The sequence below is a fragment of the Podarcis muralis genome, chromosome 6 (genome assembly GCF_964188315.1).
Source record: "Podarcis muralis chromosome 6, rPodMur119.hap1.1, whole genome shotgun sequence".
Classification (NCBI taxonomy): Eukaryota; Metazoa; Chordata; class Lepidosauria; order Squamata; family Lacertidae; genus Podarcis; species Podarcis muralis.
This window is the reverse complement of record NC_135660.1, coordinates 43,358,641-43,481,831: the sequence shown is the minus strand read 5'-3', so window position 1 is coordinate 43,481,831 and position 123,191 is coordinate 43,358,641. Positions and strand designations below refer to the sequence as shown.

The 123,191-nt window shown below is 44.9% G+C and overlaps 1 protein-coding gene and 2 long non-coding RNA genes across 3 annotated transcripts; 2 read left to right on the top strand and 1 right to left on the bottom strand.

The window, feature by feature from the left end:
• Positions 1–12,465: 12,465 nt before the first annotated feature.
• LBX1 (ladybird homeobox 1) lies at positions 12,466–16,167 on the bottom strand. The gene is made up of 2 exons (XM_028730476.2): positions 15,110–16,167; positions 12,466–14,276 (listed from the first exon to the last, which is right to left on the bottom strand). Exons 1-2 carry the CDS (start codon positions 15,432–15,434, stop codon positions 13,789–13,791), a joined length of 813 nt encoding a protein of 270 aa, XP_028586309.1. The 5' UTR covers positions 15,435–16,167; the 3' UTR covers positions 12,466–13,788.
• On the top strand, positions 16,134–80,510 carry LOC114597554 (uncharacterized). Its single transcript, XR_003706852.2, has 3 exons — positions 16,134–16,491; positions 61,429–61,640; positions 80,253–80,510. It is a non-coding gene; the product is annotated as an uncharacterized LOC114597554 (long non-coding RNA).
• A 10,847-nt stretch (positions 80,511–91,357) lies between these two features.
• On the top strand, positions 91,358–107,116 carry LOC114597555 (uncharacterized). The gene is made up of 3 exons (XR_003706854.2): positions 91,358–92,072; positions 92,715–92,778; positions 105,842–107,116. It is a non-coding gene; the product is annotated as an uncharacterized LOC114597555 (long non-coding RNA).
• The last annotated feature ends 16,075 nt before the right edge of the window (positions 107,117–123,191 follow it).

The window sequence follows — 123,191 nt, the reverse complement described above, 5'->3', positions numbered from 1 at the left end:
CAACTCTTCGCCTCCAGAATAATACTCCCATTAATTTTTCTGGCACAACTTCAGGGAAAGTCTCCCTGATAAGTCCTTACTGTGGAAAGGTTTGCAGCGGCATAAATAGGAACTTATTTCCCAATGCTAGTTTAAAAATCTTCATCATATATTCATTCACTTATATTTTAAATGTGTATCCCGCTTTTCCTCCCAGAGGAACCCAGGGTGGCAAACGTCAAAACAGCAGAGCTCTAAGGCAGAATTTGTATTTAATACAAGGCCTTCAGAGGTCTTTAATAGAATGTCGTAAACTTCATTGGCTCTTTGGTCACTTGTGGGGTGGGGGAAAGATCATTTAGCTTCCTTACAAGAAAAAGTAACACTTAACAAGACCAAAATTATGGAAAACATCCAGGGCTTAGTCTTCTGTCTATTGCCATCAGAGTCATAAGGAGAACCCAGGAAGAGCCTTGAGTCTAGACCAGGCATCCCCAACCTTCGGCCCTCTAGATGTTCTGGACTACAATTCCCATCATCCCTGACCTGTTAGCTAGGGATCATGGGAGTTGTGGGCCAAAACATCTGGAGGGCCGCAGGTTGGGGATGCCTGGTCTAGACAAACATTCAAGTATTCTACTATACAGTACTTCATCACCAGAGACATGGAACTTAAATACTGTCTTGAATGTCTTGTTTCATCCTAGCCCATTCACTCCTCCCCCAAATCCTGTATGGCAGAATTTAAGAGAAGACTAAACTGGGAAATAACCTTTCTGTGCTCTAGACTAGGGATGGGGAACATTTTGCCCTGCCCACCTTCCATGCTGGCTTGTCTGATGAGAGACAGATTCCAACAATATCTGGGAGGGCACAGGTTCCCCATTCCTGTTCTGGATTATAGATTATTACTATTCTATGATGAAGACTTCCTAAGTTTATTCAGCACAGGCTCATTTATAATGGTGTCTGCTGAACAGACACCGCCACTCTAGATTTTTCATTTCCTCTTCTTAATTTTACCTTTTGTGATTTGGCAAACTTTGGAGATCAAATATGGCAATGGTTGGTTGCTAGATTTCAACCCACAAATCTTATTGTTGCCAGAAGCAAGAATATGAGGATTTATTGTTGTGATTTTATTATGTTAACTCTGTACACTGCCTTAAGATTTTGTGAAAGATTTTTTAAACTATAAATAAATATGTATAGAAAACAAATAAAAGAGAATAGTTTGAAGCTGTGGGTTGGTTTGGGGGGTGGGGGCGGTTCCAGATACAAACACAGATGGAGCCAGTAAAAAATGTTGCCTAAAGAAAACAACTGTGGAAGCAGGAACAGCTATGAAACACATACAAAGATATCCTAAAGCATAGCTGTCAACTTTTCCCTTTTCTTGCGAGGAACCCTATTCGGAATAAGGGAATTTCGCTTAAAAAAAGGAAAACGTTGACAGCTATGCCTAAAGTGGTCAGTCCACAAAGTTAATGCACAGCTGCCTTCACCCTTTGTGGTGGAGCCAGCAAAAAAATAAACCAGGACATGCAAAGAGTAAGCTAAACATTCAGTTCAGGAAGGGACCAAAGTTCCAGAGTAGAGCGCGTGCTTTCTATACAGGACGTCCCAGGGTCAGTCCCAACTTGAACGGCCGAAGCAGGGCAAGAGGAAACCCGCCCCATAGATCTTGGAGGTCCACAGTGGAGAGTTCTTCGCGGGCTCGCGGAAGCTCCATGCCTGCATTTGCTCCAAATGTCTCGGGGCTTTGTTCCCCATCTCGTTGTCAGTTTACCCTGAATGCGTTCCCTGCCTAGTTTTATTAGCTGGAATAGCTTCGCCGGACCCCGGTAAGGAGAGGGCTGTAGACGTAACCAGTGCAGCACTACTTCAAACAGGACCCGGCTATATTTGCACGCCTTATTATTTTAATAAGAGGAAGGGTCTGCGACGTTGGAACCAAGGCAGGCCAGCAATCAAAGCGACGGTTCCGCAGCGCGTTAATAAGACGGCCCATCAATGAAATGTTCTCTGATTTTCAGGATCGGGCAGTAATTTTCGCTCCCTCCCCACCTCCCCCAGCTAGCTAGCTGCCTGGCAAACTACGCACAATAACTCCTCTAATGACGTCAGGTGGGGAGCTCTAAATCATATCCATGATGGGGGGGGGTGTCAAAATATTAGGATTCTCCATCAAAGGTAGTCCGTGAACTTCTGACCAGGTTCTTCTTTCATCAGATCCTCACTTTTCAAACAAGACAAAACTTAAAATTAGGGTGCAAATTAGTCAAAGTGGTGATATTTTATCATTTTAAAGCTGTGAACGCACTATACCTGTACCTTTAAGCCCATTGCCCCCCCCCCCCAAGAATTCTGGGCACTGTAGTTTGCAAAGTGTTGCTGTTTAGCCCCCAACTCTCAACTACAGAGCCCAGAATTCCTTTGTGCCTTCAAAGCCCTGGTCTTGATTCTGAAGATGCGGTAATCCAACGGACGTTTGCTTACGATAAGTCTCGCGCATTTTAAGCACACCCCTCGCTTTCTGACCTTCAGAACAAAGCAGCCGTCTCTCTGCGGTGAACTTGCGGGAGGAAAAGAACTAGAAAAGTCCTACAAATTGCATATGGACCTGGAGAAGCCTTGCTTCTAAGAGTGCGCACTTGTCCACACAAGGACGGTGGGGAAGAAAAGCACGAGGCTATAAAGCAACACACGTTCAATAATTTTACGTAGATTAGCACAGTGTCTGTGCCAGTCTCCACTCGCCTTCAAGTGCAAATCCTGGATTTTTTTTTGGGGGGGGGGGTTGCGGTTGGAATAATTGGAAGAACCCCTGCATGCATTCCCTCCATTTTCAACAGAGGGTGGGAAGCTACATACACCTGGGGGGGAAATGTGTGAAGAGTGATATTTAAAATCATAATTTACACGAAAAATGCTAAACAACATACGGAAGGTGTTTGTTTTACTTCTACATACCGTAATGAAAGGCGGGGAGTTATCTTCAATCCATACAGAAATGTACACCTTACCGTCTTTAATTAAAAGAGATTGCAATACATAGTCCTATGGACAGCTGAGAGCTTTGGACAATGGATTAGTTCATTCGCAGCTGATTAAGCGTACAATCCTATAGACATTTTCTTGGGACCAAGTCTCCTTTAACTGAACGGGACTTACTTCTGAAGAGACATGCCTAAACTTGCACTTGCAAAATGTAAGCTTTTTAATCGCAAATGTCTGATTTTCTAGGGAAATGGATGTCGTGATTCAGGCAAGACAGTCTTTCGAAGGGTTACAAAAACCATTATTGTCCCCAGAATCACTTGTATTATTAAAGTAAAGCCCTAGATAACTCTGTTAACTGTTTAAATAAGCTTGATCAAAAATTAATCGTCATAAATCGAGACAAGTTAATTCCCCATCACTTCCAAATCACCCGAAATAAATTTATTTAGAAAGAGCACATGGCGAACTTCTAACAGTCAATGTAACATACTTCTGTCCCAGTGAACTTATTTAGTATGGGTGTGTTAGCTGACACACATTCAAGCATTCTACTAAACTTCACACACCAGAAACCCACCCAACTGCTTTGAAACCAATTAGTTGGATGACGATGGTTGGGAATGCATAGGCTGCCTGAAATCCTCTGAATTTCGGACAGTCACCAGGCTAATTGTAAGCAGAGAGGCTCTGGCAGAATGAATGCTGCCAGCTCCACTTGCTGAGGAGCAACCTGCTTTGATCATTCTTGTCTAGGTGGAAGAGACTGGACCAACCGACGGACGGACAGGGCGTCACTTCCGGTCCTTACCTTCCCCCAATTGCCAGTAGCTGAATTCCAGGCAGGGCTTCATTCCCGAGTCCCGCAGAGGTTGCATTGCCAAGGCAGAACCAGGTACTGCTTCTGAGCCATTTTGCTCGATTCCTTATAGTACTGTTCGGCCCGCTCTGAATTGGGATTAAATACTGTTCCGTTTAAATTCAGGGTTTGTTTTCATACTGACGTCGATAAACTCGGGATTTCTTTCAGCCAACTCAATCTTCCTTCCTGCACACCTGGCATGAAATCATTCCCTCTGCATCACTTTTCCTGGGCGCTTGGTCTGCCGTCACCTGCCTTTTTAAGGACTCTCCTGTCAACTGGAGCCTGGAGCCTTAAATAACCACGGAGCAGGCAGGTGTGGCTTGGGCTGCGTCCACACTATACATTGAAAGCGCTTCTCCCGCCTCCAGAGAATCCTGGGAGCTTTCGCTTGTCAAGGAAACTGTAGCTCTGTGGTGGGTAAGCTACATCCGCCAGGGTTCTTTGGGGTGGGTGCTTTAAATGCATGGGGCGTGCTCAGCCTTCTTCTCTCACCGCTGAAACTGAGAGAAGCACCATATGCCAGACTTCTACTGCCAAGCCCTCGCATTTATTGATGTATCTATATCCCGTCCTTCCTCCAAGGAGCCCAAGGTGGCATTCATGATGCTCCCCTATTTTATCTTCACAACAGCCCTGCAGGGCAGGTTAGGCCTAGAGACAGTGGCTGGCCCAAGGGCACCCAGTGAGCTTCATGATTGGAGGCAGGAAGCTTCTGAAAACCAGTTGCTGGAAACCGAAGGCGGGGAGAACGTCCTTCTTGCGGGCTTCTCATAGGCATCTTGGTTGACCACTGAGAGAACAAGATGCTGAACTAGATGGGACCGATATTGGCATGATCCAGCAGGTTCTCCTTGTGTCCTTGTGGTTGAATGGGGATTTGAACTCCGGTCTCCCAGATCCAACAGTCGGTCCACTACACATCCCTGGCTCTCACTTTTTTGGGCTACTTCTTGGCGCTTGGAAGCAGCATTGCCATCGCTTTCCTGGTCCTACTGCTATGTCTTGAATAGCAGTGCTGACCCACAGATATGGAGCCGATGGAACTCGTGGGATGGAGATAAAATGACCGGGAAAGCCTCGACGATTTTATGTCTTAGTCTCCGACTCCTGTTGAAGTCATAGGATTGGGACCAGAAAGATATACTAAGCAGTCCTGGACGAGAAGTTCACTTCCCAGGAGTATCAAATGGCCGCTGTTGCCTGGTAAGAGGTACAGATTTGGGGTGGTCAAAATAAATGGTATCCATGACAGAATCTCAATGATGGAGAAGATTTGCTTAAATACTGCTACTAGAAATTCGCTAATGATTGAGAAGAAGTTGAGAGGCGGTGAGGGGTGATCTTTAGAAGCTTCAGATAAAATCTGAGTAGGGTTGACAAGTGATCTAATATTTTTTAGAAGATGAGCCATTTCATTGACCGATTAAAATACCCGAGGATCTCAGCGGCGAAGATAAGGACCGCTGGTCTAAACTGTACGGGCATATCACGTGTTCATCGGGAAAATCTTCCTTAAACTCCTTATAAAAGTACCGAGAGAGAGATTATTTACAACTAAACAACTTCGTTTTTAAAAATCTGTCTGTCTGTCGGTGATATATTAGCTAATCATAGGAATGATCTATCGGTGTTGTCACAGGTGTAAACAGAATCCTTCATTGGTTCAGTTGGGTCATTTTAGAATCTGGACGAATCTGGGCTTAATGGTTTTAGGCATTTCTTCACTCCCTTCAAAACGCGGTCAGCCAACCCCGCTCAGTTTATCAGCGTTTGTGAAAGGCTACGGTAAGGCATAGTCGCGTTCTACTCCCATGTAATCCTTGTTTATCTTTATTGCCCTTTCAGTTCATGCTCACCGCAATCCACGAGCTCCTTGAATCTAGACTAGGCTCTCACTGAGTTGGCAAATCTGTGTTGAGGCTGTACCACTTCAGACTGCAAGTGGGCGCTCACGCACTTGAATGCTCCTTCATCAAAAAAATAATAAGGTTCTCCGGTCTCTCTTGTTATGTGTTTTCTAATACCTTCCTTCCTCTGAGGAGTCGAGAAGGTGGTGGATGAAAAGCCATCATCACTTCCCTCCCAAGGAGTAGAAGAAACCATGCCTTTGAGAGCATGCAAATATGCCAGCGTCCAGATGAAGTGGTACAGCCCTGACCAGGAAAAGCTATTTCACATGATACTGCTGCTTGTGGAACTGAGCCTTTGGGGGCGGGAAATGTGTTGCCCAACGCTTGTTTTGGAAACTTAGACGTGTACCGTTGTCCGCAAAAAGCTTTCGCTACAAGACTCTGTACTGTTTTCTGTTTGTTTGTTTTTGCTACAACAGACTAAGACGACCCACCCTTCTGGAAATTGTTCCAAGCTGCCCAATAAATCCATGGCAGAGGCAGGATCCGAACTGCTGTCTCCCGCTGATTGAACCGGATTGACTAGACCAAAAACGCCGCCGTTCCAAGGCACGTGGCCCTTGCGTGCTTAGTTGACTTTTACCTGCCTGGTACATTTCCGTGCGGCCGGGGCGCCTCCCTCTCCAGACACAAAAGGCATTCCTGCGGAGACGCACACTTGCCCCGCGCGTCCAAAGCACAAACAACCGAGCCCATCTATCAAAGAAGGAGAGAGAAGGCAAGGATTAAGGAGCCCTAAGTAACTTGATTCCCCCTCTTGCTTCGGCAGCCCAAATAGCAACAGCAGGCACGCCAAATATCTCCATCTCAAAAAATGATACCTTTGATGTACTGAAACAGATGTAAAAGGTTACGCCGTGGAACCTGTGCATCTGCTTACAGGCATCAGCCATTAAGGGGAGAGGGGTCGGGGGTCAGATTATGTAACGATCCAAAGGAAGCGTCCAATATTGGCCATGAGGACCGCTTTGGAAGCGCGACCGTGGGGGTGTAAAAGTATGTGTGGCTCTACCCCACAAGCGTGGCGTGGTTTTCTAAGGACCGCTGCAAGGTGCTTCCTAGGAGGGTCTTGAGATTGTGGGTGCTGGCAGTGTGGGGTGTGGGGTAACCTTGTCTTCCATGAAGCTGTGTGCAAACGTTGGTGCGCAGGCCACGTGCGTAATGGTGCGTAGGTACCGTAATAGGGGATTTATTGTGGGTGGGTATGTATGGCGACACTGTTTTCTAACGGTGCGGCTACAGCTATGTATTTCTGAAAGGGGGGGCGCGGGTTCTGAGAGAGATGCGCACTAAGTCCTACCACTTGGATGTAATGCATGTATATAATGTTTGTAACAGTGGATGTATATATACACAAACGTGTACATATATGTGTGTGAGAGTGTGTGCACACATGCCTGCGGGCACAGCTATCAGCACAATCCCATTCAAATTCATCTGGAGATATTTCCATAGGATTGCAGCCCTGCAGCGAATCTCTAAATGATCTTAACTCCGAAGTACATTTGGAGTGGTGGGAACTTAAATATGCGTAGGAGTGCAACGTTTATGCCTTTGCCACTGATCCAGCTACCTAGGTGTGAATTAAGCAGTGTGTGATTTAGATAGGGTCCCCCCCCCCTCTCTCTCTGTCTCTCTCTCTCTCTGTGTGTGTGTGTGTGTGTGTGTGTGTGTGTGCAGAACTACAACAGGAAAGAGGAGAGATGCGACTTCAGCTTCAACCCCAGAATCCGAATGAGGGAAGGAGAAGAAGAAGAAAAAAAGCTCCTTCCCTTTCAACAGGGACTCATGCATCAAACTTCAATTTTCCGGACGATTGAATTAGTGATTTTTTTTCCTCCTGAACTAAAATACACTTAAGTCTTTGGGATTAATTACCACGTTCTGGTCTCTCAGACGGTAGTATTAGTTATCGTTGCCACGTCTGACATCAACCCTGACACCTCATAAAATAAGGAACTGAATTTCACTGACTCAACCGTCTCCCTCAGCCCCGCCAGAAGGGAGGGACGCGGGGAGAAGTGAGGGGGGGTCCTCACTGTTACCTTTGGGAGCCCAATGCGAAGCCAACCAACAAAGGCGAGCCTTTAAGACAGCAGGAGGCAAATTCGGGTCTTCCCTCAGCTCCCAAAGTGCAGGAAGGAGGGGGGGCTAAGGATGGTCCTAAATTAATGCTGAGGTGTGTGTGTGTGTGTGTGTGTGTGTGTGTGTGTGTGTAACGGAGGTGAGGGGCGGGGCGCTCCAGCACATCTCCCCCTGCAAAAAAAAGGGGGAAGGAGCCGAGCTGCAGTGGGATCAGATCTGCACATTTCCGGGGCCAGGAGGGGATTGGACAGTGTCAGCAAAACACGGGGGCGTTTCCGGCAAACATTTGTCGCCCCACGTGCGAGCGCACACACGAGCGAGTTTAAAGAACCGGGCAAAATGTTGGTGATGGCGGAAGAATAATTATGGGAAGGCACGCGATTCTCATAGGTTATGGAAAGGGGTCAGAATAAAACTGGGGTTGGGGTCCAACTGGAGGGGGTTTCTTTGTTTGATTATCTCTCCGGATGCGCCCGAAGCATGTCCGGATTCGCACCCAGCACCGCCGCCCCGTCCCCCACACTCCCACCAAGGCAGGAGGGCGAACCCGGCGCCAGCTCGGAAAAGCGCACCTGCTGGTGACAAACAACACCCAACGCGGATTCCGTTGGCTAAACACGCGCTCCCAACACGGAATCGGCAGCTAATCTAGCGCGTCCTACAAGCGCAAATGACCCCCCAGCCTGCCGCTTCGCCGAGCGGCGCGACGCAAGGGGGAAAGCGCGGATCCAGATGACACTCGCGCAGCAGGCCTCTTGTCCCCCCTCGCTCCCCCAGGGCTCAGGACAGAACAGGACAGCGCCCCTAAAATAAAAAATTCGGGGTGGGGGAATTTACATGACAAACAGACAGCTAGAGGGAGACTAGCTCAGACCCAGCGGTCTGGAAACTTCAGAGAAATTACAGTAGGATCAATGGCATAGGGATAACAGGGGGGCGGTAAAGGGGGAGGGAATTAAGGAGGGAGGGAGGTCCCAGCAACACAGTTGCGCCCCTCCGGAATTAATTTTTTGACAGGCTTATTTTTCCTGCAAATAATAGTTCCTCCTGGCTATGCAACATTGCATAGGAAGTAGAGTTGCGTATGACTTTAAGGATTCAGTCGTTTGCACCGTGGCGTAGCAAGTCCTCCTTTGGACAAAGTCGGGCTAAGTTAGTTCTGAGTGGAGACACAAAGGAGCCAGCTTGCAAGATTGCAGCGCCAGGCAGACACCTGGAAGGTTTAGGGTCCTGGTGTCAGACTTGCTTGGTTTCAAATACTTTATTCCACGGAGAGGTGCCATCAAAAAGCACCCCCGCCCTGATCATTCAGAAGTCTGCCCAACTTACCCGAATGGGGCTTACTCCCTAGTAATCGCCCAAAGGGATTCAGCCTAAAACTCACCACTCCCTTCGCCCGCACGACGGAGTCTCTCATTTCTGAGAATCTCCTATTAGAAGAAGAGGAAGACATTGGGTGTCTCTGCAATTCCAAGACTGCCAAGTTTTATTCGTGCTAATAGTGAAAACCGGCTTCCGCTCTTCTTAATCAGAGAGATACCTATTCCGTTAGACGTGTACAAATTCTTTCTAAAAACAGACATCCAACAAAATATGACCGGGTTTTGTTTTGGGGTTTTTTTAAATGCCGATCGCCCCGCCGCTCGTCTCTCCCCCCCCCCCCCTCCCCACCGCCCTCTTTCCCCGCCGTCCCTCTTTTGGCGAGAGATAACAGTCTCCCTTGCTCGGGGCTTTTGTGTCGAGTGGTGATTTCATCAAATGTCCACTCAGCTTTGGCACGTCTGGGTGTCAAGATGTCTCTTGTTTCGCCTGGAACACCCCTTTCCACAAAACTCCGTCTGTCTCGGAAAATATACAACCTATCAAGCTCCAAGTTGGGGCTACCGGAGAGAAAGAGAGATACAATATACCCTGAGAAGGAAACATGTATCGCTTTTGTCTGGTTATAATTTTTCCTCCCGGTTTGCGGGATGAAGTCTCAAGAGTAACAACTGCGAGGAGACAAGAGGGAGCAGGCAGGGCTCCCTTCCACCCAAGGGCCACGACGACCGGTTTGATCCGAAGTGGCATCGATTCAAATCCGGCATGTATTTAACCATCGTGTCCCCCCATCAACATTATTTTTTAATCAGCCCTTTCCATTAAAAGCAGAACGCGGGGTGAAAAATACCATATAGCGAGAAGATCAATCCCTTGCTCTAACCGTCTGAGCTCTGAAAAGTCTTATTCCATCTAAGCTGGAAGAACAGTCTGAAAACCAGGAAGCTTGAAAGACCCATTCGCAAGAAAAGAATGGAAAGCCTTGCCCGGGCTCTTCCCTCTCTCGACCCCTAACCTGGTCAGGCGGGAATCTGTCCCCCACTGGACGCGGTGGGGCTTCCGGGGGCTCGTGTGTCGCGCTTTGAAAGGTTGTTGACAAACCCAGCAAAGCGATCTGCAGTCAACAATCGGCCCCGTCTTTTCTGGCCAAATTAACATGCTGCAAGAAAGGGGAGGGGGAAAAACCCCAAGCTAAAGAAAGCAGCTCTCTGGCTTGTAATGCCACGTGTGGCAAACTTGTGTGGTGCTTCTCTGGTTCCATCCATCTCTTGCGTTTGAACACTGGAGTCAATAGCTCACAAGTCCAAATGAACTCCGGTGTTATCCTACCCTCTCCTCAACCCCACACCTCCTCTCTCTCTCCCTCTCTCTCTCTCCTCCCCTCTTCAGCCCTCAATCTCTCTATTCGAAAACAAAACAAAAACACATTTCCTTGCTTACATTGACTTGCATCGGTTTTTGCAGCCTCATTAAATCTATTCGAAGACAAAAGGATAAAAAGCTTGGGAGGTGGGGCGGGGGGGGGGGCGAGGGAGAAGAGAAAGAGAATCCGGAGGGGGAGGGGAGGGTAAGAGCAAATAAAGAAAACAAATAAAGCCCTTTAACTAGATCTTCACATAAATGTCACAGTTTCTCAGCCTTTTACGATTTGCCTGCTTAGCATAAAAACACTTAAGGACAAGATTGAAGGCTTCGCGTGATATCTGGACAGAAGTCAAACAAATCCATTGCAAACAGACCCCCTCATCCCCCTTTAAATGGGAAAAGGGGGTGGGGGCGGGAGACAAGTGCTCTCCCAAATAATACTAAAGAAAGTGCCTTTCATTGTAATTCATAGACTTGTTCCAAATGCCAAGAGAGAAAGGAGAAGAATGGGCGGCCCGTCTAAAGGCGCAGATGCCCCAGCGCAGGGGAGGAGGGGGCGATGGAAGTGGAGGGCGGAGGGAGGAAAGGGAGCTCCACTCCCATTATTGTGGAGTTAAACAGTGGAAGGGAGGGTTAACCTAATCCATCAAATTGTCTGGAAATTGTGAGGAAAATTCAAAAACCATATGGTCTCCAAGCGGTTCGGTCCTTTTCGCGACGGAGGCGCACGCTTGTTTCAGCATGGCGAGCCGCAGGAGGCAGAGCATGCTCCATTGTCGCTTGTCACTTCACAGAAGAGGCCTCATTTGTCCCCAGTTTTCATGCTTTACGCTAAAAATTACAACGCCATCCATTTTCAAAGAGGAGAAAGATTGATTTCGCCTCGGAGAAACTGGCCCCCCAAAAACGCTCTTCTCTCTCCCCTCCCCTCCAAGCCACGCTGTCCCCCCTCTCGTCGCCGGAACCCAGTTCCTTCTCCCAACCCCACCTCCCCCCCCCACTCTTTTAACTAGGCCACTATGTACACCAGATTTGTGCTTCTCACATAAATTTTACCAAGAATAGGGAAAAACACCACGTTGGTGGGTCAAAAAGGCAGGACGCGGTATTTGGGGGGGAAAGGGAGACACACGTTTAGAAAGACATAAAGGGGGAGCTGTAAATTAAATTAGCATTTGCTACATACGCGATAGTAAAGAAAGCAAAAATTACCTGAAGGTTTTTTGTTTGTTTGTTTTTGTTTTGGCAGCTCTGCAGAAAAAAAAATTAATCTCCGTTTTCTCTTTAACCCCCGGTTTCCCTTTGCAGTCCCCTCCCGCGCCCCCTTAAAACAAGCGATTCTAACATGTTACTTTAATTGTCTTTATGAACACTGGACGATTCCGCCATGATTTAGGGATAGTTCTCAATTATTGTGTTTGGTTTTTTTTTAAATGTTGTTAGATGCAAACTGAGGGAAGGGCTCTTATCTATGTGTGCTACGTATGAAATGCGTATATATGCAAAACACGGATGTATTGCTGCTTAACCGTGTTTTCTATATAGACTATATTTTGGAATGGAAGTGTATGGTGTATGTGTGGGGACACACACACACACACACACGGCTTTATAAGCCATTATTTTTATATCCACGGATGCTTCTGGATTTGGTGACTTACATGCCTCACCAGCCTTATTACTTTAAGATAACGCCCCCGCCCAAAAAAAGAAATACAGTTTCAGTTCTAAGTAGATTTCTACGTGTAGCCTGTATGAAATGCAGATTTCCTGCTGTCAGTTCAGCCACCTCAAAATGCTGGCAACTTGGTGACACCCAAAGCTGAAACACATTTGTATCACTCCCCAAAGTGACGAAAGGAACATTTTTTTATATATAACAACGGATAAATGGAATATCTAAAGACTTTCATTCCCAAAGAAAACCTTAAAAAGTGTATATTAAAATTGTAAAGGTTTTATTGTGTCGGAAAAAGACTTGTCTGTACAACTCTAAGAGACAAGATATAAAGCAACACCGTCCCGGTTGTAACTTAAATAAGCAGGCCTTAAAAAAATTATTTTTACAGATCAAAGAAAAACATTTCAAACCTGTACATTTGTATTTATAGCGTTAATATTCCCATCTGTTGATGGCTGGATCTGTTCTTCATTATTGTTGATATTATCATTTTGAGCAGCGGTATTAGTCTTATTATTTCGGTAGCATGCAAAAGAATTCTAAAAAAGAGTAAAAAATAAGTCTAGATTCTTTTCTTAAAACTACCTTCATATAAAAATACGAAAGGTAGCTTTCTTTTTCCTTTTTAATAAAAGCACAACAATAGCAGTAAATGGTAAAAATAGCTTTTAATTGGTAAAACGAGGCAGAAATCTCATTGGAGACCGAGTCCTAGGCGCTGGGGGTGGGAAAGAAAGTATATATTTTAAACTTGCGATAGAACCCAAACCCCCCGATATCCCAGAAAAATAATAATAATAATTGAGAATTAAACAACCAAACAAAAAAGCCAAAGGAAAGGGGGGTGGGGAAGAATCGTGCATATAGGGAGCATGCGAGCAAAGGGAACTACGGTTTAACTTAATTCTCACATAAAGTGGATTTTAAAAACCTTTCAAAACAACCGTCTAACCAAGCATCAAAGAGGTGGCATTTACTCCAAGGTTAAGAGTCCTTTTATAAACAACAAAAAAGTATATCGTTATTATTATTCTTTTTTTAAAAAAAGGCAAACCCTCAAAAAAAGAAAATACCCAATAGATATGCTTAAATATTTATACAGAAGCTATCCATAATTGCACCGTTCCAAAAAAAAAAAAAAAAGTGATAGCTACCTGGTTTGGCAGCCGTTGGGATATTGTTTCCTACTTTAATAATAATAATTAACAATAATTGTGATTCTTTTATATTGCTTATTGCTTTTGTTGAAAAGAAACCGCCTTTACTGAGTCGCCGAGGAAGCTGGTTTGCAGTTCCCCCTAAAGTCCGGCGTGGGTTTTGTTTTTGTTTTGTTTTTTGTTCTGTTCTGTTTATTATTATTTTTTTTATCCCCGGGTGATGAGGAGGGCGCAGGAGCGGACACTTTCTCTCCTTGTGTCTTGGTGGAAGGGAGCGCGAGGAGGAGGAAGGCGGGGAGGAAGAGATTTGTCAATTTCTTCGTTTGTTTTTGTTTGCGGGGCAAGAGAAGGGCGGGAGAGAAGAGGGGGAGGAAGAGGAGGAGGAGGAGGAGGAGAGGAAGAAGAAGAAGCAACCACCACCACCCCTCAGTCATCCACGTCAATTTCCACGTCTTCGTCTTCCGAGCAGTCCTTGCTGCTGCCCGGCTGGTCCGTGAGCGGAGAGCCGGGGGAGAGCTGGAGGTGGCTGTTGCTGCCTTCCAGTCCATGCTTGGGGAGGGCAGGCGAAAGGGAGCGCGACTTCGCTCTCCCTTCGGGGGTCGACTCCAGCTCGGCAATGGCTACCAGATCCACCTGGGTGCTGGGTCCCAGTTTCTTGGCAGACTCCACGTCTGCTTTCATCTCTTCCAGGTCCCGCTTGAGCTTGGCCCTGCGATTCTGAAACCACGTTATCACCTGCGCATTGGTCAAGCCCAGCTGCTGCGCTATCTGGTCTCGGTCCGCGGGGGACAAGTATTTCTGGTACAAAAAACGCTTTTCCAGTTCGTAGATCTGGTGGTTTGTAAAGGCCGTCCTAGACTTCCTCCTTTTCTTGGGGGTTTGCCTCTGGCCAAATATAGTCATCCCATCCCTTCCTGAAAATAGGCAGAATAAGGCTTTTCAGTCTCACGCTCACCCCCCACACAGGCAGCCCAACGAGACTTATCCAGTCTCTCTCTCTCTCTCTCTCTCTCTCTCTCTCTCTCTCTCTCTCTCTCTCTCTTGCTCTTTCCCAGGCCACAAAGCGATAGGAAGCCATCCGGCACCCCCAAAAACACCAGCAGGCCCCTCTTGCCATCTTCCTCCTCCTCCCCTCCCCTTACTCTGGGGGTTCCCTTAACTGCATTGGAAGAAGGGAATTTAAAAGCAAAACAAACCACCGATTCAGCCAGGAGGACTCTCGAATCCCAGCCCAGAAGAAGGAAAGTAGGCCTCTACTATTCGCCCCCAACATCTTAATGGCCAAGGGGACTTGATGGAGGCCAGAGGGAAGAAGGATAATTTGGGCGGGCGGGCGGGTGGAAGGGGGAGCCGAAACCGACTGGGTGCACAAACCAGGCTGCAGTAGTCACACCGATTTCACGCGTGGGCTGCCTCCTCTCTAAAGACATAGTTTGCGCCTGGGGGGGGGGAGGGCAAGAAACCGCAGAGCGTTTGCGGGATTCCTCTCAAAATGGCCCGGCGTGGCTGTAGGGGCCAGAGATGGGGCTGCCCCTTCTTGTCCAGACCAGAACCCGCATCTGTGGTCCTCCCTAAACCCTCGCCGCGCCTCCATCCTCCAAGCGCCAAGTTCTCCGCCGATGCTCTCCACAAACGCGCCACCATCTCTCTCCCCTCACAACACCCCCACCCCACCTAGAAGGCAGGCAGGGAAAGGGGGCAGGCAGCGAGCCCCTGATCAGCCCGAGCTGCGTGCGGCGGGTCTTACCTTCGGCGGCTTGCAGGACGCTGACTTCGAGCCCCTTGAAGGTCTTGCTGGCCAGCTCCTCGAGGGCGCACAGAGGCGACGTTTGCGAGAGCAGCGCCCGACTGGAAAGCGGCAGGGCGGCCGGAGGGTGCTTCTCGGCGGCCGAGAGCAGGTGGGCAGTCCCGCAGATGGTGTAACTTCTCCGCACCGAGGGCTTGTTGAGGATGTCCTCGATGCTGAAGGGCGTCAGGGGCTTGTTGGAGTTGGCCGGCGGAGGCAAGTGGTCCAGCGGGCTTCTCCGGCGCTCCTCCACCGAGGCGGCTTTGCCGTCGTCTTTGGAAGTCATGCTTGGCGGGCGTCGGGGATTCCGGCTCCTTCCCCACCGCAGCACCCCCCGTGCCCCCTTCCTACTCTCTCTCTCTCTCTCTCGCTCTTTGCCTGAAATGACCTCCCTCGCTTTTCTGCAGTCGCCAACGCAGAGCAACCGAAAAGGAGGCGGGGAGCAAAAAAAGAAACCGAGGAAAAAAATTAAAACAGAACAGCCCCCCTCCAAAAAGACTCCCCAAAACTTCAGGTCCTCAACTCCACCAGGAGGCAGGTCTGCTGGCCCTGGAGAGAGAAGAGGGAGGACGGGGCCAAGGAGGGCGGTAGGAAGCCGTCCTTGGACGGCCAGGCAGGGTCCGCAGTCCTGGCTGGGAAAGAGGTGGCCGAGGCGCTCCTGTCCCACTTTATTTCTCTCGCCTCTCGCTTCTCTTCCCAGCTGCTATTTTAGGAGACACCCCCCAAATCGTCCCAGATCTGTCTTTCGCCCCCCCAGCTCGCCCTCTTCCCCCAGCGAAATCCGGAGGGGGGGCTCCTCCAGAGCGAGGGGAGAGCGAGAGGCGCCGGAGAGCCTCTTTTCCTCGGGCTGGGGGGAGAAAAAAAGACGGCGAGAGGCAGAGGCGAGGTAATTGACTCTTGCTAACAAGTTATTGTTGATTGGGAGGCGATCCCTTCGCCTCAATGACACTTTTCGCCCCCTCTCGCTCTGCCTGTCTCTTTCTAGCTCCCTCTCTCAAGTCTGGCCAATGCAGGCTCTTGCAACTTGGTTAGGCCATTAATTGGGAGGCGGATGGTAGGTGGAGCCCACTTGAATTATAATGTCGAAATACACTTGTCATATTCTGTCCCCACTATTTGCTTGGACGTATGTATTTTAAAATTACATTACAGCCAGGCTTTATTGCATCAGGATAATACAGTGTGCTTGGAGGAAAAATTAAATAACCCTCCAAAATCCCATCAATAGTTCCTTTCCAGATTCCCCCCTCCCGACTTCGATTATGATTAATCTTTTTTTTTTCTTTTTTTCTTTTTTAAATATTATTTCTAACCAGAGGCAGAAGGAACGAACAGATCACCAGGTAAGGGAAATCTTTCGTTCAAAAGCTTATTCTAATCTTTTCTGTGTGGTTTTTTCCCCGCTTTCCCCCCTCCCCTCCCCCCCAAATAATATGCACTTTATTTTTCGAAGTTGTAATTCCGTACCTTTAATTCGGTATTTAAATGGTTGTGGCTGATGTCTTAAAAAATAAATAAATACCCGTCTGGTTAGCAGGCGGCAAAGACCTACGACATAAACTTTTTGTACTGCTTTTCCTTTCCTTTCAGCATGCTTTGGAAGAAATAATTATTATGTGTTATCTATTTATCTACAGGGGGACGCAAAGCGTCTCTGCCTTTGCGCGCGCTGTTGTACTAATTCTGTAACCATTTATGTCAGGTTATTGTTTTTCTAAAAAAATAAAATAAAGAAAATATTGACATATTGTTTGATGTATTGGTGTAGGACTTTCACCTTGATCCAAGTAACATGGCGACCTCCTGCCTTTGAGATCAAGATAACCAAATACGCAGTAGCTGTTGTTAGTTCCTGCTGAGACTAGTTTCTTTCCAGTATTTGTAATATGGGTGATCTCATTGGGCTCAAGCATATTATTATTATTATTATTATTATTATTATTATTATTATTATTATTATTATTATTATTATTATTATATCATCATCATCATCACCATCATCTCTACATGTCAAAGAAGGTGGTGCGATCACAGAGCTGTGCATAGACTTTCGGTAAATATATCATCGCTGGTAATACCTAGAGGACAGCAGAGGGAGAGCGAACGAGAGCGCTCAGTCCCCCTATAGTTCTAGCTAAATCCTTCTCTGCTATAATTCAAGTGCAAAGGGCCACCAAAGACGGAAGGGATATATTTCATTTCCCTTAAAAACTCCAGATGATTCTGACAAGGAGGGTTCCCCTCCACCCTCTCTTTTCTCCTCCCCACTTTCCCTACACCAGCCTCGTATGGCTTCACTCAAAAGCTGAGCAGAAATACGGCTCTTTGGTGGTGACGGTGCTGAAAGGCTCGGGGACCCGCGAGGTGGAGGCTTTTCCTGCCCTCTCCTCCCCCCGCCCCAGAAAGACTCCCCGAGTGACTGGGAGCAGGGCAGAGGGTCGCCGAGAATCTTTGAGGATCCTTGTCCTTGAGGAGGGTTTTTTTGTTTTAACCAGGGGGTGGTAGTAGTGGCGGTTAAAGAAGAAACCATTTTGGTTCTCCCTTTGGAACGAGATGAAAATATGATTACAGCATCACGTTTCCGGTTATGATGAGGATATTATTCGGCAGGCGATCTTGCAACATCCCCGTGCCCTTTATGAGATCTGTAGAGAGAAGCGAGCCCTTTTCAAGAGGGGGGAACGAGGGAAAGGAAGGCGGGGTGGGGGGTGGAGAGAGAGATGTAGCCTTCCGAAGGCCCTTTGTTTATAAACAGAGGAACCCTCCAGTTATTTCGGTGGAAACCAGTTACATAAACTAGGATCCTGATCCCTCCCTCCTTCTCACGCGCCCCTCCTCTGAAATCAGTGTAGCCAGGCTGGCTCTAGGCTCGGTTAAAGTCAAGTGTTGTTGTTGGTGATGATGCTGTGGAAATAGAGACGGGATGAGCCGGTGGAACAGAGACCCCGCGAACTGGGGACGTGACTCTTCCGCCTTCATTTCCAGCGCTAGGAGCTCTTGTGAGCCTTTCCACAAATGATTACCTGGGATCACCGTGCCTCCTCTCCCACTGCCTCGCCCCCCCCCCCCAATATTCCTCTCATAGGCTCCAGTGAGAGGAAATAAACCGTTCCCCAACCCCCTCCCCTCTTATTTATTATCTGTCCCCGAAACTTCATGTCTGTAAAGCTAAAATTCCATAAATCTCTCCAACGCCTCCCGTTACCAACACGAGCAAAAACCAGAGGCACCATATTTTAACGCCGCCGCTCCTATGGAGAAGGGAGTTCGGATCCCCGCTCTGTAGTCAACCACCGAAAGAGCAAATATTTAACTACTCCTATAAACCACGGTATCGTTCCAGGGGGGAACAAAGAAACTGAACAAACAAACACAAAATAAAAGAGGGTGAGAGAGAGGAAACAACCCGCGTTTGCGGTGAAATCCAAAGGCTCGCGGGTAGAAAGAAGCGGATTAGTTTGCTTCGTTTAACCTCGCAAACAGAGCGATTACAAAAGCGACGAAAACGAGAACGTTATTCGTCGCCGGGGTTGGGCTAGATGATCCTTTGGGTTCCCTTCCAGCTCTACTGATGTATGCTCCTGTAGCTCGTTCCTGGCTGTGGACGAAGGTGCGGGAGTGTGTCGGGGACTCTGGGTACGAAACATGCCGCTGCCGTTATTCTGGATTAAGTATCGCGGTGTGAAGAGGGCCGTCTTAGATCCGTGGATAGTTCCCCCGCCCTGCGCATATAGACAGAATATGGGAAGGGGAGATTTAATGCCTTTCTCCACTTCCCAACCTGAGCACTCAGGTGGTCTTCTTTCAGACCACAGGGGAACCTCTGGAGACGGGGGACTGGCTCGCCTCACCCCCACCTTGGTCCCCATCCAGAGGCGCCTCCGTTTGTTTGTCCTCTGCGCGCGGATGCTGGCAACAAACACCGAGAGAAAGTCAAAGGGCTTCTCTCCTTAAAGCGCCCTCCTTCCCCCTCTTTTTTTTATTGCTCTCTGGGAGTCTCTTTATGCAGTGACCTATTTTTAAAGGCCTATATTGGGTTATTCATCATATCAAATACTGCGAGGAGATTAGGGGAGGGGAGAAATTACCCTGAATCTAAATCGTTAGGTTCCTTGCCTTGGCTTTGCCGAGAGGGGTGGTTTCCTTTCTTTTGGCTTCCTGCTTTGATAAATGATTGGAGTCTCTCCATCACGAGACACACAGAGAGAGGGGAGCAGAAGCTCGTTGTAATCAATGGCAGTTTCCTTTGGAACAAGTGTGCTTTGACACAGAGGTTCAGCGGGCATCTTTGAGCAGATCAAGAGATGCCTGCCGAGATTTGATCGGCCTGAGAGCTTTGAGGTAGGATGCCTCGGAAGCTCGGTTTTAAACAACAATGGTGGGGTGTCGGGTGAGGTACGCCCATAAAACGTCGGTCCAGGCTTGTGTTCTCTCTCGGTGTGGACTGGAGTCACTTTGGGTTGGGGAATGTATGCTGAGCGCGCTGCAGCTCACCCCAATTCAAAAGAAGAGGGCGTCGGGGGAGGCCTGTCCCTCCCAAGACAAGCCGAGAAGCTGTCGAGGAGACTCACATCCTCCTTCCCCCTGCACCTTAGAGGCGGCTGGTGCTGGTGCTGCGCCTTAATCACATCAGCTCAGTGGGCTAGAGACCTTTCACAACAGACGTATCTAAGCAATTTACTTAAACCTAAGCGTGCTTAGGATCAGATCGGCCAATTGGCTTTGTTTGAAATAAATAGATCAACTTTTTCTACACGCGCCTCAGAGGAAACCTTGGATCCTGGTGGCCTGCCCTTAAAAGAAAACGACCCAGATAAATGAAAAAGAAAGCAAACAAACGAATGCATACCATTTCACTCACACAGACCCTTAAAAGATTTGCACACGTGTTTAGAATATTGCTTAATAAGCGTGCTTGCGTTTCATTCTCGCGAGTCCTCTTTGCAAGGGCTCGCCACAGCTCGCCCATGCGCGCGAAATGTGCGCACCGGTGAAGTCGACTTGGAATAAGATTGAAAAGAGCAGTCACACGAAATAAAGTAGGTCCCGACTCTCCTCTCCCGGTGGATCATCTCCACTGTTATCTGGGCAAGCACTATTGACTGCGTCACTGTATCAACGCCCTGCTATTAGCCGAGCAAGGCAAGGAATTTAAACAATTAAACATTTCCCACCCTTTAAAGTTCTGGAATTGTACTTCCGCCCCCCCCCCCTACTCGTTTCCCAGCTCCATAGTTGCCTTGAACTAGTGGTCAAAATGGTCAAGAAGGGAGAAATGGGGTGGGGGGGTGAAGATGATGATGATGATGGTAGGAGCCTTGGTTGAGCAAACCAAAGGCCTAGCTACTCCAGCATCCGGTCAGCTTGGTCCCTACTCAGAGCTTAAGTTCAAATACTGGCGATATTGGGAGTTCCGGGAAAAGAAGAACACATGCTGACCACTTCCGTCATTTATTTTAACTCTTTAATGTCTGAAGGGTGTGTGTGTGTGTATGTGGAGGGTGGGGATCGAGATCTTTCTGGGGCTAAGGAATCTCCTGTGTTCTTACAGGAGTCTCTTTTTGCTGGGAGGCGAGACTGGTGCGTCCTGCAAAGTGAAGTGGTTGAAATGGGATGGGTGGGCTCTCTGGAGTTGCTTCAGACTCCGGGTGTCCCGAGGTTTTGTTTAAAAGCCTTTGCGAACACAACGTTCACGTTTGCTCTTTTAATCCGGAGTTCATTAATTCGAAGTAAAGGCAAGTAAGTGATCCAGAAACTACAGATGGGGATTTGGAAGTGTAAGAACGAGCTCTGAAAGTGTCGGAAGGGCCAGAGGTTGATTTAATGTTTAGTATCTTCCAACGCAACCTGAGTCTCCTTCAATAATGCCAGCATCTGCATTTGTGCTTGCAAGCGATTGTGGTATAGACAGAATATTGTTGTTTTTAGCATGTGTTATGCTTAGAACTAAGCAAAAGAGAAACACGAACAGCTAGATTCTAAAGGGATTGTGCATCAGAATTAAGGTAGTTTGCTCTGGAGTTTTCCGGAAAGTTGAATCAGTTGTATAAAAAGGAGGGGTGGTGTACTTAAAGAGGATATTAATGAAACTTACTTTTAAGTAAGTATATTGGGACTGGGATGAATTTATAGATAGTTTTGTACTATTAAATTACTGATTCTAAACAAATATCACTAAAGCACCTTGGAAATGAGCTAGCCTATGGCTACAATCTGCATCCCATTGAAGCCAATGGTAAAATATCCATTGATTGTAAAGTCCTGGATTGTAGTAACTGCCTCAGGGACACTATTTAAAGAGGATATCATATGCATACATACTTGAGAGAAAACTTTGTAAACTCAGTGGGAATGTGTTTACAACCATACCAAGACTTGGAGATAACTTCTATTGAAATCAATAGGACTTCAAAATAAATACTTATCATGGAATTAGAGATGCCAATTCTCTTCCTTCCTCTTTAAGCCAAAGACAAAATTCCAGTGAATAATGGATCAGAACTTCAATACTTTCTTGCAGTACTGACCATTAAAGATAAGAGAGTGGAAACCAGCCAACAGGAATCAAGAAGAGCAGAATCAATTGGGTGCAAAATAGAAGGTGTCCGAAAAGCTGGGATCTCAAGGCATTTTGAGCATATGGGGGGGGGCGGGTGTTGAGTCAAGGAAACCCAAGAAGCATATTGTGTGTTGGCCAGGGAATGTTTCATTTCTCTGTTCCATCATCACTTTTGTAGGACTGCACCTTGAAATCCAGGATGTAATGGCCTGAGTATCTTTCTATCTGACTTTCCTGGTCCTGATGTGGAAGGAAGCTCTTCTTGTTTCTAGCAGTTTCATTTTGCTGGGGGGTTGACGGTTGAAATGCTAATAATAATAATAATAATAATAATAATAATAATAATACCCCACTCATCTGACTGGGTTGCCCTAGTCCAGGCTTCCTCAGACTCAGCCATACAGATGTTTTTGGCCTAAAACTCCTGTGATCCCTAGCTAGCAGGGCCAGTGGTCAGGGATGATGAGGACTGTAGTCTCAAAACATCTGGAGGGCCGAGTTTGAGGAAGCCTGCCTTAGCCACTCTGGGCGGCTTCCAACAAATATAAAAGCATAATAACACATCAAACATTAAAAGCTTCCCTATACAGGGTTGCCTTCAGATGTCTTCTAACGTTGTATAGTTATTTATCTCCTTGACATCTGATGGCAGGGCATTTTACAGGGTGGGTGCCACCAGCAAGAAGACCCTCTGCCTGGTTCCCCGTAACATCATTTTTCTTAGAGACAGTGGTGCAGTTATGCAATTTTGGACTATAGACTGAATGGTCATAAATGCTATCTCTTTAGATCATAGTAAATATGCAAGTCCCTCCGACTCATTCTGCTGTTTTGCATCCTTGCCTTTTGGCCACAAAGTTCTTTTCTGAGTGCACCAGGGCCTACAGCAAGGCTGGAGGAACCGGTGGCCCGCCAGAAGCTTCAGGGCTGCGAGTCCCACTGTCCCTGACCACTGGCCATGCTGGCTGGGGCTGATGAGAGTTCAACAACAGCTGGAGGGTCACAGATTCCCCAGCCCTGGCCTAGAGGTCAACTTACTCACCACAAATGACAGGTCAAGGTCACAACCACCAAGAATCAGAAGCGCCCTGCACGTAACACTCCACTGACCTCAATGAGTTGTGACAATAATGAGTCCATGATATCCCATCCCAAAGAAGGTTTACATCTGTGTATAACTTTTGAGATCAGATCACTCTTTATGGTACAGAGAAAGTGAGATAAACCCTAAGGAAGCAGGACAAAGCAGCTGAAAAGTGGGAGGAAAACTGAGGCTAGGTGGGAGGGAAGAACAAGCCATGTTCCCAACAGACAAACACATTACTTACAAACACATTTAAAAACATGCTCTTTAAATACATGGTGTGTCCTGAGCAGTTTCCAGTAGGCACTTGGAATTTGGATGGATTCAGTTCCATTTTTAAATGCCATTCCAAATTGCTGATTTTCAGATACCCCTCAGGTCAGGTATAAGAAGAGTAAGTCTTTGATGGCATTGATACCAAATGGGTTGGAGATACCATGGTCCTCTCTAGACTGGCTAAGGTTCACCAAGCCCTACTGGGTAGTTTAAAATACCTGGATCCAAATCTCAGTTCTCCTCCATTGACTTCAATGGGACATGCTCAGATTAAATGTATGAATTTCCTTTGTAAGTGGACCTTAGATTAGGTTGACAACTATAAGTCATCTGAATTTAAGGAGCCTGACTTCTAACTGACTTCTCCCCCACCCACTGCCTTCTTCTGCAGAACAGATTATTTTTCTTGAACTGAAGCTAACAAGCAGTTAGCCCTCCAAGTTATGTTTGTTTTGCTTTGCATTCCCAAGGTCTTTCTCTTGAAGGGAGTCAATGACATGTTATTTCAGCTCTTAGTAACCATGCAAGAACCCGGACTGGGTTGGAGCGGGAAGGAGGAAGAAAGATTGCATTTATTTTCAAAGGTGTGACAAAATTTTACCTTGATCTTCCTCATCTCCGATCCTGGGCCACTGTCTGTCACTTCATGTATCCAAGAGGCTAAGTTAATGTTGTGGGCTGTCTGCCTGGACGTTGCATCTCGTTCCGTTGTATTTCAGGACTGATAAAGGGACACTTCGTCTTGGCTGACCTCTGCTAACTTTTGTCCAGGGAAGTGCCACCTGTCACAGAAATATAATTAAAGTCGAAGGCATAAATCATCCAAGTGTTGATCACCAAAGTGACTGCGTACAAGTGACACCTCCTTTTCCCGGCATAGCTGATCCCTGCCTGTCTCTCAGTTAGTTATGTCTGCCTCGTTGAGCCACCCAAACATGTTTTGACTTCTCCTGAGGACAGCGCGGAGACAAGCGGCAATATCAAACCTTTAGAAACGCAGATCCCTGTCCTGTGTTTTCCAGAAAGGGCAGCCAGTCCCGGAAGGGGACAATAACAGGCAGAGAGAAGGCAGAGCCGCGAGGAAGAGGCGTGGGAGAGAGAAAGAGCACCTCGATGTCATTCCCCACTAGCCTGTCTCACCTTCCTCAGGAATTAAGTCTCTGTGGCTAAAGCACGTGATCACGATCTACCAAGGAAGAAGTGTTGACCATGCGTAGAATGCCTCCCACTCGCCACTAGGCAACCAAGCCTTTCCCAAAGGGGATCAAGGCCAAAGAGTCCAGGTCAGAAGGCGTCGCCTCCAGGGAGGCTCAGGTCCTGGCATTTCCCTTTGTACAAATGCAGCATGGTATATTCCAGAGTGTGGCTGTGTATTGATACAATGTATTGTGTGCGTTTAAACTTACCGACTTTCTGAGATTTTTACTCATCTTTGTGAACTCTTCCCTGCCTCTTCAGAATCATGGGGGTGGAAGTAATCTAAATGTTGTTGATGTTGTTTGTTTAGTCGTGTCCGACTCTTCATGACCCCATGAACCAGAGCACGCCAAACACTCCTGTCTTCCACAGCCTCTCGCAGTTTGGTCAAACTCATGTCCAACCATCTCGTCCTCTGTCATCCCCTTCTCCTTCTGCCCTCCATCTTTCCCAACATCAGGGTCTTTTCCAGGGAGTCTCTTCTCATGAGGTGGCCAAAGTATTGCAGCCTCAGCTTCAGGATCTGTCCTTCCAGTGAGCACTCAGGGCTGATTTCCTTAAGAATGGAGAGGTTTGATCTTCTTGCAGTCCATGGGACTCTAAAGAGTCTCCTCCAGCACCATTATTCAAAAGCATCAATTCTTCGGAGATCAGTCTTCTTTATGGTCCAGCTCTCACTTCCATACATCACTACTGTGAAAACCATAGCTTTTACTATACGGACCTTTGTTGGCAAGCTGATGTCTCTGCTTTTTAAGATGCTGTCTAGGCTTTTCTCCCAAGAAGCAGGTGTCTTTTAATTTCATAACTGCTGTCACCATCTGCAGTGATCATGGAGCCCAAGAAAGTAAAATCTCTCACTGCCTCCATTTCTTCCCCTTCTATTTGCCAGGAGGTGATGGGCCCAGTGGCCATGATCTTCGTTTTTTTGATGTTGAGCTTCAGACCATATTTTGTGCTCTCCTCTTTCACCCTCATTAAAAGGTTCTTTAATTCCTCCTCACTTTCTGCCATCAAGGTTGTGTCATCTGCATATCTGATAAGAATGGATAGGTTTGATCTAATAATCACCTCTCTCCGACCCATCAATTAATCAACTATCTTTTCCTGTCCCATCTTATTCATCTCCTCTGCGTTTTCCCTCTCAACAGTGATTCCTGTTAAGAACCACCTGGGTTCTTGTGCACCAAACTTTATGCAGCATTAAACCTGTTGGTCGTGAATGTGCCACAGAAGTGGGTTGGTGTGTGTGTGTGTGTGATTGGCTTCTTCTAGGGAAGGTAGCCAGGTGTTTTGGACTACAGCTTCCATCGTCCCCAGCCAACATGGCCAATGGTCAGGGATGAGTGGCGTTTTAGTGCAACACTTCTGAAGGACACTGCCTTGGCTATCTCTGGAGGTTCCTTTTCTGAGGAAACCCAGATATAACCTTCTAAATGAGCTCCGTTAGTGGAGCTGCTCAGTGAGTTACCATACAACGGAGTAGGCCAAATACCCTCCCTGAATAAGATGGTGGTGATTGTGGTGGTGGCCGCGATAACAATAATAAGTCCCAACATTCTGCACATAATGTAGTAGTAGCTTACAGCAAGAAAATTAAAACACAGTAAAATCAATTACGAAATTTAGGCCCATAGAATCAAGAATTAAGACCAATGGATAGCGCAGTTGGTAGAGCACGAGACTCTTAATCTCAGGGTCGTGGTTTTGAGCCCCACCATGGGCAAAAATTACTGTATTGCATGGGGTTGGACTTAGATGACCCTGATGGTCCCTTCCAATTCTACAATTCTATGATCTCTGGAATCAAAAGAAGGAAGTCTGTCTAGACACACTCAGTATTCCTGTGAATTGAATTAGGATCTGTGAAGACTTGCTGATTTCCGCGGGACTTACTCCCAAGTAGGTGCTCAAAGGCTTACAGTCGTGGGGCACAATCCTGTGCATGTTTATTCAGTAGTTGAGCATATTTCCCTGTAAGCATGCAGAGGATTTTTAGCTTTAGGCAAAGCAGAATAATACTTTTCCTGTACTTTGGGCCCACAATGATGTTTCCTCCCCTTAAAATAATCACTCCAGAGTATTCCAAATTATTCCTTCATAATGTTTAGCACTTTATTTAAAAAGGAGAAAACGCTTAATGCACAGGCCGGATCAACTTTTGCCTGTTTTGTAAGAGGAGGTTAAAAGTTCTGATCAGTATAGTTTCCTTTTTCAACAGCTAGGCAACCCGTTTCTTTATACCTGCCATGAAAGAGACTACAAAAGACCTAATGCAGATTCATTGGCAAGCAGAGTGTTGTGCAAATAATATGATCTTACAGTTCCTAAGGACTGTAAGATCATATTATTTAGTCCAGTTCAGCTAAACATTCTCCCGCCCAAGCTCCATTGAGACGAAGGGAAGCTGTACAAAAACATTTTCGTCCCCCCTTCATCGCAACGAGACCTGCGCAAGGATCGTATGGAAGACAACTCCACTATGGATTAAAAATAAAACAGAACAACGGCACTGTTGTTGTTTCTTAAGTCACCTTTTCCAGCGAAACATTTCTGTGCTGTAGAAAACAAGAGCAGGGTACAGAAGAAATGTTTACATCTTGACCTTTTCAAATGACCAGGATCGATTTTTAGCTAGGCCAAATATCAACTTTCAAAAAGGTCTATCCGAACTACGTCGGCTCAGCTGCCCGGTTTTCACGGCTACAATGTTTTACTCTTAACGAAACTTATAGGCTCCTACAGAGGTATCTTTGTCAATGTCAGCTGGACGGCACAAGTCCTTTAAATACAAAGGAAGCCAACCGGTGCAAACGCGCAACTGAGTTCTCCGTCAACACGGTTTGTAATAAACCTTACAATCCCATTCCTACAGCAATGTAGAAGAGAGGGGGGGGGGGACAGTTGCAAAAGCCGAGGATGAGTAACATCTGGCAGGAAGAGAAAGTAAAAAAAGCACCACCACCCGCTTATCCTTTGTAAGTATCGCTTATGTTTGCAAACTGCAGAAAGATAGGAAATGCATTTACTTTAATTTCCTATTCCCCAGATATTTTCCATAATCGGTGTCAGACATTAGTTCATGAGTTCATTCCAGAGAAAGATAGAGACACCGAATAGAGATTTTAGTGGGATTTACTCCCAGGGAAGCGTTCGCTGGATTGCATTGCCTGGGAGTAAGCCCAACTAAAATCAATGTGAAGCAAGCACTCAGTCTTAGATGTTCAACGGAGTAATGAGTTTGACTGCAATCCTAAACCCACCTACCTACAGGTTAGTAAGACCCACTGGACTTGGGGGGGCACTTATTTCTGAGTAAGCATGGTTGGCATTGCGCTGGAGAGTTAATTCGGTTCATATCGGAGCAGTATACACTGCATAAATAGTTCACTTGGGAAGGGGGGTTCCGAACAGGCATAGCAGGATTGGAATCTAGCAGAAAGTTGAAACAGACTATAAGTTGTTCAAAATCTTTTGTCTGGGCTCCTCCTCTCCAAATTGGGGGTGAGGATCAAAGGCAAACCCGCCAGAGCCAGAAGCAACACCTCTTTGGAACAAAATCACAAATCAAAGCCTCTGTCCAGCAGGGATACGGCCCTCTCCTTTCGATGCCTATTTACAGGGGTGTTGTGTTCAGGGTTACCTAAGCGCGCTCGCGCACACTTTGCCACTTGTTTGAAAATAAATCCCACCGAAAGCAGCAGGATGTCCTCCCAAATTTGTGAAGCGGGAGAATGGGTCTCTTTTGCCATTCTATTATTTCATTATTTCTAGGGTGACCCGGAGGACCACTGGTCCATTTCTTGTGTGTGTCAGCATCTGTGCTTCTTGAAAAATTCCGGATTGGTTGAATTTAGGTCAGATTCGGCGAGACGCGTCTTATTTTCTTGGGCAAGTGTGTATCTCCTCAAGATTTCTTAAGGCGTGAGAAATTTGTGCGAAGGGAGCAAAAGGATGCACTTTTGCGCTGTAGATATAAAACATATCCCTGGGCCACGGAGAAATAACAACCACACCTATATCTGGGTTGCTATTATCGTTACTTCTACTATGGCTATTCCCGAGGGCACTCCTGTTCTCAAACTTCTGTCCCTTGCAACGGAGGCCGCCAGGAATAGTCTCATGGGGAGTTTACATACTTCAGCTGCTTCTTCAAGAGGCCGTAGGGGAGGGAGAAGGTAACTTGAAAAAGAAACTCCGAGAGGAGTAGCCCTGGTAGTCTCTTGCAGCAAAACCAACAAGTGGCGTCGACTAAAATACTAACAACTTTACTAAGGCGCAAGCTTTCCTGGACTGCAGTCCACTTGTATCAGATACATGAAAAGTTATCCTGAGTTACGTAGATTTGGGGGGTGACGATTGCAAGCAGAGAAATGCTGCTATGGGAAAAGAAAAAGGCCGTGCGCGTGGCAGCATCCTCGACCTTGCTTGCCCTTCCCAAGCGAAGGGCCCAACTGCGTTCAAGAGGCACCGCCAGGTGATCCGCTTTCCCCTTTTTCTCTCGTAATGCCGGCTCTTTCTTTTCCCTACGCTAGGAAAACTAGCGTTGCCCTTGGGCGCGCAGTGGTGATCCAAGGGAAAAGAAAAATGAACTGATGCTTTTGGATTTTGGAGTGAAGGAAGGAAGGAATCTGGTTGGAGCGACGCAGCGTCGCAAGCGGCGAAGGAGCTGCGAAGAAACTCCTCGGCGTCCTGACTTGGAAACAGCAGCTGGTTTCCTCTCTTAGTGCGCCTCCAGGTCGCCACCGGGTCGTCTTGGTAGCCTTTCTCTTCGCTTCCACTGGAAGGACAACTTTTCAGGGGACAGCTGCGGACAAACGTGAGCGACGTCGAATCCTCCGGGGGCCAAGAAAAGCGGCGATGGGACACATCCGGGATCGCCGAGAGAGAGAGAAAACTTGAAGTTTTGCTTTTGGCTGAGTACTGAGGAAGAAGGACACCCCGCTCCTCCACTCCCTTTTCTCTTTGTCTTTTCCCTGAGTTTTGACTCAGTTTTCGGGATGACTGACGAAATTCTGCAGTAGGAACTTAAAAACCCGTCCTGGTCACGAATGCTCTGGATTTTCCTCTCTGTGCAAAACAACAGCAATTTTTATCCCAAGCTCTGATTTCACACGCCAGTATTCTAGCCTTGGACGCATTGCTACTGGGCTGCTTGACCCTTCTGGGCACTGCTTACTCAGAAGTCGATCCACCCCCGTGCTGTACTGCTTAATCCCAATGAACATCGCAAGGGCCTGTGAAGATACCGAAGCCCCAATTTTCTTCTTCCAAGAAATGGGGGATAAGATCGGGGGTGTAGAAGACAAAGCAAAGTGGTAGCAACTTGAAGATGGACCACTAAGAAAAGAAATATCTCAATGCTACACTTTATCTCCAGGTATACACACTCAATCAGTGGGGATATGCTTAAAGTTGGGATTACCATGCTAGGTAGCTGCAATCCGTTTGCCACGGACTTCAGAGTTTGCATCTGATGAAGAAGGCACGAACCCACGAAAGCTTATGTCACAAATACCACTTTTTATACTTCATAGTGCCATGAGTTTCTTGCCGTTTTCGATACAGCAGGTTAACACAGTTATTCTTAACATCTAGTAAGAAAAAATCAATGCAAATTTGTTCAAAGTGCTTCCCATGCATTATCTAGCTTTAACTCTTACAACAATCTTGTAAGGTAAGTCAGGCAACCCCCATATTGCAGATGGAGAGACTGAGGCTAGGAGGCTCCTTGGGAGTTCTGAGCTCATGCTTCAAGGCTATGTACCAGGTAGCTGAAATCTAGGTTAATGTTGGCCATGGATTTCAGATTGCACATCTGATGGAGAAAGCTCAAACCCATGAAAGCTTATGCCACAATTACACTTGTTAGGGTCCACATGCAGCCATTCAGTCCTCTCTGTCTGGCCCTTTAGGTTTTCCCTAGACCACAGCCCTTCACTAGTCTTGCTCCACACTCACCTTGAATGTTTTTGTCTGGCTGGAGGATAGAGAGGGGCCTGTAAGCATTTATAGAAGCCAGGTACACGGGTGCTGCTGTGGGTTAAACCACAGAGCCTAGATCTTGCTGATCAGAAGGTCGGCGGTTTGAATCCCCGCAACGGGGTGAGCTCCCATTGCTCGGTCCCAGCTCCTGCCCACCTAGCAGTTCGAAAGCACGTCAAAGTGCAAGTAGATAAATAGGTACCACTCCGGCGGGAAGGTAAACGGTGTTTCCGTGTGCTGCTCTGGTTCACCAGAAGTGGCTTAGTCATGCTGGCAACATGACCTGGAAGCTGTCTGCGGTCAAACCCTCAGCCTATAGAGCGAGATGAGCGCAGCAACCCCAGAGTCGGCCATGACTGGATTTAATGGTCAGGGGTCCCTTTACCCTTTACCTTTAATATTGACATTATTGCCCTGCTCACTTTTGCCTCTGGCCTGTGATTCCCAGAAAGTTGTCCAGAAAGTAATGTGGCCCTCAGACTGAAAAAGGCTTCCCACACCTGCCGTATACAGTTACCTGGGAGTAGACCCATTGAATTAAGTGAATTACTTTTGAGTAGATATGCCCAGAGTTTTGTTGTGTGTCTTTCAGCAAAGATGCAACAGCAGGCACTTTACCTCATTTTTGGTTTGTTCACTTTTGTTATGAAAATATTATCTCTCGTTTTTAAACTTGCACTTGTAGATTCAGTCTTGAAATTATCTATCTCATAAGAAGGCTCTTCTGCTCCCAGCCACACCATCCCTCAATAACTTAGGAGGCTAAATGTTTGCCTAAGAGATTTTAACCAAAGTTTGCTAAGAGTTTTGAAGTTTGTTGACATGTGCTATAGAGCTGAGAGCATTGAAGTCCACAGTTCTCCAATGTGCAAGCCCCATTGAAACCAATGAGTGTGGGGTCTTCACTGGTTAATTGGTGCAATCAGGACCCTCGTACCTACACGACTGCCTCTCCTGGTATGCCCTGTGGAGGACTTTAGGGTCCATAAATAACAACATTTTGGAGGTCCTGAGCCTCAAGGAGGTTAGATTGGTCTCAACTAGGGCCAGGGCCTTTTCAGCACTGGCCCTGACTTGGTGGAATGCTATGTCACAAGAGATCAGGGCCCTGCGGGATTTGACATCTTTCCTCAGGGCCTGCAAGACGGAGCTGTTCCGCCTGGCCTTCGGCTTGGACTCACTCTGACCCCTTATATGGGATTTGGTATATACATTTTCCCTTGGCTTTTTTGCTGGCCCATGTAGGATCAGCATGGATAGCCAGCTCAGGTTAATATCTGATGTTTCCTCCCTTTATGGTCTTGATTTATGGGCTACTACTAAAATGAGGCTGCATTTTAAGCTGTATTTTAAGCTGTATTTTAAGCCGTATTTTAATTAACTGTTCCCCCCATTATGTTTTATTATAATTTATATTTGGTGTTAGCTGCCCTGAGCCCTGCTCTGGCCGGGGAGGGTTGGGTATAAATTAAAACATTATTATTATTATTATTATTATTATTATTATTATTATTATTATGACAGAGCAATGGTGGATTTGGACATTCTGATACCAGTCGTGGCATCATAGCTATAAGCAGCTGTCTTACATTTACTGATTCAAGGAAGGAGCTTAAAATTTTCTCACGGCAATAAATTACTTGTGTGTTACTTACTTTAATTATTATCATTAATAATCATGGCCATAATACCATTAATATGCTGTATACATACAGGGCACATGGCTCGTTACCGAGTTTGGTAAGCAAAAAAGGAGATTAAAGTTTAAACTGAAGCCATCTTTATCAACTGTTTTGAAATACACTGGATTCTGACTAGAAACATGAATCCTTTGACTAGTGGGTGAAAAGCAAGCCACTTCATCAGTTAATAGATGGAGTCCCATGACAGATCTGAAGCCATATTTATTTGCAACATAAAGCTTTTGATGTAGAACCCAACATTCCATAATGTTTAGTGTTGAAAGCCATGAGCACAGTCCAGCCAAGGGCCCAGCACCTTAGTCACATCTGTTGAGAGCAATGAAATTTAAATATGCTAACTTCCATGGAATAGTGCTTAATGCTTCCGAAATCTAAAAACTTTTTTTTAAAAAAAAGGTATCAAAATAATCACAATCAATTATTATTGCTGGGTGATTGGCAAATGTTAGTGATATGCAGTTTAACTGCAATGATTTCAGGGGGTCTACTCTGAGTTGAATATCACTTCTTAGTGGAACAGCTGGTTTTTCTATCATTTTCCATTGAAAGGATGTTGCTAAATTATGAGAAAACAACATTCATAGACACATCCTCCTCTTTCTCGCATAACACTGTGTTACAACATTTCCAAATCAAACGAATTAGTCCCCCTAAACTTAACCCCAAAGAGTCAAAGGGTGCAACCCATAGGGATTTTGTGCAACTCCTCATCATTTGAATAGATCTGTGCAGGGGAACTTTTTCAGAATATTCTGCTTAAATTGCATTGTTCTAGAACTATTTTCTTGCAAACAATACACTCTAAGACTGCGATCTTGTACTCATTTACATGGGAGTGTCTCACTGACCACAATGGGCCTTATCTTTGAGTTGATTGTACTACAACTTAAAAACCCATCAATGTATGTGGGAATGTTTTGAGTTATTTTGAGTTGTTAAATACGTTAAACATATTTACAGCCCGATTCCTCCGCCCCCCCCCCAAAAAAAAACAGTGATTTCATCGCAATTTACTTCTCAGTGAGTTATGTTTGCGATTGGAGCTTAGGTTGGTTAAGGATTCCAGCGGCACTAAACTCCCGGATAAATATTGTTTTACTTTGAAGCATATTGAAGTGGAAGCTAAACATCTAAAGCTACGAATCTGAACGCAAAAGCTAACGTCCTTGCCCTTCTTTTGAATTGTCAATCGTGGTTCGGTGGCCTGTATTAATAAATTTGCCATTTAGTTATTCCTCCATTAATTTGGCTGCTTTGGGACTTGGAGTAATCCTTGTTAAAATGAGGAAAAAAAGATTCACATTAGGGCACGGGTGCTAAAACGCAGCGCAAAAGCCTATTCTGCTAGTTCTTTGTTTTGCCAGGACTTGGAAAGTGTTAGTAACCCTCCAGCGAGAGGAACACCCACCCACAGCCTGTGAGAGAGAGAGAGACAGAGAGAGATTTCAGTGGGTCGTCATATTCCTTCCAAGCTGGATAAGTTTCTTGATCTCAACAGATTAGAGGCTGCTTGTTGACTCGCATCCAACGCCTTTTTAACGACTTCCCAACCACCCAACTCGGAAAAGCTAAGGCGGGCCAGTTTAACTTTCTCTTTACAAACGTTGCCAGCCAGAAATCCTGGTGATTTTGTTGTTGTTGTTGTTCCGAATGTAATATTTTGCTTTTACTCCTCTTCCTTAGACCACCAGACCAATAAACGTGTGAACGTATTCGTGGGAAGGGGTGCGTGCGTGGGAGACAAGCCATGGGTGGGCAATGGGGCAATAGCGGAAATCATACTTTGAAAGTTGCAAATGTGCTCTCGGCAGGCTTATCTCTTCTCCCCGGAAGAACATACCATTCTAGTGAGGTTAGAACTGACCCTGGGGCGAGCAAGAGAACAGGAATCGCGCCTTCCACCTTGGACTTGCTGTTGTTTGAAGGGTGCTAGGATGACAGTTTTGTTTTTGTTTTTTAAATCATTCATTTATTTTCCCGGGGAGGGAATGCTGCTGGCTTCAGCATGGTTATGCTAATACAGATCGAAATGCAAAATGATCATTTCATTTCTGAGACCTTTAATATCTGCTTCCTTGGGCGGCTGAGTGCACCCGTGAATAATTTATTCCGGGTGCCAAATGCAACTAGCATTTCTTGAAGAAATTAAAGAGTTTTCGGAATACTCTGGTTTTTATTCATTTCCTTCTCTTTTAGGGGGCAGGAAGATGTGCTTGAAATCAATGGAAACTTAATAACCAGGGGGGGGGGGGAGGAGGAAATCAAAGAAATAATCCCGCCAAAGCTTCTTATAATAAAACAGGTGGCTTTAATAATTCAAGACTCCGAAATAAACAAATCATTGGATTATATCGCAATATGAGAATTGATGCATTTCAGCGGCAATCCGGACAGACAGGGCAATAATATTTTATTTCACCTTCCAATAAATTATCCTAGGAAAAAGTTCTCGCTTCAAAGAGGTTTCGGTATTGCTCACTTGGAAGGCGAGGTTCTTCCCGCCCCCCCTGCACGTTAATTTTCTTTTTGCAGTTCTAAGAACTCTAGTGATGAAATTAATTAAAAAGTAATATTTCCCCCCTCTCGCTGAAATAAAAGCGAGGCGGTGGAAATAGAATTAACTCTCAACATTTGCTCCGGATTTAATAATAATAATAATAATAATAACTTTCTGGATTCTATGGCCAAGAAAAAAAGAACTTGGATCGTTCCCCTTCTTGCTCGTTCCTTCTTTCTTCATTCCCTCCTCCGATAATCTATTTTTTAAGCCAGCTGTAAAAATAATAATAATTGTTTGCCAAATATTACCAATTAAAGCCCCTTTCCCCCAAACAGGGTATTATCATCACCAGTAAAACAGGAACTCGAAAACACGGACAAGATGTCTTCCTTGAGAAGCATTTGGCGACGAAGCAACAACTTCCTGACAAGTGAAGAAACAGTCCGGTCAAAGCTATTCCCCTTTGGCTGCCTCGCTCTCCAAAAGCCCTTAGGCACAAGTGATCCCCGTGTGTTGAGGTGGCAGTTCCTAAACCGACTTACCTGGGAATACTTCCCACTGCATTAGTGTTACTTCCGAGTAAGCATGGCTAGGATTACACTGTTGCTGGCATTGATTCTTAAGGAGGTGCTTACAGGAGGCGTAGGTGGAGAACTCCCATACGCAGGAGGGCTGGCTTACCATAGTAAGGAAATTGAAGTATATGCACAGGAAATTCCATCTAAAGAGTTCCACCATTCTCACGAGACCATTAAGTCCAGTGTCTAAAATTACCAAACCACATGGAGCCCATTCCAAAACACAAACTTTGCTGGGCTAAATATTCATTCGTTCGTTCAAAAATTTATATCCTACATTTCACAATTTTTAAAAGAAGTGCTCCACAATAAAATATACAATATGCAAAATTTAAAATTAAGCTTCAAAAATTTAGAACCTCAAGTATTTAATCACAAATAATTTAAATGGGGTCTTAAGTTTTCTTCTGGAGATGTCGCTGAAGGCCTCTGGACTTACATATGTGTATAATTAAAAGCTGGGTGATTGGTAATTAGCACACAACTGAAGGGAGGGAATAAACACAATTATAAGTCACACTTTATCCTCTAGCAGTGTTCCATTTAGGTGGCCAGCAGTCCAGGCTGGCATAGAAGCTAGTCCTCCCCTCTTCTCTACTCCAAAAAAGAGAACAATCACACTTGAATGGTGGGTCTCACCACTTTTACATTTTAGGAATGTGCTGAGGTTTTAAAAGCACACATATGCATTGTCTTTTCCATTGCAATTCCACAATATTCTTCAAATCCACCACATGTCTGGAGTGTGAATGCAATGACAGGAATCACATAAGATGATGTAGATTTTGTGCATCTGGGCCCTAACAATATTTACTTAGATGTAAGTGTGTTTAGGATAAGAATAAAATTTTAATGATTAAATGCAGTGGCTATTTACACAAATATAGTCCCTAAATGGCTTCTGAACACCTACCTTCAAGAGCGTGCATTATCTACATAATTATATAACTACAAGCATATGTGCCCATATTTAAGTTTGCCTCTCACACTTCATGAAAAAGTAAAGAGAGATTTATGACTAGCATCTCCAAAATAAGATGAACAAAGGTAATCCTTCAGACTTATCCATGCGCCTCCTGGACCATTAAAATAATGTGATCTGATGGCTTTGAAATTCACCTGATTTACCATTTTTAAACTGAAAAAGAAAGAGCAAAGAGATCTCTGATATAAATCTGGGAGGCAAAATCTTTTGTAACCCCTCATATTCCTGTGAATAAATTAATATTCTGCAGTTCGTTCTTAGAATCTTAAGTTCTGCTGTTTTAAAAATATTTTGAATGAACACACTTTGTGTGTACTTTGCATGAACATGCAGGATCTTGAGTTCATGTTTTTCTAGAACCACTGCTAGTTTTCTCAATTTAAAAAAACACACACACTTGTTTCAGGATTTTCTGAAATCACCCCTTATGTTTATACATGCAAACAAATGCAGGAATAAAGCAAATACTTTTAAACAATTGGTTTAAAATTATGCATCTCTCTCCTTTTATCTTAAATGTTCAAAGAAAAGACAGTCACATCTTGAGGTTTTTATATGAAAAAGAAGCCAGACCATACTTCTGAGTGCAGGAATTAAGGAAAGGGTCTAGTTTCTCCTTTAAAAAAAGTTAGTGGAGAAGTTTACCTCTTTCCCCCTCCTTTGATAAAGTTACCCCCTTAAAGAAAAATACAGCTGTTGCTAATCTCCTCTGGAAGGACTGAGTCAATTGTTATTGACTTTGGACATAGATAATGTTGACAGAGATTTGGAGTTAAGAAGGGCAGTCAGACAAGAATGCATGCAAATGGGTCTCCTCACAACTAGACCCATCACAGGATAAGCTTAAGGGCCCAGGTTTTAGGCTTTGTCACAGGCAGGTGATGAAGGAAAATCCAGGTGAGTTATTTTGGGGATCATTTTATTTTTATTTTTATGTATATACCTGCCCATCAATAAATATTCCTTGGGTGGCTTCCTTCTAAGCACTTTATATCTGAAGCATCTTCCCCAGCAGCCAGACATGCAAAAATTTCAACTGCAGTCCAGCTGCAATTAAGCATTACGGACAGTTACTTCTCATGCTAGAAAGATCCTTTTGATCCAATTGTGGATAGAACGCAGTGATGACAATGTTGTTCATGAACTGAAGAGAAAGGACACTCCGTGTGACAGGAATCAGGGACTCCTGAGTGAGAAGATCAGAAACAGCAGACAAGATTCCCTGAAAGATAGATTGCCCACAACCACTGTTATTCCCTCTGCCCAACAAGGTTCAGCTAAGTAAGGGGATGTTGGGTGCATCCAGAGGCCTCACCAGCATCTTGTGTCACCTCAACACATATATACTCCAAAAACTTTTCCAAGGTGCAGGGGTTCCATAGCAGGCAAATAGGTGTGGAAAGGGTGTCCTAAAGGGAGAAAATGTGAAAACCAAGTCATGACTATTGGCCCCAGGTCCTGTTTATGCATCTGGTTGGACATTGTGGGAAGCCTGATCTTCTAGGAGATAGGTCTTTGATCTGGACTCTTCTTATCTTCTTATGAGCTGTAACCCAGTTCCAGATAGCAAAAGCTGCAAACCGATATCAGGGGTTGTTATGGTGCTCTATGTTGTTCATGTGAGATTGCTAGCCCAAATAAAAAAAGATGATTTTGAGTTTTCTTATACTTTGAGGGTTGTTTTTCTCCCAAAACTCATACCAAGAAGCAAAATAGTAATTGCCAAAGTCATTCTTTGAACTTCTGTATTTGTAGATAATTATGAGTAGATTGATTCTGTCTTGCCATGGTGTTTACTGCAATATAATCCAAGACAATTAATGGAGATCAATGGCTTCTAGTCATGATGTTTCTGCGTTCCAGTCCACTATCAGAGACAGTATGCCTCTGAACACCAGGTCACAGCCGCACCATACATTTAAAGCACATGGATCCCCAACCAAAAGATCCTGGGAACTGTAGTTCACCCCCACATTGCTATAATTTCCAGCACCCTTAACAAACTACAGTTCCCAGAATTCTTTAGGGGAAGCTATGTGCTAAAATGTATGGTGTGGATGTGACTCCAGTTGCTGAAAAATGTGCGTGAGAGAGTGCTATTGTTCTGCTGTCCTACTTCTGGGCTTCCCATAGGCATCTGGTTAGCTTCTGTGGGAGCAGAATGTGAAACTAGGTAGGCCTTTCGTCTAATCCAGAAGGGATATTCTAGCATTCTTAACTTATTTGTCACATTTTTATCCTATCTTTTCCCCAAGGACATCCATTCAGTTGCCAATACCACTGTCATTTTGGCGCAAGGTCAAGACCCACCTGTTTGCCTGGGTTGGGTATTTCTATTTATATTGCAGATGTCTAAACCATTCACAATCACAAAGCTATTGGAATGGTGTAAAATTAGATAAAATTAGAAAAAATATAAACTACACAGTCTCAATCAACTAAGAACTATTAAAAACATTTCTACAATTGCACAGTTAATATTTCATAAAATGATGGGGTCACATTTCATGGAAATTCAGTACAGTGTTAGTGTGTGGTTGCAACGAAGGAGAATGTGGGTAATTTCCTTTTTAAAAAATGAATCATAATTTTAAAGTTTTGTTACGATGTTTTTACCTGCTCTTGTAACTATACTGCAATTGTGTTGGTTGCATTTTATTTTTTTATTGTACTGGGATCATGTAATGAAGGGTGAGTCATAAGTACCCTTAACGAATGAAACAAATAAAAGTTCATCTGATTCAACACCCTGCTGAAAACAAGTATAGCTAATATTGTTGTTTTGCTAGAGCGGCAATCCTGGGCCCACACCCCATTTGATGTAATTTAACTTACTTCTGGAGGGACGCGGGTGGCGCTGTGGGTAAAAGCCTCAGCGCCTAGGGCTTGCCGATCGAAAGGTCGGCGGTTCGAATCCCCGCGGCGGGGTGCGCTCCCGTTGCTCGGTCCCAGCGCCTGCCAACCTAGCAGTTCGAAAGCACCTCCGGGTGCAAGTAGATAAATAGGGACCGCTTACTAGCAGCGTTTCCGTGTGCGGCTCTGGCTCGCCAGAGTAGCGATGTCATGCTGGCCACGTGACCCGGAAGTGTCTCCGGACAGCGCTGGCCCCCGGCCTCTTGAGTGAGATGGGCGCACAACCCCAGAGTCTGTCAAGACTGGCCCGTACGGGCAGGGGTACCTTTACCTTTTTAACTTATTTCTAAATAAGCATGCATAGTCTTCTATTTTGCTATGGCTTTCATTGCGCCAACTGAAAATAGACTGTAATGACCAGTTTCCTAGGTGATCCAGGATCTGATTTACTGAGAAGGAATAGATCCCTTTCACTCTATATGAGCTGTTATACCTAGTGAGATGATTGCAGAGTTTTGCTCTAGATCCCCTTTCCAAAGGATGTATTTTTGTGGTATGGGGTGGGAGTGAGGATAGGAAAGGGGATTCTCTGTTGTGGCCTCAGCCCCTTTTAATCCCTCCCCTAACCCTACTGAAATTTCACATGCCGTGACCCTGCTGAGTTTCAGAAAACAGCAGAATGTATTTAATGAATCCCCATTACTTTGTAAAGTGAGATGTGTACTGTATGTTTATTTTATACGAAGACTTCTGATGCAGATTTTATCAGTCATACTTCAACACAAGGTTATACGTGCATAAACACTCTGACATCAACAAGCATGCTTAACTCTGTGTTGGATTCTTATAGCAGCTGTGATTATGATGTTTGTGATCTTTAGGGGATAAGGCTGCAATCTAAGCACACTTAATAGGGAGTAAGCCCCATTGGACTCACTGGGACTGACTTCTGAGTAAACATATTTAGGATTGTACTTTTTTGTATTGGCATCTGACTCAAACTTTTTCAGGATGAAAAGTGCTTTGAATTATTCGAAAGACAAAGCAGTACAGAAATCAATACTTAAATTGCTATATTTATTATTATTATTTTGCAGCTACACAGTCACATTCAGCAGTATTTCACTGCCTCTGTGTTGTATTTTGTGTTGCTTTTGTCTTCTCCACCACTTGATATAATAGATTAAGAAGCACCAATGCTTTACAGTAAGATACAGGCTTTTGTGGTTATTCTCCTTTGTATATGTTTGGCTTATTATTAATTTCCTTTTAAGCAGCCAAATAATGAGACTGCCTTGCATCCCTCTGCAGCATGTCCTCCTCATATTGACATCTCATTACCTGCAGGATTTAGCTTTGACCTTAATTTGCAGAGTTTCGTTCTCCCACTGGTATTATGTTAAACTCTCATACTTTTCTGGTTTAATGGCAGAGCAGAAGACAAACTGAAACAGAGGTTCTCATTCTTAGGGGTGGAGAAAGCTATACAAGTTTCCCCAAGGAGAACAAAGACAAATTAAAGATGGGGAGCTCATTTGGCAGCCATCGCTTTTATCCTGCATCTGGGAACAGAGAATAGAAAGGTTCACGCGTGTGTTAATCTGTGTCCCATTGGCCTCTAGCGCTATCATTCAACGCAACAACCAATGAGGAAAATACTGCCTGCACAGTTTCAACTTCCTGTCTTTTTCATATATGCACATAGCTTGCTGGCGGAAAGCAGGGACACACACACTGCCTAAAGGTCCTACAATTGTCAGATCTTCTGTGCCATCAGAAACTCTAGTACAGTGGTACCTCGGGTTAAGAACTTAATTCGTTCTGGAGATCCGTTCTTAACCTGAAACTGTTCTTAACCAGAGGTACCACTTTAGCTAATGGGGCCTCCCGCTGCTGCCGCGCAATTTCTGTTCTCATCCTGAAGCAAAGTTCTTAAACTGAAGTACTATTTCTGGGTTAGCAGAGTCTGTAACCTGAAGCATCTGTAACCTGAGGTACCACTGTACTCTGTGATGCTAGAGGGCCTTTGGAAGTCATGACCCAAACCACTCACTGCTTAATGGAAAATTCTAGGATCTGAGGTCCCGAGTGTCACCTTGGGACAACTCATTGAGTTCCCAAGTGCCACCACTATAGCTAGAGCCTTCTGCAGAACATCACTGCTTTTTCAGAATTCAGCCTCCAACAGCTTAGCCACTAATTTCCAGTCACTCAAAAAGGGAGAAAACATGCCCCACTGATTTCCCTGGGAGCTCTGTCCTCGGAACTGTACTCCTTAAAACAGTATCCCTATCACTCCAGGCAGAGGGCTGTTTGCAAAATTAATCATGATCATAAATAATAATTAATAAGAAGAAATAATGAATAATAAATACTAGACACCCTATGGCCAAAACCCCCTTGGGACTTCACACATCTAATTAACAATATGCACAATTTACTGCACAAATAAACCTACAAGCAGGGATCAAGAGTTCCCAAGGAAAATGACAAATGAGGGAGGTGAAAATGTGAGCAGTTGTCAAATCCCTATGATAAAGGCATTTTACTAAAGCATTTTCAATCTTCACACCAAAGCCAATCCCCAGTCCCACCCCCTTTTCTAAATTCAGAGAGTGTATATATGTAGCATCTCTACCACCAACTAGCAGACATGTGGGTTACAAGACAAATCAGAGAAGCTGCCATAAATCCATAGAACTGTAAAGTTGGAAGGAACCCCAAGGGTCATCTAGTCTAAACCCTTGCAATGGCAGAATCCTGTCCACAGCCATCCCTGGGTGGGCTAGATTTACCAACCTTCTGGTTAACAGCCAGACCCATTGTGTCAGAACAATGAGGGTCTTTCAGAACTTGACAGAACACTACAGAATGGTGACAGTTTCCCTAAACGAATGGTTAAGGAAAAATAATCCAGCTCTGTATAATTAATTTGCACAATAAAAACCAAGTGGGTCTAACTACATTTCAGTAGTCAAAATCTACTTTGTACAGCAATTGGCCCTACCTGGACTGTTATGCAAAACCATCATGGGGATGGTTTTAGGTTTATGAAGTCCAGTTAAGGCTGATTGTTTCATAATGAAGGTTTTGACTGCTAAACTATAGTTAGACCCTACTAGCGCTCAACACTACCATAGTGCAACATCTTCACGTGATTGCCAACACTTGCCATGCATTTCCTATATGCATAAGGCATGGATCCAATTCTGCAATGTGGAGCTAGAGATGGGAATGATCTGGAAACACAGAGGTAGCTTCAGATTTCATACTAAAACCTGTCTATCTAATGTTGCATTGAGCAGTGGTGCAATCTCCCAACTCAGCTCCATGATATGAAACTCACCAGCTAATTTGAACAAGCCTTTGGCCCCTCACAGATGAGCTGCTTGATTAGATTGCGAAAGCTTTGGAGAGAAATATCTGCGGAATATTTTCCAGTGTGAAATTGTAGACACTGGAGCAGCCCATCCTGAGCTAGGCTTACAAAACTAATTGTCCTACTAATTTGTGACTTCCTAACTTGTGATGATAATGTTGATATGGCACAATCTTGGGCCATATGATATGGGCTGCAGTGCTTCTAACTATTTAATGACCACAGTAACATATTATGAAAGGCTGAAATAACAAACAACAAGTTAAATTGTTTATCTGATGCCAGTCAAAGGGAATGACCATTCTCAGAAAGTGCATATACCACACAGATCCTATCGGGCAGGGATCACGCTTTATAAAACACAACTCAGGGCTGTCCCATGCCTTTGTTTTGTTTTTGCTGCCTGAGCCCAGCATTTTCTAATGGTGCCCCACTTCCCCCACCCCATATCAAGATGCACATGAGAATAATAAATTAAATCATTAACAATTTCCTGCCCTTTCATGACACCTAAGGTCACCTGCCTGAGGCCTGGCTGTACCCAATGGTAGGGTCGGTCCTGCATCTCAGATAAGCCAAAGCAGAGAATGGGGAACCTGTGGCCCTCCAGATGTTTCTGAACTACAACTTCCATTACCCCTGACCATTGGCCATGTTCTAGAGACACAATCCATCTGGTCTTATGGATTCCTCCCCACCCCCACTGCCCACATTTCTATTATTAGTGGTGGCTGCAAGGGCAAAGCAGGGTGGAGTGGGGTTGCTTCCCTGCCCTCCCAATGTGGAGGTCACTGCCAGTAACTGCAGGCACAGTGATGGAGCCAATCCAATGCCCCCACTGCCTTCTCCATGCCAGCCTCACCACTGTTTTGCCCCCGCCTTTTGGTTACCGGCAGTGACCTTCACGTTGGGAAGCCAGGTAAGCAATGCCAGCCCACCCTGCTCCACTAGCCGCTACTGCCTATGATTTAATTATATGTATATTCCACCCTTCTCAAGGATATCAAAACAACATACCTGGGGTTTCCTCCATTGCTTCTTAACAACAGCCCTGTGAGGTGCAATTGGGCTAAGGTGTAGCCGTTGCTTGAAGACCATTCAGTAAGATTAATAGGCAAGCAGTGGTTTGAACCTGGGTCTCCCCTGTCCTAGTCTGACATCTCATCTGCTACTTACACACTGTTTCTTCTCTGCATATGACACCTTCCAGCACAACAGCCCTATGCATTCTGGGTAATTTACTGCCCACAGGCCATACTAAAAGTTATATGTATGATAGAGTGGAGGTCTGGCTTTCCAAAACAATGCTGGTCTACATCTCCCATCATCCCTGACTATTGGACATGCTGGATAGGGCTGATGGGAATAGGAGTTCAAGGACATCTGGATGGCCCAAGGCTCCTTGCTACTGATGTGCGGGCTGTAGCAAGGATCCAAACACTGGGAGACAGGCAAGAAAGAAAAGAAAAAGCTGGCAAGTGCCTGTGACAATGACTCAGCAAATTAAGATAATGGGAAATGGAATGGGTTCTACAGAAATACTTTGCAAGTCATCCTTTGTACTCAAAAACAGACTCGTTAGGGTACCAATACTGATTGTTTTCTGTGGGGGTAAAGGAGAAAAGTTAGGCTAATAAACATTCTTCTTTGCAGGAACTCATGCTTACGTTCACAAGGCAGATGTTATATCGTCAGTTCAGTTCACCACTACAGCCATTATGTTCTATTTATGCTTCACTTTATTGTTTGTTTGTTTGTTTGTGGGTGGGTGGGTGTTTTTATTTTACATTCCTATTATTGTTTCACTCTTGGAGAGGAGGAGGATATAATATATTCATCTTTATTATGCAAAGGGAGAAAAAAAATCTGTGTGAAGCATTTAATAAAATGCTGCTTCCCCACAGCCAGGAACAGTACAATTAGCTATTCTTAAGTGAATGTTCCTATTAAAAATGGCTCGTGCACTGGCCAAAGCTAGCATGGGTCAGAAAAAGAGCCATGCTGATAAATAAGGGCACATGCAGAATATTATAGATTTACTGATGCCTTATAATTAAAACCACTAACTTAGTCTTAGGCAGAAGCTCTGCTGGTGCAGATGACTATCTCTGCTACTCTTACCCTTGGCTATTTTGGTGCTCAAGAGTGATCCTTGGATGGGAAGAGAAATCTTAAAGTTACTTTTTTTAAAAAAGAAAAGAAAAGATTGCACATCTCTTTATGCTACCATGCCACATGGTGACACAGATAACAAAAGAGCAGGTCCAAAAGGACTAAGCAAATTAAGGCAGGAGTGAAGGACCTTTGGTCCTCCAGATGTTGTTGAACTACAACTGCCATCACCTCTAACAAGCATGACCAGTGGCCAGGGATGATGGGACTTGAAGTTCAGTCTACCAAATGAAATAAATACCCGTCCTTTTCAGCACTCCATATTACCTGCAGGTCTGAGTTGGAATGTCTAAATAATAGCTTGGTAGGCTCACTGAAATGGTGATGATACCCTGGTGCATATGGTTGATGTTATGGCCAGGGTCATCTTCTGCCAACCCACCAGGTACAGGGGTGTGAAGAAAGTTGATATGAAGCTACTGGCAGATCAGGGTGATCACCAGTGAGTTGGCTGGTGTCCCATTGTTTAACAATAGCAGCAACCCCTCTGCTGCCCAAAATTATAGTGCTGAAATAAAGAAAGCTTAGGCTAACCAGGGGTGGAATTTTGTGTGGAAGGAATGTGAGCTCTGTTCAGTTCTGATTGTCAAAACAAATTCCTGGGCTCATAATTGCTTAATGCTAAGAGTATGTCTTTTGCAACAGGCTGTGGTCAGTTGATCTTGGAGTTCTACTAAAAATAAAAATTGATCGCACAAGCTTCAAGTCTGCTCACTCCATAATCAGTCCTCCCACTTCCTGCTGCAAGAGAGTTGGGGGAGAACCATAGCTGTCAACTTTTCCCTTTTCTTGCGAGGAATCCTATTCAGAACAAGGGAATTTTGCTTTAAAAAGGGGAAACGTTGACAGCTATGGGGACAACATGTATGCACTTGCAGACATGGCCTAAGCTAATGCTTATTGCATTTGGAAAACTTAGGTCTTATCTGCAGGGCACATTCATCATACTCCCACCTGTATAGAAGCAGGAAAAACAAATGCATGTCACTATCTGTCAGAGTTCTGAAGTGCAACTGGTTAAACAGGGCAGCCAGGTAATAATTCACTAGGGATAGTAGTCCTGAGTGTTCACAGCACTGCAAAGAAAGTGTACAATCTTGTTGTAATGCAGTTCCATGCAAATCACACAGGTCCAATGTTCATCAGTTAAAGACTATCCATAGGAAGCAGATCCCACAATGCTCAGCTGATATCTGCACATTTATTTCCAGTTACCAGAAGCGGAAAACATATTTTTCAGTTTAAAGAGAAATATCACATCTATTATGCTTTTACCATATAAGAATATTCTTCCTTTCTTTTTACAACCCTTTGATGAAGATAATTCTGTTTTACCACGGTGGAACTGAGATAGTGGCATAATGCTTGCCCAAGACTTCCTTATGAATTCATAGCTTAGGTTTTCAGGTCCATATCCAAAATGCTGTCTGCTAGATCACACTGTAAATATGCATCCTGTACCATCTGAATATGTCATACAAGTCTCCTAAAACAGAACTAAGCCAGGGACATATGTCAGATATACATGCCTGCTGCAAGCAATAGCACAGAACATATAACAGAAAGCACTGAACACGTCAGGGGGAAAAATGGAGCTGTAAACAGCAGAACACAAAGAGTCCCAATCAGAAATGGTTCCCACTGGCATAGCAGCTGGCATAAGAACAAGGAATGACCGGACAAAACTCCAGGACTGTAATAAAATTCTATCCTCTTTGGTAAATGTGCAGAGTGCAAATGGAAAAACGTGTGTGTAAAGCTTGAACGGTGGCTTTATTCGAGAGAAAGGGATGAGCTGTCTAGGACACAATGGAAGGAGAAAGAAGCAAGTGCCACTGATGCTTACTAAAATTCAAGCCCATGACCTCCCCTCCCTGTGACCTATAGCGGCACATATGAAACCAAAGCAAAGCGGCTCAAAGAAATCACAGTGTTTGGAGAGCAAAAAGGTGAGATTGAAATCCTACTGTAGGTTCCTGGGCCAGTGTGTGTAGCTGTCACTCAGATACAATAGTAGAGCAATCACGGGGGGGAACATGTGTCAGCATCCACAAGAAAGCAATTAGCCTTGGACTCACACATTGGTTGGGTTCGTGGCCTAGCCGGGCAGATGTGTGTTGTATACTACCTGGAGATAAAAGCTCATATTCAAAGAGGAAATTGGGGGCTGATGGTATTATATCAATGCCTCGAAAATGATCTGTGCTCACAGAGATGGTTTCAAACCTGCGAGGACTTCTGCAATTCCTGAGCAAAGAAGGAGGTTCTCATTGCTTCCCTACGCTATTATTTGCTCTTGCATTGTAGAGTTGCAAGGGACCCTGATAGTCCAGCTGCCATGCTACCTAGTAGGGTTGTACTTTCAGACAAACAAGCAGCGGGGGGGGGGGGGGTAGATTGGTCACATGGGTTGCTAGGGGGTGGGCCAAAAGGGTGGGTTGGCCCATGCAGTACTCCTCCTGATTGGCTCAGGGGTTAGTCCCAATGAGGAAACCACAGAGCACAATACGGCAAGGACAGTCAGCACCAAGGACAGCTCCCTAGTGAGCATTTTGCTCTAAGAGTGTCTGGGACAGGACTGGGACCTTTTATGCCTGGAGGTCTAGATCAGTGTTTCCCAACCTTGGGCCTCCAGCTGTTTTTGAACTACAATTCCCATCATCCCTGACCACTGGTCTTGCTAGCTAGGGATGATGGGAGTTGTAGTCCAAAAACAGCTGGAGGCCCAAGGTTGGGAAACACTGGTCTAGATCATTCATTGGGATCTTGGCCTTAAAGAGGCAGGCCTCTAGCCTACAGCCTAGCACTTCCTCCTCATATCTGTGGATTCCCTCCAGGTTTATTACTGGTACTGATTTGCTGGCATGATGGGTATGGGTCTCAATTCTGGAGATGAGGTATTCATGCTCTGTTCATGCTTTCCAATCCCTAGATGATATATCTTCAACCCTTATCCCAGAGAGGGCTGTGTGCATGTGCCTGTTGTATTTGTGGTTCTGGGGTGCTATGTGGGCACCGTGTTGTATGTCTTCTCTTGCCTTGCTTTTTCATCTTGTTCTCTGAAACAGTGGTTGTGAAGAGCACAAGGCCATCACAATGCCTGGGGACCGACAGCACTGGGATTGTTGCTAGCTGTGCAACTGCGGCTGAGGGAGTACTCTGGCATCACTGTGCCATGTGTGTGTGTGTGTGTGTGTGTGTGTGTGTGTGTGTGGAGATGCAGGGGTTCTGCAGAGGGCATGTCCCAATTGTCACAAACTCATTGGCTGACTCCATGGGTGGATGACATGTGTCTGTCTGTCATTTTCTCACTGTTTTTGTATTTTGTTTCCATTGATTTTAATTGTTCTCCTTCCTGGCTTTAGCATGTACAGGAGTCTTCCTCAATGTGATGCCCTCCAGATGTTTTGGGCATCATCCCTGCCCCAAAAGATGCCATGCTGCCTAGGGCTTGTGGGGATTCTAGTCCAAAACATCTGTAAGGCCACAGTTGGAGGCTGATTACAATTCAGGAACCATTTTGCCAGTATATGGCAGTGATCTCTGGACCTGGAATACAAGATTCTTTGCCTCATCTCATAGATTTAAGCACTTATTTAAATCTCTCCCATTGAAACCAATTTGATTTTAAAATGTTTCACATCAAGCAAATTAATACAAATCTCCTGACTGGGTCAAAGAGAGCCTTGAGAATGTGACTGCCATGCCTCTGAAGCCAAGGCTGGGGCTCAGTAGGATTTCCAGTAGTCCCAAGGCAAAGCTCCAATGACCACACCTTTCATTCTTCCAAATGGTTGTCTGAAACAGAATAAATTATGAAAACTAAGCACCTACATGTACATTTTTTTAGTGACACCTGTAGTTAAATGATGTAATTTATTGACATTATTTAGACTGATTATAACTGAGCAGTTCTTGGTTCAGAATTTGGGTTACTTTTCTGCTAGGTGTTGATTTAAGAAAACAATAATAATTGTGCAGAGTATAGACAACAGGACCCAATTATTTGTTGTCATAAAAGTAACTTGCAGTCTTGCTGAACCTAGCATAACTAAGACTGGACAAAGATGGACAGCACCTATGTGATCCAAGACATACCATAGGAATATGAGCCACTATTGAAATGCTACTCATCTAGATGATCCCAGGAGCACCCCTTTTTTTGCCTTAAAAAACCAGTGGGCATCACCTTGGCAAAGAAGTCAAATTGATTTCAATGAGAGAGTTTTTAGCACTTTCTTAATCTTTTTCAGTGGAACTTAAAAGATAAGTTTGGATAGTTATTGCACAATTATTTAATAAACAAGACCTGCATAGTGGCTCTCAGGAACAGATATAGGGCCAATCTAAGCAACACAAACGAAAGTTGAAGGAATGCTTCAACATGGCTCCATTTATGCATCCAAAACCAGCCTGGGAATACAACTGCAATTGGCTAAGTGCCATGGCGCAGAGTTCAACCAATCAGTGGGCTCCACTCAACTGATACCAAACCCGCACCCACCCCCTATTCAGTGGGCCTGTCAGCGGCAAGGATCGTAATGAAACAAGCAAGGCTTGATTTATGCACTGGAGTCTCTGCTCTGCCTCATTCCAGCAGAGCTGAAGTGCCGGATTTCCTGTACTGGGCCCCATCATGGTGTGAGATTCTGCCAAAGTGCGAGTGAGATGTGCGGTGGGGAGTGTATCAGGGGTGGTATTGTCTACACGCAAATGCTCAACTTTATGTACTTTTAACTAGAGGTGTAACAGATGGTTCCGTTTCAGTCCAAGCAGTGGAGAACCGTGCCCATTCTGCCTGTAGCCAATCAATCCAGCCACTCTGGGGGAAAACTGCAAGCTGGGCTTGGAAGTCTGGCTGCCAGCAATCCAGAGGAAAAGCTTTTACACAGGCTAATGTGGTCGGCTGCCATGTGAAACTGGGGAAACGAGGAGGATGGGATTAAAAATACATCAACACAAACAACCTCATGCTGGGCTTTGGTCAGGAATAATGGCTGGGAAGAGAGGGGAGAGCAGGCACAATTTGGAAAATTAAAAAATGTGCTTTGGCCTGTACCATTAACACCCGATCATTTTAAACTGGCAGGCATAAGGGGAAGGGAAATTAACTACTTTATGAGAAGAGAGCTGCCAATAGAGGAGTAAAAATTTGATGTTGCACAAAATGGCTGTAGCAGGTTGTCTTGGCCTTTTAAATGCTTAAGCATCTGCACAGGGCTGCTGGAGCCAGCCTTCCCTGTGAATTGGCAGAGCAAAACAGGGCCCTCCCTTCCACATCTCTTTGTCTTCCTGTCTGCAAGATCATAACTTTTTGGAACTGGGTCAAATCTATTCAGATCTTTCAGCAGATGCCCTGAGCATCAATGGATAGATCTCTCTACCCCACCCCTCTCGATTTGGGGGAAGCTTATTCTTTTTCTTCTTTATAAATGCTGCACCAATGAAATATTTTCATCAGCATGACTTGTGAGTTTTAAGTTGCATGAAAAACCTATGGAGGACTGGACAGTCTTGATGCAGATGGAGCTGGTGGAGGAAGGCAAGTAACGATGAGCCAGAAATTAATAAAGGTTTATATGGGCTTTCCAGGCTCTGACCTACAAGCAGAACACCAAGGGATTGATTGCTTGGGATTTATCACCAGGCTTCAAAAGCCCTAGTAGTTAACTGGTAGAAAGTAATGAACAGGTCAGTCTATTTCTACCCCATGCAAATTTTGCATGTGTTCATTCATAAGTCTATCTTATTCTGGTTTTGAAATTCATTTTTTAAATCTCTGCATAAAAATGCCAGTTTAATTATGTATTTTATTTCAATTGACACATTTCTAAATGTATTTTATCCTAAAATAAATTTATTTTATTTTATTCTAAAATCAATGAATTCTGGTAAAAAAATTGAGCCAAAAAGTGTATTGCAAAATTCAACAAAGAGCAAAATCCAAAGGATATTTACTGGCTGCTCTGCAGATCTAGTCAGTTCATACTGGAATTCATAGAAACTGAATTTCTCAACCAGCCCTGTGGCTAGACTGCATTTGGCTTGGTGGGTCATGAATTGAACATGTGACATGGTCAGGCTCAGTTGTCGGAGGCCACATCTAGTTTCAGAGTTGAGTTGCTTGAGCTGGAAGCTGAGGCCAGCAGCATGCAGAAGGCCTCTCAGTAACATGACTCTCAAGCAATCAGTGTCAAAGTTTATGCCTCTTGCTATGTGATCTTTAATATGTAATTGACACAGCACCCCACATTCTCATGATCATGCCAACAGCCTTAAATCAGTCACTTATGGGGCTATATAAATCCTCCTTCTATCTGAGTTTAAGTGAAGAATGCATAGCTTAAAACTTATCAACTGAAACTTGATTTCCCCTGTACCATCTGCATTGTTAACAAACTAGAAAATATTAAAATACTTCTTTGCATTCATCCTCTGCCACATGAAGAATCAGTGCTGCATATCTTTCTTACCGGGTCCACTCTTAGTACAAATCAAATAGTCCTTACCTGTTCTTTGCAACATTTCCTGGAGTTTTGTTTTGTGTTGCATCATAGTTTCACTTTCAGTTTGCAAAGTCTGTAGTGTGGAACAAACAAACTTTACTTAACCCAGCAATTCTTACTACAACAATTGTGCAGCCTGCAACTGCCCTGGGTTTCATTCCTCTTCTAGAGTTCCCCCATGTACAGGGCACTTACTCCTGCAATACTTTGATTCCTACTATCATTACAGGGCTGCTTTTGCAGTCTAACCTAATCATTTAACTACCCTTCCTTTTTATATTTGTCTGTTGTCATCACTGGTTCTTGCCAGATATGATAAAGAGTTAGGCAGGTCTGAAATAATATTCCTTGGAATATGTTAAGAGATGATGTAACCCATAAGTGAGTCATTTCCCCCTCCCATCTCCTTGGAAGCAAATTGCACTGCCTGTTGCCAGACAGACCCAGCACCAGCATCCAGCATCCTTAGCCTGGGCACCAGCAGAGCTCAATACGGATGTTTGCCCTGGGGTGCCCTTTAAACAAGTTGCTTTCCAGAACTGTGCTTCAGTTAGTGCCTGGCAGTTGGGTCTTGGAGCCACCATCTGCATTTCCCACAATGCCTCTGAAGCAGTGTTACTCTGGAGAATTATGGGGAATTAAAAGGGCAATTCAGAGACCCAGCTACCCAACACTGTTTGCTGCAATGCTGCAACCTGATGTTGCAGCTGCACCAGGTAAACCCACCAGAGGGGGCACTGACACAGGAGGGAGCTAACCAGAAAGCATGTTGCTCAAACCTGGAACTGTCCCTGTTGATGGAGGTGGAATCCCTGTTGTCACTACATGGGGAAACAACTGCATTCTTATGTCTCCATAAATCAACCGCAACTCGTATGTAATGAAAACATGATATAAAAATTCACATATCATGCCTATCGCAGAATCCTCCTATCATTCTAGTCCATGCAGCTGTCCCATATGGGGATTGAACCCACAACCTTGGAGTTATCAGCACTATGCTCTAACCAACTGAGCTATCCAGGCTCCATCGCAATATCTTGTCTTCAGCTATTACTTAAATCAGAAGCAGGGAAGTGGGAGAAATTTGATTCTGTTAGCATTTAAAGGCAAACTTACCAAATTCGCACTCTCTGAAACAAACATGAACTGAAACACAGCAGTTCTTTGACACTTGCACTTCTCTGAATTTTGCAAGGCAGTTCTTCAGCCAAGAAATGCATACAAAAATATATATCCTAGGTCGTATATAGTGTGCATAAACATGCAAATACTAGTGAAATTAACATGCAAAAAATGTGTTATATTTGGGAAATTTGTTTTTCAAAAATGTGCATGTTAGGACAAACACATATGTATTAAGATAAATTTGCATTAAAATGCTGGTGAATTTAGATGGGGATTTAACAAAAATTCCCAAACTAATGCAGAAATATGGAGAATTGAATTTAAGAATGGAAAAATGTGAAACTGAGTGAAATCAAAATTGATAGAATTGCTTATGCCTAATCAGATGCTACAGAGGAAATATCCAAGAAACAGGACAGTTCAGGAAAGATCACCAGTGTTCACTCGCTTGTTCTGATTTTCAGTTTAGTGTAGTTCTCCCCAGTTTTATTTTCATGTTGACCACAGGTCATTAAATAAATGCAAGCTACAATATATAAAACGTTTAACGATGGGACTCATATCTTACGAATGATTACAAATGGTAAGAGGTAGGTCAACTAAAATTAATTGTTATTACAATGATCATTCACAACAAAAGCAGCATGAGATTTAGATAATTCCAAGGAATAAATGGTTGGTTATATAATAGTCCTTAACATCTATTTGCTAATAGAAAGTCTGTCCTTTGAAGATCTGACCAATTTTCCTTATCTGTCAACAGCTGGGGAAGAAATTTGATTCTAACTGATATGAGAAAGGAGCGTGTCAAAAGATAATGCGCAAGATCCTTGGTTTCTCTTGAGCCAAAAAAACATAATCAGGCTTCCTGAGAAACATGAGAAATTCTCCTTTCCAGAACAACTGTTGGCATCAGATTAAGCTTTATTGGTTAGGAGCTCTTCTCAGCAGGAAGTAACTAATTTGAATAATATCAACTTCTAGAGAATGCTGGTATTTAAACATAGCAATCTATAGTGCAACTGGGTTGCTCCTTGCTTATGCTGTTAACAGGTAGGTTGAAAGTGTTATACACCTTTCACCAGAATTCTGACTTGGCCCAGCATCATTGTTGTTGTTGTTGTTTAGTAGTTTAGTCGTGTCCGACTCTTTGTGACCCCATGGACCAGAGCACGCCAGGCACTCCTGTCTTCCACCGCCTCCCGCAGTTTGGTCAGGCTCATGTTGGTAGCTTCAAGAACACTGTCCAACCATCTCATCCTCTGTCGCCCCCTTCTCCTTGTGCCCTCCATCTTTCCCAACATCAGGGTCTTTTCCAGGGAGTCTTCTCTTCTCATGAGGTGGCCAAAGTATTGGAGCCTCAGCTTCACGATCTGTCCTTCCAGTGAGCATCATACTTAATATCAAATCAAATATCTTTAATACGGTCAATGACCAGCAAGCATACTTAATATCTAATTTTGCTGTATTTTCAGATATCAAGAGACATTCTGATTTTGTCCTTTAGTGGACACTTGCAGAAAAGATTACAGGCTTGGGTTGCTTTTAGAACTCATATAACACCCATTCTGAAACCCCTGCATTGGTTACCAGGTTTGTTTCCAGACCCAATTCAAGCTGCTCATATTAGTGTTCAAAGCCCTAAACGGCTTAGGCAACAACAACAACAACAATGATTTATTATTTATACCCCACCCATCTGGCTGGGTTTCCCCAGCCACTCTGGGCGGCTTCCAACAAAATATTAAAAAATACAATAAAACATAAAACATTAAAAACTTCCATAAACAAAAGTCAGATAGTTGTTTATTTCCTTGACATCTGATGGGAGGGCATTCCACAGGGTGGGCGCCACAACCAAGAAGGCCCTCTGCCAGGTTCTCTGTAACTTCGCTTCTCGCAGTGAGGGAACTCAAAGGTGGACCTCACTGTCCAGGCTGAATGATGAGGGTGGAGACGCTCCTTCAGGTATACTGGGCCAAGGCTGTTTAGGGCTTTAAAGGTCAGCACCAACACTTTGAATTGTGCTTGGAAACGTACTGGGAGCCAATGTAGGTCTTTCAGGACTGGTGTTATGTGGTTTCAGCAGCCAAGTATCTGAAAGACCGCTTCCTTTCCTTCAGATCACCCTGAGGGGACTCACTTGGTACTTACACCTTCCTCAGAAGTTTTTCCGTGGGGTGGCTTGGGAGAGAGCATTCTCTGTGGCAGCCCCAAGTTGTGGAATTCTGTCCACAGAGCAAATGCTGAAGGTGCACCTCTTTACACTGACACCTGAGATATGTATGTAACACTGCAACTGTTTTTAATTCAGATTTTCAAAATTGTTGTAACCCACCTTGAGATCCCACCCTGGTGAAGGGTGGATAGTAAGAATAGCAGTAGCAGTAATGAAAATATACAATATCTCAGTGACCATCGGTATCAAAGCCTGAGTGTAAACTGCCTTGGGATCTTAACCGACTCATGCAGTTTAAAAAGTGAACAAATAAAGATCGGTCCACAAGGTAATTGAGCAGATGTAAATTGCCTTAAATCAGTTTCAACTAATTACAGTGGGGCTCCCATCAGTTTAAAGTCTGTCTTAATTGATTTGTGGACTGTGCTATAAGCCTTTTAAATCTCCCACCATAAGGAACCCCTTTCACTGTCACTACTCATTTTCATTCCTCTTTTTAGTACTTAAAAAAAGTTTCATTATATCTTCTTTAAGATGGCGTGACAAGACCCATACAGACTATTCAAATGAACGGATATGTCTCTATTTAGGGGCATTAGGCATATTAAATGCACAATGTTTAGTTTCTTAATCATCCTACCTTTCTGATGACATTCCCCTCCCAGTTTTTCCAGTTTCACAATGGCTCCAGAACCATTTCCGGATTTCTACTCACAAATTAAAAACACACCTGATTAAGGCAGCATGTCTAATGTGTATTAACACACATATATCAACAGCTAAAGTCTTAAGTGCTGGATCTCACTGTCTCAAATAATATCAAACCCAGAAACATTTAAAAACCGTATGAACATAAAACTGTTGTGGGCACACACAGTAATCCCACTTGCATGATTCTTGATTTGGTACTTTTCAGCCCTTTAAGCAACACAGCCCCATTCTTAAAATAGGGGAGTGGGGCAGGGGAGCACTGGCACATGAATGACTGTCATCCCATTGAGTTGAGGATCATTTGAGAAGCATGCCCCCCAATTTTCAAGTTTCTGCCTAGATTAGGCTTCCAAATTCAACATGGCTGTCAGGCCACTTCTGACCTCATTTATCAATCGGCTGAGTAATGTTCTGCTGATGGGAGAGAAAAGAAAAGAGAGAGAGCGTAAGTGGAGACAGAGTGTCTCTGAAAACTGAGAGGAGGGCAGGGGGTGGAGAGCAATGGAGACATCTGACCTGGACACTGGGACAGCAGATAAATTAGAAAGAGCATAACCCCACGGAGATGCATGCTCCGGCTCATGCAGCAGGCATTAAGGATGAAATATTTTCAGAGTAACAATTCACCTCTAACTGGAAGGACAGGGACTCGCTGACATTCTGGGCAATGAACACAGCCTGCTGGTGCTCCTCTTGGAGGGATGAGACGTGGGGAGAGAAGTGAGGAGCAAAAGCAGAAGGATTTATGCAATCCCACTTCCTAAGTTCCAGGTTATGCTTACCTTGTTGGTTTAACTCATTTAATAGAGTTGTAGGACTGTGAAGGACCAAAGTAAGAGAAGGACCTGGAACTAAGGACCAAAACGAACACGATGTTGAGTAGCTCTCCTCATTTAAAAATAAATAAAAAATAAAGCCATTGTGTGGCTCTCTGATTTAGATTGGAACAAGATTTCTGGGAGGCGGGGGTATTTTAAGCCAATTCTGCCTGCAACGTTTCCCCATTCAAGATCATGCAAACAAGGATTGAAAGCTGACATTACCCCTGCTGGGAGGAAAGACTGCATTGTTTCTGACTCTTTTTTTAGGGAAAGGATTACACATATCCCTCCACCTCCCAACAGTGACACTGCTCCGTTCAGAATGGGAGCTCCTGCCAATTGAGAAGGTCAAAAGAGCCAATCACCACTCTCTCATAGCATGTCTGTTTGGACCTTCTTATTAAACGGATATCAACAGGACATACTTTCACGAAAATTCATTTCAGTTCAATTCTAACCACAGAGACTCCCAGCTCTGCAGCCCCAGTCATGGAAGGGGTTTGCTGCAGTGAGGAAGAAGGATGTTTCATTGACTTTGGAGAGGCCATTGAGGAGGATTGTAGACACATTCCTTTACCCTGGAGTTTGTGCAGTCAAGGCTGGTTTAATCAGGCAACTGAGCAGAGTTGGATAGTTCCTCTGTTACTTACCCAGTGCACTTCAGCTGCAGTAGCACAAACCTTACAACCAGTTTGTTTGCATGCTGTCTTTGCCACAAAGACATTGCACTCAAAGTGGTTTACAGAAAATGAATAAATATGATAATAGTACGGTAGCCATAATATGTAATAAAATTATAATATTAAAACAACAACAACAACTTATGATTTCTACCCTGACCATCTGGCTGGGTTTCCCCAGCCACTCTGGGCAGCTTTCAACAGAACATTAAAATCAGCATAAAACATCAAGCATTAAATACTTCCCTAAATGGGGATGCCTTCAGATGTCTTCTAAAAGTCGGATAGTTGTTTATTTCCTTGACATCTGACAGGAGGGCGTTCCACAGGGAAGGGGCCCCTACTGAGAAGGCCCTCTGTCTGGTTCCCTGTAAACCTCACTTCTCACAGTGAGGGAACCGCCAGGTGGCCCTTGACACTGGACCTCAGTGTCTGGGCTGAATGATGGGGTTGGAGATGCTCCTTCAGGTATACTGGGCCAAGGCTGTTTATGGCTTTAAAGGTCAGCACCAACACTTTGAATTGTGCTCGGAGACATTATATATCGCTGCAATATATATCACTGAAATATATACAGTACATATTTAAATAAAACTTGCCAATATGCCATTTAACAATATCCAGTATTGAACAATATACAGTACCCATAACCAATGTGGGATTGTTCCATCAAAATAATGGATTTGAAAGATATGGGTCATCTAGTCCAACCACCCCATTCGATGGTAGGACACGCCATTTCCAAATATTTCTAAAATATTAGTTCAGATTTATGCATTTAATTTATGGGTTCATTTATTAAATTTATGAATTGCCTCCCATGAAAATATCTCAAAGCGATTAACAGATAGCAGATAAATGAAGCTTTAGTGGCTGCATTCAGGCTCCCTGTGCACAGATGTCACTTTGGGTTATTTTCTTCCGCGGCGTGAGCTTACCTTTCTTCCAACATGGCTCTTTGATAACACAGACTTGCTTCGTCCAAGGCTGATTTCTTTCTTCTCCTCTTTGCCACACTTCCATTGGGACAGCAGTCTGTCTTTCTAATTGTTTCCCCCCACCCTGAAGTGCTTTGTCTGTTTGTCTGATTAAGCATTTTTCTGGCCTATTATTAGTAGTATAAAAATAGCACTAAATGTTTTAGATAACTTCTCCAAGGGAAGGGGAGGTGGCTTCAAGGTTGTCAAAGGGCTACCAACCAGCACTGCTCTTTGGCTGCAAACAGGAAAAAACAGGATTTCTCTGATCTGAAACTTTGCACGCCCACCCAAAGTGTAGCGAGTGTGCTGCTGCTCCACCACTGCCCACCCATGAAAATCATGTGCACATGGATACACATACAGTATCTGAGTATATGGAGCTTGTATGGTGTGCCATAGACCAGAAGTGAAGGAAGGGGCATAGGGACTGGTGACATGACCCATGTCAGAAGCACTTGAAAGGCAAGAAATGCATTTGGTGAAGACACTTCCAGATGGCCCAAGAGAACTCACTGTGCTGCTTGCCAGGCAGGGAAAGTGAGAACAGCCAAGGCACGCTTGTCTCTCTGACCTAAGGCAAAATGTCCTCTCTTTCCCAGCTAATACAGCACACAACCACTTGTGTTACACTGATTGGGTTGCAGGGAGAAAGTGCCAGCCAACATTCTGCCTTCAGGCCCAGGCAAGGCAGACATAAAATATGGGATAGGGGAGAATCAGTGAAGACAGAGTTGTGTCCCCCTTAGCAACTGCCAACATCCACCTTAGGATGCTTTCCCAACAGTTGGAGAAACACAGACCCAGATAAATGATGGGCAAGCTCGATGGAAGCATGTCCTCCCCATCACCTGAAAATATGGCCTCCCCCTCTTGAGGTTGAAAACAAAGTTGCTGTTGAACTATCTAGAAAGAAGACAAGGGGCATGTGATCATCTACCCTGCAGACAAAACCACTTGGTCATTCCACCTCTCCAGGGGATGCTGGGAGTTGTAGTTTTATGAGGGGGGCTGGGGAACTCTGAGAGAGGCTCCCCAGCATACATACCAACCTACAGCTCCCAGGATTCTTTGGAGGAAGCCACTTCAGATATTATACAATAGGTATAAATTTGCTGGATATCTAGGCCCTACAAGAGAGATTTCCCCAGTCAACTGCTCAGTCAACACATCCACACGCTGTTGCCCAATACAGTATCCATTTCTATACAATGGAACTCAACACCCTCTCTCTGAGAGCAAGCCCAACTGAAATCTGATTATGGAATCCCACTTTGCAAGCCCAGCTAGGCACGTGATCTGAAGGAGTTTATGTTAATCCATATTATCCCCAAAGCTGCTCCATTCCTTTGATGTGCTGTGGAAAATAGCAACATTTAAGTTTTCATGGCATGCGAATGGCGGAAATGTAGATTCTCGTTGGCGCAGCTACTATTTTGAGAGATTGTTAACATCATTGGATTGGGGGGGAAGCAGGGAGAATTGCAAGGTGAAGAAAAACAGAATACCAGAGGTGTCACCCAAATGAAGGATCTGGGTCAATTAATTGTCCTGATTTTGACTTATTATTTGATTAATTTGATACAGCATTTCAGTGAACGTGATATCATCTCAAGATCTTTGATGGAAATAGTTCCACAGGCAAGTCATTCATTGTCTGGCAAATGATTGTCTGGCAAGTCATCTCTGAATGAGTAAATGTGATCAATTGTTTACAGCAACGCCTTCCATTCTGATCCCTCGCACATAGACAGAAGAAGTCCTATTGAAGCCTGATTTAAAATTCACCTTTTAATATTTAAATGGCTGTGATTATCAAGTCTGTCATTTAATCATATGGATTAACTGGTGAATGCTTTCAGCTCTGGACAACACCTAGGAAGGAAAGAAGTGAGGGCAGGTAAAAGGAAATATCACACATCAGCTATCAAATCATTGTATAAAAATATCCCCATTGAAGCTGTTGCAGTGTAGTATGTCAAAGTATTTTCTGGACAAAGGAGATGCTGACAAGTAAGTATTTTAGCTGATGGCTGGCAGCCATTCTACCAAGCCTGTCTCCTAAGCTAAGTGGTCATGTTCTCAGGTCAGTATTAGGGTGGGAACACCCTCAGGGCAGCAGGAAATGGGACTGTGGATTAGTAAGAGTCCCCTATGCTTCTGGTTCAAATGCAGTTACCTTGCTATTCTTAACTTCTGCCTCATTTATTTATGTATCTATTGGAAATATGTATTCCCTCCTTTTCTATTTACTCCTTTATCCACCAGAAAGAGATTCTAATGATTTTAAAAGAGATTCTTATTCAGGACATCCAATTACATTCTCAGTATTTATTTGAATTAAAAAAATGTTTTCTGCTTCCATTATTTTCCTCTTGCCCCCTCTCTCTTCAGCTACTGGGTCCTGCTCAGGACAAAATTCTTAAAACACAAGTCTATGGTTAATAAAATACAGCACCTGCCTATTAATCATACTGATTCATGAGGCAGATGTCAAGGTAAACATCACAACGAAAGGATAAAATGAAAGTACTTAGAACAAAGTCAAAAATTAAGTCTGGCAGAAAGACACGGCAGGAAAATTGAACTGCATTAGGAGCTGAGGAGAATGCTTTCAATCTCATTCTAAAGATAATTAGGGATGGGATTTGGTGGATGAAGGGAGGAGGAAGAAGAGTGGTGTAGCAGTGAGGTGCCATAGCTAAAAAGGCCCTGCTCATTGTTGCCACCCAGAAGATGGAAAGAGGAAGATGAGCTCTGCCAGCCATGGGTGTAGCCAGGATTTTTGTTGTAGTGGGGGAGGGGGGCAGGCAGAACCACAGTTAGTTTTTTTATTGATTTATTGATTTATTTAAGGGGGCAGCTGCCCCCCTGCCCCCCGGGCTATGCCCATGCTGCCAGCCATTGGCTCTGGCTCTATCTACTGCTGACCTTCCTGTATTTCACCCTACAAGCCCCACAGGGTGCCACCCACCTTTGCCAATGACCATTTTGGTCAGGGTCTGAAGGAGCTGCAAGCCCTCTCCCTGTGCCTAGGTCAGGACTGTGTGAGAGCTTTGCCCCTGCTATCTTTTTCCATGGAGAATCATTTCTCTGAAGATGCTATTAGCCTCAATTAGACAAAACTTGCAGGCATAACACTGTGTGCTGACTGTGTTCTTCTAAATAGCAGCTTTGTGGTGTGTCGGTGTGATTTTCAACAGGGAAATCATGTGTGTCGGCTGGGGAAGGTTAACCTCCTCGCAGCCCCAATCCAAGTCTCTACAACTGGTTTTGTAAATTGAAAAAAATAAATAAATTGTGAAATCCATTCATAGAACTCCCATGGCACATCTGATTTGACAGAAGCTCTTTATTTCCTAACCACTGGGAACACTTAAGGGAGGGTGTCAAACTGAGCTCCTGGCTTTTGGTAGTTAATGTTATGTTTGTGCCTGAACTTCAGAACAGAGCAGGGAACTAACACAGTTACATTTGGGGCACATGAACTGGAAAGTGCAGATTCTCATGCTTGCATTGACTGGAATACTCCATCTTATTGGCTCCCCAAAGTTCCCCAGGAGGCCTTTGAAGTCCCACATTCTCCCATCTCATCCCAAAGCAGCCAGCCCGGATATAAACATGTCTCCAGTAATTTTAGTAGTATGGGTTCTTCTGCTCTGGAGGGCAAGGATAACTTTCAGCCAGGATTGGGCCTGGCTCCTTCCCCCACCGTCAAGACCTGGGAAGGACTAGGAGGCTTACATTATCCCAATTTTTAACTACAGTATCTCCTCAAAAAGCTCTTAAAAATCCAACCAGGTGCAACACATCATTGATGAAAGCTGTGCAGGGTTACACCATAAGAGGTTTTGGCCCATGTTACGATTTCACAGCTGCCCTGAAATCTGGTATTCAGTGTTAATATATCCACAGGAATTTTTATCCCATTTGGTTCATTCTATTTTATTTTATTTTTATTCTGTTAACTTTATCCTATTGATTCAAATGTGTTTTCATTCCCCCAGATGGTCCCCTTTTGCATTTGCTTTTTTACGGAAAAGGCTTGCGCTGGAAGCAATATATAACAAGGCTTCGCTCTGAAATCCGGCAGGACTCTGCCCCACAAGTTTTCATGCGACTGGATTCTCTCCCCTCCCCTTTTAAGACCACGTTTTGAATGCAGAATGGAACAAATAAATGAGAACATGACTCCTGAATGCAGAAAGAAACCCCAAAGGTCAGTTGGGTTATAGGTATGCAGATGACAAGCTATGATTCTGTTGATACAATTGCTTTTCCTGGCCCATTCCACACCTGCTGTTTGCTTTCAAACATTAATAAAAGCTGTTAAAATGCCACTGTATTGACATTCTAGTGCTCGTTTCCTGGGCTGTAGCTCTTTGCCAGGCTTGCTAAATTTCCTGCAGTAAACCTTTCTATATTGGCGCTTCCTTTTAAAACATTTATTCTCCAAGCATCATTTTGATGTGATGTCATGATTTCGGCTTACACAAAGCTTGGCACTCCCCCTTGTAACCCTAACCCCTCCCCCTTTCAGAGTGTTGGATAGCCGTATTTCTGAAGACAACACACATTCAGTTAACGAATTAATGTTATTAATTGTGTTGCTGCCACAAAGTGTCCAAGGTGATGTACAATTTCTAAGAATTCGACTAACTTTTAAAAAATGAATTCATGGAGTTTGCTACCACAAGGATGGTAGCAATTTGTGATTTGTATTTCTTCGACAGATGTAATTTTACTGCTGGTTTTATCCTGCTTACCATCATGATAGTTCCCCCCCACCCTTAATGTTGGAGGTATAGAATTTTTTTGCAAAGGAAATGTTGGTGGTTCCCAGCTTAGTTGGATCTTTTAAATGAAAATTAGACAATTCGTAGAGGATTGGGCAGTCGATCCTTACTGTTAAATCACATCCCCATATACAGAGACAGCATACCTCTTAGTATTAGATAACTGAGATAAACAACACAACAGGAAAAAGCTGTCCTCTTCATGCTCTGCTTACAAGTCTGCCCAGGGCCATCTCACAGCTCAGTGGAAACAGTATGCTGGGCTGTGTTTGGATCCAGGGTTTTTTTATGTTCAGTGTGTGATTTTGCTCCAAGTTCAGGATTTCCGCCTTTATTTCAGTAGCTGGGATTGAGACAAAAGACCGAGTCACACTGAGGTTGTATGCAAAGTGGATTACACAGAGTTTAGCATGTGTCTCCCAAGACTTTGCTACATGGTCATCATAGTCAATTGTTTTCTTAACCAGCACCTGGTTCAGAATTCAACTCAATATTATGATGTGTGGGAGGAACCAAAGCCATGAGCATAGCCAGGCTTTATGTTAGTGGGGCAGAACCTCAGTTAGTTAAGTATTTTGTATTGATTTACTTGATTTAGAGGGGGCAGCTGCCCCCACTGCCCCCCTTGGCTACGCCCATGCAGAAGGTCCCAGGTTCAATCCCCATTTTAAAAAACAACAACAATGTATTATTAATTAATTAATTACCGGTAATTACTTTTCACATGAGTCTCAAGGCAATGTACAAACATTCTATCTATTTTCTATCTCTCTTCTGCTTTTATATGTGTTGGAAGCCACCCAGAGCGGATGGGGTAGAAATAATAAAATTATTATTGTTATCATTATCATTATTATCATTTTCTATCCACATGCACACATATACAGTGGTACCTCAGGTTAAGAACTTAATTCGTTCTGGAGGTCCGTTCTTAACCTGAAACTCTTCTTAACCTGAGGTACCACTTTAGCTAATGGGGCCTCCCACTGCCGCTGCACGATTTCTGTTCTCATCCTGAAGCAAAGTACTTAACCCAATGTACTATTTCTGGGTTAGCGGAGTCTGTAACCTGAAGCGTGTGTAACCTGAAGTGTCTGTAACCTGAGGTATCACTGTAATTTTAAAACTGTATAAAAAAACTAAAAATGAGTTTGAAAACAAAGCAAAATAAGGATCCAAGGCAGAGACCAGCTGGTAATGCTTGTCAAAACAAAAATGTCCTCAGTTGTTTCCAGAAAGTACAGATAATGGGCACTTTCAGGAATTCTGTATCTCGACAGGAATGTTGTTCCACAAAACACAGGCAGCTCCACCAAAAGCCCTGTGCTGAATTGATCTGGAGAGGGCTTCTGATGTTTTAGGAACTCCAACAAGAAATTATGCTGCAAAACACCGTGACCTACTGGTTATCTAAGGGAAAGGGTGATATCTCAAGAAATCTGGTGGCAGCCAGGTAATGGGAAGGACTAAGGCCCTGGAGAGCTGTTGTCAGTTGCAATAGACAGTACTGGCATGAATGAACAAATTGCTTGACCTGAAGTGTAAAAGAAAATACTGAACAACATAGACCATTGGTTTGACTCATAACAAAACAGCTTCCTATGTGTTTGCTGATTGGCTATTCCTGCAGAAAATTAATTTGAGAGCCCCTGAGGTCAGAGTGTCAGAATAGCGCCTGGGAGAGACCAGGGTTCAAACCTCCACTAGGCCAAAAAGCTCACTGGGTGACCTTGGGCCAGTCACTGCCTTTCAGCGTAACCTACCGTAGCTCACATTGTTGTTGTAGGGCTTAAATTAGGAAGGGGGAGAACCATGTACATGCCACCTTAAGCTCCTTGGATGCAAAGATGGGATATAAATGCAATAAATAAATGGCTGGAAACTGCAGGAGGGAAGAGTGCTCTTGTGGTCCAGGCCTGCTTGCAAGCTCTCCACAGACATCTGGTTGGCCACTGTGAGAACAGGACAAATCTTTGGTCTGATCCAGCAGCGTCTTCTTAACACATTGTGGCAAGAATCACCAAAGTTTGAGGAGACTAAGAATTCTGCTGACTATTTCATGTTTGTTGAAACAATTCCATTCAGAAATAAGGACATGATGAACTTGTAGCGCATTCCTGGTTCCTACGTTTCTTTGTTTTTGAAATGTTTCTTAACTGGTGAAGAATGTAGCAGAGGTGGCATCCCCTTCTGCTTAAAGATTGTGCTGCCGTGCAGTTGTTAAAGACACAGCAACACCTTTCAAGGCTAAATGCCTTTGTTCTCACAGAAAATCATTCAAACTGGCAATGTTAACATGCGCCTCAATTTGGGAATGTTCCACAAAGTTCTGTCCACAGCTGGAAGGACTATAAGTTTGGGGCATTTCCTGGGAGATATAAATTAGAAGCGTCACCTCCAGCAGTTAGAATCCGTGGGGTCACCAGCTTTATTCCAAAACTGATAGGAGACAAGCAGGAAGTGTTTCTAGTTTGATGAATTAGGTGCATAAAATCCATGAAGAGATAATGAGTGAAGATACCTTTTCCTTTTTTCATGGGGATAATATTTCATGATTTCGGGAGGGAGAGATGGGGTGAAATAATTAGCCATTTGTGATTAACTCTGTTCACGGGTATTCTGTTTCTTTGTTCTGTGATGCTGCCTGGAGCTAATTTTTAAAAAATGATCCAACAACAACAATAGAAATAATTTCTCTTAATAACTAATGGCTATGGCAAAACCTGGAAATCAAATCAAAATTGTCCAAAAGTGAGACGCAGGTTGAGGATTCCTTCCAGCGCTAGAAAATGAATGCTCACAAAGAAAGTTCTAAAATGGTACAAAGCAAGTTTTATTAAGTCTAGTGCCATTACTATAAAACTGTCTGCTACATGTTTGGGTGTGGCAAAACGAAGTGCGTGATCTTTATCTCACTTCCTCCTGATGCTATAAAAATGGTGGTATTCAGTCATGGTCATTTGGGCCCTGAACCAGAAATGTTGACCTTGGTCTTTTCTTCAGCTGGTACTACAAGTTCAGTGAAAGACCCTCAGATCTTTGTCAGGATTAAATATGAGTCGCCCACAATCAAATCAATCAAATCCCCTGGTGTGTTCAGTGCTTGGACTTCAAATCCTTTGGCTGTGTTCCTGGTGGCCTCACCATCTTAAATCCCTCTCCAAGGGTAAGACATGGCAGACCTCAGACTGCCCTTTTTTATGTGGCCTTTTGGTAGTTTCATCTCCACAGGCATTGAAAACATGTCCCAATGATCTTTTATTTGCCATTTGAGGGTGGGGTTTGGAATCTGCCTCCCTAGCCATGTTTTATACCATTCTGTCCCTCCACAATGCACACAGAGGCCTATAGCTCCTTTGCAAAACTGTTCTGATGAAGCAGTTGAGATGTGTGTGTGTGTGTGTGTGTGTGTGTGTGTGTGTGTGTGTGTGTGTGTATAAAAACTTGGAAGCAGGAGATTCCTTCATTTAGCCATTGAAGAAAATGGGATTGCCACCTGTTCTCTATGCTTGTCAGTGATAAGGCAGAGAAAGAACTCCTCTTTTTAAGCAATGTCTGATTTCTATTTTATTTTTTACAGGTACTCATTCCTAAGCACAATAGAGTACTTGAGACAAAATGTCTAGCTCCCCGCTCTAGTTTGGTTTTCCACTGGTTATTGTTTAAAATACAGAGATTATGAGGTCAAAACATTCACAGCCAATATTTCCCCTAATGAAAAATGTAGTCAGGCATAAGTCAATGATCAAATCCATATGCTGAGTGTTCCATGCTACAGTGATTTCCACTAGACAGGACTTCAATAAATCTAATTTCGAAAGAAATTATATGCATCTGATGCTGTTGTCTTACCAGCTGCCACCTTTGTGCGACTTTTTCCTCCAGATTTCAATCTCTGTGCCAAATGAACTGATACCACACTGATGGGCATGATAAGAAGGTTAAGACAACCAGAAGCATGATAAGAAATAAAACCCACCAGCAGCTTCACCTGGCACCATATGTGGGTTACTGAGCCTGTCTCACTTAGTAAATGACGCTACATCAGATCACAAATAGAATGAACCAAGTTACCCTGGTTATGTTATTTACTCGCTTCCATAATGCAAGAATTAGGACTTCTGTGATGAATTTAGCAGCAAGATACCAAGGAGTCAACGGATGTGATTTGTGGTTGTCCTGTGGAACTCAATGCACATCAAGGCACATTGTGAACATTGGTAGAATATCTAGAGTTCATAAAATGCTTACACAGATAATTAGTATAACATATTTATTCAGTTGTTGGCATCCATCTGTCTCGGGAGAAAATGGAGGAATGTGCCTTTGGGGGTGAAGTCAAACCATTGGAGAGTTACAGCACCTGCTGTAGCTATAGGGACTGATATGGGAGAGACATGTTTTAATGCAGCTGGGGCAGATGAAGGCATCTGATTGTGCTGATTCAGATGTGCTGTGGCCTTTCTTCTCTCTCTGCTACTCCCAGCAGTGGTGGACCTTGGGGTCTCAAATTTCAGCAGCACCCTGTGTGATGTCAAAATTTTGTGCCACTCACCTCTCGCCTTCCATTCTACATCATAGTTCTGGCACCCCTGTGGTGCCCCTAAGGCTCTCTGCCCAGTGCAATCGAACTTGTTGCATTCCCAATAATCCATCTCTGCTCCCAGCAGTCATTTCTCCTCTGCTCACTGCTATGGATGCGCAATCTGACTGTCTCCAGGTACTGTGATCTTCTGCAAGGGATTTCCACACAGTGGGGTTGATGTTGCCAGCCTTCATGCCACCTTAAAAGACATCTTTGTAACGCAGAGTTGGTCTACCCATGAGTCCTGTGCCTGAAGCTAGCTCCCTGTAGAGCACATCCTTGGGGATCCATATTTATTATATTTATTATATCATTATGAACTGACAATAAATATTACATAAACGATTACACAAATGATAAAACTAAAACCCGCTAGCATGCCAGAGTGAGCAAGCAATACAAAAATCTGGTGTTTGGAACTTGGAAAAGACTTCTGAAGCTTAAAAGGAAATGTGCAGGTCAAGAATGTTTGAGGTGGTGATAGGAACAGCCTTTTATTCCTGGCTATAGTGCAGCCCTCTAATACCCAGGCTGGACAAATCAGAAGCTGAACTGTGCCAAGCAGTCTGGAACAAGAAGGAAAGTCCTCATTCTCAGTGCCTTCCTGGGGAGAGAGAAAGCATTTTGAGTGTTGAGCCACTGAGTGTTCCACTGCTCTCCATAAATGTTTAGTAAATTCTATAACAGGCCACCTATGTCAGTATTTCATGTCTTGTCTGTGTAATCAATAGAACACTTCCATCTGCCATTAAACATATCCTTCCTCCCTTTGCGTGCCATATATCATCCTTTCAAACACTGCTGCCAGGAAAGAGGACTCAGCCTGGAGTTGGCTGACAGCAAAGTAGCTTTCAAGTCTTGCAAAATAACTTGATTTGTTAATGATAATGATGTCCTTGTTGACAGAATCTAGCAGCAATACATAAAGCACAAGATTTTTTTTTGTTTCGGATTCCACATATTAGAAATCTTTGAATAAGTCACTTATAAATTGCACACTGAGATGGATTACCCAACGGAGCAGGGTCAGGAAGATTTGGAAGTATGTGGGGGATATTATGCTCCGTGCAGCTGTTCTGCAATGGTGTGTGTGTGTGTTTGTGTGTGCTGCACTCTTTAGATGGTCTTTACTTCATTTCTTTCAACCTGTAGTAAGCCAGACTGGCTGCATTTGGGGCCCTCCTGTGCCCCTGGTGGTACAACTGTGGAAGACTCTGGCAGTACTAAAACCTAAGCCTACTTCTCCTCCAATTTAAGGCAAGCCTCATTACTGTAAATGTTAGTATACATGCATTCCCATTTTTGTTTGTTTTTTGGTCTTGGTGAGATCCATTGAGCCACACAAACGTGAAGAAAATCTATAATTTATAAATATATGTGTCATCATAGCACCCTCCATATATACCAGGTAAAGTTATAGCTGGTATAGCCTTACAGAGGAACGAGCAAGAGTCTAAGGCTGCAGTACTGAACTAGGGAGGAAGCTCAATCGAACAATTTGGAACTTCATTCAGAGAAAAATATACACAACATTGCACTGCATGAAGATGAATGTTGCATGGTTTTAAACCAGGCATAGGCAAACTCCGGTCCTCCTGATGTTTGGGACTACAATTCCCATCATCCCTGGCCACTGGTCCTGTTAGCTAGGGATGATGGGAGTTGTAGTCCCAAAACCTGGAGGGCCGGAGTTTGCCTATGCCTGCTTTAACCAATCAAATTTGGGGTGATTAAATAAGTCAGACCCATGATTTGTCTCAGTCTGACCTCAGTTCTGCTTCTCACTTCAAAGCATAGGGGCTGGGTTGGCTCTGTTGTATCTCTTGGCACCTTTGTTACGTTCCTTTGCACATGATTCAGATCTGGGGCTGTGTATCAGGGAGACATAGTGAGGTAATGACCTTTACCAAGGCCCCTAGCAAATTATCAGAATGAGTAAAAATGGCTACTTGGTCCGCTTGCAATTAGTAGAATTTGGCGCTGCAATGGATGCATCCCAGATTTAGCAACACCCCCTCCCACTGAATCATAGAGTTGGAAGGGGCCACAATGATAATCTAGTCTAATCTCCTGCAGTGCAGGAAACTTTCACCCAACATGGGGCTTGAACCCACGACCCTGAGAAGAAGAGTCACATGCTCTACCAACTGACCGATCTCCTGAATGTACAAGATTCATCCTCCCGAAGTCCCTGCCTTTAAAGGAACCAGTTGAGCCTCCATCTGCATGAACTGCCACTCTACCCTTTGATCGCAATTCACGGCAGTTCTTTTCTTCTTATCAGCAGCCTCCTCTCGTAAGAATTTAAGAATAGCCTGCTGGAACAGGCTCATGTCCCCTCTAGCCCAGCATCCTTTCCTCACAGAGAACAACCAGATGCCTGTGGGAAACTGGGGAGAAGAACATGAGCACAAGAACACTCTCCTCTCCTGTGGTTTCCAGCAACTGGTATTCAAAAGCATTGTTGCTTCCAGCTCATCATCACACCAAGCTATAACTATTTGTCCTTGGCCAACTTGGACCATAGCTGGAAAAGGGGTTCATTGGTCCATCTGGTGCTCTCATGATGAGTCTCTCATTCCCTCCACACACAATGACCAGATTTGGCCCAGGGACCTCCAGCTGTTGATTCCTGAGGAAACAACACCCATCTTACTCTCCTCGTTGTTCCTTAGGCTAGACAGCCATGGCTCTACCTCACAGATTGTTCTTCATCCAGAACGCTTGCAGTCTCCTGGGTCTTTGCTGTTTGCCTGTCGCTCCCTTTCCCCTGCCATTCTGTGCCCCCACCCTCCATTCCATTCCACCAGCTGCAAAGCAATTTTGAAATCAATATTTTTCTCCTCCAGATTGTAATTGTGTTTTAGGTGAATTAGGCTATAGATCAGGGTGGGATTAGTTTATAGATCAGCGTCTGGGCTGGATGCAGCTGATGTACACACACATTAGCTCCCCCCTCCATCTGTTTGGCCAGTGTCAGCATATGCAAGCCTATCCAGCCGCATTGGGTGGGCAGAGAGGGAGGAGAGCAAGCGAGATTTAGCAGGCAGAAATCCCCCAAACATAAGACACTTTTGGTGCTCTGTGTGAGAGGGGGTATTTGCTTTATGAGTCTCCGTGGAGCTTGAGGGTTCTGAAATAAGGACATTTCTTCAAAGTAAGTGACATATAATAGTCCTGAGAGTAAAACAAGGAAGACTGGAGATATGTAAAAGCTGTGGGGAACTGGGAACACAGGAGGGAGGGAGGGAGCAAATGACTACCAGCTCTGTAGCATACCAGGAGAAAAAGAGCCTGGTCTCCTTCACCCATCTCTGTAGATGCGGCCACCACCATTTTCTCCATCTGTCTTGGAGAAGCTAGAATCTATCTTCAGTCTGGCATTTACCACCAGAGCCTCCAGTGGCTGTTATGGACATTAGCAGGTGAAGCCTATAGCTCATGGATTCTCATTTCGATAGGGTTTAGGAAACCACTGAAATTGTTGAGTTTATTTTTTTAGTTTTTTTTAACAAACCTGCCTTTGAAATCCCAGTAAAGCCTCCGGATTTATGACAGCCTTAATTTTTGGGGAAGAAGCCATGAAGAGCAAAAACAGGATGGAGAAACCTATAGCTCTATAGGTCCATGTCCACCAGCTTCTTTCATAGTGGCTCATCACTGATGCACAGCCACGGCATAGTATCTGTGTTGAGGGTTCCTTTTGCATCAGCTGTGTGTCAATGCTTAATCGACTGGGCCAGATTAAGAACGTTAGAGGCCCTAAACTCTGAAAAGGTTATGTTTTTCCCCCATATGTCATTCAAAATAAAAAGAATACTAAACCATAAAATAAAAACTTATTTTCCAAAATGACACAAAACTCACATGTCTGCTGAAATTAAAATAACTTCTTTCCAGATCTATGACTCTGTGCAACAATTTCATCGATTTATCTTTCTCCCCTTAAAAAAAACAAAACAGGCATTTTTTATTTATGTTTGCTTTTTAGTCTCAAAGCGACCTGTCGGTGAATGATAACATCTTGCCCAGGCCATCCAGTGAGCTTCAGAGGCAAACAGGGACTTGCCCATGCCCTACACTGCACCCTCGTCCTCACCTACCAAGGCTTCAGCAGAGCTGCTGAACAGTCTTGGCCAAGCTGAGTGCTCTACTTCCCTTCCCTTTGGCCTACCAAAGCCCTTCATTCTGCCCCCTCCACTCCTATCCAGGCCTTGGATGAACCTAATGCTGGCATCTCCCCAATCCAACCCCTGTTGAGTTGCCTGATGTCCCTTGTTTTAAGAGCTGTCCTATATTTCAGAACATCAGTGTTTCATAAAATGTAATGGGCACCCTTTATTTCCGGAAAGCAGCTCCATAGAATTCCCTGAAACAACCACCATGTCTATTAAATTTTGAATGGATACCCGTAGGCTCACGGCATGCTGGCACACAGGCTTCCTTGAAGCTTTTCTCTTCAGTCCTCCTGTCCTGCGCCCACCCCCCGCCCACTCTCCCCACTATCTCTTCCCTCTTTTGGCACCAGGGCAACACAGGCTGATTTACTCTAATTAATGATGCCACCTGGGTTGGATTTCATTAGCTTCAATTTACATAACTGACTGGCTCTCCTCAGCCCAAGGCCTCAGGCCCTCCATGGATCTGCCATCCTGCCAGCGGTTAAGGATGATTCTCCATAGGCCTGACTTCTATCCCAACATGGCCAATCCTCTCCTTTTCCATTAGGCCTCATGTAGCTTAAATGAGGCACTGCCTACGCAGAATGCCAATCCCGACCACTAGCTGAGAAAAACAGTTTCCCTCCTTTAGCTTCAATGCACCTTCTGCTTTCTATAATTAGTAGTGTTCAGGTCTGCCACTTCAGGGGCTTCCCTTTAAATAACCCTCTCCCTCCCTTTTCTCTTGAACAGGGCACGCAGAGAAGATAAACTGCAGCTAAAATAAGCCGCTCTGTTTAAATCTGAGCAGCCATGCATGACATATCAGAAGTTAGGAGTCATGTGTGCAACAGAGGCTGTGCTCCAGCTCATTTTGCTTTGATGATAAAATCTACTGTGTCCCCACCACCACCAACACAGCAAGGTTTCTTTTCTTTCTTTTAACAAGTATCGAGCTATTTCAAGGAAGGGAGAGTTTCCCTCCAACAAGTGATATGGGTAGCGAGGCTAGAAAGGTTATGGGGAAGAGTTTCCTGGATAAGAGATGTCCATTTCCCTTTCTTTCCCTCAGCCACCGCCATTTATTTTCTGAAGAACTCCTTTGACATGGAGCCGCAGTTATTTGACGAGATGAAATATCGATGGAGCTCAACAAAATGCTGCTCCCTTGGTAAATGGATAGTGAGGCAATGACATGACTTGTCCCTGGCATTCTGCTCCAACTTTCCGAAACAACCCTCTCTTCGTCTGCCGTTCTCCATATGCAGCTAGGAAAGATACTGGGCCAGGATTTCAGAGATCAGTTACACCCGTAAATCAGTCAGGACAGATAGCAAGCTCGGTTTCACCCCTCATAAATCCAGGGTGATTCCAAAGGAGTCAGTGGAGTTATTTTGGATTTACACCTGGTGTAATGAGGATTTGGAATCTGAGATCCAGGACTAGAGCTTTCAAAAGGGAGGTCACTCTAAAACGAGGCATGGTGTGTTGGAGAACAGAATCTGAGTGTCAGGTCCTTTTTAGATCAATGGGTCTAGACCCAGCATAGCTTGTAGCAGATTAAAGTTTGCGTCTCAGGTTCTCTTAGTCTGATTGTTCCAAGTTGTCATTATCATAAACTTTTGTTGCACTAGCAAGAGGCCATGGCACCACCCAAAAACATCAACAGCCACTAAATATATGGTAGAACCACAGCCAAAAATTGCTCCTAGTGTAAACCAAACAGTTTCAGTTGGTTTTTCCTCTTTGCTTACCCCTAGTTTGACTGAGATTAGAACCTGGGAGTCCATTCCAATGGGCTCAGGTCACAGGAACATAGGAATCTGCCTGATGCTGAGCCAGATTACTGGCCCATCAAGTCTTCATTTGCACTGACTGGAAACAGTCTCCAGGGTCTCAGACTGAAATATTTCCTATCCCCACCTAGAAATGCTGAGGACTGAACCTGGGGCATTTTGATTGCAATGTATGTGCTCTGCCACCAAGCTATGACCCTTCATAATTACAATTAGCCTAAGTGCTCATGTTCTGATATGCAGACCAGAATCCACTAGACTAAAGCAATTCAGTGGCTGAAGTGCTAGACTGCTCCCACTTCAGCCATGAATTCATAGGCTGACCATGGGCAAGCTGCTGTTGCTAATGCCACACCCCCACCATACATTTAATGCCACATCCCCACCACACATGGCTCCCCCCAAGGAATCCTGGGAATTGTAGGTTACCCCTTACAGAGCTACAATTCCCAACACCCTTAACAAACTACAGCTCCCTGGATTACTGGAGAAGAATCCATGTGCTTTAAATGTGTGGTGTCATATGACTCATTTTTCCCTTGGCAAATTGTGTCCTTTTAAACAGGATTGCTGTGAAGATGAACAAGACAAGGAATGGAATGGGCTACCTTTGGAATATAGTGATCTGATAATCTGAATACATACGTAATTATAGTAATCAGTTTCTTAAGATCCGCCGCCCGCCGGTAAAAAACACAATGGTTTACTGTTTTCTATGGGTCTGCTCCAGTTTTACATCTGGTGCTTGTAACTGTTCAGATGGATGCATATTTATGAATAAATGCATGTGAGTCTGTGTGTATGCCTGTGCCATTATGAAAATTATCAGAGCAAACCGCCTGTTATTATTTAGTGTAATTTACTCGTCTCCCATTGGATTCTTTCATCCATGCACAAGGAAGCCATGTGGAACTAAACCAAATAGAGGATTACACAACTTCAGCAGGCAGTGGAAAGTGAGGAGGCGTTTGAGTGAGGCCAAGCCCTGCAATGAGCAGGGGGGGGATGAGAAACTCAGTGATGTGCTTGTATGTAAAATGCTGATGATGGATGAGTGTCATCCTGCAGCAGAGGCAGAGAGGGAAGAAGAACAGGGAGAAGGGAGCAAATCCAAACACAGAGGCTGTGCCAGAGCTGCGTTTGACATCTGCACTGATCCTCATCTGTCTGTGATGATTCGTTGAGAGAAGATAGAGTATAACCTGACAATATGCAGAGGATGTACAATTTTTGAGGAGGAAGAAGCGAAATGAAGTTTTCTCTGTTTTCAAGGCAAGCAATCTGAGGTCAGTTCAGGAGTGGAATATGGAGCTTACGAAACTGCAGATAAATCCAGACAAAACAGAGGAACTGTGAGTCAAGAACACTGCTGATCTAGGTGAGGTGGTTCAACCTGGATGAGGTTGCACTGCTCTTCAGGTAGGTGGTACTTAAGCTCCAGAGTATTCAATGATCCATCACTTTTTCTAGATGTTCAGGTGGCCACAATTGCTAGGAGTGCCTTTTACAAGCTTTGGCTTACCTAGAGAAAGTGGACTTGGCTTCAGTCATTCATGCTTCGGTTACTTTCAGACTGGATGCAGTGGAGACTGGTCCATCGCCCCACCAGTCTCGGCCTGCCTCCAGCTGCCACCTGCCTGCCATCTTATTTGCATCCAGTCCAAAGTGTGCCACTGGCTGTCAGCTTCCTTCTGCTTCATGTCAGTATTGCCCTTGTACTACTCAACAGGGAGGAGGATGGAGACAAATGTAGAATTAGCTGGCTCTTCCTCCACTTACTGTTGGCCTCTCTGACCTCTGCTCTTCCAGCCACCACTTGACAGCAGGGACCCCTTCTGAACCACAATAAGACACTTAAGGTGCTAAGCATTTGTTAAGGCTTCCACAGCATCTTTGCAAGGGAGGAGGATGGGGAGAAAATGGTCCACATCCCCATGACTCACTAGCAGCCCTGCCAGGTCCACTGACCACCAGTCACTACTGTTGGGGGCCATTTATTCCAGTGGTCTGCCCAGAAATGAAGATCAATGTCAGAAGCCTTGCTCTAAGTGCAAGGAGATTTGGTGAGGGAGCACAAGAGAAAGGGGCTTCTCTGTGTTGGTGATGCCATTCCAGAACACCCTTGATCTTCTTGTGTCTTTTGCTAGAAATCGAAGAAACTTTTATCTCAGCAGGCTTTTCATGTGTAACATCTAGTTTCGTTGTTGCTAGTTTTACTGCAGGGTTTGTTTGTTTTTTTAAATTCTTGCTACTACTAGGTTTGCAATTTGCTTAGTTTTAAATTGCTGGTTGTATTTTGTTATTGGTTTTAGAAAGTGCTTGTTGATCATAATAAAAGTTCTTAATAATAATAATAATAATTTTTAAAAAACCAATCATGATTTTTATTTTTTATTTCTTAAAGGTAAAGGTACCCCTGACCATTAGGTCCAGTCGTGGACGACTCTGGGGTTGCGGTGCTCATCTTGCTTTACTGGCTGAGGGAGCCGGCGTTTGTCCGCAGACAGCTTCCGGGTCATGTGGCCAGCATGACTAAGCTGCTTCTGGCAAACCAGAGCAGCGCATGGAAACGCTGTTTACCTTCCCACCAGAGCGGTACCTATTTATCTACTTGCACTTGATGTGCTTTCAAACTGCTAAGTGGGCAGGAGCTGGGACCAAACAACAGGCGCTCACCCCGTCATGGGGATTCAAACCGCTGACTTTCAGATCGGCAAGCCCTAGGCTCTGTGGTTTAGACCACAGCACCACCCACGTTCCCATTTTTATTTCTTACTCTACCCCAAATATAACTTCAATAAAACCAGACAATGTGTTCTCTCTTGCTTTAGAATACACATCACCCACAAATCACTCCCAGTCAATGGTCTGCCTTTCCATTTTGGCTCACGTGTCATAGAGGTATGTCAGGCTGGTGGCTGCATTGTTCTGCCAGCACAGGGGAGACAAGAGCACAATTCTCTATGTAGTGGAAAGGCTTATTCATTTTGGCTTGTAGCTTGCTTGCTCTTGATAGCATGGAAAGAACCTAATTCCTACATAGTCCCCATCTCAGCAATGATTGGCTATGAAAGAGGTTCCTCCTGGGCTGGATGCCTTGGCTTGGCCAAACTTTGTGCCCCCAAAAGGGGCAAAGATGTGCTGGGGTGAGAGAGGGGGAATATCCTATGATTATTTTCCCCCATGAAATATTTTTATTGGTTTTTCAACAAATAACAGATAATAAACTCAAGAAGGTACGGAGACATTGAGTATGGCCAGGTACATACGCAATGAGAGCAGCTGCAACCTTGTGTTCAAAAGTACACATATCCCCTCCTTCCTTGTTTGGAGGCCAATGAAGTTTCTAACTTTTGTTCCTAGCGCTAAGAAAAGGGTACCCTACCACATCAAACCTGCCATGTTTAGCAGACCCCTTGATTACTTACTCTCCCATGGTGCTCCAACTTTCAAAGGTTATCTGGTCCAACTCTCTGGCCCATGCCAGATATCTGCTGCTACAAATGGCCATGCAGCAGGGTTGTCAACTTGCCAATATTGAATAAAATATTGGGGGAGCGGACAACAAGAAAGCCCTGCCTCACATAATTGATCACGAGATGCAGCACATGCACACCATTTGAATAATATAATAATAATATAATAATAATTTATTATTTATACCCCACCAATCTGGCTAGGTTTCCCCAGCCACTTTGGGCGGCTTCCAACAAAATATTAAAATAAAATAGTCTGTCAAACACTAAAAGCTTCCCTAAACAGATGTCTTCTAAAAGACTGTCAGTTGTTTTTCTCTTTGACATCTGGTGGGAGGGTGTTCCACAGGGCAGGTGCCACTACCGAGAATCAACTTGAGGGGGGGTGGCCTCCTCAAATATTTTATTTGGGGCACCTAAGGGACCTTGGCCCCTAGGAGTTGGCTCCTATGCCATCCAGCATCTGTTAAAAACCTCTAACATAACACAGGAGTAGAGAACCTTTCCTTAACAGGATTGGCCTTGTGGGCCAAATTTCTTATAATTTGAATTAGGTTCATACAGTCTCATGCATCGTCCATTCCCCCTCCCCCCCAGTCAATCAATACATCAGTACTCATAATCCTAAGGGAGATCCATTGCACTCCAGGAAGTCATTCTACGTGTGCAATGGTTGGTTATGAGCCACCATTTAATTTCCACCCTCTTACCTATCAGGGAACACAGCAGAAAACTCAAGCAAATATCTATTGGGAAGACACTTCAACAATCTCATCATATTTTTAGCGATAAACAGGTCAATATTCTTTAGCATCTCTTGGTCATGCTTGTCCTCCATCCACTAATTCATGCTTGTAGCTCTTCACTGCATCTTCTCCAGTTTTCAAGATCCTGGGTATATGGTGGTCAACAGTGAGGCTGCAATCCTAAGCCCACTTACTAGTGGGCTCCAGTGAACATTGTGGGCCATATAGTGCGACTTACTTCCATGTAAACACGCATACGTCTGCACTGGTAATATTCAGCAGTGATTTTGTTGACATCACATTGAGTAGGACATTAAAACCTACCATCCTGCTCCCTCAGTAAATGTTCTTATCCAACATGAATATGATATTTGCCCTACTAAGGCAAATTTTCTGCTCTACTGAGGAGGCAATTTTGCTTTAAAGCTGAAACTGTTATAATGAAACAGAGGACAGAAGACAACCCATTTACTCTGCACAACTAATATGACTGAACATTGGTCTGTACACCCTGATCCCAGCAGATCTGAATGCATTTGCCAGACCAGGTCAATATTAGCCCTGGAAGGCATCCTGTGCCAAGGCGTTATGGGGAATGGTGTTGACAAGTCAACAGGTGACAGTCATCTAAGTCTTCACTAAGTCAATCCTATGGCCCCAGCAACTCATTGCCTTTCCCACCTCTGACGGCAGCTGTTTTACAGTTCACAAAAACCCTCTGGAGCAATTGGAAGAGGCAGAAGGGAGAAGACTGTTTCCCATTTAAACTGCAGGGGGTAGTCAGGGAGGCAGAAGGTAATTTCCCAATCTGGAAGGTGTCCAGGATGCCAGGACTTCCACACATGAGATGTTTGATAGCTCAAGAGACAAACTTTCCTGCTGCACAGATCTCCTGCTGTGCTGCCACTCAGTTAGTAATAATCAGCAAGGCAGGCTAGGTTGGGACACTGCCAGCAAGGTAGCCCAGCCTTATTGCAGAGTGCAGAGTAATAGGGCACAGAATGCCCTTGTTGTCACACCAGGGCATAGGGGCATTGCTCCTCTTATTTGAAAAGCGGGCAGATTGCAAATATGGGCCTACTCTTGCTCCCTATGGCACCCATTTCTTCTTTGAAGACATTGCTTCTTGCAGATGGGCTCAAGGAACCAAATAATTGCTAAGGATTTCCTAGAAATATCTGAAATACACATGGCTTCTGATTCTATGCTTCTACAGTCACCGAGAACAGAGGTAGCAATGCCACTTTCAAGACACAACCCATTTTAAGAGAATATTTTCCCAAGATCTTCTAGATTCTTTTGATTTTCGAGTTCCTTTCAATATGAGACATCAAAAAACAATGGCTTTATTAGGTGTAATACTGAAGTGGATGAAGTGAATAATGTTTATACAGTGGTACCTTGGGTTAAGAACTTAATTCATTCTGGAGGTCTGTTCTTAACCTGAAACTGTTCTTAACCTGAAGCACCACTTTAGCTAATGGGGCCTCCTGCTGCTGCTGCGCCGCCGGAGCACGATTTCTGTTCTCATCCTGAAGCAAAGTTCTTAACCTGAAGCACTATTTCTGGGTTAGCGGAGTCTGTAACCTGAAGCGTCTGTAACCTGAGGTACCACTGAATATAGTGGATAGATGAAGAATATGAAGTTCCTTAGGTTCTTAACTTTTTCTCATTCTCTTTTCTCTTTTCTGTCTCTCTTTTCACTTTCTCTCTTTTAATTCCTTTTCTTTTCCTTTTTCTTTTTCTTTATCTCTTCCTCTTTCTTTCTTTCTTTCTTTCTTTCTTTCTTTCTTTATTTCTCCTTTTTGCCTCAGGGTTAATGTTCTAGTTTGGACCCAAAAAATATATTTGACAATAATCTTTGTATTTTTCTTTATAAACTCTAATAAAAAAAAAATTTAAAAAAAAGAGAGACATCAAAAAACAAGAGGGGAATTTATATTCCTAAAAGTTGTGTTGTTGTTTTTGTTGTTTTTGTTGTTGTTGTTGTTGTTGTTGTTGCTGCTGCTGCTGCTGCTGTTGTTGTTATTTCTTGGACCATATAGGTAGGGGGCATCAACCAGTTTATCAGAACTGTAACACCTGAATCACAGTTTCTCCCTTGCACCTTTTTGCAGCTGTCCATTTGTCTTGAGAATTTAACCTGTCAGTACTGTACTTGAAGAAAGAAGCAACCATTCATGTTGTAGGTATATGACATACACAGTTGGAGATTATTCTACTCAAATCCTTATCAAAATGTGAACTCATATGCTGGAAGGCAACCTTGAGAAATGACGAACTGCAAGCAAAGGCGCCTGTTTTGATGCATATAGTATGAATGTTTATTGGGTTCAACAGCAATGAGGACTGCACAACATAACTCTTCTGTCTGAGGGAAGATCTTGCCTTGTGGTGGGGTGGGGAAAATACTGTTCATGCTTAGATACCAAAAGAACTCTCCGTTGATGCACTGGGGAAAGAATAGCACTTTTTTTGGAGGACAGAACTAAAAAAATGAAAGGTCCTGTTTGTTATCTAGAATAAAGTTGTTGCAATATAGAACTTTGTGCTATCCTTACAACAGTGAGAGTCTACATTCTGCAACCATTTGCACCATACTGGACCTAAGATACAAAAATGCCCATCTTTATTTTAACCAAATCCAGCCACAGCACATCTCCAAGGCTCAAAGTAAGCTAAAATAAACATCACACATAGTTATTATGTGTGTATGACATCACGTGTATGTAGAAAAGCACTAGGCTGTCTGCTTTGCCAGTCAAAGCAGAAATTTTGCATTGCAATTCTATCCATCCATCAACCACGAAGGTGCCAGGACACAGGTTAATCTTAGCTCACCCACTGGAACGATGTGCCGTTTCTAAAACAGACCTGTGCAAAGAAGTTTGGAGCAGGACATTAGTGTCTGCTCTGCATAAAGATCTAAGGATTTGTGCCAAATGCTTTGGAACCTTTCCGAGTTACCTCTTTTGCAGAATGCCTCCCATGCAAACACTGCCTGATCCCCTGTGCCCCTTAGGACTTGGACAATTTAAAAGTGAATTCCTCTGTTTAGATTGTCAAGCAAACGTTTTCGACCAGTGTGTGTTGCTCCTGTTGTCTCTCTCCCTGGTATCCGCCTCCGTGGCTCGTAGCAATCCACTGCATCATCCCCTTGTCGAGCGCCAAGGCAGGGCAGGGGATAACGAGCAGCCAGAGTCATCTTGGTGCCCATCCATCATCGCTTGAGCTCTTTGTTCTGACAGCTGCATTTTGTCTCCTAATTTTAGAGCAACACTCCATCAGAAAACCAGGAGGAGAAAGGATCCTCAGCTTTTGATTGAAGAGGTAGGGCAAGAAGATGTATCCTCCAAACCACCTCAGGATACAGGACTGCTGGGAGTCACCATCCTCCTAATTCCTATCAAGAGCTCTTGAGATGTCTCAGCATAGTCACGCTCCTGTGATCTCATAGCTCGCCTTCCACCTCTGCCTGTTTTCTCAACTTATTAACACTCATGAATAAAAGCAGCTGTGCCTTTACACTTGATTGTTGCCATCACCGAGTTCCTCCCCACTTGCTTTCAAAGGTATATTTAGTCTCAGCTGCATTTTCCATAATCCAACATAAGGTTCGCAGTGAGTTATCTTGAAAAGGAGAACATCAGCTGATCTGAATGAAAGCAGACTGGATAAACATCTGTGGTGGGTGGTTAGGCCTGGGGAGTCCTGCCAATCCAAGGGAACCAAATATAAGACTTTTCAGGTAAACTGTAGAAGCAAAGCAGGGTTAACATCCTAATCATCCTGGGTTTTTAGTTTTTGCTGAATAAGAACAAATATCAATTTGAGTCAATAAGTCCATGGAATGATGTTTGCTCCGATTGAGCTTTAAAGAGCGAATTTTCTCAGGGAAAGTTCTGAAGCAAAAAAAAAAGGTGCTTGAACAAAGAGCTTTAAATTGTGGACTGTGCCTGGAAAGAGCAAAGGAAATTTAAGTGTGGGTGAGGCCATAATTAATACCATGTTTTGGGACCTGGTTGATATATCCTATTCTGAGCTTTGGTGTGATGATTCTGAGAGCATTATAAACAAAATGTCAAGGTTCATGGGGAAAACCTGAAAGTTTTATCTATAGATCTGAGCATAGCTGTCAACTTTTCCCTTTTCTTGCGAGGAATCCTATTCGGAATGAGGGAATTTCCCTTTCAAAAAGGGAAACGTTGACAGCTATGGATCTGAGAATTGCTTTCATGTATCTCTTATTCATATGTTCCCCACCCCTTAAATAACAGCATGTCTGACTTCTGTTCTTTTCCTCTTGACTTCCACGTTTTTAATGGGTTCTGTATTCTGAACCCTCCTCAATTTTATTTTGACTCAGACTGATGACTTCTAACTATACTTCCACCGCGGTCTAACATTCAAAGTTTTAATAAAACAGTCACAACCTGTGAATTTGACCAAGCAGAGGGAGGCAAGGGTGGAGAAATTAGCCATATAGGAAGGGATCAAATGGTCGAGCTGCAGGCATTCGTGTCGGATCCGATAACAGGCATAAGGCGTGAGAGAGGCTGCGAGCATGAGCCAATTCCCACAGAAACAAAGGGGAAGTGGGATTTTGTCACTTTCCCTGTGAAAAGTCACGTTTGCTGAGGGAAGTCATGAAACCGAAGCCTCAGATCAGGTTCTCAAACACTTTGCCCAAGAAATAAAAGAGAAAGAAATCAGGGATGGTGTTTTATGTCCTGTCATGGACAGTGTGGAATGCAGCCCTTTTTGCTGTTTCAAAGGAATCACAATTAAGAGCTTCTATTGTTCACATCAAAGGCATGTTTCTTTCCTCTCTGCTTCTCCAAGTCCAACAGCAGGTCTTTCTGCATCCAAGGCCATGCGACTGATTCCGCGTTCTGTCATTCCTGCAAACGTTAGAATTTCCAACTGTATGGGAGAGGAACTTAGCCTGGAGAGGCAGCCAGATGTCACTGGCAAAGGAGAAGCTGTGAGGATAGTGCATTTTTTTGTAAAATGAGATGTTCGCAACATCTCCTTCCCTCTTTGACCGTGGTAGAGCATCATGGCTTCTGCTCAATTGCCATTTGTAAAACCGAGCCAGCCAGGTGAATGGAGTTCGGCAGTCTAGACTCCATCTTCCACAGCTGTCCCACTGCCACAGAGGGTGCTGAGTGTGGTGGTTTGGATGAGAGGGCTGTCACAACGAGCTGCTGCCATTCTTTGCTCTCAGGCTCGGATTGCGCTCCAGAGTGCTGCCCGAGTGCTGCCCGAGCTGATAATTCTCAAAGCCTCATGGCACAGGCTGAAAGCGCATCATGCAGTCATCTTGCTGAAGCTAAGCAGGTCTGGCTGCAGTCAATGGCTGGATAGGAGGCTGCCTGGAAACCCTATGTACATATTCTAGGTGTTCCATAGGGAAAAAGCAGAATGCACAAGAAATTAAGCCAGTCCTGAAGCAAGACACTCAGAGAAGAGTGTTGAGTTCTGTCACGGGCATGTGTATATAGCAGAAACTATGTGGACAGTTGGCATGGAGCGTTACTATCTAATCCAAACTAGTGTCAGGAGAATGAGTGCAAGATTTGTAGGACGGATGGGAAATCTCATTCTGTGGCTGAGTGGTTTGAAAGAATAGTTCTTCAGTTACTTCCAGCATACATCGTCCAGAACATCTGGAGATTATCTGGTGGAGCACAGTTCTTTGTCCACTGTGTTACAGAGGCCTCAACTGCCACTTTCAGGTGGGTTTTTTAAAAAAACAACAACCAAGCACAAATATTATGAAATAAAATTTTGTAATGGGAGCTGGGAGCGGAGAGGGTGTTTATTGGCTTGTGGGATTTAAAAAATATTTTTTATTGCGTATTTTGTGTTTTATATTGTATATTTTTGTTTGAGCCACCCTGAGATCTACGAATGAGGGTGGTATACCAATTAAACAAAGAAACAAGAAGTCAAGTTGCTGGTTGCTTGCTGCAGGACACTCTTCCAGCAGATATCCTCACTATTGACCTATTCAGCTATTTAAATTGTTTCGATTAGCCAGCCATTTTAATGATTTTTTAAAAAGCTACCCCCCCCAGTGTTCCGGTCTTGACCGGAAGGATACTGGAATCAGCAAGGGAAACCCACATGACCTGAAAGTGTTGCTGTGCAATGCCAGGTCAATGATGAATAAAACCACTGCCATCCACGACCTGATTGTGGATGGAGGATTTGACCTGGCATGTGTGACAGAGACCTGGTTGGATGAAGCAGATGGGCCTGTCCTTGCCGCTGCTTGCCCACCAGGTTTCTCTTACGCACAGCAACCCAGGTCATGTGGGCGGGGAGGGGGGGTTGCAGTGATTTTTAGGAAGTCATTAGTCTGCACCAGGCGTCCTATTGGGAAGACCCAGTTCTCTGAGTGCATGTTCTGGAAGTTGGGCAATAGGGGCAGTACAGGATTCCTACTGGTGTACCGACCTCCCCGCTGCACCAAGGATTCCCTGCCCGAGCTGCTTCAGGTCGTGGCGGATATGCTCCTGGAGACACCTAGCTTGGTTGTCCTGGGGGATTTTAACATCCATGCCGACACGACCTTACAAGGGGCCGCTCGGGACTTCGTGGAAAGCATGGCCTCCATGGGGCTGTCCCTGAATAAGTTTGGCCCAACTCATAGCCATGGACATGCCTTAGACTTGGTGTTCACCTCTATGGATGCTGGTGATCTGACACTAACTAAAAGCGAAACAAAAGAAGTGCCATGGTCAGATCACTTCCTGGTGCAACTGGACTTCTCCGCAACCCTTCCCCTCTGCAGGGAGGTGGGACCAATTCAGATGGTCCGCCCCCGCCACTTAATGGATCCAATTGGCTTCCAGAGAGTGGTAGGGGATGCTTTATCCCAAGTTGATGGCCTTTCAGCTGATTCCCTGGTGGCACGCTGGAATGCGGAGTTAACCAGGGCTATTGACTGTCTGGCTCCGAAGCGCCCTCTCCGATTGCATGGAGCCCGGACAGCCCCGTGGTTTTCCCCGGAGCTGAGGGTGATGAAACAATCGTTGAGACGGCTAGAGCGCCGGTGGCGGAAAACTCATTCTGAATCAGACCGGACACGGGCTAGAGCTCAACGTCGAGCCTACCAAGTGGCAATGGCGACGGCGAAGAGGGCCTTCTTCGCTGCCTCCATAGCATCTGCAGAAAACAGCAGCAGGAGACTTTTTCAGGTGGTTCGCAATCTATCGGAACCACCTGTACCACCGGGGCCTGGTAGGGACCCCAAGATCTCCTGCAATGCTTTTGCAAAGTTTTTTGCAGATAAAATCGCTCAGATTCAGAAGGAGGTAGACTCCACCGTGGGAGCAGGGCCAGGGCGGGAGAGTGCTAGAGTTCTGTCTGGTCCTGTTACATGGGATCAATTCCAGTCTGTTACCTCCGAGGATGTGGACAGGCTGCTTGGAAAAGTGAAACCGACCACCTGTCTCCTTGATCCTTGCCCATCCTGGCTGATAAAAGCGAGCCGGGAAGGGCTGGGCGATGGGCTCTGCGGGGTGGTGAATGCTTCCCTCTGTGAGGGAGCCTTCCCAGACCCGCTGAAAGAGGCGGTCATTAAACCGCTTCTTAAAAAAACATCTTTAGACCCGGCCAATTTGGCCAACTATCGCCCAGTCTCAAATCTACCATTCTTGGGCAAGGTGATTGAGCGGGTGGTTGCTGAACAACTCCAAGCACGCCTGGAGGAAACGGACCATTTGGATCCCTTCCAATCGGGATTCAGGTCTCACCATGGGACTGAAACTGCCTTGGTCGCGCTGGTTGATGATCTCCGGCGGGCTAGGGACAAAGGTGAGAGCTGTTTCCTAGTTCTGCTGGATCTCTCAGCGGCCTTTGACACCATCGACCATAACATCCTTCTGGACCGTCTAGAGGGGCTGGGAGCTGGGGGCACTGTCATACAGTGGTTCCGCTCCTTCCTCCTGGGTCGTGTCCAGAAAGTGGTGGTGGGGGATGAGTGCTCAGACCCCTGGGCTCTCACTTGTGGGGTGCCTCAGGGTTCTGTCCTCTCCCCCATGCTTTTTAATATCTATATGAAGCCGCTGGGAGAGATCATCAGGGGGTTTGGACTGGGTGTTCATCAGTACGCAGATGACACCCAGCTCTACCTCTCCTTTAAATCAGAACCAGTGAGGGCGGTGAAGGTCCTGTGTGAGTGCCTGGAGGCGGTTGGAGGATGGATGGCGGCTAACAGACTGAGGTTGAATCCTGACAAGACAGAAGTACTGTTTTTGGGGGACAGGGAGCGGGTTGGTGTGGGGGATTCCCTGGTCTTGAATGGGGTAACTGTGCCCCTAAAGGACCAGGTGCGTAGCCTGGGAGTCATTTTGGACTCACAGCTGTCCATGGAGGCGCAGGTTAACTCTGTGTCCAGGGCAGCTGTCTACCAGCTCCACCTGGTACGCAGGCTAAGACCCTACCTGCCCGCGAACTGTCTCGCCAGAGTGGTGCATGCTCTAGTTCAGTGTTTCCCAACCGGTGTTCCGCGGCACACTAGTGTGCCGTGAGACACCGGCTGGTGTGCCGTGGGAGGGAGGCGGGCGAGTCGGGCGCCTAGGAGAGAACAAAACCAAGTGAGCAGCGCGCGAGAGGGAAGCGACCCGAAAAAGAAGCGCGTTCGGAGTCCGGAGGCACTTTTGGGGCTGCGTACGAAGGGAGGGGGGGGGCACGGACGGCGGAAGGGGGCGGGGCGCGGTTGCAGAAACCCGCCAATGCTTCCACCTCATTGGGAAAGGGAAGGGGTTGGGCCACCTAAAACTCTCCGCCGGGGCCACATCCTGCCTCCCAGCCCCCTTTCCTCCACCCACGGAGGGAGGGATGTTTTTAACACACCCCCCCGCTCACAACCCTTTGGTAGCGTTTCTCCAATCTGAGGCGAGCGCCCGCCGACGCCCCCTTCCCCTGCTCAGTCGCGCAAAAACCGAAGTCTCCTCCCTACCCCTTATTCCCTCAAACCCCGTTTCCATAAGGGGGGGGGGATAACCCCTTCCGTCGCGCGCGAAGCCCAGCTCCCTCCGCCCTTCGCGGTCTCCTCAGCACTTCAGCCAGCCGTTTACACTCTCGGAGCCACTGGGCAAAACTCGCTCTCAGAAGCGCGCGCGCGCAGAGAGAAAGAGAGAGGGAAACAAAGTTAACTTGTGGGGAGAGAGAAAGAGCGAGCGGGAGCTAACTTGTGTCCAAAGGCAGATACAAAGTAGCCCCCCCCGCCCCGAAGGCGACCTCTCTTGCTCTGCTCCTCTGGGGTGGGGAAACCAACTCCACCACGCGGAGCAGCCCCGAGGCGGGGAATTTCGCCCCTTCGTAATGTATGCATGTAAATGAGGCGGGCGCAAGGGGTGGGCGCGGAGAGGAACTCGCGCCTCTGAGGCCGCCGCCTCCTTCTCCTCCTCCTCCGCCCCCCCCCTCAAACCCAGGCGGCGGCGGCGGCAGGAGGCAGCAGCGGCAATAACAGAAGCAGCTGCGCTGACAACAACACGTGTTCGCTCGGGCACCATGGAATTCGAGGAGCTGGGGATTCGGGAGGAGTGCGGCGTGTTCGGGTGCATCGCCTCCGGCCTGTGGCCCACGGAGCTGGACGTGCCCCATGTGATCACGCTGGGGCTAGTGGGGCTGCAGCACAGGTAGGGGACACGGCGGTGGGGGGGGGGAGACGGTCTGGGGAAGCGGGGGGAGGGTGGGTTGCTTGCGAGACAGCGGAGGAGGAGGAGGCCGGCATGTCCGGGCAGCAGCAGCAACAGCAGCAGCAGCAACTCCCGGCGACGGCTCCTCCTCCGCCCGCTATCGCCGCCGCCTCAGCTGCCGCCGTCCCTCAGTCCCTCGCTCTGCTGCCTCCTCCCACCCCGGCAAGGGGAAGGGAAAAAACTTTCACTTTTGTGCGTCCCTCCCGGCGTGACGCTGCGCGCTGACGTCACGGGGCGGGGCTTTAATGGTGGTGTGCCGCGAGATTTTTTTCCGGTAAACAGGTGTGCCGTTGCCCAAAAACGTTTGGGAAACACTGCTCTAGTTATCTCACGCTTGGACTACTGCAACGCGCTCTACGTGGGGCTACCTTTGAAGGTGACCCGGAAACTGCAATTAATCCAGAATGCGGCAGCTAGACTGGTGACTGGGAGTGGCCGCCGGGACCATATAACACCGGTTCTGAGAGACCTGCATTGGCTCCCAGTACGTTTCCGAGCACGATTCAAAGTGTTGGTGCTGACCTTTAAAGCCCTAAACGGCCTCGGTCCTGTATACCTGAAGGAGCGTCTCCACCCCCATCATTCAGCCCGGACACTGAGATCCAGCGCCGAGGGCCTTCTGGCGGTTCCCTCATTGCGAGAAGTGAGGCTACAGGGAACCAGACAGAGGGCCTTCTCGGTAGTGGCGCCCGCCCTGTGGAACGCCCTCCCATTAGATGTCAAAGAGATAAATAATTACCTGATATTCAGAAGACATCTTAAGGCAGCCCTGTTCAGGGAAGTTTTTAATATGTAATGCTGTACTGTTTTTAACACTGATTGGGAGCCGCCCAGAGTGGCTGGGGAAACTCAGCCAGATGGGCGGGGTATAAATAATAAATTATTATTATTATTATTATGTTTTATCATATACTACTGTATGTTGTTGTTTAGTTGTGTCCGACTCTTCGTGACCCCATGGACCAGAGCACGCCAGGCACTCCTGTCTTCCACCGCCTCCCGCAGTTTGGTCAAACTCATGCTGGTAGCTTCGAGAACACTATCCAACCATCTCATGTTCTGTCGTCCCCTTCTCCTTGTGCCCTCCATCTTTCCCAACATCAGGGTCTTTTCCAGGGAGTCTTCTCTTCTTATGAGGTGGCCAAAATATTGGAGTCTCAGCAATATACTACTGTATATTGTATGACAACTTGATATTTTTACATGGGCTAGTAGATATTAAAAGCTTCTATAAATAAATAAATACATCAACTATATATACCTAATAGCCACCTGCAGAGGTTAGGTCAAGAACAGCTCAAGGAAGCATTTTAGTAGAATTGCCCACAAAGCTACTAAGTTGTATAAAATTGTTTTTTATATTTCTGTTAATGCTGTAACCCACCCTGGGACCTTAGGGTGAAGGGTGAGTAATAAACAAATAATTATTATTTATAATAATAATAATAATCAGAGTGGTGCTTTGGCAATGCCTGCATGTGTGTTGGTGTGGTGCATTGGAGTGAGAGAAACCAATTTCAGATACAAGCATTCCAACTTAATGGACTACAAATGTTGGGTTTTACTTGAAAATTTTGGGCCTTGAATTTCATGTGGCATAAAGAGGGCCTTAAATTTTGAAATCTTGAGATGCGGATTTTATTTCTACTCCTCCGCAAGCCATCATGACTGGCCCCGGACACTACAGAATCTCACAATCTCCACTCTGAGAGTGGGAGGGAAAATAAAGGAGATGTTTACTCTTTGAAGTTAATGGAGTGACACAGTGTGTTAATGGCCTATTTACCAACACTGCCTCCTCTGTCTCTTGTTTTACAAGTGAAAATGCTTCATGGCTGTGCTTTGGCATTGGGTTGGCCCAAAAGGGGTGACTCTGGCTCTCCTCCACTCGCCATTCAAGCACAAGTAAACTGAAAGGGGAAGAGGAGTGATTTTTTTTTTTTAAGAAAGAATGAGTAAGGGAATGCAAGACCCCCACTTTTAAATTAGACTTTTTAAAAAAAATGCAAATTTTTGTTTTCAAAACTTCCTAAAATGACCAACAAATTTAGTCACACTTTCTTAGAAGATTCAAAGTGCAAAGAGACGTGTGAGAATCAAGAAATACTCACACACACATAAATATACTTTGAAAAGGAAATATTTTGTGGAGAAAGACAAATTGGACACCGTTATTCATTTCATGGGGACAATTTCTGTTGCTGAGCGTGCATGAACTTTGAATAACATCCAGAATGGATATTACATTGAGCATGAGATTTCTTTTTCTTTTTGCCTGCAGGGCTGGCTCAAGATATTGTGCTGACCAAGGAAATGGTTCTCCCTCCCTGCCCAGGTCAAGGTGCTTAGAACTCAAGATCTCTGAGGCAAAATGTGCACTGCTATAGCTCAATGGTAGAGCCCATGCTTTGTATGTAGAAGGTCCCAGGTTCAATCTGGGTCATCCCCAGTGAACAAGATCAAGCAGCAGGTGATGGGAAAGACCTCTGCCTGGGACCACGTAGAACTATTGCCGGTCAAAGAAGACAATGCTGGATTTCATGGCCAAACAATCTGATCTAGGGCTCGCCCATACTCCCACTTGTCCAGAGCCTAGGAAGCATGGGGCCTAGTGGGTTTCTGCTCGTCCCATGCTTTCAAGGCATGGGCCCAAGTGGTTTTGCTTTCGCCCTACTGCTTTAGCACTAAATTGGAACAAACGGCAATCCACAGAAAATCCAATTGCTGTTTGTTTTGATTTAGCACTGAACCATGCATTTCCCCAGGGGAAAGCAGCGGGGCCAAGATGAGCCCCAAGTCTAAGGCAGCTTCCAAAGATGAATGTCCCTAAGCTGTCACAACAGGCAAGCAAACTCATCCCCTCCTACTTTCCCCCTTATCCTGCTCATGCTCCCCTTCTAATACAGAAAGTGAATATCTCCCAGCTGCTCCCAGGTGAACCGGCAGCTCTGAGGATTGATGGGCGTGCTTTGGAAAGTGTATCCTTCCTTTCTTGAAGGCAGATGCTACAAGCAAAAGTCCCATTGCAGCCTTTTGGATTATAGAGAAATGGATTGCTGTGAAAATCCATAGGGCTGCACAGCACGTTATCGCAAAGCTGTCCACCTGTGTCTTGCCACAGATGGGAGATTGTAAAACACCATGCGAGAGACTGAAGCATGTTCCCTGTTCGTGGTAATGCCACCTGCTATGGGAAACAAAGAACAGGGGAGTTTGGCGCTTGAGCTCACTAAGGGAATTTAACCTGTATTGTAAATTATCCCACTGAGGAGGAGAACTGAAAATGGGGAGGTGTCCCCCCTTTCACCCACTGAAGTGGGGGGGGGGAGACAAGGGAGAGTATGGGGCAGAGTCAGGGTGTGTGTGCGTCTAAGTATGGAAAATGTTTATTTTTCCTCCCGTTGTTACTGGGCAGCATGAGCTGACCAGATAGGAGGAGGGATCAGTATACCACATTTTTCATGTATAAGATGGCCCCATGTATAAGACGACCCCAATTTTTTTTAACCCAAAATTAAGAAATTAAGTAGTTTAGCTTTTGGGGGGGGGGTCATTTCCGTCAATCGCTCACCTGCCTGCCCAACACTGCCGATCGCTTGCCACAGCCACTGCTGATCACACACCTCACTGCAGCCACCAATTGTCTGCCTGCTCGCTGCCACCAACAGCTCACTCGCCGCAGCTGCCAATCGCCTGCCCAATTGCCACAGCCAATCGCCAGCAGGCCTTGCCACAGCCACCAATCACCCACCCAATCTCTGCTGCCAATCTTCTGCTTGCTGCTGTCGTTAATCACACGTCGCCGTCCCCCGCATTCACTATCCGTGTATAAGACAACATCCAATTTATGCCTAGGTTTTTTTAGCAAAAAGCATCATCATATACACAGGAAAATACGGTAACTAGAAGGAGTCTGAAGGTTGCAGTTCAACTGTCTTGAGAATCCAAAGATGCTTTACACACCATAAATTTAAAGCAAAAATCCCAGAAATTGACGTTTGCCCTTCACAAAGCTTTAATTGCCAACACACTTAAAAACTACAGTTCCCAGGATTCTTTGGGAAGGTGCTTTAAATGTGGTGTGTGTATTTAGCCCTAGACTGTAGGCCAGGGGGGAAAGGCCTTCAGGCACATAGAGCAGTGCTGTATTTGTAAATTGGGAGTAGGGTGGCCACAACCTGCACAACCACCGCCACCCCAAAGAAGACACAGATTTGGACATAAAACTTGAATATGCTAATTTATATGTATGGATAGAAGTTGGAACATTGTTACTACAATTTAAACAGAGATTATACAATGTGTCTCACCATAGGTATATAAGGGGCAAGTATTTATTAAGGACTTAAACATCAGGCAATGGCAGGCACAGCATGCACATAAATTAAATCAGGGAAGAATGTGCTCGGTTACCATGCTTAAAGCAAACTGCCCAAAACATATTAAAGCCCCTTCATTTTGGCTGGAACCTCCTCTTCTTTACCTTCATTTTGGGCAAGTAAGGCTTCATTGCATCCTTGTAAATACTCTTCAAGCACTTCTAGTTTTGTGCCTGTAAGTTTCTTAACTAAGGCAGATTCATAAATGAATCATCGCTGTACAGCTGATAAGAACTACAGATTCCTATGCAGAAACCCCCACTGATAAGCAAGCAACATGGCTTTTTTTTGGGGGGGGGCTTCTTTAGAGTGGGATGCCCGAGAGGGAATTTGTACAGGTGAAAAGTCTGCTTGGAAAAACTCTGCTGCCACCCAGGTGATAGCTTTTGAAGAGCATCTTCCAGACCCTACTTCCTCTTTTTCAGATCTTTGAACCAGACTTGGCAGTCCTTCAAGAAGTCTCTCAATTAGATGGCTGTCCTCTGCTAAGAGGAGAATAGGGCCACCCTAAGGGAGAGATGCTGGAATGAAATTGTCCTTTCTCCCTATGATGGTCATATCCCAGCTGCAGTGTTGATTTTGTTTGCTCTCAGTAAAGGCTTTTCCTTCTGTCCTGCTTCCCATGGCTTCACAGTTGGTACTTATAGTGCCGAAAACACTCTGCTCGGCTAAGCAATGCTATTGAGGCCTTGGACTGAGTCCAAATCCCCACTGAGCCACAGAGCTCCCTGGGTGGTCCCGGACATGCCTGCCTCTCTTTCGTCAATCACCCTCTCACCCACTTCAACATTCGTGTGATTTGCTGCATCCTCCTGAAGATCAGAGCCCCATCAAACACGAAACAGTATTTGATTTGTTTTTCTCATGGCAAGTTTTCAATGCAGAAAGAAGAATAAGAAGAATAAAAAGACAAGTATTTACATATCTGTAGGAATAACTGTGCTTTTGTATTTGCAGGTTGCGGAAAAAGATTTCTCCCCGAATTCAGCTGGACATTTGGGTAAGTATAGTTAAGACTGTGACCTGAAACTTTCAGATTGTGAGTCCAAGCTGGCTGCTGCTGAAAAGGAGAGAGTTGTCAAATGCTAATTGTTTGGCTAAAAGCCAAATTATGTTTATCCTTTTTAAAAAAAGAAAGGAAGAAAAAGGTTTAAATGTGCAACTGAATAAATACGGAAGAAGTCCCTGCTTCTGAAAAAAGAGCTCTTCTGTAAAGATTGGCTTTTCAAACTGGAATTGCAGAATCGAATTCGGCTTTCTTCCTGGACTTCCGGAAACTCCTTTCACGGCGCTTCACAACACTCTAGCCGCCTTCCAGATTGCTCTGTGGGAAGAAGCCTTCATTACAGATAAGCATTAACTAATTAGATTTGGAGTTGATAATGTAGGTGACCTTTTCAAATGGCTTGCGGTGGCCTTCCCATGCACAAAGCTCTCTCTTAATATTAGCTAGAGTTTATTTACCAATATGTGGAACGTGCCACTGCAATTAAAGTGTTCCACTTTTCATGTTCTGAGGGATGGGGAATGCAGCACTGAGGACCAGCTCAGGCAAGGTTTCTCTAATGGCGCAGTCCCAACCATCCTTGGGCATACAATTCATTGTAGCCATCATTTCTTTTGCTTTTACCTTTTCTCCTAGGGACAGGTTTCTGCTTGCTTTTTCCTCTTGCCCTTGTTAAGGATCGGAAGTTGTTTCTCAAGTGGTGAGTCTGGGGTATTTTACAGGGAGGGAACTGAACTTTTAAGAATTATAATGATTTTTATAATTAATTTTTGTCTATTTTGTAGGTGGCACAGAACCAAGATACTAATGTTGTTTTATTGTTTTTGGCAAATGCGGGGCTGAAAGGCAAGGTCTTATTGGTTTTTAGCTTATGGGAGAATTGGGATTATTAAGACCTTATTAAACAGCAGAAGAAAAGCATATGGTAAAAGCACATTTGGTTGTTTGTTATATAGAAGTGACCTGTGTTAATTTGCCCTGAGAGGGCTGTTTGTGGTTGTAGGTTTTATAAGAAATGATATCTGTAAACCTGTCTCAGAGTGACCATTCATTAGGCTGCTTGTTTTTATTTTGTCGTTATGAAATGTATTACAGTAATCTTTACGGTGTATTAGTCATATATGCAGCCTCCTATTTCTTGAATATTGCACATCCCAACTTGGTTGTGCCTTAGGTTGCAGTTTTGTGTCGGGTTTGATTTCCTTTTGTTTCTCATTCAAGCTCTAGAATATTCCCACATGGCTTGAGAGTGATATTCCTGGAGTTAAGGCAGCAGCAGGCAGTGGCGGCTGGTCCAATGCAACCAATGGGCAACTGCCCCAGCAAGCTCAGTCTGCCTTCAGCCAAGCTCCACCTGCCTGCCGTCATACTTACAACCTGTCCATGGGGTGGCGCTGTCAGCTTCCTCCTTAGTCTCAGGGCTCGTCTACACTTCCTCTTGTTCCATACCTAGAAAGCATGGGTCTGTGTGTTTTTCCCCTTGCCCCACTCTTTTCCCAGGGAAAACCTGCTCTTTAGCTCTAAACCAGAACAGATGACAATTCACGGAAAGCCTGAATTGCCCTTTGCGCCAACTGAGTGCTAAAGAGTGGTTTTCTCCAAGGGATAAGCCCTCAGTGTTGTAGCCCTTGTGGGAGGAGGATTGGGAAAATACTATAACTAGTTGACTTTGCCTATCATTGCCTCTGGCTCCACCTACTGTTGACCTCCAGCCTACAGCCTGAAATAGCATTGGTCTGTGGGAAATTAAAATGGCTGCCCCCAATGGGACACTGCTGCCATCAGAAAAACCCACAGCCTTGGATAGGGGCCAGTGTCAGTGGGCTGGGCCAGGGTGCTGGGGCACTTATGGCAGCCAAAGGATGCCAGGTGATGTCATTAATGCCCTAATGAGATGTGGCATTAAAACATTTCATCTTCCTTACCACATTGAAAAAACTATAAATGCAGTCTGATGAAGCTGTTATTTTGCACAGAGAAACAGAGATGGGGGTTTGCCTAACCCTTTCTAGTCCTGCCTTTTTCTGCTGGAAATTACTCACTCTGCTACTTTTCTACCTGTGGGGTGGTAGAACTTATCCATATTTTTCTCTGCAGGAAAAATACCACCTGAGAGGGGTGGTGGTGGTTGTGAGCTAAAAAGATCATAGGCCCTTGCTGCTGACGCTTCAAACTTTCCCTTCCCACAGATTTGCAGTCCTTACAGGCTGCTTTGGGGTTGCTTTTGATGATGATGATGATGTTAAAGGGAAATGACACTGGGGGAAATCTACAGGTGACTGATCTTATATAAATCTGGTAATCTCCAGGTTGGATTACTTCAATGCACTCTGTGTAGGGCTGCCCTTGAAGTCGGCCCAGAAGCTGCAGCTAGCGCAAAATGCAGTGGCTCAACTGCTTAGGGGACCAAGTATCACCACCATATTATGCCATTGCTGAAAAAATTGCACTGGCTGCCAATTAGCCACCAAGCTAAGATCAAGGCGTTGGTTGTGGTGTACAAAACCATAATCAGCTTGGAACCAGAATACTTAAAAAAATAATCTAACCCTTTATATACCCAATGAATGCATTCCAGAAAAAGGTATCTGCAGGCATCTTTCAGGTACCATCTTATAAAGAGATCTGTTTCATTTGATGTAGGAATTGGGTCTTTTGTAAGGTGACAGTTCCCTTACACTTCAGATGGTGTGTGTGTGTGTATCTATTGTCTTTTCGGCACCTATGGAATACCTTCATCAACACGCCTTTTAAATGGAGATCTTTATTCCACGCTTTATCTGCATTAGATGTAAAATTAGTTACATACGAAATTGTTTTTAGCTGTTTTTACAGACTGAATTGTTACTACTGTTTTTCATATAGAATAGTAATTGTTTCTCTTGTTGATGTTTTTATTGCAAAATGGCTTTGAGATATGTCATGGAAAACAATTCCATCAACTGGATCATATAATTATTATTTTTTAAAGTTACATGCTTTCCCCCTGCACACCTGTGCTGTGTTTCCCATAGCCATATCTTCCATTCTACTGGCATTCATGCAGTCACCTTAAAATGCACCCACAATCTTTCTCTCCCCCCACATGCGTGTACTTGCATGTATATTTATATGCATGGACACAGGGACGCACTGGCCATTGGGTGACAGTTCAGGCCATAGAGAGCAGCACCAGATTTTGATTTGTTGGCTGTCAGTCAATGATTTGAATGTCATGGGCATTAGGACTGGGAGATCAGGGAGAGCTGTGGCTGTCACAGAGCAGCTGTTGACACTCATCTGATGAAGCTGTTAATTTAACTGGAGTTTACTGAATGGCAATTAGGCGGGGCCTCATTACCAGCAACGAGTAGAGCAAAGGCACATTATAAGAACCCAGGGAAGGAAAAGGCAGAACATCAGGGAAATGGTGCCAAAGTGTCATTTAGGATCTGGAGTTATGCATCTGAGCGCCCTCTGATAGGCTGCCCTTCCAAATGCTCACAGCTGGAGTTAGGCATCGCAGGCTGACAGGCCTGCAGGTCTGGAGATGAGAGACTAAAGGAGGGCTCTCAGCGGAGGGTGAAAGGAGGGGGGGTGAGAGTCTGCTTAAAAGTAGCAGTAAACAGCAGTGTGTGGAAGCAAACACCACATTCCCCGAAAGGAGAAGGGGCATTTCCTCTCCATCACATCCAGTCTGTATGTAGATGGTCCTAGGCTTGGGGACATATTTCAGCCATTTTGATACAGAAGTCTAAGGGTGCATCAGGGCCGGATTAAAGGGCATGGGATCCCTATATTGTGGGGCTGAAAATATTTTCCATGCACTTACCCCTGTGTTCACATTCACATACGACGGCTGTATAAAGGTATACACCCCTCCCTACCTCATATCCCGGACACCCCCTTTATCCTGTCCCATCACTCAAATGTTCCCTAAATGAGAACGACCCAGCAAGCAAAGGTCTGCATGTTGGTACATGACAGAAGAAGTGTACCATTTTGGCCACTGCAGGGCTCACTTACCTTGCTGAAACAAACTAGCCAGCATGCTCTGAGGTTTATTGGAGTTTATTTGTTTGCAGATGTCAAGGCACAATTTTATAAATTGCTATCAACATAGGTTGATGCAAAAACAACATATAAGAGCACACCAGAATTTTAAAAGAGAATCCACTTTTGCAAACTGTTTCCCGGGTTTTGTGGCTTCACAAGCTAAAACAAATTTCATGTATTTGCTAATTAGCAAATATTTGGAGGCTGAGAAATAACAGTAGTCCTTTCCAAAAAAATGACACCAACAGATCATTTCAACTTGACACAGAGCCTTCAGTTACACTCAGTGGTGGGACCATATGTTGGGTGGTGGCTGTTGCCCTGCTTGATGGCTTCCATGAGTTATCTGGCCAGCCACTGTTAGAAACTGTATGTTGGAACTAGATGAACGGTCAATCTGAACTAGGAGGGCTCTTGACAGTGGCAAGAACTGTACTTGAAAGAGGCCACAGCTTCTCTCTGGCTCCACTTCTGGCAGCTGCTATCACAGCATAGATTTGGTGTGCATGGCTCTGTCCTTTTTTCGGCAGAAAGTGTGGGATTAATTAACTGATTCTCTACCCCTTTCCACCACACCATTCTGTTGTGAAAGGCACATAAACTGGGAGCAGCTAAGAGCAGACGTTAAAATTTCAGAGGAATACAATAGCTGAGGATACTTCTCTCCACTAACTGAGAAAAAGCAAATGAGGAACATTTGCTTCCCATGAAGCTCTCATCGGAAGGCACCTGGTAAAATTAACATACTAACAAGTTTTGAAATGAACAAACATTTCTTTGCACAGTCCAGCATTGTTCTCTGGAGCTCACTTCCATAGGATGACGTGATGGCCAGCTGTATAACTGGGTTAAGTAAAAGACCAGACAGATTTATGAAGGCGGGAATATCAGTGGCTGTTAATGAAGCCGCAGTTCAACACACTTCTCCATACTTGTCCCGCTACCTCCAGCCTAATGCTACAATCCTATGCAGACTTACTTATGAGTAAGAAAGGGGGAGCAATGCAATTCAGTTCATATTTAAATGCAAATCCCACTTTCAGGAACAATTTGTGAACCAAGACACTGCCATTCATTGAAATTCACACTCCTCCGAATTTTGCAGTGTGGCTCTCCAGCTAAGCAATGTGTGCAAAAACACATACAATTTGTAAAAACAAGACACAAAAATAAATTAAGTTACAGAAAATTCATTTGCAAACAAGAATAGGCAGAATGGCATACAAAAACATGTTTATTAAGGAGAAATTCACAATAAAATGCTGGTGATATATATATATATATATATGCAGGTTTTGGTGTCCTCGGGTGTCTTCCCGTGTAAAAGTTGGGGTGTCTAGGCGACGTTTCGACGAGGTCTCACTCGTCATCTTCAGGCTGGTGCTTTCGGCTTCTTGTTACTGGAACAGAGCAGGATCTCAGTGTTTGAGTTCCTATAAATACTGTTGAGGGGTGTGGTGTATAGCCTCCAATGTTCTGGGCCGAGAGGAAGTTCCCAGGCTAGTGTGCCTTTTCTTCTTTTGTTCCTTAGTTGCTTGAGGGATATCTTGAGTGATTTCTTGAGTGATATCCTGAGTACCACTTAGGTGGGTCATTAGGTGTGGATTAGTTGCTAAAGCCTTTGTGTCTTGACCTCTTGAACTTTGTGAAGAGTTTTTCTGAGAAGATGGCTGTAGTTGTGCTCTGGCTTGGCTTCGTGTATAGGGGCGAGCTGTGGTTTTGTGGCCTGTGCCAGCCAGATCTGTGTAGGGATTGCAGGGGGGTGCAGCATCCGGAGGTGCCATCCTGGTTTGGCTACTGGATGGTGTCTGTAATTTATCTGTGGAGAGGGTCTGGGTTTGGGTCTGGTGTGGTTGATTGGTGATGGCGTTCTGTGTGCCTCTGGATCTGGTGTCAGTTTTTGTGGGGAGGGCTAATTTCCAGATGTCTGGCAAGCGGGATGTGTCGTCACGCTTGTTCATGTTGTGAGGGTGTTTCTCTATCTCGATGGCTTCCATGATTATTCTCTTGTGGTGATGTTCCATGTTAGAGAGCAATTTGGAATCTGCAAAATTAATTTCGTGTCCTGTTTCTTTCATGTGTTGGAAAAGAGAGGAAGTTTTTTCTTCTTTTTTGACGGCATTCTTGTGTTCTGCGATACGTGCATTTATTCGTCTGTTTGTTTGTCCAATGTACGTGGCTGGGCAGACTTTGCAGGGTATTTCATAGACCCCTTGGTTTTCCAACTGGATTTTATCCTTGGGGTTTCTGAGGATATTGGCTATTTTTTGGTTGGCGCAAAAGGCTGTTTTGATATTGTGTTTATGGAGGATTTTGCTAATTTTATCTGTAGTGCCCTTGATATAAGGAAGGAGGGCCATGCCATTGTTTTCTTCTGTGTCTTGGTTTTTGGGGGGTGTTTCTTTTTGGATTAGCTTCGTAACCCTGTTTTGCTGGTATCCATTGGCGATTAACACATTTGAGAGATTCTGTAACTCAGTTGTCAAGTGGTCTTTGTCAGCCAGGCGTTTGGTTCTGGAGATGAGAGTCTTGGCTACGGAGTTTATTTGTGCAGGGTGGTGGTGTGATTGTGCATGTAAGTAGCGGTTGGTGTGTGTTTTTTTCCGGTAGATAGTGTGTCCTAGGGAGCCTTTTGCGCCAACCAAAAGATAGCCAATATCCTCAGAAACCCCAAGGATAAAATCCAGTTGGAAAACCAAGGGGTCTATGAAATACCCTGCAAAGTCTGCCCAGCCACGTACATTGGACAAACAAACAGACGAATAAATGCACGTATCGCAGAACACAAGAATGCCGTCAAAAAAGAAGAAAAAACTTCCTCTCTTTTCCAACACATGAAAGAAACAGGACACGAAATTAATTTTGCAGATTCCAAATTGCTCTCTAACATGGAACATCACCACAAGAGAATAATCATGGAAGCCATCGAGATAGAGAAACACCCTCACAACATGAACAAGCGTGACGACACATCCCGCTTGCCAGACATCTGGAAATTAGCCCTCCCCACAAAAACTGACACCAGATCCAAAGGCACACAGAACGCCATCACCAATCAACCACACCAGACCCTCTCCACAGATAAATTACAGACACCATCCAGTAGCCAAACCAGGATGGCACCTCCGGATGCTGCACCCCCCTGCAATCCCTACACAGATCTGGCTGGCACAGGCCACAAAACCACAGCTCGCCCCTATACACGAAGCCAAGCCAGAGCACAACTACAGCCATCTTCTCAGAAAAACTCTTCACAAAGTTCAAGAGGTCAAGACACAAAGGCTTTAGCAACTAATCCACACCTAATGACCCACCTAAGTGGTACTCAGGATATCACTCAAGAAATCACTCAAGATATCCCTCAAGCAACTAAGGAACAAAAGAAGAAAAGGCACACTAGCCTGGGAACTTCCTCTCGGCCCAGAACATTGGAGGCTATACACCACACCCCTCAACAGTATTTATAGGAACTCAAACACTGAGATCCTGCTCTGTTCCAGTAACAAGAAGCCGAAAGCACCAGCCTGAAGATGACGAGTGAGACCTCGTCGAAACGTCGCCTAGACACCCCAACTTTGACGAGGATATTGTGTTCTGCGATACGTGCATTTATTCGTCTGTTTGTTTGTCCAATGTACGTGGCTGGGCAGACTTTGCAGGGTATTTCATAGACCCCTTGGTTTTCCAACTGGATTTTATCCTTGGGGTTTCTGAGGATATTGGCTATTTTTTGGTTGGCGCAAAAGGCTGTTTTGATATTGTGTTTATGGAGGATTTTGCTAATTTTATCTGTAGTGCCCTTGATATAAGGAAGGAGGGCCATGCCATTGTTTTCTTCTGTGTCTTGGTTTTTGGGGGGTGTTTCTTTTTGGATTAGCTTCGTAACCCTGTTTTGCTGGTATCCATTGGCGATTAACACATTTGAGAGATTCTGTAACTCAGTTGTCAAGTGGTCTTTGTCAGCCAGGCGTTTGGTTCTGGAGATGAGAGTCTTGGCTACGGAGTTTATTTGTGCAGGGTGGTGGTGTGATTGTGCATGTAAGTAGCGGTTGGTGTGTGTTTTTTTCCGGTAGATAGTGTGTCCTAGGGAGCCATCAGGTTTTTTGTAGATTAGGACGTCAAGGAAGGGAAGTTGGTTGTTGGCTTCTATTTCCATAGTGAATTGTATTTTGGGGTGTAGGCTGTTGAGATGTGTGAGGAAGCTGTCCAGTTTTTCCTTCCCGTGTGGCCAAATTACAAAGGTGTCGTCAACATATCTGAGCCAAAGTTTGGGTTTGTGTTCTGACTTGTCTAAAGCATTGGTTTCAAAGTGTTCCATGTACAGGTTTGCGATGACCGGTGAGAGGGGTGATCCCATAGGTGCTCCTTCTATCTGTTTGTATCTTTGTCCATTGTGGATGAAGTACGTGTTGGTTAGGCAGTGGTTGGTCAGGTCCAAGATGTATTCGGGGGGATTGTATTTGTTTTGAATGGCTGTCAAGGCTTCATTAATGGGCACTTGTGTGAAGAGAGATACAACATCGAAGCTCACAAGTAGGTCATTGGGATGTAGGTTTTGCTTCTTTATTGTTTCTATGAACTGGAAGGAGTTTGGAACGTGTGAAGAGATGGATTCTGCATAGGGCTGAAGTTGCTTGGCGAGAAATTTAGCGAGATTTTGTAGAGGTGAGCCAATGGAGCTGACTATTGGTCTGAGTGGTGTTCCTTCTTTGTGTATCTTGGGGAGGCCGTAGAGTTTGGGGCATCTGGATGATTTTTCTCTGGGGATGATTCTTAGCTGGATTTCTTCACTGATAGGAGAGGCTTTTATTTTGGATTTGGTGGTTTTTTCCAGATAGGTGGTGGGATCTGTTTTTATAGGTTGGTAGGTAGGGTCTTGGAGTAGATTTGATAGTTTTGCTTGGTAGTCCGATGTGTTCATCACAACAGTGGCATTACCTTTGTCTGCTGGGAGAATGATTATGTTGTTGTCTTTCCTCAGGTTGGTGAGTGCTTTCTGTTCTTCTTTGTGTAAATTGCTTCTGGGTGGTTTGCTGGAGCAGAGGATGTTGGTGACTTCAAGTCTGATTTTATTGGCTTCATCTGGGTTGATTTTGGTTAGACTAGCTTCGACTCCGCATATGATGTTTTCCGTGGGGATGCGTCTCGGGGCGACTGCAAAGTTGAAACCTTTGGAGAGTACTTTGGTTTCAGTTGAGGTGAGGATCCTGTCTGATATGTTATGTACTGTTTGTTTTATGGGTTGTTGTGGAGGGTGGCTGGGCTTCTGGCGTTTCTCTAGTTTGTGGAGTTTGTTGGTGTGTGTGTCTGTCTTATGTGAGGTCTCCGTTTCAGCTCTCCAGACGGCTAGTTGTTTGCATTTGTCCCAGAGTGCAGGGTGGATTTTGTTGCAGAGTTTGAGGTGAAGAGTGAGCAGATCTTTGTTGGTTTGGTTTAGTAGGTATCTTTTCTTGTGTAGTTCGTTTCTGATTAGGGATAGTTCAGTTCGTTTCAGGATCCTTTCGGTAGCTGGGGTTTTAGAGTGGAATTTAAGTTGGAAGCATGTGGGAATTAAGTTGTTGTCTCGGCAGTTGCGTAGGAACAAGAGATCACATAAGATGGTGGCTACCTACCTACCAACCTATAAAAACAGATCCCACCACCTATCTGGAAAAAACCACCAAATCCAAAATAAAAGCCTCTCCTATCAGTGAAGAAATCCAGCTAAGAATCATCCCCAGAGAAAAAACATCCAGATGCCCCAAACTCTACGGCCTCCCCAAGATACACAAAGAAGGAACACCACTCAGACCAATAGTCAGCTCCATTGGCTCACCTCTACAAAATCTCGCTAAATTTCTCGCCAAGCAACTTCAGCCCTATGCAGAATCCATCTCTTCACACGTTCCAAACTCCTTCCAGTTCATAGAAACAATAAAGAAGCAAAACCTACATCCCAATGACCTACTTGTGAGCTTCGATGTTGTATCTCTCTTCACACAAGTGCCCATTAATGAAGCCTTGACAGCCATTCAAAACAAATACAATCCCCCCGAATACATCTTGGACCTGACCAACCACTGCCTAACCAACACGTACTTCATCCACAATGGACAAAGATACAAACAGATAGAAGGAGCACCTATGGGATCACCCCTCTCACCGGTCATCGCAAACCTGTACATGGAACACTTTGAAACCAATGCTTTAGACAAGTCAGAACACAAACCCAAACTTTGGCTCAGATATGTTGACGACACCTTTGTAATTTGGCCACACGGGAAGGAAAAACTGGACAGCTTCCTCACACATCTCAACAGCCTACACCCCAAAATACAATTCACTATGGAAATAGAAGCCAACAACCAACTTCCCTTCCTTGACGTCCTAATCTACAAAAAACCTGATGGCTCCCTAGGACACACTATCTACCGGAAAAAAACACACACCAACCGCTACTTACATGCACAATCACACCACCACCCTGCACAAATAAACTCCGTAGCCAAGACTCTCATCTCCAGAACCAAACGCCTGGCTGACAAAGACCACTTGACAACTGAGTTACAGAATCTCTCAAATGTGTTAATCGCCAATGGATACCAGCAAAACAGGGTTACGAAGCTAATCCAAAAAGAAACACCCCCCAAAAACCAAGACACAGAAGAAAACAATGGCATGGCCCTCCTTCCTTATATCAAGGGCACTACAGATAAAATTAGCAAAATCCTCCATAAACACAATATCAAAACAGCCTTTTGCGCCAACCAAAAAATAGCCAATATCCTCAGAAACCCCAAGGATAAAATCCAGTTGGAAAACCAAGGGGTCTATGAAATACCCTGCAAAGTCTGCCCAGCCACGTACATTGGACAAACAAACAGACGAATAAATGCACGTATCGCAGAACACAAGAATGCCGTCAAAAAAGAAGAAAAAACTTCCTCTCTTTTCCAACACATGAAAGAAACAGGACACGAAATTAATTTTGCAGATTCCAAATTGCTCTCTAACATGGAACATCACCACAAGAGAATAATCATGGAAGCCATCGAGATAGAGAAACACCCTCACAACATGAACAAGCGTGACGACACATCCCGCTTGCCAGACATCTGGAAATTAGCCCTCCCCACAAAAACTGACACCAGATCCAGAGGCACACAGAACGCCATCACCAATCAACCACACCAGACCCAAACCCAGACCCTCTCCACAGATAAATTACAGACACCATCCAGTAGCCAAACCATGGTGGCACCTCCGGATGCTGCACCCCCCTGCAATCCCTACACAGATCTGGCTGGCACAGGCCACAAAACCACAGCTCGCCCCTATACACGAAGCCAAGCCAGAGCACAACTAAATGCAGTACAGCCATCTTCTCAGAAAAACTCTTCACAAAGTTCAAGAGGTCAAGACACAAAGGCTTTAGCAACTAATCCATACCTAATGACCCACCTAAGTGGTACTCAGGATATCACTCAAGAAATCACTCAAGATATCCCTCAAGCAATTAAGGAACAAAAGAAGAAAAGGCACACTAGCCTGGGAACTTCCTCTCTGCCCAGAACATTGGAGGCTATACACCACACCCCTCAACAGTATTTATAGGAACTCAAACACTGAGATCCTGCTCTGTTCCAGTAACAAGAAGCCGAAAGCACCAGCCTGAAGATGACGAGTGAGACCTCGTCAAAGTTGGGGTGTCTAGGCGACGTTTCGACGAGGTCTCACTCTATGCATATTAGGGGAGACTATGCATATTAGGGGAAATGCACACTAAAAAAGAAGAATTTATGAGGATTTTTCAAACAAAGAATCACAAACTGATACGAAAGTGTGGCAAACTTGACTTAAGACTAGAAAATTGAAAAACAACAACCTGAGAGAAACAGAAATTGACAATTTCATCTTCTGACCAACCATATTTTTTTACCTCTCACCATTGTATCTAATCACCAACATTCTTCTAGCATCTGAAAGGGTATCTCTGAAATGGTGAACAAATCCTATGAGTTCCAGTCCAGAAATCTGTGGTCTAGAGTTACCCTGTTTCTAGACAAAGCCTGCATTGTTAACAGCTCCAGGCCTAGACTCAGGTCTAGTGAGGGTGTTGTCCCTGTCACCACTGCTACAGAGGGGAGATGATGGGTGGGTGCCTGACCTAGGTACTATCATGTAAAGGAGGCGAATGCAGGTCAAAAGGCAAGGCCGTGTGCGCGCGCTGAAACAAAGGGAAAGCGGCAATGATGTGCTGGCCCTTGCTAGGCTTAGATCCAGATCTGGCAAAGCACTGGTTCACATTGGCACACACAGCAGTAAGCTTTACCCAGGTGATCCCTTGAGCTCTGACTGTTGTCAAGAAGAAGGAGAGGGCAATTATGACAATGACTTTGTCTTGTGAGGAGTGGGTTCATGAGGCTATCAGCACATCCTTTAACCTGGGTGTGTGCATAGTTAAGTTTTCTTCAGGGGGCCTTGGTTCTCTCCCCCCCCCCCCAATCCCTGGCCCCAAACCCATAACAACCTTTCAAGGTTCCCCACAAGGGATGGCCTCCAGAATGTGCTTCTGAATTATGGCAATTTCACATTTCAGTAGCAACCCCAGATACGATTAGCAAGTGGGTGTTGGGAATCCTTTGGCTCAATGGTCAAGGTGCCAGCACTATTTTTATCTTGGCAGATTTAGACCTGGGCATGCCAGGTAGCATTTTCTGGCATCTGATTTGACTTGAGCATATTGGTAACTAGATTAATTCTTGGCATTTACATACCACTGTAATGGGTCTCCACATCCTTTCCATCATCAAAGTGCTCGAAAACCACTCAGCTCTATACAATGTTCACTATGCAAAGTTCAGCAGAACTGGTGAATCTCAGCTTAAATTCCATCAATTTATTTATACTTCCTGCTGCAATACTGAGTGAGCCAGCAACACAAGGAATTAGGGGTAGGGAGGCAATGGGGGTCCAGTTCAGAAAATTCATACGATGACCAAATGCTTCTGGCAATTGAGCAAGACACACACAAACAAACACACACAGAGAGAGAGAGAGCCAGACAGTGGTCTCACACAATTCCACTGCCTTTTAATGGTGCTTGTGCTAGAGCACTTCCCAATGGATTGTTACCCTTTATCCCTTAGATCCAGAAGGCAATTCAAAGAATCAGTCAAGGAAAGGGAAGCTAGACTGAAATCCTGTGTGTGTCTGAATCGATGCAGCCCCTGAAAGCCAAAGAATCCCCAGTAGGACTCGGCCGGCTATTGTCCCAGCTCCCCCTCGCACCAATTAGCTTAATTCATTTTTCCTCTTGCCTGTTCTGAGTCGGAGAAGGGGGAGGGAGGGTTTAAATAAAAGGATGAGAATAGTCCCTACTTGACCTCTCTTCTCCCCTAGGAGTTGGCAGGGGAGAGAAGAGGAAGCCGTGAATAAAAAGGAACTCGTGTTTACAGGAGTGATTCTCCCATTAATGGCAGCATATGTTTGCATTTATTTAAACCTGCGGGGGAAGTGTGTGCGCCTGTGTGTATGTGTGTGCGTGTGCTGGGTGAGGGGGGGCGGTGGGGGGAGAATAGCAGCCGCAGCAGCAATATTGCACACAGCATGCCAGGTGCTTGCTGTCAGCCTAAACAAAAAGGGGATGTCAGCATTCTGTGTGCTGGGAGGCAGGGGAAGGGGAGCTGGCAGATTCCTGTCATCGTTGCCTTCTGCCTTAATGCTCAAAATCCTGTCTTCCTACACAGAGACCAGATCAGACCAGACCGGCCTGGGGGCCAGCAAGCCCACTGCCCTGGCTCCCAGAGAAGCTGCAGCACCTGCTCTTTCAGAAGGAGCAACGCTACCAGGATCCATCCAGCACAAAAGCACCCATCCTTGCCCCGGCAGCTGGGGCTGCCATGAACATGCTGTGCCATTTCAGCCACTGCAAACACACCTTTGGCCACTGTGGACACAGCCAAACACTCATTCCCCATATCTGCCTTTAAGCAATGTACTATACTGGGGATGGAATAAATGAGTAAGGAAACCCTCAAATCCCAGGTTGGGTGCAGGTTCCTTGTTCTTTTTGCACCCATTCAGGTGAGAGGGCAAATGTACAATTGAAAGAACTTTCTCACCTTGATCCCTATGTAGATAAAGAAAGGAAACACGAGGACACAACTTTATCCTTAGCGGGGCCATTTTGCCTCATGGGAAGACAAAAAACAAACCTGTGCAATTTTCAAATGTTCATTCATGTGATAATGCAGATACAAAGCGGCTCAGCACTAGACTGGCCTGGTTAAAAAAAAGAACAGGGCTCTTGAACCGTTACATTAGGAGTAGCCAACGCAGTGCCCTGGAGATTCTGTTGGACTTAAAATTCCAATAACCACCTACCCATTGGTGGTGATGGGGGAGTCAGGGTCCAAAGGTCTCTGGAGGACCCCACATTGACTATCTCTGCTTGACGTAATTGCTAGGCAAGTTACACCTGCTGGAATGCCCTCCCCACTATGCAACAATTAAAAGTGCAAGGGTTTTGACTTCTTTTGCATTTGACCAGGCTAGTCATGATCTAGAAGAGTATCTTGTGACTTGTGAGGTGATCAGCTGAACTGCAGGAAATTCACATGACTCAGTCAGTTGAACCACAGAAGGGTAATATGCATAGCTTTGCAATGGGGACATAAAATGGGGGAAAGTCATGTCTGTAACCTGCCTATGGCTGGGAGTTTAAACTGTAGTTGCTGACTTGACTTATGCAATTATGTATTCCTGTTCTGAGGTTGTTATATAACTGCCTAGGAAGAAAGGTAGGCCTGTAAATTTGTTTTCTGAGGCAACTTCCACACACACACACACACACACACACACACACACACATATGTTGGAAGAACTGTTTAATCATGGAACTGAGATCCTCATATCTCGATGCCTGTTGGTGGGGAAAAAATTATTTCTATACTGCTTTATATTTTTAATAAAAATCTCAAAGTGGTGTACAGCATATTAAAACAAATAAAACAATAAAACAATAGCTGGGCGATGTTCTTCTGGCTTCATGAGGAGCCTCTTTTGTAGAGCTGGTGAGTGTGGGCCCTGCCCCCTAGGGCAGGTGGAAAGAGCCTTGCAGGGAGCAGCCTTGACGCCTCACAGCCGGGCAATGTTCCTCCGGCCTCATGAGGAGCCACTTTTGTAGGGCTGGTGAGTCTAGTTAGTTCCATACAGTGCAAACCATGGAGAAAGTAATCTGTGATCCATGTGGATTGTTGTGGGGCAGTAAAAGAGAGCAGGGGAGACCGAGATCTGTAGCTACAAGATGCTGCAAATAATCAAAACATGCCACATGTAGCTAAGCGTGCTATATTTCACAGGGGAGTTTGAAGAATCTCAGCCTGGTGTGCTAGAAAATTGTTTCTTGATCCCAAATGCTATCAGAATAACCCGTTGGAAAGAAGAAAGGCTATGGTACACCCTTAGGTACCTCTGATTCTGCCCTGCAGAGGCCAATGGTGGATCTTCACACTTGCTTCCTTATTGTGGTGCACATAATCTGCACATAATGATGGAAACTGTAGCCCTGGATGGCTCCGAAAAGCTGATCTGTGTCGGCTTCTTCCTACACTGCAGTTTCCCTCCAAAAAGCTGATCAGCACCAGCTGTCCGGTCCATATTGTGACAGTGAAGCAAATACTCCCACCCCAATTCACACTTGATGAAGCGCATGACTTCTCCTACACAAAGATTATCTCTATATACGGTGAAAATAGAAAGCAAAGAATGAAGCGGCCTTGAGGTTCCATGTCGGGAACGGATACCCTTTGAAAAATTGGACGAATGCCTTCACCACCACCAACTTACTAGCCTACTCTATGGTGCCAACGGCAGCTAATAGATGTTTCTGAAAGCAAGAAAACATCTCTTATTTCACAACTGCTCGTTCGCCACATGTTCTCTCATTGCATTGTGCCGGTTGCTCCCACGTCAAGAGAAATCCGATTTATGTAATGGCAGCTTGTCAGCACTTGGCTAAAACAGTGCTTGCTCTCCGCTAGCATAGCAGAACAAACATAAACACAGAATTACTAGGCAGCCAAGCTTTGCTAATATTTATCTATGATTAGGGAGATCAATCACTGTTAATTGATAGCTTATCGCTTTCACATGCCACTTTGTATGCATTTATCCTTTTATCTTTGCCACAAGCCTTTTAGGCTCATTTTTTTTGTGCATGACAAGGTACTGCAGAGCAGGAGGCAAAAGTTGGCCATCTTTGACCTGGACATTATTGGTGGGGAGGTCAATTGCTTCTTCCTTTCTGTAATCACAACAGTATTCAATGCAGGTCATTGAAATGCACGTGTGGAAGACAAGGCCCCCAAAAAAATTCAATGAAGAAATATTCTAAAAGCAGGTACTCTCCTTGCTTTCTCTGGTTTTACTTTCCTTTTCTTTAAAAAGCTGCATCTGGAAAATCTTTTTTAATTTTATAAAAATACAAAATTATTTTTAAAAATGGAGATATGAAAACACCCATGACAACAGCTGTTTGCTGGTTACACATGATCCATCTTAGTATTTTTCCACCATCAGGTTTGTTTGTGAGCAGACCTATGAGTTAGATGCAGAGCAGAGGCTTAGAATACAGCTGCATGCTTGCAAGCCACGACTGCACATGCATACCATATCAACATGCCCCACTGACCAGCTCTTTTGTCATCCCTTACTGGGGTGTCACTTGGCTAGAAACTCCACCAGCCTCATTAGAATGCATTCATCCTGCAGGCTGAGCCCCAGTGATGACATTAAAGGATTATACCCCTCTAGTTCGTGCACTTCTGTCTTGATTGCCCATGTGGCCTGTACCTGCTCATTTCAAAGATATAGCTCACAACTTTATCAGCACATATCTTAACAACATTTATCCTGTCTTGCTGACATCCTTGAAAAAAGACCACCCCCAAGTTGACCGTCTAGTCTTGGCCACAGACTAACAAATGCTGATAAGATGGTATCAAGGAGGTGCGCAGTGGAACGGCTATAACCTATGGGACAGCACAACTTTACACGCCAAAGATCCCAGGCATCAATTGCTGGCATCTTCACTTAAAACAGGTATGAGGAACCTTTGGCTCTTCCATTCTTGCTGAACTACAACTCCCATCAGCCCCAGCGAGCAAACCCTCCACAAGGGAAAGCTGCACTGTTTAATTTGGAACTAGTTGAACTCCAGGATCCAATTGCCTGGTGCTGTATAAAAAATGTACATTTAAAACACATGGCTTCCCTCAAAGAACTCTGGGAACTTTAGTTTGTTAAGGGTGCTGGGAATTGCAGCTCTGTGAGGGGTAAATTGCAGTTTCCCAGCTCTTTAAGGGAAGTTACGTGTTTCAGTTGTACAGTGTGTTACAGTTAACCAGCTAGAAGGCAAATCCAGTTTGGCACAACTTGCTTAGAAGCTTCTTCCAGTAAGAACAGGAAGATTCCTGAATGTACAAGCCAGATGAAAAGTTAGGGTCAGTGGATGCATCCGTGTGAAGGCCTCTCTAAGTTGTTCCACACTGCTGCTGTGATAAACCTCCCTGTGTCACCAGTCACCACCCAGTCAGAAGGGCAATTTTCTCCACAAGCAAACCTTTAGAAACTGAAATTTTGGCGCTTGCATAGAGAAAAATCTCTCCAACTGTCCTGGCATTCAAACTGCACACAAACCACCACTTTACACACACACACACACACACACACACACACACACACACACACACGATAACAGATGCCACATGGGGTGATTTAAAGCTATCTTCACATTGTAGCTTTAAACTAGATTATCTCTGACCTCATCCAGCTATAAAAACCTGTGAATGTATCAAGCCCTTGTCAAGGCTATAATCCATAACTTGCATTGGGTTTGCTACTAGCTTTTGTTTCATCCCAAGGCACACACTCCCCTCTCCACCCTATGTTTTTGCAAACATCTGTTTTTCAAAAATAACACAACACACACACACACACACACACACACACACACACACACACACATTCTTTCACCTCCCTACCGTGTTCCCTGCCCACCCTCCTTGGCTGCCCTCTGTCCGATACATTCCTGGCTCTCTCCTTCCCACCCACCTTTCTTGCAACGCTCAGATAAAAGCGTTTGGGTAGCGTCGCCCTTGTCATATAAATCCCACCATAATTCTCTCTTTCCTGTTAAGCGAAAGAAAATAAACGTGTACGGCTGTTACTGGAAGCCAAGCTGTGGGACTGCTTTAAATTCTCTTCTTATTGAGTCTGGGCTGAAAATCATTCAATTCTGCCGAGGACACAGATATGCGTTTGCACACACACACACACACACACACACACACGAAGGTGTGTGTGGTGGGGGAGAAAAAGAGAGAGACAGGGAGCAAGAGGCAGGCGTGTATAAATATCTCCAGCTCTCCAGATATCCGTCAGATTTATTCCTCTGCCAAGCCTGCAGAAAATTGACTTGTTTCATGGAGGCAGGCTATTGACACATTACCGCGAGGAGGGTTAGGAGAGAAAGCAGTGAGACTGGCGCCCCCTCTATTAGACGATAATGTAATCAGCAGTGTGGGAAATGAGTGTGGGTAAAATGGCATCGCTGACATTTATATTAGAGGATATTGATGGTGGGAGCTGTGACCGCATCTATCCTACCTCCCGTTTGCTGGGATTGACACAGACGGCTCTTGTTTGGCTGGATTCGCTCTCTCTCCCTTTCTTCTTAGCTGGGTGGCTGGCTGCTGTCACAGCAGATAGATAATTGAAAAATGGATCTCACCTTTCCAGCAAACAGGAGTGGTTCAGGCAATTACTGTAGAGGTTACCTACTCAGTCTGAAGGCTTCGTCTCCGAGAGAGATTCAGAGGAAATTGGATTTTACATGGATGTTTTATTCTGGCAGCAGTTTTAGTATAAATAAAGGCAAGGAGACAGAGAAGAGGTGTAAGGATGAGTGAGAGCTGCACAAAAGGGACTTGACAGAGAGGCAGCGTGCGCGTGTGAGCGCGCCCGGGTGCGCCTGGGTGAGATTAATACACCCGCTGCCAGCCCTCCAGGGGATTTCTGGTTTGTTGTGCATTGTGTGCGCGCACGGCTTTTAAAAAAAGAAACAGAAAGAAAGAAATCGGAGGCTAAAGGAGGTTAACTTCCTCAAGGCCGCACAACTAAGCCTGCCCTTGGAATAAAAAAGAAATGGAAGGGTGGGGGTGGGGGGGGTAGGGATCCCATTCCCAGAGGAAATAACAAAAGGTGGGAGGGGGAGAGAAAATAAAGGAGGAAGCGTAGAGCCCCCATCAAATGGGCTCTGGACATCTTTGTTTTTCTCTGCTGTCCCATCACCCAGAAGATTAGGCCACAGGCCTCCTGTGTTTTAACAGATCTTGCTGGGATAAACCAATGGACCACCTCATCCGCTATTGAACCTCCTATAGGGGGAATATAGATGGAGGAGTGACCGTGATGAAGATGGAAAAGAAGTAAATAACAGACATCACAAACAGAAAGCTTCAACTCTTGACCATTGTTTCCACATAGATGTTCAGGTTTATACTCAGTACAGGACCAATGTCTTGGCCATCTAGCCATTAGCTCTTGACATTCAACTGCCTAATGGCCTCCATATCACCCAGGAGATTTCAGCCGCAGGGATAAGAAAGGAAGAGTCATTCTGTTGTCTGGAGAGTCTGCATTGAGAAGCCGTTTTCAACGGAGGCCAGCAACGGAAATGTGCAGTTGTATTGAGCCAGCACCAGGTGTTGGAATTTTGTGCCCCTAACAATTTTGCGCCCCGGGCAACTGGCCCTGTGCCCCCCCCCCCACTGCCTCATAAACATACAGGCTTCTATAAGGAGTCTCAGAGTGCACCTGCATGGCTGCAGCTAAGAGTCCTTTTCAAACTTTGCCTCTGTGCATTTGTCAGTTAATATATATATTGGTGTATAGATCGGGGAGACCATCTTGACTATGAGTCCTGGAAGACTCCTGCCTTGCTGCCTTGCTGGCCTTCCCCCCAACATGAGGGTGGGGCCCTGACTGACTCCAGCTACAAAAGCTGAGGATGCTGAACAGACTCTTGGATTGGGGTATTGGTTAGGGGTTTTTGTTGTGGGGGGTATACTGCTGTTGTTTACGTGTGTGTTTTTTTGTATCTTTATTTTGGATCCTATTATTTATGTGGAAATTGTTCTTTTTGGTTGTGTACTTTTTGACATTTTGTGTATTGTTTATGACTACTTTTGTTACATTTGTAGTTATGTAATTTTTTTATAGGTTGTAAGCCACCTTGAGCATGGTTTTAACTTTGGAAAAGTGGAATACAAATAAAAGGAGTGATTGATTGATATTATGATGTGATCTATATACCGTATTTTCTTCTTTTTCAAAAAAGTAGCTGGCATTCCATTTTGCCTGCTAATGACTATGTCATGAAAAGCCTTGAGATGATGTTTTTCATGACTCTCAGAGGTGCAATCCTGTTCATGTTTACTTGATCATAAATCCCACTGGGTATAGTAGGGCTTAATCCCAGTTAGTGAGTGTAGGATTGGCGCCTTAGTTGCCATTCCTGAGTTGGGACAATCATGCATATAATCCAGCTGTATATATGCATAGTTTTCATGATGTTTACGTGTCTAGATTACTGTATATAACGGGAGGAAAGATTTCTGAGACTCATTTTAAATGAAATAGATGTATGCTTCTGAGTGCAACCAGAATGTGTTCTATATGATTTTATGGTTTGCCATAATTTGGGTTTTAATATATGGTGAGCAGTGTTAGATGGAGTAACCTAAAAGTGGCCTGTAAATAATAAAATAAATAAGTAAACTAGCGTGGAGTCAGGTGGCCTGCCCTGGATTTGAGCCCCTCTTCACACCCTTGCTTGTGCAGTTGCAGACCTCTGGTGCTGTGCCCCCTCAACACAGTTCTCAACCCGCTGCCTGGGTGTAAACCTTGACTTCTCTTCGCTCCCTTTTTTCGTTCTCCTCTACCTGTCCCCTAATGTCAGCTCTGGAGGCTCCCGTATCACTTTCTTGCTGATTAAATCATCTCTGACATGCACCGTGGCAGCCTTGGCCTCATGTGAAGAGACTGTCTCTAGGTGACTCTCACCACTCTCCAGCTAGTCCATGGCAAAAAGCAAAGATCGGTATAAATGAAATAAGAACAAGGCAACCGCAACAACCACGCTTCTAGGTAAGGAGTTGTGTTAAGACTGTGGCAGCAAAAAACACAGTGTCTTGCAGAACCCTTGAAAACTTAACACACTGATTGTGTCATGAGGTTTCGCAGCCAACTTCATCAGGTGCCTGAAGTGGGCAGTGCAGATATGAGCTATGTGACAGAACTCTGATGAATGTTCACCTTTTAATATTTTCAAGGTTACAAACACACACCCTCCCTCAAATCTACCTGCTTACAGGCATTGATCCCTCAATTTGCTGCTGTTTCATTTTGAAACCTGAAGAGTACATTTTCCTTCACTACAAGATCCCAGCCAATCCATAGTGATTGTGATGACATCATTGGTCATAAAGCCAATCAGATGTGGTTTCATTAAGATATATGCACATTTAGATGTTCAGCACAATGTGCATTCAAACACACATTCCATTGACAGCAATATAGTGCAGATCAGCCTTCACTCGCATCAGCTGGGGCTGATGGGAGTTGTAGTCCAAAATATCTGGAGGGTGCCATTTTGGCAAAGGATGGTATAGATCAGGGGTCAGCAAGCTTTTTCAGGAGGAGGCCGGTCCACTGTCCCTCAGACCTTGTGTGGGACTGGACTATATTTTGAAAAAAATAATGAATTCCTATGCCCCACAATTTTTCCCCCTTCACAATAATATTTATAACCCAGAGATGCATTTTAAATATGGTAAAAGCACGCAGTCTACTCATGTAAAAACACGCTGATTCCTGGACCATCCATGGGCCAGATTTAGAAGGTGATTGGGCCAGATCCGGCCCCCGGGCCTAGTTTGCCTATCCATGGTATAGATAGATAATACACTCAGATGTGCATTCCAATGTGCATCCAAGCTGATGCTCTCTGTTTTGCCTTGCTGCATTGTGCTGCAGTTGTTTCACTGCACTATGTAGCATGGCAAAACAAGGAGCCTCAGCCCAGTTGACCAAACACAACAGAAACACACTTCCTCTCTCACCTATGGACACCTTTGTACCTTTTCAAGCACTCCCCTAAAAATCACCATTCAGGGGCGCTCTTCAAGGGGCATGGAAATATTCACAGAAGCACACTCATTTTGGCCCGTTCACACACTTACACACAGAATAGCCACTTAAAAAAAGTTTATTTAAAAAAAAATAGCCACCAAAAAAGAAGAAATGCACCACCGGGACAAAAGAGGATCCATATTCACGTATATTAATTAATATGCATAGATATACATAAAGATGACCAGTGTGTCAGCTCAGTCTTCTCTCCGGGTGCTAACTGCTGATGGATAGCTTGAAGCCCTGCTCACCCTTCTTACAGTTCTTTATATTTAAACTGGACTTGGGCTGTAAAGCAGGTCTCATGGCACCCTACACACACACACACACACACACACACACACACACACACACAGCCTTCATGGGATGATGCTTAGACTGAGGCCTGATTCCAGTCCTTGCTCAAAATATTTTATGAATGGAACTACTGGGTTCCATGCAGGAAATGTTTAGATGGAGCTGGGTTTTTATCCTGTCACATCTTGAATCAGTAGAACCCGGGAACTCTTGAATGAGCATGCAGACTCAGAAACAGACCCTGGCATAGACAGAGGCCTTTTTATGCACATGCTTCCTGTGCACTGCTCATAAAGTATGTCATTGACTACATGCTTTACTACAGTCATCTGTGCATGTGCACAGTCATCACCTCAAAAATGCATGCACATGGTGTAATGAAGTCATTGTGCAAGGTTATGGGCCTGGTGCTTCTGCACACATGCAGAGCGGCCTAGCTGGGCTCCCAGAGTGGAACATGTTAGATCTTCTGCGGAAGCATTTTGGTTAGGCCTGCTCCTGGTTCAAACCCAAGTCCATCTGGCTCAAAGCCACACCAGTCTACTTCAAATTCAGGTGAAATCTGGCAGCATCCCCATTTTGTTTTGCCCACAACCAAGGGAGTTAAACAGTGACTGGATGTTTCCTAGACCTTCTATGCCTGCTTATGCATGATAAGAGGGTTCTCATCTCTATGCCGCAGATGTTGCTGGATTACAGCTTCCATCATCCCTGATCATTGGCTGTGCTGGTTGGGGCTGATGGGAGATGGAGTCCAACAACATCTGGAAGGCCCCAGTTTCCACTTTAGAAGGTGGAGGTTATTTCAGAGAAATCAAAGTAAAATACAAGGGTGTGCCCTTGCTAGCATGATGGTCCCATGGCTCTCCAGCCTTTTTGGAGCAGTGGGCACATGTGGGAACCTGAGAAACTGCTGTGGACACCACATGCATGCACCACAACCATGCATGTACTGCTGCCATGCATATATGCAACAGGCTCACTCTCCACCCACCTCAAGAATTAGGCTTCAAAAATGTGGTTTTTTTAAAGCTTAATTGTGGAGTGGGGAATATGAACTTCCTAGAGAGTGCAGCTAGGTAGGGGAAAGTTAACTTGCAATCACCCTGTATAGCACATATCCTGCAACAATTAATCTTGAAAAAAAACTCTTCTATTGGAGTCAGTTTTCAAATCTGATTGCCTTGGGTGGGGTGATGCACCCAACAGAAGACTTCCCCCAAAAAAACCCCTAAATTAGGGTTATCAGACATCCCCGTTTCCCAGGGACAGTCCCCAGATTTGTGAATATCCCCGGATATTCCATCCCCGGAATGTCCCCGGATTTCATCTAATGTCCCCGGAAAACAGCGGCAGTCTCAGCAGCCCAGAGCAGTTGGCTCTGGCTGGCTTCAGGAGCTGCTCAGATGTCCCCATACGATGGTGGTGCAGGGGCTCCAAGATGCAGCTTCCAGGCTGCCTCCACCTTCCCTGACCCCAGCAACTAAGCTGTGAAGGGGGGCTTCATGCTGCCTATCGAAGCAGCCTCCCAACTCCTACTTGCGTGCAAGCAGGAGTGGGATGGGGATCTCTCAGCTGTGAAGGGAGGCTTCACACTGCCTATCAGAGCTTGCATGCAAGCAGGAGGGGGCAGGGATCTCACAGTTAGGCAATGGGAAGCCTCCCTTCCCAGCTGGGGGATCCCCGCCCCCTCCTGCTTGCACACAAGTAGGAATGGGATTGAGGCTGCTCCGATGGGAAGGGAGGCATTGCGCTGCCCGAGCCTTGCCGCCGCCACCGCTCTCGGCCCTCCTTCTCCGCCTTCCATGCCTGACCCACTGCACACCGCTTCCCAACCACCACCACTGAAGAACTAACAGCTCAGGGGCTGCCCAGGCTCATGGAGAAAGGAGATAGAAGCCTCGGAGAAAGGGGAAACATGGTGGTTGAGGTCAAAGCGGCGGCAGCCCCTCTGCCACCGCCATCGCTGCAGCATCAATGTCCTGAACGCTATTTATTTATTTATTTATTTATTTATTTATTTAAAGTGTCCCCGGATTCATTGAAAAAAAATCTGGAAACCTTACCCTAAATGTAGGAGTGGTATGGGAAAAGGAGGAGACTCTTTAGGTCCCCAAGAAGGTCTTGGTGGGTGCATGCATTGGCCATTCCACTTCTAAGCTCTACAGAATATTTCCCCCGCACATACAGAACTCACTACCCGCAGGCCTGTGCTTGTATCTAACTGGGTCATCACAGATGTGTGCTGCAGATGTTACTGTCTATTTATTTGCCCATCCTCCAGAACTGAATGCTTTCATATCCCTGGAAAAATGTGAATCACTGAATCAAACAAACCGGCTACACACAACAGCGCCTGTTCAGATGAGGGGGCAGCCAAAGCAGTAACTCCCCAGATTTAAGCCAATTGCTGATCTTTCCCATTAAAAGGACCCAGTTGGAGGTGATTTGGAAGACCTCTGCTGGGAAAACTACTGACAGTCAAAGCACTCGTGGAGGAACAGGGGGCAGGGGAGCGCACCGCCCCTGGCACCATCGGGAAGGGGGGCACCATTGCGGCCACCCCCCAACACGCCCAGCCCCCCCGCATGCACCGGGTGCCACACCACAGCAGGTGGCACTCCACGCCCCCAGGACGCACACCATGCTCCCATGGGCGATGTTCACCACGCCCCCCGGGACGTGACCAGCCACACCCCCACCTGCTCTCCGCCCCCAGTGCTGGAGCATGCAGCTTCGCCACTGAGTCAAAGTATACAATACTGGCCTGGATGGACTAATAGTTTGACCTGGTATGAAGTGTGAGATATTTAAAGCGCAGTCAAACCAACACTTCATGTTTTGCTAGACAGGCACCTGAAAGGAGCTAAAGCTCACAGACTTTTCCTGTAAACTTGCTAGAGAGGACTCTGTGAGAGACGCTCCCACTGTGCAGCTATATATTCTCTTACCTGCTCTGTCAGCAATTTGAGAACATCTGCAAAGTCTGAGCTCCAAGCTCAGACACCATTTCAAGCTAGACCTAAGTATGTCTTTGTAACCATTTTAAGTCTGCCTGAACAAAGCTGCTGTATCTGCTACTCTTCTCCAACAAGTATTCTGAGTGAGCAAATATTTTTTTTTCCTTTTACAAGACTGCTTGTGTGAGTATTAAGTGGGAGAAAACAGGGAAATACCAGAAGAATCCAGTCTGCCTTAAAGCATCCTGGATTACTTAAACTAAAAGGCTAAAACTAGCCTATCTAAGCTTCCCTTTAAGCTGCAAAGGGATGGCACTTTGCTGAACTCACATGCATGAGGAAGGAAGGATAAAATCTAATAGATATATCCTCTACTAGCATCTATTCACATCCAATCAGGAAGCAGCTTCCTTATGTTCCTAGGCTGTATGTTTGCAGAGTCTTGCCCACTATTTTTGCCAGAGGTAAATCCTTTGCCACTCACACACAAACATTTCTACATGCAGAGTTTAGTTCACATTGAAGGTTACATACATGAAATGCATGACCCCAGAGGTCTGCTCCTATACACTGTCATATGTATAACCTACATGCCAGGAAGACGTGTGAACTGGTCTTTTACCTGCAGCTAAAACACGTTTGGATGGTGCCATTTATGTCTAGCTTAGCATCAGTGGTTCAAACGTTGTGCCGGGTCCTTGGAAGAGGCAGATTCTAGTGTTGAGGCTTCATTAGGGTAGCTTTCTGCCTCTCCCTCATTTTCTGTCTTACCCTTTTTCTTTACTGACTTGTACTACAGCAGCTTTTCAGAACGCAGCCGGCTTTCATAATGCACTTCTGTCTATTTGCAAACACAATGGGAGCTCTCTTGGTGTTACTTGAACGCAGTGGAACACAAAAGCCTTGGAGGCATTCTCAGCAAGTTCATCGCCTTGCCACAAGGTGGTACTGTGATGGCATAGGTATCATACCGTGGGGCACAATGCAGACTCATTGGGAGGTCTTAGTATGCCACTGCTGCCACCTCCTGGAAGGAATCAGAGCTGCACCGTCTTCAGTACGGGGAAACAAGCTTGCTTAAGTGGTGCAACAGTACAAAGCTTGCGACAAAATCTGATAGTTAGGAGAAACTGCGAGATCTAAAATATATTAATAAGGCTTTATAATTCATACCAGGAAGTAGTTTCTTGCAAAGTCAATAGGCAGGGGGGTGATTACCGATCTTAAGCACAGAGTTATGCGCTAGCAAATGACTAAGAATTTGGTGACAGCACAACCCTTTGTGTGCTTACTCAGAAGTAAGTCCTCCTCTTTTCAACAGGGCTGTATCACAGGTAAGTACATGGAACTGCAGCCTTAATTCTTCATTTTCTTGCTGCCCTGTGTTTTAAACTGTTCAATCTTAAATTAATCCTTTGTCAATGAGTTTTCCAGAATTTTTGAACGGAACAAAAGCAGTCTGTCTTGCCCTGTTCTCTCCTTTCCCACTGTCAATCCTTTCCCACGTCCACTAGGAAACGCTCTTCACAGTTGCTCGCAATCCTAAACTGAGAAGGCCCCTGCATTTCTCTCCCACAGCCAAGCCTGTATCAGTACTCACTTCAGGGCACAAAACGTCTGGAACAGAATGTTGACTTCTTAAGACACTTATGTATTTATCCATTAACTATGAATCCTGCTCATCATCAGAAAGAAGCCCTAGGTCGCAAGCTTCAACATGTTAAAACAATACAATCTAAAATAAAACAGAAACATATTTAAGATATTTTTAAAAATAATAATGATGATCTAAAAGCATTTAAAACCTCTAAATGTGTTTTAAAGATATTCATGTTGGGGAGGTAGTAGAGGCACATACCGGTACTTAAAATAACACTGTTGCTCCGGATAGGTGCTCCTTGAATGGGCAAAAACTGAAGCCACCAGCTGAGCCAGGCCACACCAACTGCCAATCAGCAGCAGAACCCTTGCAGGTCCATGTGCCTGTTCAGCTCTGCTCAACATCCCTAGGCTGGAAGGCTGATAAATGCATGCTTTAAATAAATAAAACACCAAGGCCTAAGCAGGGCAGGCATCAAGGGTTCTGCAGTATTGGACATCTGCCCAAAGCCCACACATCCTAGGAGAGGCCCCATTGATAAGACCTCCCTGGACTTGTTGCATTGGAGAAATGGACTGACTGAGAGAGCGGGGGTGCACAAAATGTATCTCGCCCAAAGGCCTGGATCTGACACTGAGGGCAAGCATAGAGGAGATGGTGTGGGGCATGTCTCCTCAATCAATGCAGACATACTAGAAAGGATCTCAATTGTATGGAGGAGGAATTGAGAGTTATGTAGGTGCTTGTGGTGGGAGGCCAATGGAGGTAGTTATGGGATGTGCACATGACTGAATACTGGATCTTGATGCAAGATGTCGGGCTAGAAGAGCCATTGGCCTGATCCTGCAGTCTCTCCATAAGTTATTGGAAGGGGCAACACAGGAAATGTCGTACAGTCACTCTAGCTGGGAGGTGAAAGACGAAGGACCTCAAAAGAGCATTCGGAATCTCTTAGAATCTTCAAAAAACTCCTGGGATTACCAAAACTGCTTCTCTCAAGTACCAGACCTAGGGAGGGGTTCCAAAGAGAACGAAGCTGACTTTCATCCCATCTTCTGTTGTTTGCTTTCCCTCGTTCAGTCCTTCAGCAATCTACGCCTGGCAAAGTTCACGTCTGTGCTCATTAATTTCTTCCAATCTCTCCACCGAAGGCTTAAAGCAGGTCAGGAAAAACAATTGACATTTTCCATGTTGGGCAGCTGTGAGATCAATTGACACTGAAGGTCAAAGGGCAGGAATTCTGGAAGGGCTGGAGCTGGAGGCACAGGCAGGCAGGAGAGGTCCCCTAACAATCCGTGATGACTCCAGATGGAATGCAGAGAGACCAAGGGCAGCGTTGGGCACTAAATAGCAGCATTTGCTTAGGAAGGGAAAGAAAGAGTGAGGTTTTAAAACAACACCAAGTGGCAAAGCTTAATGTTTTCCATTTGAGGTCTAAGACTCCTCCTTGAGCAGCTTTAGTTGGAGGAAAGAAAGGGCTCCAGAGGGCTGGTTCACACTGCTAAATTCCTCCACGTGGTTGTATAGATGGCAGCATAGAAATGCAGGTCGGTATGATCTGGACTGTATGTATTTGGGAGAACTGATCATGGCTTCAGTTTTTCCACAGCAGTTGCTGGCTCAACATGCATTCCCTCACCTCATACTGAAAAGCTGTCCTCTCCTGTACAGCCCTGTAAGATCACTCAGATCATCTGGAAAAATTCTACTCGTGCACTGTACAGAAACAATGGTGGTGGTTGACCCCCAAATGGGTATTTTCCATTATTGCCCCTATACTATGCAATTCCCTTTCCTCTGTCATTCATAAAGCAGAAAGCATCCATTGCTTCAGATGTGTTGTGAAAACTTTTTATTTTTTTGCCCTGGCTTTTCAGAGCCATAAGATCAGGCCCTGTTTTTATTTGTTTTTACTATGACATTATACTTCTGTTATACTGGCTTTAGGCTTCCCTTTTTATTTTAATGATACCTGTATTGTTTATTGTTATCTTGCACACTACTTGGATATTTTTTTGAACACTAAGCAGTTTACAAGTGCTTTTTAAAAAATAGCTAAGCTATTGTATGCCACCCAGTTAAAATTCACCTCTCCCTACAAGTCTGTGGATCCATGCGTAGTTCCACATATTTCACCATATTCACCAATGGGAGCAAGCCTAGACTCTTCTTTTTCTCAAGCTAGATGGGCCACTGGACTGATGCAGCAGGTTCTTCTTAAATCCTTATGATAAAACAGGGTCATCGTAGCAGACAGTGTGGACCAGACGATGGACTCACTCCACAGCTTTCCTGAAACTTTGCAATAAATTATCAATTCTAATTTGTGATTCACTATCAGGAACAATAACAAAAAACATGAGTCCCTTGGATTTCAGTGTCTACCTTTGGGATCCAGGCTGTGATCTTCTGTGCCACGAGAAATGGAGAAAGGCATGGATTAAGAACAGACTGTGGCTGTGGTTAATACCCGGTATTAACAAAATTGAGACTTTCCATTTCCCTTTTAAACAGACACACTTTGTGAATGTTGCCTTCACATGGGAGCTTGAAGGAAGAGAGTTCAGCTGCCACACAGTGCATGTTCATTGGGACCATCTTCTGAAGTAGACCCTTGAAAGCCCATCTTCTTCAAATGGCAGGGCCCAAGACCCAGAAAGTGTGGCAGAAGCTTACCCATGGCTGATGAAAGTGGAGCCACTGAAATGATGCACTGTGGCCACTCATGCAGTGCTCTCTTTGGTTCCACTCCAGAACAGCATTAGGTTGTGTTCAGTTTGTGACCAACTCCAACCTTCTGCTGAACTTCCACTATGGTGGACTCTTCACTGCAGTGCTACTAAACATTGTGTCCTTCCCAGGCATCCCCCATATTGCATTTATAACTTTTGACCTCTCTTCTTTCCTGATGCTAGCATGCCTGTTGGAAAGAGGCAGCTACTTTGAGGATCCATTCCAGCCCAGTACCTGTGACTCTTGCTCTGTTTTCTTCTACCAAGGTCAAACAAGTTTTGTGTCATATGGCAACCTGCCGCCCGGCTCCAATTCTATGGGAATCATGTGCAGGCATGTGACTGGCGGCCGCCGCGCAGTTGGGGGTACCAGCTGCCCAAGCTGCCAAGAATGATGCCTGTCACTCAATCTCTCCACCCAGACCAGCTTCTATTTCTGAGCGTGCCTGGTTGGCGGTCCAGGTTCTTCCGTATAGGGCAATGAGGCTGTTCTTAGGCAACAGCACGCAGCTGGGCTCTGGGAAAGTGAAGCCAGTATTACGTTGGTCGCTGCGGGGTGCAGCAGTTTAGTAAAGTCCCCAATAAAGGCTTGGTGCGATGGCATTTCCTGCTGGATTTTACCTCCTATAGGTAAATGTGAGCAGCTGCTGTCCCTCACTGTCAGGGGCCAGATCAAGGAGTGGTACCAGAGACAAGGAAGGAGCAAACTACATTATGGCTTACGCGTGGAGGCAAAACAAAAAACAAAAACCACAGAAAGAAGAGCTTACTTGGCAGGGCATATTTTATTTTTACAAGCCACCCACATGGACAAAAAAATCTCTCTGGACCTGAGAATGACACCTGTCAGGGTGCAAGATGTTCAGGAAAAAATCAGGCTATCCTTCCCAGAACAAGGAAGAAGGAGAAATGTGGAGGGAAATCACAGAGAAATCAAAACGTCCATCTGGAAAAGAGGAGGCAGGACTCAGAGACTCCCAGGTGCAAGGTCCCAGGTGCAGGCGCCCCAAGCTCCTGTCAATCAGGCATCCCTGGGGTTGATGCACACAGTGCATGACGTTCAAGGAGCTGTCAAAACCTTGGTCTTGGCCCAAGTGGCCCCTGACTTGAGCAGCATGACCAAAGGGATTAAGCAGCCTGTAAAGTGACACTTGGCTCTATCAGTGGATAGGGAGGGGTGGGGAGTTCTCTGCTCCTGGACACAGAACGGCCTTTCCATCATTTCCCTTGGCCTTTATGGGCAGCTTTCAAGGCT

Coding starts and splice junctions, on each gene's coding strand:
- LBX1 (XM_028730476.2), bottom strand. CDS start 15,434: ATGACTTCCAAAGACGACGGCAAAGCCGCCTCGGTGGAGGAGCGCCGG. Junction 14,277..15,109: donor CGTCCTGCAAGCCGCCGAAG/GTAAGACCCGCC, acceptor GCCTATTTTCAG/GAAGGGATGGGATGACTATA.